Source organism: Lonchura striata, chromosome 11 (assembly GCF_050655825.1).
Source record: "Lonchura striata isolate lonStrDom1 chromosome 11, ASM5065582v1, whole genome shotgun sequence".
NCBI lineage: Eukaryota > Metazoa > Chordata > Aves > Passeriformes > Estrildidae > Lonchura > Lonchura striata.
The window spans coordinates 23,169,661-23,310,032 of NC_140713.1; the positions used below are offsets into that span (position 1 = coordinate 23,169,661).

At 60.0% G+C, this 140,372-nt stretch overlaps 1 protein-coding gene across 3 annotated transcripts; it reads right to left on the reverse strand.

Annotated features, from left to right (window-relative positions):
- Positions 1–2,053: 2,053 nt before the first annotated feature.
- GSE1 (Gse1 coiled-coil protein) lies at positions 2,054–105,591 on the reverse strand. 3 transcript variants are annotated; one of them, XM_085589933.1, is made up of 17 exons: positions 103,621–105,591; positions 69,031–69,193; positions 18,967–19,185; positions 14,012–14,211; positions 12,224–12,405; positions 11,892–12,089; positions 11,502–11,693; positions 10,921–11,231; positions 10,217–10,541; positions 8,041–8,621; positions 7,417–7,529; positions 6,678–6,948; positions 6,452–6,559; positions 5,976–6,344; positions 4,798–5,061; positions 4,336–4,439; positions 2,054–2,795 (listed from the first exon to the last, which is right to left on the reverse strand). In XM_085589933.1, exons 1-17 carry the CDS (start codon positions 105,574–105,576, stop codon positions 2,661–2,663), a joined length of 5,691 nt encoding a protein of 1,896 aa, XP_085446059.1. In that variant the 5' UTR covers positions 105,577–105,591; the 3' UTR covers positions 2,054–2,660. The 3 variants fall into 3 exon arrangements, with proteins under 3 accessions (XP_085446059.1, XP_077642512.2, XP_085446060.1); XM_077786386.2 differs by having other exon boundaries at positions 6,452–6,574; XM_085589934.1 differs by lacking the exons at positions 69,031–69,193; positions 103,621–105,591 and adding an exon at positions 66,149–66,302.
- Positions 105,592–140,372: the final 34,781 nt, after the last annotated feature.

Below are 140,372 nucleotides of genomic sequence, written 5' to 3' on the forward strand. Positions count from 1 at the left end.
GCCGGGAATGCTCGGAGCCTTCCCAAGGGAGAAAGGATTCCTTGCCGCCGTTGTGGAAGAGTTTATTTTGGGGGTTTTTTTATGGGGGGGATGTTTTCAGGAATTACAGCAATATATTCATAAATACCTAATTACTACATTTAACAAATAATATATTACATTACAATTAATTCCAACAAGGTACACTTTGAACATGTTTAGGGTTGGGTTTTTCTCCTTTTATCAGGGGGTTTGTTTTTTTTGGGGGGGGGGAGTTTGTTTGTTTGTGGTTTTTGTTTGTTTTCTTGGGGTTTTTGGTTTGTTTGTTTGTTTGTTTGTTGGATTTTTTGTTTGGTTGGTTTTTTTTTTTGTTTTTGTTTTTGTTTTTTGGGGTTTTTTGGGTTGTTTTTTGTTTTCTTTCACAGCATCCAACCTGCCCCCAGCAGGCTCTGCCTTCCTCTCCTTCCTCCCAGCCCTTCCAGGCTCTGGCACAGCTGCTCCAGCAATTCTGCACGGACACAAATGCTCACCAGAAACCTGAAGCATGCTCACCAGAAACCTGGAGCATGGGGAAAATCGGTCCAAAACCCCGAGGCATGGGGAAAATTGGTCCAAAACCCCCGAATCCAGGCTGGTGAGGAGGGAAAATCAGCACAGGAGCTGCTGCAAAGCGAGGCTGCATCCCAGCCAGGCTCCTCAGCAGGACGAGGGATAAATCTCCAATGATTTTCCATCCCTGGCTTCTTCCCCCTCCCTCTGCCACGGCACATGGGAAGGGAAAGGAGCGGAGCAAGGAGCGAATTTTGTGTTCAAATTCCCTTCCAAGCCCGCAGCTGGCAGCGGCGAGGCCAGGGGCTGGCGAGGCAATTGGGGATTTAAAAAAGATTAAACTAATTTCTGTCACAAGGGCATTTTGCTTTTTAATCTCGCCCAGCTTTTTCTTTTTTTTTTATTATTTGGTGAAGCCAATGAGAGAGAAGGGAGCAGGGGGGGTTGTTGGGGGGGTTAATGCTTTTCTTTGCCAGTGCAACGAGGGAATTTAAAGCAGGAAGCAGAGGTCACCTTTTCCCGGAGATGTGAGCTGGTCTCGTGGCGAATTAAAAAACAATTTCTGATAAATAATTTAAAAATAACAATCAAATAGAAAGGCTCCCCCGGGGGAGGGGAGGCAGGGCACGCTCTGGTTTTTAGCAAGTGGCTAAAAACGACACCAAGCCTGACCCTGGTGGCACCAGGACATCCCTGCCCGCCCGTGGGCACGGCTCCACATGGATTGTCCCCAAAGTGCCACCAGGACACCCCACAGGACCCACTCTCCCTGTGCCCAAACTGCCTTAGGGCTGCTCTGATTGTCTTGGTGGTTTTTAGGGGGGACAAGGACACCCCAGTGCCACCCACCCCTCAACCCTCCACCCTCTCCACGCAATCCCTTGGGATTTTTCCTTTGGCAGATGGAGCCTGGGCAAGGCTCAGCCACCACCCGTGACACCCACGATGACCCAGCTGGAGCAGAAAAAGCCCCAGAAAGCAAAGAAAAAGGGTAAAAATAATAAAAAAAACCCCAAACCCACAGGAGGGTGGAAGGGCTCAGCTTCCCGAGGGATTGGTGGTGGGACAGGGCCTGCCCCAATGGAAAAAGGGATTTGTTTTTTCCTGGGTTTCAATTCTTTTTAAAACATTTCAGTATCTTTTCTGGCCCGACCAGCAGCAGTACAAACACTAAAAGTGAGTTAATCTTTTTTGCCAAAAGGAATAAAAAACAAACAAACTAGAAAGAAAAAACAGGGAGGGAAAAGGAACAGGGCAGGGGGAAAAAAAGGGGAAAAAAAAAGCAGAAACATCTTAAAAAAAAAGGCAAGCTTTTTATAACAATAATTAAAGCAATAAAAACATACAAAACTTTGTTGTTTTTTAATATATATACACAGTACAAGGCTGAAGCACCTTTTTTTTTTTTCTTTTCTTTTCTTCTTTTTTTTTTTCCGCCTGTTCAATCCCAAAGCCGGGGTGACGAAGTGACCTCGCGCGTGTCCCTGCCCCTTCCCCGCCAACCAGGAACAAAAAGGGACCTTCAACCAGTTTATTGACTTTATTTTTTGATAGCGAAGTGCATTTCCAGGGGAAACCCCGGGCTGGGGGTGCCGTGCTGGGAGTGGCAGCACCCGGGGCCCCGCCGGGTTTAGTGTTGTCGGTGGAGTCTTTCATTGTCTTTTTTTCTTTTTTTTCCTTTTTTTTTTTTTTTAGAAAAAAACCCCAAAGAACCAACAAAAATGAGCGTTATAAAGTGTGGGTGGGTGGAGGGGGCCCTTCAGAGCCGTGGCCCCCCCAGAGGAGGAGGGGACAGGAGGGGACATGCTGGGGCTGCTGGCCGTGGGATGGGCTCCCAGCTCCTCCTGGCTCCCATTTGCTTCATGCATGGCACATTCTCCACTTATTTATTCCTCTTTTTTGTTTGTTTGTTTTCTTCCTTTTATTATTAATGATTTTGTCGTCGTGGTTTGTTGTCTTTTTTTTTTTTTTCTTTTCCCGTTCGGTGGTGGTTTTTTTTTTGTTTTTGGTTTTTTTTTTTTTGTAATTTTATTTTTGTAGCTTCAAACCTCCCAGTGAAAAATATTAAATATTCAAGGTAATAAAATAGATTATTATTTCTAGACTATATGTTCGGCCTGGCCCAAGGAGCGTCACCTGGGATACCCCTTGAAATAACCCCTAGACCACTGCATTGCAGGCAAGGCAAGGCACTTCCGCAGGTGATCCAGCTCGGCTTGCAGGCGCTCCCGCTCCGACACCATCTTCTGCTTCTGGCTCCTCAGCTCCTGCGGGCAGCCAGGGAATGGGAACGGTCAGAGGGAGCTCCAGGGCAGGGCAACAGCAGGGAATAGGGTGGGGTGCTGCAGGGAATGGGTGCTGCAGGGAATGGGTGCTGCAGGGAATGGGTGCTGCAGGGAATGGGCAGTGCTGGGAATGGGCAGTGCAGGGAATGGGTGCTGCAGGGAATGGGCACTGCAAGGTTTGGGATACAGCAGGGAATGGGCAGTGCAGGGAATGTGAAGTGCAGGGTTTGGGATACAGCAGGGAATGGGCAGTGCTGGGAATGGGAAGTGCTGGGTTTGGGATACAGCAGGGAATGGGCAGTGCTGGGAATGGGCAGTGCAGGGAACAGGAAATGCAGGGAATGGGAAGTGCTGGGTTTGGGATACAGCAGGGAATGGGCAGTGCTGGGAATGGGCAGTGCAGGGAATAGGAAATGCAGGGAATGGGAAGTGCTGGGTTTGGGATACAGCAGGGAATGGGCAGTGCTGGGAATGGGAAGTGCAGGGAATGGGTGCTGCAGGGAATGGGCAGTGCAGGGTTTGGGGCAGTGCAGGGCATGGGGCAGTGCAGGGAATGGGAAGTGCAGGGAATGGGAAGTGCAGGGAATGGAAGTTGCAGGGAATGGGTGCTGCAGGGTTTGGGATACAGCAGGGAATGGGCAGTGCTTGGTTTAAGATACAGGAGGGAATGAGCACTGCAGGGAATGGGGAACTATAGGGAATGGGCACTACAGGGAATGGGGCAGTGCAGGGAATGAGTGCAGGGAATGCAGGGAATGGGATACAGCAGGGAATGGGCACTGCCTGGTTTAGGATACAGCAGGGAATGGGCACTGCAGGGAATGGGCTCTGCAAGGTTTGGGATACAGTAGGGAATGGGCACTGCAGGGAATGGGGAACTCCAGGGAATTGGCACTGCAGGGAATGGGCACTGCAGGGAATGTGCTGTGGGAGGATTGGGTGCCCTGAGGTCAGGTCCCAAGAAGGTTGGGTGCCCAGGAGGGCTGGGTGCCCACAGAGCCTGCTGCCCACAGCAGGGTATGCCCAGGGCATGGGTGTCCAAGGGATGGGGTGCCTAGGGAATGGGGTGTCCAAGTGTGGTGTGCCCAGGGAATGGAGTGCCCAGGGGATGGGCATTCAGGGGATGAATGCTCAGGGGATGAACGCTCAGAGGATAGTGCCCAGGGCATGAGTGTTCAAGGGATGGGGAGCCTAGAGAATGGGGTGTCCAAGGGATGGAGTGCCCGGGCATGGTGTGCCCAGTGGGAAGGGGAGTCCAGGGGATGAGTGCCCAGGGGATGGCGGCATGGTGTGCCCAGGAGATGGGTGCCCAAGGCATGGTGTGCCCAGGGGCTGGGTGCCCAAGGCATGGTGTGCCCAGGGGCTGGGTGCCCAAGGCATGGTGTGCCCAGGAGATGGGTGCCCAAGGCATGGTGTGCCCAGGGGCTGGGTGCCCAAGGCATGGTGTGCCCAGGGGCTGGGTGCCCAAGGCATGGTGTGCCCAGGGGCTGGGCGCCCGGAGGATGGTGCTGTCCCCACTCACCGCCATGCTGTGTGACAGCTGCTCGGCTGTCAGGCTCAGGGTGTAGTGCTGGGCCTCCAGCCGCCGGCACTGCGTCTGCAGCACCTGGCGCTCCAGGTTTTGTTCTGCAACATCCGAAGGACAAGGGCTGAGCGCCGGCTCCTCGGGCTCTTTGCACCACCCATGGAGGGTGCCAGCCCTGCTCTAGGCTCTGCCCAGCCAGCAGGGATTGCCCCCAGCATCCCAGAGCATTCCCAACCCCGGCACCGCCTGTGGGGAACCTTTAGGGAGGACACTGGGCACTTTGAATACACTGATTTTCCATGCCAAAACAACAACAGTGCCTGTTGATTTCAAGCTGCTCCTGCACTGCTGGAGACCCCCCAGTGCTTCCCCAGCCCATCCCAGCAGGAACCACTGACACCCCCCACAGAATATTAACGCACAAATTGGCATTTTACCCTCCCTGCACCCCTTCCTTACCTTCTATATGTTCCTGGTAAGCTTCAAAAATTGCCTCGATCCCTTGCCACTTGGGCCTGGGGTAGTCTTCCTCCTCTTCCTCCTCTTCCTCCTCCTCGTCCTCGTCCTCGGAGGCGGAGTCCCGGGGCAGGGGGGGCAGTGGCCGGAGCGGCCCCTCGGCCGTGCCGTTGTGCGGGGGTGCGGGCGGGCGGGCGGACGCCTGCAGCTCGGGGATGTTGTAGTGGATGGACGTGTCCAGTTTGTGGTTCTGCTCCGCCGTCCCCCCTGTGGGGCAGCCACAGTCAGCCCCTGCCCGCTCCCCACGGCCCCTCAAGGCATTCATCCCACCCATCCCAGACCTTTCAGGGGATTACGGGTGGGGTTTTATCGTTCCCTGTGCGCTGGAGTGGTTTTATGTATTTCAATCGCTCAACTGAGTGAGTTTGGAGGCTTTGGAGCTGTATTATCCCTCATTTTTAGCTTCAGCAATGAGCTCACTGCATGTTCCAGCATTGAGGATGCCAGTGCCAAACCCTGGTGGGGGGGACATGGGAGTGATATCCCAGTACCCAAGCAGCTTCCTGCGTCCCTGCTTCTTTTTCTGAACATCAGGGAGAATTTTTTGATTGGCAGGGCTGTTGAACACTGGAAGGAGCTGCCCTGAGAGGTGGTGGAGTTCCCATCCCTGGAGGGGTTCAAGGAGGGCTTGGTGTGGCACTCAGTTCAGAATCTTACTCTCCTGGATTCTTAAGTACTTTAGATTTGTAAGTTAGGCCTGTACGGAAGTTATTGTTTTGTGGTATAGTATATTCTATATGATCCCTTGCTAAATTAAGTTGTCAATTAAGTTTAAATGCTGTTAAGTGCTGTTGGGCCTTTAAATATAACCTGTTGACCAAGTCCAGGCTCAGTTTAGCACAGAAATCTACTCTGAACTTGTGCCTCAACACGAGGGTCTTCCATATTCCTTTTTGTCCTTACCCTTTCCTATCCCTTTGTTTCCCCCTCCTCCAGCCTCCACAGAGATTATTTGGGGTTTATTTACTGACTTTGCATTTTTCTTTCCTTTCCCTCAGAGTGCTTTAACCACCTAATGAGCAGGAGAGAGCACCTTGCCAACCAACTTTGTTGTGATTTTTACACCAAACCCGCTTTTGCCGATACTTTTAAAACAGCAGTTCCCGACAACCTCCCCTCACCTTTGTGCTTCTGCAGCGCCTTCTGCGTGGACTGCAGCACCGACTCGTGGAACTGGTGGGCAAACTCCTCGGCAATGAAGGGCTCCCAGGGCTTGCTCTTGCCGTTCATGCTGTGGGACAGCGGCACCGGGATGTCCTTGGGGAGGGGACCCCTGACGTAGCTGAGGATGCTCAGAGCCTTCTTCCCGGGGTGCCCATCGCTCAGCCGGGGCTTCTCCGGCGCCGTGCCCGACTCCTTGGGCCTCGGTGGCTCCTGGGGCCTCAGCTGGTCCAACCTGGAGGCTTCGGCCACCTTCGGCACCTCCGGCACAGAGACGGCGATGCCCACGGGTTTATCCAGCTCCAGCAGGAGCGGTGGCACCGGAGGCTCTTTGGGAAGAGGAGGAGCAGTTGGCTGCAGCCAGGACTCCGTGCAGCCCTCCAGGCAAAGCTGTGCCCCTCAACCCAAGAGCCGGGGGAGGACTTGTGGCGCTTACCAGTGCTGGGGGCACCGGGGCTGTCCCGCGGGGAGCTCTTCACCACCACGGCGGCCGGCGTGGTCTTCTGCTTCATGGCCTGCAGCATCTCCACCAGCTTCTCCTTGTCTGCGGCATGGGAAGCTGAGGTTTAGTGTAGCCTCTGCTCAGCAGAGCAAGCTCAGGGCCCCAGGCAGACCCCCCGCGCCACCCCCGAGCCCCAGCGTGCGCGGGCCATGGCTGTTACCTTTCCTCTTCTCGGCGCTGATGTGCGTGAGGTTGAAGATGGTGAGGAAGCGCTTCTTCTCCTCGAAGTTGGGGCTGTTGTTCATCTCGTCGGGGCTGTAGCGGGTGGAGAGCGGCGGGCGCGGGGAGGGCGTGCGGCGCTTGTTCTGCACCGTGGGTGGAGAGGGGCTCCGCTCCCGCAGCATCCGCCGGCGCTTGCGCCGCTTCTGGCTCAGCAGTTCCTCCTTCTGCTGCTGCGTGGTGAGGCCGAAGAGCTGCAGGAACTCCAGCTTCTGGGGCGACCAGGGGGAGCAGAGCAGAGCAGGGTCATCCCTCATCCTCGCCTTCATCCCTATTCTCATCCTCATGGCCGCTGTCACCCTCATCCTCATTCCTATTCCCATCCTCATGCCCACCCTCATCCCTGTTAGAATCCTCATCTCCATTCCCATTCCCTTCCCCATTCTCATACCCATTCCCCTTCCCACCCCATTCTCCTCATCCTCATTTTCATTCCTGCTCCTATCCCCATCCTCATCTTCATCCCACCCCCATTCCCATTCCAATGCCCATCCTTACTGCCATCCCCATTTCCCCATCTCCATCCCCACCCTCATCATCCCCATCTCTAACCCCCTGGTGCCTCTGCACACATGTGGGGATGGTGGCTGCACTGGGCACTGGGAACTGGTGTAAAGGAGGGGCTGCTCCCCCAGGGGACAGGGAGGGGACAGGGAGGGGACAGGGGGTGCCACCAGTACCTCGGAGGACGTGTCCAGCTTCAGCGGGGGCTGCTCAGCCACGCAGCGGAGATGGGCCCGCACCTCCTCCTCGTCGCTGTCGTCACAGGAGTCATCCAGGTCGTAGTAGTACCCTGGGGATGGGGAGAGGCTGGTGAGAGGCTGGGAACACCTTGGGCACCTGCTGGGACCCCGGGGAATCTTCTGGGACACAGGGGAACCCCACTGGGGATGGGAGCCCAGCAGGAAGTATGTCAGAGGGGAGTGATGTGGGGAGTGTGACCCAAAGGAGCCCTGTCCCCTCTCCACCAGCTATGGGACCTCGGAGGGCATCACCCATCACTCTGGGATGAGTGGCAGGGGGCCAGTGTGGCACAGGCTGGGGACACCGTGGTGGAGCCCCCATCTCACTGGAGTGGGGACAGCAATTCCAGCCCCTCCCAGCTCTCCATCTCCTCCTCATTGCTACTCTCATCCCCTCTCCAGCAGCCCCATCAATATTTAAAACCCTCTTATTAGCTCCAGTTCATCATTTATTCATCGGGCACGTCTGGAGCGCAGGGTTTACCAAACCCGCTGGGACGCGGGAACGTCGGCATTCCCGGGAGACCCCCGGTGCCGGGGGGAGGAAGGAAATCCCCTCACCTTTCTCACGGGCCTCCCGCCGCCGCCGCTCCTCCAGGTCCAGTTTGCTGACCAGCCTGCGGTGCTGCTGCACGAACTCGTCGTAGATGTACATGGGGTCCTGGGCGCGGGGCTGGGGGGGCCGGTAGGGCGAGCTGGGCTTGGTGCTCTCGGGGAAGGCGGCGGCCGGGGCTCGCTGCTGGCTCAGGATGCTCTGAGTGGACTTTTCCAGCTCAGCTAGGAAGGGGGTGTGGGTGAAGGCCCCGTGCTCCGGGGCGCCGGGCTCCCGTCCCGGGGGGTATTTCTCCAGAGCATCCCTCTTCCTCGGGCCCTCCTCCAGCTTCTCCGGGCAGAAAACCCTCTCCACCTTCACCACAGGGAAGCTCTGGCGGCCGGGCTCGAAGGGCGCTGGGTGGCTGTGGAGGGCGTGGGGCTCGGGGAGGCGCCGGGGAGGGTCGGGGGGGCTCTCCATCAGCGAGACGGGGTTCCAGAGGGACGTGGTGACGGGGTGGTGCTGGGGTTTGGGGGAGATGAGGGGTGGGGGCCCGCCAAAGTGCTGCCCTGGCTCCCGGCTGCTGGGCTCGTGGCGGCTCGATCCCAACCTGCGGGGAGAGGAGAGCACCGCAGAGGTGAGGAGCTGGCGCTGCCACCGGGGAGCTGGCAGCGCTCCAGCCCCGGAGGATTTTGGGGAGAAACGCGCCTGTTAGGAACACCCAGAGGGGTTTGTGCACGTGGGGCTGCCACACTTGTCCCCTTCATGCCACAAACCTGAGGGATGGGGGCAGAGTTAAGGCTGTGCACGGGCAGGTTGAGCATGGATGTGGCTGATGGTGCACTGGGCTGGAGCCCCCAGCCTTGACCCCTGGGTGGGGACAAGCGAGCCACCAGTCCTGCCACAGCCCCGTGGCGAGGGCAGCACCCCGGCGCAGCCCTGCTCTGACAGCAGGAGCCGGAGCCAGCCTGTTTGCAGGATAAATATTTCATGTGCCCAAGCTGTGCATTTAACACTTTTCCGCTCCAGCGCCCCGGAGCTCCGCGCACGGAGCAGCGAGTTCAGCTCAGCGCCGCCACGGCGTCACCACCGGCGGGGAGCACCGCCTGCCCTCGGGATCCATCCCTCTCCCACCCCGCTGGATGCAGGAAAAGGACTGGGATGGAATATCCCCGGCTGCAGGTGTCTGGGGGTGACCTTGCTGTCTCCTCTCCGCTTTGGGGTGGGAGGAGCGGATGGGGAAGGGAGCCTGCGGCGGGCGCTCGCCTTTGTGCCGCCCCGTGATCCGCTCCTTATTATCCTCGATGAGCCGCGCTAATCCCCTGGATACCCAAAAATAACAAAGGGAGCAGGCGGCAGAGCTGGCTGGATGAGCCTGCACCGCTTAAGCGCTCAGCCACGGGGGGTGAGCAAGGCTTGTCAATCAATCCGGGGGTGTGGGCACGCTCCGCTGCCCCCCAAACTGCCCAGGCTCGGCGCAGGTGCCCCCCAAACGAGGCATCCACAGCCCAGCCCCGCTGCCCGGGAGGGGGGAGCTGCAATTAGCCGTGCTGGTGGCCGGGCAGCACCTGGCCACTCGCCGCTGGCCCCCGGCCACCTCCCGGGCTCGGCGCCTGCCGCCGCGCAGATGTCGGGCACCGGGAACGCCTGGCGCTGCCAGCACAGCCGGCCTGGCTGGCACCGTGTGGCAGGAACCCGCTGGCACCGTGGCTTCGGGATGTGTAAGGGGCACGGCCGAGGGGTGGTGGACGCGTGACGGGGGGCAGAGCTGGGTAATGGGATGGGCACGGCCACAGGTTGGGGAGGAAATCCTTTAAATCATCACCTCATGGCATCAGTAAAGATCATCCTATTCCACCCCCTGCCATGGACAGGGACACCTTCCACAAGACCAGATTGCTCCAAGCCCCGTCCAACCTGGCTTTGGGCACTTCCAGAGATCCAGGGGCAGCCACGGCTTCTCTGGACAACCTGTGCCAGGGCCTCCACACCATCACAGCGAAGAATGTCTTCCCAATATCCCATACAACCCTGCCCTCTTTGTATAGAGACATTCCCCCTGTCCTATCACTCCTTTCCTTTGTCCACAGACCTTCTCCAGCTGAAGATACGGATATTCCAGCAAGGACAGCAGTGACACGGGAAAACACAGCTCAGTTTTGGGGGAAAGCTCCATCCCTGGAGCGGCACTGGCAGCATCCCTACCTGGGGTGCTCGGGCCGGTGCTCGGGCTCAGCCTGGCTCGGGGCACGCCCTATGTCCAGGTGCTGCTCCAGCACTTGCTGCCGGAACTCCGAGACTTGGGATTGCCGATCCTCCTTCTCCTGGCGCAGCCGGCGCTGCCGGGCCAGCCACTTCTCCTCCTCGTTGGTGCGGTGGATCAGCAGCGCCGTGGCCGCGCTGCTCCCGGCCAGGGGGAACACGCTGTGGTTGGGGATGAGGCTGGGCACGGGGTGGTGGGAGCCAGGGGGCGGGTGCAGAGGGTGCTGGATGGGCTTCGGCGTGGGCAGCACCGAGTCCTTGAGTTTGTCTGCGGTGGAAGAGGGGTGATGGAGAGTCAGGGTGTGGAAGAGTGGGGGGTATTTTGGGGTGAGCATCCCTGTGGGTGGGAGGGGCCCGGAGCTGTGGGGCAGCCACCGTCAGAGCTCAGCTCAGGGGGCTGCCCGCTCGCTGCCAGCCCAGCTGCCCGGCGTGCACCGGGCACGGCGCCAGCCCGGCCCGAGTCAGATGGCACAGGCACCGCGCCGACGCTCTGAGATGCTGCAGCTGGGCTCCTGGCAAAGCAATCTGGCAGCCAGGACAGCCCATCCCCGTCCCCAGCCGCCTCCCGGGGCCACCGACCCCCTCGGCTCTGCCATCTGCACGGAGGGGAGAGGGGACCAAGGCAAGCTGAGGAAGGCGGGCGGTACCTGCTCTGCTGGGTGCCAGCGGCTCCACCGGCTTGCCCCGCTCCTCGGCCGGGTGCCCCCGCAGCCCGTGCAGCTCCGCCACGGGGAGGAAGGGCCCCTCCATGGCTTTCACCATGCTCAGCTCCTTCTCCCGGGCACGCTCCCGCTGCCTCTCCAGCTCCCGCTCCCGCTCCTTCTCCCGCTCGCGCTCCAGCTCCTTCTCGCGCTCCCGCTCCCGCTCGCGCTCCTTCTCCCGCTCCCGGTCGGCTTCTCGCTCCCGCTCCTTCTCCCGCTCCCGCTCCCTCTGCCGCAGCTCCTCGTCCATCTGCAGCCTGCAGAGAAAAACCAAAACCAAAAGCACCGACCCCAAACATCCCCCTTGGAGCACCCCTAAAATCAACCCTGGATGCCTGTCAGCATCCCCTGGAACACCCTTGAACCTCCAGAGAACCCCCAAACAGCTCCTGGGCACCTGCCAGCACCCTCCGTGCATTCCCAAATCCCCAGTCACCCGCCAGCATTCCTAGAGCATCCCAAAAGCACCCCTGGTGCTCTGCCAGCATCCTCTGGAGCGCCCCATCCATGCCCCCACCACCCCCTACCTCTCGGCGGCGAGGCTGGAGATGCGCTCGGACTGCAGGGCGGACAGGGAGGAGTGGGAGAGCTCGGGGGGGTACCGGACCCCCGAGAGGTGCAGGTGCATGGCCGAGGGGTGCAGGGGGGGCAGCGAGCCCGGCGCTGGCAGCGGGTAGAAGGGGGACCTCAGTGCCGACAGGCAGTATGACTCATCCATCCTGGGGAGACAGGGATGCTCAGACGGGCAAATAACTCCCAGTTCCCCTCCCAGGAGTCAGATGTGGGGGGTGCCTTCTACTGGGAGAAAGGGATGGAGAGCCCCAGAACGCCCTCAGTGGGTCATGCTCCCACCTCCCAGTGCCTCAAAGCTCATCCAGCGGTACCTCCCAGGGATCCCGAGGCTCGGAGGTGCCCACCTGAAGGCAGGATGAGGGAAGGGGTGATGTGTCAGGTAGCTGGGGTGGTAGTAGGCGGCGGCGGTGGCCGGGTCGAGGCCGAGGGGCGGCAGGGAGGACATGCGGAGATCCTCGGCCGTGTGGTAGGGACGGAAGCTCCGCAGGTAATCCTCGGTCACCGCGCTGGGAGGCACCACGTGGTGGACCGGCCGCTGCAGGCTGGGGGGCAAGGAGATGGTCACCATCCCTCCCTGTCCCCCTGGGGGGGGATGTCACCTCCCCCAGGTGGGACCAGAGCTGGCGGGGGACGCCCTCATCCTGCGACCGCTCCCGTCCGCTGCGGGCAGACTCACTTGAGAGGAGGGAAGCGGGAGTCCTGGACCACGGAGCTGGGGGGCAGCCCGAAGGAGTAGGGTGTCCCCAAGAGGTGGGAGGGCACAGTGGGACCCCCTGCCTTCTCCTGCGCCAGGGGGGGCTCCGAGATGAGGCGCTCGCGGCCGGCGCTGCTGCTGCTGCCTCGTGACCCTGCTTCCTGCTGCAAGGCAAAGGGGCAGGGAAGCCAGGATGAGCATCAGGACACATGGGCAAGCCCTGCTGTGGCACCAGCCCAAGACCCTCAGTAGGTCCCCAGAGTGCCCTGGCTGGCAGCAGTACCCAGGGAAGGATTCATCCAGCAGGGCATCTCCTGAATCCAGGGTTTGGGAAGGCAGTTGGAGGGGTGGGAGGGTCTGAGAGGCTGCAGCGGGGGGCCCCAGTGGGAATGGAGGTGCTGAAGGCAGGGCAGAGCTGAGGGCAAGACACCCATTACCTGCCTGGAGATTTATGGCTGTTTTGTTCCCCTGAGCTATAAATCATCTGGGGAGGAGTGACACGGCCAGGGGGAAATCCAGCCAGCCTTTGATAAGGGCCATAACCCAGGGGTCAGCCCACAATCCCCCTGGCACCCCCGGCATCAGCACCCTCCCACAGGGCCTCAGCCGCTTCCCATCAGCTCCCACCCCCGGTGTCAGCACCAAAGGTCACTCCCTCCAGCTGGGGAGGCACCTCTAGCAAGGGGGAACAACTTAGGGTGGACAAGACACCCCGCAGGATCTGACAAATAATAGGGCGACCCCCGCAACAAGGCAAGTTTTGGTTTAAAAATTGTTATTTCTCATCGCACCTTCTCCATTTAGCAGCTCAGGAGGAGGAGGATGGTAGCACCCACAGCATCCCCTACCCCAGCATCCCTCCCCACCCTATCCCATCCCATCCCTCCAGGGCAGGGCCAGCCCCAAGGTCACCACAAAGGGCCGGTGGCCTGCACAGAGCTCACTGTGTGTGCCAGGCTCTGCTCTAATTACAATTACCTCCTGGCTCTGCCAGACATCGCCACGCTCCGTTAACCCCCACACTGGCGGGGGGACATGGGGCTGGGGAGCATCCCAACACCCCAGGCACCCCTCCGAGCTCTCGGGGATCACGGTTCCATTTATTTTCCCCCCCTCTGGCCCCCGGCGTTTCTCATCCCCTAGCCTCGCCTCTCTTTGTGTTTAATTAGTCTTTCCAAGTGGCATAATCCCCCCGGGAATCTGCTTGTAGCATGCGGAGGAGAGGAGAACCACTAACGATGCTTCTTAATTAGCTGCTCTCCCCCCACCCCAACCCCTCCTCCTCCTTCCTTGCCCTCCCCTCCGGATGGGGATGATGATGGCAGCTCGGGGACACAGCAGGGAGAGGAAGGGACCAAACTGAGCAGCCCAGTGATCCCTTGGGAGCCACGCAGAGTATCCCACACTTTACAGTGAGCTCATGGGCACTCTGTGCCCCCTTCCCTGGGACCCTGTGACTCTGATCAGATAACCCTGGACCCTCCTTCCTGCCCCAACGGGGTTGGGGGAGAGCCAGGGAAGCCCACCCTGTCCAAAGTCTGTACAGACCCCTGACAATTCCTGTTCCTCCTCTTTTGCCCCACTCTCCACATGGACACCACAGAATAAAGAGCTGAACCAACATATATTGGGGTAAGAGCCTCTTTTGGGAATCTTTGCCATCTCCTGATATTCCTCCCCTCACAGCCTGATATTCAGGGGGCTGTGTGAGGGGGGGAACATCAGCACACCCTCTACCCTTCAGGGGGCAGCCCCCAAACGCAGCCCTACCTGTCTGCCCTCGCTCCTCCAGACCCCGTTGACCGTCTTGGTGGGGGCGATGGTGACGACGGGCGGCGTGCTGGGCACGCTGTGCCCCCCCGGGGGCACGAGGATGGGGCCCATGGGGCCACGCTTGGGCGTGCTGGCGGGGGAGCTGTGGTTGGTGGCCGGTGAGGACACCGGGGACGACTCGCTGCTCAGGGAGGAGCCTGGGATTCAATCAGAAATGGAAGGAGTTAGAAGAAGGGCAGTTAAGTGGATGGAAGCAGCCTCCCAAGGAGCTGGGGCCATTCCTGACAGGATGCCTCCCTGCAGGGAGCAGGGGTGGGGCACTGCCATGCAGCATCCTGCCAGACCCTCAGACTGGTGAGGTCCCCCATGTCCCATCCCAGAAGTTCCCAGTGGTGCTAAAGGCTCCACCTGGCACGGCGGGATGGGGCAGCCTCTTGCTCCCTCCTAACAGGGACTGGCAGACCCCCAGTGCCACAGAACCCCCTGGCACAAGTGACACCAATGTGATGCCAGCCCCCACAAAGCAAACCCAGAGACTCCTTAATCCAGCTGCAGGAGCTGTCAGGGACAGGCTAGGGCCTCTGGAGACACTGGGATGAAGGAGTGACTCCCTGAAACCCTTGGGCAAAGCTTTGGTTTCATTTGCATAATACATCTGTACTTTAACTTATCCCCACCCCAGGGATGCTGGCTGTATTTCCAAAGGGAAAATAAAAACGGAGTGAAAGTGGAGGAGAGGAAAAGCAGAGAAATACAAATTCCACACTAGCAGGGGCACAGGGAGCCTGCTGTCAGCTGCACGGAGCACTTCCCATTCCTCAAACCCACATGGGCAGCCTGGGGGGCTCTGAAACCCCAAACTCTGCTCCCTCCGTCCCACAGTGTGGGTCAGAGGGAGATTCCAGCAGGGAGCAGGAGTCCAAGAGTGAGGAGTGGGCTGTGGACGCAGGATGAGCAGTGAGCAGGGCACGGAGAGAGGCCTGAGTGTGCAGGGTGTCTCATCACCTTCCCAGTGTGCAAGGCCACTTCCCTGATCCCCTGAGCGTGTCCTGTGGGCATGGCAGCCACTCCCAGAGTGTGCCAGCAGCTCCTCACCTGCACCCTGCTTTCCCAGAATGTGCCAGCAGCTCCTCACCTGCATCCTGCCTCATCCCCTTGCCCACTGCCAGAGCATGCCAGCAGCTCCTCACCTGCATCCTGCACCATCCCCTTGCCCTCTCCGCAGGCCACACAACCCCAGGAGGGAGCTGGGAATGCCAGGGGAAGCAGGAGCATCCCTGGGCAGCGGGAGGGCTGCAGGGTGGGCAGGAAGCTGCAGAATGAGGCTCTGTGCCCCTGTGGCTCTGTGTCTGTGGCTCTGTGGCCCTTTGGCTCTGTGGCTCTGTGGCTCTGTGGCTCTGTGTCTCTGTGGCTCTGGCTCTGTGTCTCTGTGTCTGTGGCTCTGGCTCTGTGTCTCTGTGTCTCTGTGGCTCTGGCTCTGTGTCTCTGTGTCTGTGGCTCTGGCTCTGTGTCTCTGTAGCTCTGTGGCTCTGTGTTTCTGTGGCTCTGTGCTCTGTGTCTCTGTGGCTCTGTGGCTCTGTGCTCTGTGGCTCTCAGGCTCTGTGTCTCTGTGTCTGTGGCTCTGTGTTTCTGTGTCTCTGTGGCTCTGTGTCTCTGTGCTCTGTGTCTCTGTGGCTCTGTAGCTCTGTGTCTGTGGCTCTGTGTCTCTGTGTTTCTGTGTCTCTGTGTCTCTGTGGCTCTGTGCTCTGTGGCTCTCAGGCTCTGCGGCTCTGTGTCTGTGGCTCTGTGTTTCTGTGGCTCTGGGTCTCTGTGGCTCTGGGTCTCTGTGTTTCTGTAGCTCTGTGTTTCTGTGGCCCTGTGGCTCTGTGGCTCTGTGTTTCTGTGCTCTGTGTCTCTGTGGCTCTGTGTCTGTAGCTCTGTGTCTCTGTGTTTCTGTGGCTCTGTAGCTCTGTGACTCTGTGTTTCTGTGTTTCTGTGGCCCTGTGTCTCTGTAGCTCTGTGTTTCTGTGGCTCTGTGCTCTGTGTCTCTGTAGCTCTGTGTGTCTGTGGCTCTGTGTTTCTGTGGCCCTGTGGCTCTGTGCTCTGTGTTTCTGTGTTTCTGTGGCCCTGTGGCTCTGTGCTCTGTGTTTCTGTGTTTCTGCGGCCCTGTGGCTCTGTGCTCTGTGTTTCTGTGTTTCTGTGGCCCTGTGGCTCTGTGCTCTGTGTTTCTGTGTTTCTGTGGCCCTGTGGCTCTGTGCTCTGTGTTTCTGTGGCTCTATGTCTCTGTGGCTCTGTGCTCTGTGTCTCTGTAGCTCTGTGTTTCTGTGGCTCTGTGTCTCTGTGGCTCTGTGCTCTGTGTTTCTGTGGCTCTGTGTCTCTGTGGCTCTGTGCTCTGTGTTTCTGTGGCTCTGTGGCTCTGTGTCTCTGTGTTTCTGTGTCTCTGTGGCTCTGTGCTCTGTGGCTCTGTGTCCGTGATTCTGTGTCTGTAGCTCTGTGTGTCTGTGGCTCTGTGTTTCTGTGGATCTGTGGCTCTGTGCTCTGTGTTTCTGTGGCTTGGATGCTCAGCAGAGCAGAGGCCGAGCGGAGCATCCCGCTGCCGGCCGCCCTCCCTGATTAATTATTCCCGAGTCGCTCCGAATCGCTTTCATTTGAAGAGCAGCAAGGCTGGGGGAAGGAGAAAGGCTGTCCCCAACAAAGGAGGCCGATTTGACACCCACTGAAGTCTATCTTGTCAGCGCAAGGCCAACAACAATTAGCAGCCTAATCCCCTCTGAGCTGGGAAGCCATTACTCACCACGCGATAGCGTTAACAATCAATACCATCACAATGAGCCCGGCAATTAATGAAGCTAAAGTCTTACTTCAGAACCTTAATTCTCGCTGTGTGGCTTTAAACGGGAGGGTTTGTGATCGTTATAATTAACTGGTGGTATTCAGCCAGGAGTTAGTCAATGAAACTAATCTGGATTGGAGATGACAAGAGGCACAGTGTGATGGTGTCACCTTTGTTTTCTGACCTCCCGCTTCCCCGCTCGGCGATAGCAGATTAGCAGCCCGGGCTGACAGGCAAATGTAATTAACAGCTGAGACCCTGACGGAGAACTGGGAAAAAGAAGGGAAGGAGGGGTGGAATAAAACCCACCCTGCGGACAGCCCCGGGCAGGACAAGAGGCAGCAGCCCCCGGGCAGGCGGTGGCTTTGTGGGGTTTTGCTGGGAAGGGGTCAGGCAGGATGAGCCGTGGCAGTTTGGGATGCTGTGGAGCAGTAGGATATCCCTAGGGATGTGCCAGCACACCTGTGAGCCCATAAAGATGGAAAAAACCCAGTGATCCTGCATGAATCCGGCATCTGCCACAGCAGAGCATCTCCAGAGGTGGGAAGGGAAATGGAATGAGCATCTCTCGTTGTGGGAAGTGGGTGAGGGTTTCAGGGAAAAGCAATTTGTTTCCTGGTGCTAAAAACCACAGCAAGGAGAAAAACCGCTTTCCCAACAGACACCCAAACCCACACGGATCAAAAACCTCTGAGATAAGCCACTTGAGGCACCCAAATGGGCAAGGGAGGGGTTTTTGCAAACAAACTGTGCAGGTGTTAAGGGGAAATCCAAAGGGAATGTGGCTGCTTCTCTCCAGTGCCACAAAATCCATGCCCAGACCTGCTGATGTCCCTTGGGATGGGCTGAGCAGCACAGGGAGGGCACAAGCTGTGGGGTGCGATGGGGAAAAAAAACCAAAATAATTCCCCAAACTCAATCAATCGCTGTGAAGGAAGCAGATGGGTTCCAGAGGAAGCAGCTGGCAAAAACCAGGAGCTTCCAGTGAGGATGAAGCATCACCAAGACCTGGTTCCCTCAGGGTTACAGGGACCTGGTATCCCCACACGTTTCCTTAGGAGCAGCTGATGCTTCAGGTCATGGCTGTGCCAGAGATTTTTGGGCTGCAAGGAGGGTCTTGTAGGTGGTGCTTGCAAAAGGGATTTTCCAAAAGGGGGTAGGGGAAAAGGATTGTGCCAAAGAGGCCTTTTAAAAAACGTCTTCCAAAAAGACTTTGCAGAAAACATCTTGCAAAGGGGTTGGGTGTCTTTTGCAGGGATCTAAGTGCCCAGGCCACAGGCAATGATCCAAGGGGAGCACCCACTGATGCAAACAGCAGGGATATAAAGACTATTTCATCCCTAATTAAAGACACCAGAAGTCTCTTGAAACACATCCCAGCCTGGGGACTGGCTGCCTTCTCATTTGGGCGTGGAAGCCCTGGCAAATCCCTGTGGCAGGGGGGACCTCAGGGTGCTCTAGAAGCAGCTCACACCCCACATCCAAACAGACAGGAGGGATGTGGGCAACAAGGGCTGGGCACCCCTTGGGGCTGCTCAGTTGGGAAATTTGGCCTGGGAAGTAGAAAATTTGGGGAACCTCTGGAAAAAGCAGCGTGGTGGGAGGGAGCAGGGCTGGTCCCTGCCGTGCCGTGCTCTCCCAGGGTACAGTGAGCAATGCGGCACTCGGATTACTCCAGATGAACTGAATTCCCAAACTGAATTCCCAAACTGCCCCCTCGGGACACCAGCAGGTCGGTCTCTTCCACCAGGCAGCCACTGGCAGAACAAGAGGACACAGCCCCAGCTACGTCAGGGAAGGTTTAGGCTGGATATTAGGGAAAAAATTTTTCACTGAAAGAATAATAAAATACTGGAATTGTCGTCCTAGAGAGGTGGTGGAATCACCATCTCTGGATGTGTTTAAAAAAAGACTGGACTTGGCACTCGGTGCTATAGTCTGCTTGAGGTGTTAGGGTGTAGGTTGGACTTGATGGTCTTAGAGGTCTCCTCCAACCTCATTATTCTGTGATTCTGTGAAAATGCATTAGTTGGGGAAATGGCAGGAAAACACCGGCTGCAGCTCCTGGGAAAGGCACCAGGGTTTGTCACCGCCCCGTCCCCGTCCCCGTCCCCGTCCCCGTCCCCGTCCCCGTCCCCACCTCTGGGCTCCTCGGCTTGCTTGGCGAGCTTGCGGAGGGCGGCGGCGAAGCTGGAGGAAGGTGCTGCCTGGACGGACAAAGTGCTGCTGGCGGCGGGGCTGCCATTGGGGACGATGGAGCCGTTCAGGGGCGACGGGGTCAGGGGGCTGACGGTGGCGGTGGTGCGGGTGGCCGTGGAGAGCATTCCTAGGGACGGCGACTTCGGCTCATGGCTCATGCCTGCCGGCCAGAGAGAGCGGGTTAGACACGTGGAGACAGGATCCTCAGTCTCCCCCAGGAGTGGGACCGCCAGCTCCTTTCCTCTCGTTCACCACGCCACCCCAAAATGCACCTCGAGTTCAGGGAATGGGGGGGGAGTGCGTCCCAGCACTCCACAGTGCCACTGAAGCCCAGGAGGATGGAGCAGGAGGGCTCAGCAGAGCTCTGCAGGAATGCACAGGGAGTTTTGGGGGGCTTCAGCATCCTGATGGAGGTGGTGGGGAGAGGCGCAGTCCCCCAACTCACGTGGTGCTGCCAAAACCCAAAGCACCACTGCTGCACCCCTTATTGCCACTATTGCACCCCAAATCCAGCCACTGCACACTCAAATCCCCACTACTGTACCCCTAAATCTGCAATATTTTCCCGGCGCTGCCCCCCACTGCTGCATCCCTGGATAAACAATATTTCATCCCTGGATGTTCAGTACTGCACGCTCAAATCACCAATAACAGATCCTCAGAACTGCACCCTTAAATCCCCACCTCCGCACCCCCCAAATTCCCACTGCTGCATCCCTGGATTAACAATATTTCATCCCAGGATCTTCAGCAATGCACCCTCAAATCCCCAATAACACATCCCTGGATCCCCAGAACTGCACCCTTAAATCCCCACCATTGCACCCCCAAAACCCCAATACTGCATCCCTGGATCCCCAGCACCCACCCCCAGCTCCCCACACTGCCCCTTGAAACCCTCACGCCCCAAATCCCCACCACAGCACCCCGAAGTACCGAGGTCCTAAAGGGCACAGTGACCCCAAAATCGAGGCTCAGGTGCTGAGCAGGAGGGTGCAGCCCTCCCCGATCCCCCCCAGCTGTCACACCAATTGCTCCAGGGCTCTCCACCTCCCAAAAACAGCAACTGCTGATGTCAGGGCCCTTAAAATAGACTTCACCCAGCAGCTTCATTAACACCAGCCTAAAATTAGCCCGGCTCCCAGGTGGGCAGGAGGACTGGGGGGGGGATTTTGGGGCAGCCCCCAACTCCCAGCAGGCCTGGAGGCAGCTGGAGGCATTGAACACCTGGAGCATCCACTGCAGAGGGTGGATGGAGCATCCCCCGAGCATCCCCTGGCAGCGGCTGGCCAGGGAGGAGCCGGGGGGGCACGGGGGGCACTCGGCGTTGATTAATCTTTGCCCCCCGGCCCCAGGAGAGGCGGCGGCGCGCTCCCCTCTGCCCTCATTATACAAGCATTTATTAACTCCGGTGCTCTCAGCCATTGACTGCCGCCTTGTCGACACGCTCGGCTCATGTAAATTCATTACCAGAACAGCTGGGAAGCCAAGCCAGCCACGCCAGCCTGGCCCCGGCACCCCCGGGCTCTGCTGGCGCCCCCGGGCTCTGCTGGCACCCCCGGGCTCTGCTGGCACCCCCGGGCTTTGCTCCAGCCCCGGGTGAGGGCTCGGTGCACCGGGATGTGCCGGCAGCACCAGGCGCCCACGCACCATCCAAAGGGGACACGGCGCTCCAGGCACAGCCTGCAGCTCCTGAGCACTGCCCCACATCCCCCAGGCACTGCCCCACATTCCCTGGACACTGCCTGGCATCCCCTTGGCACAGCCCTGCATCCCCCAGGCGCTGCCCCACATCCACCACGCACAATCCTGCGTCCCCTTGGCGCATCCCTAGGTGCTGCCTGGCATCCCCTTGGCACAACCCTGCATCCTCCCAGCACTGCCCCACATCCACCAGGCACAATCCTGCATCCCCAGATGCTGCCTGGCATCCCCTTGGCACAGCCCCGCATCCCCCAGGCACTGCCCCACATCCACCAGGCACAACCCTGCATCCCCTTGGCACAATCCTGCAACCCCAGGTGCTGCCCCACATCCACCAGGCACAATCCTGCATCCCCAGGCACAACCCTGCACCCCCTTGGCACAATCCTGCATCCCCTTGGCACAATCCTGCATCCCCAGGCACTGCCCCACATCCCCAGGGCGCTGCCTGGCATCCCCTTGGCAAAGCCCAGCATCCTCCCAGCACTGCCCCACAGCCTCCAAGCACAGCCCCAAACACTTCCCAGTGCCCCCCAGTTCCTCCCCACCTATTAACCCCAACATAACCCCCACTGCCAGCCCCAACCAGGCCTTTCTCCAGACGTTTCTCCAACCATCAGCAGGGATCAGCAAGCTGGCACACACACACACGGGCAGGGCATCCCCCGTGTGATGTTCAGCTGATCCCCGCGGCCCCCAACGCCTCCCGGGCAGCTCCTGATGCCAGCGGGATTTGCCAGGCCAGCACCGGGCAGCCGGGAGCGGGTGAGTGGCCGGGGCAGCGTGCGGGGAGCTCGCCTGCCCCCGGGGCTGAGCTGTGCCGCTGCCCCAAACCAGTTCTGCCGCTCCCTCCCGGTGATAAAATCGGCGCCTCCGCTGCTCACCCGCCGTGCCCCGCCGGCGCCGGCGTCCGTCTGTCCGGGCGTCCCTGCGCTGCTCTGCGGGACAGCTGCCAGCTGGGGAAACTGAGGCACGGAGAGCTGGCTGGGCGGGAGCATCCGCACAGGGATGGGATGGGATGGGATGGGATGGGATGGGATGGGATGGGATGGGATGGGATGGGATGGGATGGGATGGGATGGGATGGGATGGGATGGGATGGGATGGGATGGGATGGGATGGGATGTGGAGCTGCCACGCCGTGTTCTCCCACCCCCCCATCCCTCCGGCATCCCCTCGCCGGCACGGCGTGGGTGCCACTCACCCCTGCGGGTGGCTGGGGACGCCGTGACGCCCCACGGTGAGGTGGGGCCCCCCCAGCTCTGCCCCTCCCAGCAGGCAGATCCGTGCGGAAAAACAGGTCAAGTTTGGTGCCTGGAGCAGCCCGGGGTCATGGCAGCGGTTGCCTCACCAGGGCGGGGAGATGAACCTCAAAAACGGGACATGCTGTCCCTCCAGCGTCCCCAGCCCTGTGTGGGTACAGGGCTGGCACTCCCATGTACCCCTCCCTGGGAAACTGAGGCCTGAAACACCCCCCACACCAAGGCAGGGGGGCTGTGGGGGGCCTCAGGACACCTGGGTCCCCCGTTGAGGCCACAATGGGGAGGTTGGGGAGCAGGGAGCAGGCGATGTGTCACCCTGTCCCCGTCCCTCCCACAGCATGTGCCCGGGCACAGCAGTACAGGGAGTGTCTGGCATTCCCGGTGCCCGCTGGCTGCCTGCCCGTGGGAGCAGCAGCAGCAGCAGGAGGAGGAGGAGGAGGAGGCGCAGGGATGATGGCGGGGTCACTGCCACGCTCCCCTCGCCCTTCCCGCAGTGCCACACGGGGCTGGTGGCATCTGCGGTGGCACAGGAGCCCGCAATCCCCGGCTCCTGGAGCCCTCCCCGAGCCCCCACATCCCCGGCTCAGGGCTGGGAGCCGGGAGCTGGGAGCGTGCCATGTTCTCTCCATCTGCTCCTGATGATGCTGGCGGGTTTTTTGGCAGCGGGAGCCTCCTCCGGCAGCGAGAGCAGAACCAGTCTGGCTGCCTGGTGGGGCTGGAGACAAATAAAACCCCTTGGCAGCCGCTGCGGGCAGGCAGGAGCGGGCAGCGAGGGGCAGGGACGGGCTCCCAGCACCCTGAAATCCCTGGGCACGGGGTACCGCTGTCGGGAAAGGGGAAGTGGGCAAGTTCAGCACCTTGGCTCCCGGTTGCCCCCTTCCCAGCACCTTGAAAGGCCTCTAATGAGCGCGGAGTGCCCTTGGGAGCAGATTGCCATTGAACTCGACCTGCACCAGCCGCCCGCTCTCACAGCAGCTATTTTGAGCTGCCGGGCTCCCAAGTGCTGGAACTAATAATTTATTACCAAATACGATCAGGCAGCAGCTCCAGCCCCTGGCAAATGGAGCGGAAAAAAACCCAGTGCGGCGGGAAGCCGAGGGAGCGGGGAGAGACGAGCATCCTTCATCCTCCTCCTCCTCCTCCCCCGGGATGGATCCGCACCCACCCCGCAGCACCGCAGCTGGGACGGAGCCCACTTGGCCGAGCCCTCTGGAAAGCTCCAGCACGCTCCCCGCTGATGGTCCCCCCCAAAGGGATTTGGGGTGATGAGGGTCCCCCTCAGCCTTTCCCCCCCTTCTCTCAGCGCCTCCCGCTCCGGAGCCGCATCCAGCTGCACGCTCCGAGCAGGAACAGCTGCTCCGCATGGATTTTCAATGCTAATGGCCTCGCATCGCCAGCCCCCCCTTCCCTCTGCCTGAACTGCAGCGGGCAGAGCCCCAGCACGGAGGGCAGGGGGCCAGGGCCAGCCGTGCCTGTCGTCACCCTGTCACACACCCTGCCACACACCCTGCCACACACCCTGCCACACACCCTGCCACCCCTGGGGCAGGGCACAGGCAGAGGTGACCAGCTCCTCTCCCGGCGATGCCCTGCGGAGCCGCCGCACGCTTTCCACCCCTCATTAGAGTGGCTCCACACCTCCAACACGCTCCATTAATTAATTAATTGATCGATCCCAGCCTGTGCTCCTGCCCCATCTCCCCACTTCCCAGCACACACAGCTGAAACCAGGGGAGGTGGCCGGGCTTGGTGTCCCCAAGAGATGCAGGCGCAGCCTCTGTCCAATTTTAGGGCGCTCATGGCAGAACCCAGGGCCCATCCTGGGAACACCCCCCATCCCCTCGGCGGGGCCTGGATGGGTTGCCCGTGGTGAGGAGCACCTTGGCTGGGATTTGGGGCTCCTGTGGAGCCTGGCACAGCACCGAGCACCCGGCACTATCATCCAGCTGGGCCTCCATCGATCACTCCTCCATGGACCATTGATCTGGCAAACGACAACAAGCAAAGTAATAAGAGCTCGTTTGGAGGGCGCGGCGCAGGGGATGCAGCGGTGCCGGGTGGCTTCTCTCCCTTCCCCACCTTCCTTCCCGTGCCCAGCCAAGCAGCCCTGGGAGCCTTTTCAGCCCTCAGGAAATCGAGCCAGGGAATTATTTACTTTAAAGCAACTTTCTCCCCTGTTTCTGCCCTGCTTTGGAGCTGGGAGCTTGGGAAATCAAGCCCCCGTGCCCCAAGGGTGCTGCTGGGCCCTGAACTCCCCTCTGCAGCTTCAGGGTTGGGTTGGCAGCTCCTCTTGGCTCCTGATGCCCAGATCCAAGTGCCAGCTGTGTGCTGAGGATCCCTCTGCTTTGGGGGAAGTGGGGTACAGCCCTCACCCCTCCACTCTGCTGTCTTCTGGGGCTCAGTGCCTTTGTGGGGCACTGGGCACTCCTTGGAGCTGCCAGGCATTGCCTGGGAGAGACTGGGCATTGCACTGGGATGCTGGGAATTGCCTGGAGGAGATTTGGGAATTGCTCTGGGATGCTGGGAATTGCCAGGGAGAGACTGGGCATTACACTGGGATGCTGGGAACTGCCTGGAGGAGATTTGGGAATTGCACTGGGATTCTGGGTATGGTCGGAGAGAGAGCTGGGCACTGCCCTGCTGGGCACCTAATGGCCCTGCCAGGAACCTCACAGTGGCATTAAATGGTGCCACCGGGCACTCCCCAGTGCCACTGAGCATCCCACCGTGCTGCTGGGCATTCCCAGATGCCACAGGGCACTGCACGGCGGCACCGGGCACTCCACGGAGCCGCCCCTGGGTCGGAGCCAGGCACCAGGAGGTGCTGCCAAAACTGAGCACGGTGCTCCCAGCCACGGCACAGCCCGAGAGAGGGCAATGCCTGGCACACCCAGGCTGCCCTCCCATGCCCACACGGCCGTGCCCCCACGTCCCCGGGCTGGCGCAGGCGTGCAGCAGCAGCAGCAGCGCATTGTTTTGGGCGCAGGATCCCTTGCCCAGCAGATGGCAGGTATAACAAAGCAGCTTGCTGCGGCCAAGCCAATTATTTATCTAATTATGATTTACCACTTAACCACATGATCTTTCTGCAGAGTTGTAGGCAATTAAAACCGGGGTGATTATGTGGATTATGCAAATCGGCTGGAGCCGAGCGAATAAAATTGGAGATTAGAGTTTCACGCAGGCTGGATCTTGCATGGGGCAGGTCCTGGAGGGGCAGGGGCAGGGCAGGGGGAGTGCAGAGAGGGGCAGGGGGCTGCAGGCAGGGGGGGAGTCCAGGACTCAGCCATGGGAAGGGGCTGCAGGACACAGCTGGGAAGTGCCAGGACAAGGTGAGCAGATGCCTCGTGCCACCCCCTCTGCAGCATCGAGGCCACAGCCAAAAACTGCCCCCAAAATGGGGTGGGTGCCCTCCTGTTGGTGGGTGACTCTGCTGGCACCAGGGACCCCCCAGCATCCACCCCTGCTGCACCCCAAAAACCTGAGAGGGGTTCCACAGCCCCCATCCCTTACCCCATCCACGGGGCAGCTTGTGCTGGGCAATTAATAACAGGTACTAATAACAGGTATTAATAACGAGTACTAATAACGGGCATTAATAACGAGTATTAATAAGGAGCATTAATAACGGCGCCTGGCAGATTACGCCGCCTGCCCGGCTTGATATGAGATTTATGGATGGCGCAAAGTCCGGAAATACAGGAGTATTAATGGTAATTCCTCGTGTCCTAGCAAAGGTCACAGGCAATCTCCATCCATCCCGCTGCAGAGCGGGGGCTCCGGGCAGGATGGAGGGGTCCGGGCAGGATGGGGGTCCCCTCTTCACCCCCGGGATCCCCCAGCAGTTTCTGGTGGTGCAGATGGCCCAGCACGGGCCAGAGCGAAGGTTTTACCTTGGGATAAGAAATTATCCCTGGCAAACAGAGAATTTGCTGTGTGGATTTTCATTTTCCCAACGCCAGCGCCACCTGCTCCCCGTCGGTGCCCCACGTTTTGGGCTATGAGGTGTTGCGGAGGTCTTGGATTCCTCCAAGGCTGGGAGCACCTCCAGTGTCACCAGGACCACCTTGATGGGTGTTTCCCTTTTCATGGAGCCTCACAAAAAAACTAAGAAGGTTTGAATGAGCAGAGATGTCCCCAGAGGCAGACTCTGCTGGGGATGGGGACACGCTGCCAGCACTGGTGGGACAGATCCAGCACGCTCCTCATGGCAAGGAAGATCAACCAAACCCCAGCAAGGGGAGCAGACCCCTCCTCTCTTCCCACGCTGGGATTTAGGGTGATTAATACCAGTGATCCCATGTGCCAGTGCTGGGAAGGCCAGCCCGTGCCCCCATGAGCAGCATCTTTCCTTTTCGCCTACAGTAATCCTCAGCCTTTCGAGCAAATTATTAAAATTCACTTATATTTAATCTGCCTGCTGGAATTAATTGAATTTTTACGCTTGGCAAATGTCAGTGGGTGCACGCTGCCTCCCAACGGGGACCCTGCTGCAGGTGCAGCGGGCAGAGCCCTCGGCTCTTATCCCTCCCCAGGGATAAATCCCACCCTGGAGCAGGGGACAGCGTGCCCACAGGCCCCACTGGCAAGGGCAGCAGGATGCCAGCACCTCCCAGCTCTGCAGGAATGCTCAGTGACACCAGGCATGCATCCCCCAAACCTCCCTGAGGAGGGAAGCTCCCCAGATCCCACGGGATTCCCACCGTGGTGGCTTCGGAGGTGACACCGAGAGCCCATCTCTCCCTTTCCCACACCAGTGCCGGAGATGCCAGCGCCCTGCCTGGCATTGTAGTGATGAGAGCCTTCCTCCCCTCCCCTCCCCATCCTCCTCCTCACAAATTGCCAAAGCATCTAATTTGCCCGCTGGGAAGGCCGAGGGAAAAGAGGCTCTATTTTGCTGGTAATAAGCCCTCCAGACAAAAGCGGGATGAGCCATTCAGCGCCGGGAAGGGGGAAGGGTCCGGAGCGGTGCCAGGGGCTTGGGGAAGCCAGAAATTGCCTCCCTGTTGGGGAACCCAGCTCTGGGACACACACACAGCACAGGACACTCACCCCAGCAGGACCCTGGGGTGATGCCGAGCTCCTGGATGGCCGCTGGGATGGGACACAGGGTGCTGGGGACACCCCAACCTTGAGAAATGACAGCAAATCCCAAAGCCAGGTGGGCTCAGTCGCTGTCACCCTTGGGAATAGCCCCGTTGCCTGCTCAGGGATGCTCTTCTCCCCACCCACCACGATGGATGCAGAAGTTCATGGGAAAACTCACCCCAGCAGGACCCTGGGGTGATCCCAAGCTCCTGGATGGCCACTGGGATGGGACACAGAGTGTTGGGGACACTCCAGCATTGAGAAATGACAGCAAATCCCAAAGCCAGGTGGGCTCAGTCGCTGTCACCCCCAGGAACAGCCCCGTTCCCTGCTCAGGGACGCTCCTCTCCCCGCCACGATGGATGCAGAAGTTCATGGGCAACCGTGGAGTTCACAGGCAGCAGGAGCCACGGGGGACCCGTGGGCAACTTCCAAACTTGACTGGCGCTTGCCCCCCTCCACCGCTCGCCCGGGATTATCATAAATTAAGACGTAATTACTCCATGGAAATTTACAGCACAAAGCTGCGGCGCTAACAAGTGTGTGTTTGGCGGCACCGGGGGGAGATACAAAGCGCTATTGTCTGGCGGGCGCCAAAAAAAAGCTGCTCTGCCCCCAAAACCCACACATCCCAGGGACAGGGATGAGGGTGGGGATGGCGATGGAGCCACACCACGGTGGCAGCACAGGGAACCAGGTTTGTTTGATACGGAGCTCCAAAAGGAGGATCCCAGCAGGGAGGGATGGGTGAACGCTGCCCAGGGTGATGATGGGTGCCCTCCAAGCAGGTGCCAGGGCTCTGCTCCCCGACAAAGACATCTCCTTTATTCCCTCAAATAACTCTCAGCTCCCAACCGTGGGTGCTGCACCCAGCAAAACGCCACCTCTCTAACCCCTTCTGCCCAACTTCAGCACACATGGGGTTAAAATGAAACCCCCTGGGGACCTGGAAGGAGGGGGGGGACACATGAGGAACAGTGCCAGCGCTGGCGTGTGTCCCCCCCCTCCCCAGCCCCGTGCTGCCACATTCCCCCAGCTGTCACACGCATTAAAAAATAATAATCATCAACGTGGCAAAAAACCCAAAAAAAAAACCAAAAAAAAAAAACAAACAAAAAAAAAATCCAACAAAACCAACCAACAACCGAACCCAACAAAACAGTGGGAAAATATTCAGGCGGCTAAAACAAATCCAGCAATAAAGGAGCTGGGATCCTCGGAAAGCTGGCTGTGCAATTAAGCAGTTTTCTGCTGTACGCCGATAATCACCTAATTATACTATTAATGACAGTTCAACCTGCTCTGAAATAAAAGGACATTCTTCCATAACAGGATGCCAGCTGTTTGTTACAGATGTCAAACATCTTTAGAGCATTATTATTAAAAGAAGGGGGGAAGGAGGAAGCTTGGGGATGCTGAAGCACAGCCGTCTTTCCCCCTCAGAGCATCTTGCAAGGGATGAGAGGAGGGGGTTTGGAGTGTCACCCCCACTTTGAATCCGGGAGAAGAATCTGTCAGAGGGGTTTTTTCAGCGGGGGTCGACGTTTGGAGTCATAAATCCCCCACGTCGGGCTGGCGGCAAGAAGCGCCTGGGTTTAATTAAGCGCAGCGTTTGGGAAATAAAAGTTAAAAATCGGTCATAAAATTAGAGGGAGGGGATGCTCCCGCTGCCAGGCTCGGGGCAGGGCTGGCCCCGCTCCCCCCACGGCTGCCGCCGGCGGTGCCCGCGCACGTGCCGCGCCGCCGTGCCAAGGAGCATCCCGGCAGGTGCCGGCAGCCGGTGCCAAGGCGAGGGAAAGGGGGGAACACGCCGGAGAGAAAGGCAGCACCTGCTCCCCCTCCAAACCCCGCGGCGCGGCGGCGAGGTTTGGAGGTGAGCGGTGCCCGCTGCTGCGCCCCCGGGGATTGGGGGGGCTGTGGTGGCAGGGGTGCCCCAAATCGCCAGAAAATTCGCCCTGGGGTGATTCCACCTCTCCCCCGGCAGCTCCGTGCTGGCACAGCCGTTCCTGGGGAGCAGCCGGGTGCCCACCCGCCGTGGGGTGATGCCAGCGCTGGCGTTACCCACCCACCCACCCAGACACTTGGCTTTGCAGCCTGTCCTATATAGCTCCCAGCAAATGTGCCTGTAAAACCATCAGGAACCGGGTTTAGCCTGGGAATAAAGAGATTACGGAGGGGAGGGGGGTGGGAAAGGAGGAAGGAAGGAAAAAGGGGGTGTCTGGGAATAATTCACCCCCCTCCCGGCTGTGTGGCTACTGATATCCCGTGCGCCTGCAGGGTCATGGCACGAGCAGGATGGCTGCAGAAAGGCACTGGATTTTTGGGGTGCCCACCCAGCCACTCAGAGCTGGGGGGTTGTGATGGAGCCCCCTCCCCAGGCCGGGACCCCCTGACCCCTTGGCACGCACTGGGCTGGCACTGGCCTCACTTGCCAGACAAGATCCAGCAGGAAAAAACCATCTGGGAAGCATCCCCCGCCCCGAGCTCCGAGCAATGCCCCCAGTCCCCCCCTTCCCCTGGCTTCCCTCTTCCCCCCTCCCCTCCTCAAACCATCACGGGGAAGCTGGAAAGTGGTTGACATGGTTGCCATGGCGACCGAATTTAGGACTGGCGAGAGGAGGAGGAGGAGGAGGAAGATGGTGGGGTGGGCTAAGGAGGAAGGCAGGAGGACTTCCCGGCACCCCAACACGGCTTGGAGCACCCCGGCATCACCCAGCCCCCCTCAGCACCCCACCAGCACCTCCTCGTGCACCCCTCGACCCCACACCCGGGGCGAAGATGAGGAAGGGTATCCCCAAACCCCAGATCCAGCTGGGGGGATGCCAGGAGCGGGGCTCAGCCCCGAGTACCCCCAAACCCAGCCCGGGGGCGGCTGTGCCCGCCCGGCGCTGCCGAGAGCCGCCGGTGACTCACAGCCCGCGCCAGCGGCACCCGCCGAGCGGGTGTTTACGCGGCATCACCCAGCTCCTTCCATCTGCTTTGATCCAGGGGCTAAATATTCCCGGCCCCGGCATAAAAATAGGAACCATTTGGGAAGGTCCTGAGTCAGCAGCATCCGCTGCCGGCACCCAGCGCCATCCTCCGCGGCACGCCAGGCACCCGCCGGGGAGCCCCAGGGCCCCGCCGGCACCTGGGGGATTTGCCACATTCGGGGACACTCACAGGGAGGGGGGAGCCCCCAAAAAGCTGTGTGTATCCAGGTGCCACCCTTGTGCCAGCCCCTCCGGGGATGCTCTGTGTCCCCGAGGAGTGCTGCTGTCCCCAAAGGAGGGTGGTGTCCCCGAGGGACACCGGCTGTAGGGGGACAACTGCACCCACGTTACCCCAGGGAAGAGGAGCCTGAGCGTGGCTCCCATGTGGACCAGCAGGGAACGGGGTCCCTTGCCGTGCCCTGGCTCTCAGCGATGCCTGGTGGCAGGTCCCCACAGCGCCCGGTGTCCCCTGGCAGCCGGCTGAGCCCCGTGGCACAAATCCAGCCTCAGGGCCAGAGGCATACAGGGACAGAACCTCGGTGGCCACAGGGACAAAAGGGCACAGAAGCCTCAGTGACCAGAGAGACAGAGGTGACAGGAGCATTGCTGAGGCGACCAGAGGGATAAAAGGGGACAGCAGCATTGGTGACAAGAGGGACAGAAGCATCAGTGACCAGAGGGATGCAGGAGACGGGAGGAACCAGAGTGACACAGGGAACAGGAGCATCAGCGACAAGAGGGGACAGCAGCACTGCTGACCAGAGGGGACACAGAGAAGCCGGCAGGATCCCGGGCCGGCCAAGCTCGGGGAACAAGGCACCGAGGAGCAGCGTGTGACACGGGCCACGGGCAGGCAGTCCCCGAGGCGGTGACAGTCCCCGGCAGGACTCGCGCCGCTGAGTCACCGCCACCAGCCCCGCGCTGCCGAAACCCCCGGCAGCCCGGGGCGGGGGAAGGTCCCCGTGTCTCCATCTGCTCCCACCCGACCTGGCCCACCGGCATCTCCCGACGCCCGGCAGCTGCCGCCAGCGATCCCGCTGCGTGCCAGCGCCTCCAGCACCGTTCCCACTAATTGCTTTAAACCCCGCAGCCTGACACTTCCATGTTCCTCTCCGTCTTGCTTTTCTCCGCCGATTTTATTATTCCCCCTCCTCCGAGGCGGCTGGGGAGCCGGCCGGAGCAGGGTTTTCCAGGGTGCAGGAATTAGTGCATCAGCCACAAGGGCAAAACCAGAAGTTTCAAGCAACAGGAGCTGCTGCCGGGAACCCCGGCTCGACCGGCGCGTGCTAAATATGGAATTTAAGGGGGGAAAAAAGCCAACCCCAAACCCGTCTCCCTGCACCTGCAGCCCTCAGAAGCTCCCCGCCGCAAGGGAGGGCTCCGAGGCCGGGCAGGAATCACCCAGGGCTGCTGCAGGCAGCGGAGGAGAGCGAGGAGCAAGCCAGGCGATGGTGTTTGGGGGGAGCACGGGGAGCGGGACCCCCACAGCCGGCACGGAGGAGGGCTCAGGGTCGGAGCAGGGTGGCACAGGAAAGCAGGTCACCCACGTCCCCACCGTGGCACAGCGCTGGCGGAGGATGTGACAGCACAACTCCTCGCTGAGCGGGGGGACCCCCAGTTCCACCCCGGTGCCCCTCGGCCGCCCTGCCCGGCTCGCCTTCGGGCGCAGGCGTGCGGGGAGAGCTCCGGTAAGAACGGCCACATGCCAAAGCCATTTCCTGAAACAAACAACCATCCGCGGGGGAACGGCCACGCGTGGGCACCGAGCCCCGCAGAGGGCCCTGCCACTGCCCCCCAGCTCCGGGAGAGCGCCCTGAGCGGGCACCCCGAGAGCGCCTCGAGTTCACAACCGGGGCTCCCAGCCCGAGGCTCCACCTGGAGCTGCACCCCCGGTGCCAACCCCCGGCGTGAACCCCGAGATCACAGCCTGGGCTCACAGCCCGAGTGTGCCACGCGTGAACCCCCGGTGCGCACCCCAAATACGCACCCAGAGCATCGCCAGCTCCCACCCTTAAGCACCCCAAAGCCCCCTCAAAACTCTCACCCTGAGCACACCCGAGCTCGCACCCCAACCCCACTGATGCTCCCCAAACCCTCCCGGGGGGATCCTCCTCCCTCGCCGGCAGCCGAAGGGGCCGGAGCTGCCGGCTGGGGTGGCACAGCAAACTTTGGTGCCCCAAATCCCTGTGCCCTCGCAGTGACGAGGCTGGCACCCCAAAACACAGCACATCCCGCATTTCTCCCCATCCCAGCTCAGCCAGAACGCCCCCAGGGGAGAGGGAGAAACCCCCAGGGCGAGGGAGTGGCAGCAGGAGAAGAGAGGGGGATCCAAGCACCCCAAAACACTGCAGTGCCGTGCCAGGGCTCTCTGCTCCCCCCTCTCCTCGCTTCCCCCGACCCCAAAACCTCTTAGAAGGTGCTGGAAGAAAGTAAGTTCACCCCCAAATCGCCCTTGGCTGCCTCAGGCTGGGGCGGACAAAGGGGAGTCCCCGGGTTGGGGGGACCCCGGGGGAGACCCCGGAGTGGGGGGACAGGGAGTGCAGAGGGCTGGCGGCAGCATCGCTCGGTGCCTTACCTGGTAAGTAATAGAGAGGTGGTTTCAACCCAAACATGATTTATGTTACAGTTCCATTGCAGCCAGGAAGGAAAAAAAAAATTAAAAATAAAAATGAAAGAGCCAACGTGAGGAGGATGTGTCAGGAAGCAAGCAAATAAAAAAAGGGAAAAAAAAAAAGAAAAAAAGAAAAAAACCCAAAAATTAGCACCAAGCCACACGGAGGGGGTTGGAAAAATAAACCAGAGGCGAAAAAATACGGTGGAGCGGGGAGGAGGAGAAGGAGGAGGAGGAGGAGGAGGAGGAGGAGCGGGGGGAATCAAGTGCGTGGGGGGAGGAGGAAAAATAAAAATTGAAATAGCAGCGAGCCCAGGGCGCCGGCGGAGGGTGGCGGTGGCGGCTGTCACCGGCGGGGCCAGGGCAGGAGCCTGGCTGCCACGCGTGACGCCTTCGCGGGGGTTTTCCTGCCGCTGAGCCCCCAGCTGCCAACCGCAGGCACACAAAAAGCCGGCGACGAGCGGGAGGAGGAGGAGGAGGAGGATGAAGAGGCGGTGGGACCCTCGGCGGGCGGCGGGGAACGCACCCCCTGAGCAGCGCAGTGCAGTGGGGAGGAGGGGGATGGAGGCGTGGGGTGGGTGACCCACGCGGGGGTGCGAGCCGGTGTCCGTCCGTCCGTCCGGAGAGCCCCGTCTCCGCGGGCTGCGCCACGGCGGGCGGGCGAGAGGCGGCAGACTTGCCCCCCTCGATCAATTTTCATGCAAGAATCATTATCGGTAAATTGGAAATCTGGCTCCTTGACAGCAGATTTGTCTCCCCTAATGACGGGGAGCGGGGCAGGAGGGCGGCCGGCAGCTGCTCGCCCCCCAGCACCCTCCGCCCGCGTCCCCCGGGCTCCAGCCTTTGGCCCCGGTGGTTTCGGGGGGTGGGTGAACCCCCGGGGCACCCCGGGGAGCAGCCTCCCTCGCCCCCACCCCGCTCCTCCTCCTCGCCTACAGACGGAATAATTTTAAATTTTTTCTTTCTTGCCTTTTTCTGTTTTCAAACAGCTGCCGGTGCGGCGGGCGGAGGGGGTGGGGTGTGGGGGGGGGAAGAGGAATATGTAAAATAAAAACAGGAACGCAGGTTCCCCCCCCCACACACGGTGGCTTCAGGAGGGAAAATTAGGATATAAAACAATAAATAACCCAACTTTCCTGCCCGCCGGGAGCTGCCTGCTGCTTCACAAAAGGCAGGCGAGCAAAGCCGCCTGCCCCAACCCCGGCGCGGGGGTCGAGCCCCTGCTGGCCCCCCCAAAATCCTCTCTTGAGCCCCTAAATCCCCCCTTGCCGGCCTCGCTGGGCGTCGGGGGCTGTAATGAGCCGCCCGATAGGATCTCCCCCATCCCCTCTCCGCTGCTGCATTAGCAGATCCGGGAAGACATGCTTGCAGGCAAATAGGGCTAATAAATGCTATTACGGGAGCGCGAGGGAGGCTGGAGATCCTGGCTGCACCATAGTAACGAGGGCCCGGCTTAATTTGCTTTAAGCAAACGATCAGCCGAGGCGGGGTGGAGGAAGGAGGGGAAGGGCTGGGGAGGGGTGGTGGGGGAGAGTCGCTGGCTCCAGGCACGCCCGGGCGCGCTTCCAGCGGGAGCGCGCTTCCAGCGGGAGCGCGCCCCGTGCGCTACATGCGCCTCTGACCCCCCCCCCCAAAAAAAATCAACCCCGCTCCCAGCGCGCCCCCGCCCAGCTCCGTCCTTCTCTTCCCAAACTGGTTTTAACACCAAAGTTCACGAGGGCGACGTGTGATATCTCGCCCCTGCAAGAGAAGCCACATCCTGTATGATAATGACCAGCCCTTCCAACAGCTTTAAAGATACAGGGGCCATTCCCAGGCGCCCGCTGCCTGCGGGGACAGGGGGCACGGAGGTCACAGTGTCACCCCGAAGCCATCCATCCATTCCCAGGTGGCCCACGCTCCAGAGCGTGGGGACAGAGGGGTTACGGGGGTCACGGTGTCACCCCAAATCCGCCCAGCCATTCCCAAGAGGCCGCTGCCGGCACTGGGTGTGGGGATGTGGGTGGCACAGGGGTCACAGGGCATCCCCAAATCCAGCCAGCCCTTCCCAGGTGCCCACTGCCTGCCCTAACTCCACCAGAGCGTGGGCACAACGGGGGTCGCAGGGTTACCCCAAACCTATCCAGCCCCGTGGCTGGGCATGGATGGTTGGAGGGGGTTTGTGAGAGGTCCTCTGGCTGCGTGTGTGCACACCTGTGCACACTTGCATGTGTGCACACACACAGGTATCCCTGCACTCCTACCCTGCCGGCCGCGCTCCCCAAAATCCCACTCGGCAGAGACGGAGCCTGTGCAAACCTGCACCCTCCTCCTCCTCCCCCTCCCCCGTTAAATATTTCCTTCCCGATTCCAGGTCGGGGGATTATTATTATGTCTTCTCTTCCTTCCTAACCTACATCTGTCAAGATCGGCGCTGGGAGTATTTCTGGCCCGTCCCCTGAGTCATCGTTGCTCACATATCCCTGTGTCCCCGCGCTCTGTGGGGCGCTGGGAGCTGCTGCTCCCACCCATGGGTGCTGCTCCACCCCGGCCAAACATCCCCCCAAACCCCACTGGTGCACTCTATAATGCCACTGATGGGGTCACACACCTGGGGGTTCCCCAATCCCATTTCCCCCCCTTGTGTGGGTGCAATGGGGACCCCCCCAGCCCAGGTTGGGAAAAAGCTTTGGAGTCACCGCGTCACCCAATTCCCACCCCGTTTGCAGAGGGGTTGGATCTGCTGGGTTCAGGCAAGCACCGGGGGACCCCTCCCCTGCTCCCCCCACCCCACGGCAGGAGCCGTAAAAATTAATTTGCAAACATGTCATTACACAATAGCTGTGCAGGCAATAAACCTGTAATTACAGGCGGCTGGGGGAGCGGGCAGGCAGGGAGGGGAGGGAGGGGAGGGAGGGCAGACCTGCCTGCCAGCTCCGGTTTTGGGGTTTCACCCCCCTCCCCTCCGCTGCTTTTATTCATTATGCAAACGAGAATTGCTTCACTCCTGGAAGTTGGGCTCCACTTCAAAGGGGCGCCCTGCCCGCCCTGCCTGCGCTCCCCGCCCTGCCTCCCAAAACCCCAACACCCCAAACCAGGAGCACCCGTTGCTTGGCCGGCGTGGGGAAACCGAGGCACAGCGGCCGGGACAGCCCCGTTGGGAAACCCCGACCCTTTGCGACATCGGCCCAACCGAATTATCCGCCACCCTCTTGGGCCGTCCCCGCTCTGCGGAGCGACCACCCTGCCTCAGTTTACCCACTTACCACCCCGCGGGACGCTGGGCAGCGGCCGAGACACCCGCCCGGCCACCCAGCAGCCGGCTGGGCCACGCCGTGCCTCGCCCCTCGTTAGCGGGAGAGCCTGACGAGCCTGACCCACTTCCCCGAGCGCCGGCAGGATTAATTGGTTCCTTTGCTCGCGCGGAGCCGCCGGGAGCTGGGGCAGGTGCCAGGCGGGATTAGCAAAGCATGAGAGCGCAGCTTGCGGGGCCAGCCCTGCCCACGCTGCCACCACGGCCCGGCCACGCCGCACGGGCATCCCGCACGGCCACCGGGACATCCCTCCTTGGGATCGGGCACCGGGACATCCCTCCCTGGGATCGGGCACCGGGACATCCCTCCCTGGGATCGGGCACTGGGACATCCCTTCCTGAACGGGCACCGGGACATCCCTCCCTGGGATCGGGCACTGGGACATCCCTCCTTGGGATCGGGCACCGGGACATCCCTCCCTGGGATCGGGCACCGGGACATCCCTCCTTGGGATCGGGCACCGGGACACCCCTCCCTGGGATCGGGCACTGGGACATCCCTCCTTGGGATCGGGCACCGGGACACCCCTCCTTGGGATCGGGCACCGGGACATCCCTCCTTGGGATCGGGCACCGGGACATCCCTTCCTGAACGGGCACCGGGACATCCCTCCTTGGGATCGGGCACCGGGACACCCCTCCTTGGGATCGGGCACCGGGACATCCCCTCCCTGGGAACAGGCATCCCTGGGGATGGGATGTCCCTCCCTGGGAACGGGCACCGGAATATCCCTCCCCGGGAACGGGTACCGGGACATCCCTCCCGGGAACGGGCATCCCCACACGGCCACTGGGACATCCCTCCCTGGGAAAGGGCACCAGGATATCCCTCCCCGGGAACGGGCATCCCCGGGGACGGGACACCTCCCTGGGGATGGCCACCGGGACATCCCTCCCTGGGAACAGGCACTGGGACATCCTTCCCTGGGAACAGGCATCTCTGGGGATGGGACACCTCCCTGGGGATGGCCACCTGGACACCGCTCCCTGGGCATGCTCGGCCTCCCCACAGGTCTCCCCATGGAATGGGACGTGGCCATGATGGGTATATCCAGCACGGGGATGCTCAAACCCGAGGGATGCCTGCTCTAGGGAAACTGAGGCACAGGCTCCACCACATTCCCTGCAGCCCGGCACCATCCAGCAGTGGGGGACACAGGATCAAGAGGAGCGAGCAGTCACCTCCCATCGTAAATAAGCAGCTCAGCGATGATTTCCTGCTCTTGTTGACCTTTGACTATGCAGAATAAAGACATAAATCCATATTTTAAACCCATCTGAGCGCCAGCCAGGCCCACAAAGCCATTTACAGCCTGCGATTTGGACGGGGCAGTGAGCAGGAAAGCGATGGTTTCTCGAGGTGACATTCCCCAGGAGGGAAATGAAGTGTTTTATTTGCAGATATATAGGGCACGGTCGTTCCTCCGCTGCTTCCCCTTCCCTCCGCCCTCGGCTCATAAATAAAACATACGGCCGTGTAACCGGCTAATTACGGGAGGATGGCAAAACCCCGCCGGTCGCTGGGAAAAGAAATCAGCTTTTTAATCAGCCCACTTTCCTCCCCATCTCACTAAAGGAGAAATGGGCATTTCGGGTGCCGGGATGGAGCCGAGACTCTCCGGCGGCTCGTAGGCTCCCTGTGGGGTTGTGCACCCCGATCCCTTGGGGCAGATTTGGGGTTGCTTTGGACTGGGGGGGTGCTTCAAGCTGCTTTCTGGCGTTCTGTTTTTTTTTCCCCTGGCTGGGAAAAGGATGTCTTTGAAAAGTCTAATTGTTCCTTACACATTAGATACATTAATGAGGTCTCTGATCAAGCGGCTGGCTCTCCGGCAAGGAGGCTTCAAGTAGCAATTTTCCATTTGTGTTTCAAATTTTAATGAATGTTCCTGTCTCCGGCTGCGATGCGCGGTGATAATCCGTACGGCTCGGGTCAGCGCCGGAGCAGGGGCTGCCGCACGGGAGGGCTTGTACAAGGGTTTGATTTCTTTGGGGAATAGTTCATACAAAAAATGGTAATGGCAGAAGACAGTCTTCCTTCCCCCTCGGTTGCCAGAGCCCAAGAGCTACAAATCAGAGGGTTATTATTTCTTTCCGATGTCCCTAAAGTATCCTATATCTTTAGCGGGAGAGTAAAGTTCAGCCCTGATAAGATTGCGGCGCTGGGTGAGACGCGCTTTGCCTTTCCTCCTGCCTTGTTTTTTCATCCCTCTACCTCCATCTCCCTCTCCCTGTATCCCTGAGGAGGCCAGCAGGGTGTCCCCAGGGCCACCAGCCCACCCCAAGCCCCACCCGCCCCCCACATCCAAGGGCCGGATCCGGAACCCACCCCGCCAGGACAAGATTTGTATAACCTTGTTTTGGCATGCCTGCCATTAACTTAATTTAACATCCATATTGCCGCTACTTAATTAAATAGATGAACTCATTTTACATTTGCAAGTCTTAATTCATCCTGAACAAAATTGGCCATGTTTCGTTCTTTCTACGCTACCAGCTCCCCGGAACAAATGACTGCCTTTTGTAGTTAACTGCTAGTACAGGTTAAACGCTAATTAGCAACCCGGGTTGGGTGTTAACTTCCTTATTTATCACCCCGGCGCCACTCGGTGAGCGAGGGGGCGCGGGCTGGCGCTTCCAGCTTCCTGCGTGGGCCTGGGTCCCGCAGGGCCGGGGCAGCGGCGCTGGATGTGCGCGGGATGCCGCGTGCGGGACGCGCCGTGCGTGGCACACGCGTGGGGCTCCTGGGGCTGGCCCGATGCACGGAGTGCTCGGTGCAGGGGGCCTGGCGCATCGTCCAGGTGTGCAGGATACCTGGGGGCTGGCGTGCGGTGCTCGGCACACGTTCCCTGCAGCATTTGCAGTGCGCGGTGCTCGGTGCACGGGACACGATGCACGACGCGTGGCTCGTGGTGGATGATGCACGGGGGGTCAGGGCATGGGTCTCGGCACGCGTGGTCCTTGTCACAGTGGTGCTCAGTGCATCACGCAGCACCCAAACATCTCCCCGGAGAGCACCCCTCCGCCTCACCACCCTGCCAACCCACCATAACTCTGCCATGGCCAGCGCAGCCTCCCCAGGGGTATCTGGGGAGAGGCCCTGGAGCAAGCAGCACCCTGCTTTTCCAAGCAAGCTCCCACGCAGGCTGCTCCGGGGGTGCCCGCACCAAGTGGCGATGCCTGGAGGCTGCCGAGCCTCAGCACATCCCACCCACGCGCCTCCCGTGGGGCGCTGGCTGCGGCGGGGGGCACGGCAGGGCGAGGGGACACGGGGACCACACCAGCAGGGCAGCTGGGCTGCGCTGAGCCTGGCAGGAAGCTGCTCCAGGAAGGCTCGTCTGGTTTGACTAACAAATCGCTAACTGCTTCCCCCGAGGCAGGTGGAAGGAAACAAGCTCCGTGGCTGTAAACAACCCCCCTGGCCCCCCGCTTCCCACCCACGGCCCCCCACAGCCCTCCCCAAGCACCGGCCAGGGGCAGGTTGAGACAGAATACACTTGTGCAACCCTCTGTTCGTGCTCTGATGCAAGCCCTGCCAGGGGGACAGGGCCCCCCCCAGGTCCTGCCCGGTGCCCAGGGACGCTGGCACCCCGGGCAGGGCGTGGGGTGACGCGGAGCTTGCGCCAGCCCAGGCTGGCCCTGCAGGACAATTCCTCACCGGCGCCTGCCATGACCTCCCAGCTGCCGGCGTGACTCAAGGGGACGAGCCGAGGCGGTGGCACGGGGCACCCAGGGGCAAAGCCCACCATGCTGGTGACACTGAGGTCCCCCTGCCAGCACCAGCCAGTGCAGCGTGCCCAGGAGAGGCGACCATTGGTGCTGGTGGCATCACCACTGATGTCCAGCCATCACCGGTGGCTAACAGGGATGCTAACAGGCGGAGGTGACGTGGGGACGAAGCGGCGGCAGGGCACTGATAGGCATCTCCCTGGCCTTGTAAACCGATCTGCCCCCACCTGCTGAAATAACAGCGAGGGGAGGCAGCTCCGGTTACCGGCAGTGCCGGGGGCCGGCTGGGTGCCAGCACCCTTGGCAGAGGGCCAGGCAGGCACAGGCAGCTCCGCGGGCACCGAGCGGGGACCCCGGTCCTGCCCCCTCGCCACAGGCGCCGCACGGAGCTGCTCGTCCCGCTCCCCGGCGTCACCACCCCGCCTGCTGCCTCCCCACCCGGTATTTCAGGTCTGGCACCCAAGCCGGCGCCTTCGGGAGCCAGCGGTCCCGCAGGGACATCACCCCCGCCCGGGGGTGGCACCGCTGCGGGGATGGCACCAGCCACGCCGCCCAGGAGCGGGAGCAATTCTCCAGGTTATCCCGAGAGGGTTTGGCCGCATCCTGCTTGGCGCACAGGGGGTCCGAGCTCGGCAGCACCAGGATGAGGAGTCACCGTGGCCAAAAAAAAGCCCGGTGGCTGCATCCAGCCGCTCTGGGAGGAGGGATGAGCGCTCCCAGGTCCCCTCGCTCCCCCCCAGGCCCCACCAGGACCCCATCCCAAATCCCTGCCATCAGCAGAAGTGAAGGAGCGGGGCCGTGAGGAGCGAGGGTGATAGATAACAGCCCTCTGTGCCGGCGAGATAAATAGCCCCAGCAGCGCCAAGCTGTACTCGGCCAGAAGCTAATAGGGGCTGTCAGGGCAGTTTAGAGGAGCAGAGCATCGTTTCGGGGCCCGGCTGGGAGGACGCCGAGGGGAAGTGACAAGGAAGCTGAGCAGAAAGCGACAGGCAGTACACAAAGAGCATGTCCTCTGTAAGTGGTGATAAACCTTGGAAAAAAAAGAGAAAAGCTAAATCAGTTGTTTAGCCGATGTACCACATGCTGACAGGGCAAATGTGAAGGCTTTTATGGCCACATGGGTTTTCATTTGCAGTTATTCATAGCGGAGCCGGGCGCTTTATCTCACTTTACATTATGTGCAACCACAATGCAGACACTTGCACCGCAACGCATTGCCTCCCTGGAAAATATTAATATGTAAATGTCAGGCTCAGAGGGCAGCGAGGGAACAGCAGGCAGGGAGCAGGCCGGGAGATAAAACCTGCCCTGGAAGGGAGGGGGGCGAGCAGGACCCCCAGCCCGCACCCTTGGGTGAGCAGGAAAGGGGAGGCACAGCTGGGATGGAGCGTGCGGAGGGGAGCTCGGCGTGCATTTGTGTGTGGGCACACGTGTGTGCAGCACGCACAGCCTCAGCTGGGAGGGGTGTGTGTGTGTGTGTGTGTGTGAGCACAAACACGTGTGCACGGCATCCCTCAGCAGAGAGGGATGGATTCCTGCGTGTGCACTCACACAGGCGTGCACGACGCCTCCCTTGCAGCACAGGATGTGCACGCGCGTCACCTCTGCGGGAAGACTGACGTCCTCGGTGCCCTGCCGTGTGTCACAATCCACGGGCACCCCCGTGCAACCGCGAGAGTCCCGGGGAGCCGTGCCCACCCCGAGGGATGCGTGGCGAGGCCATGGGAGGGCTGCCATGCCAGGCTGGGAGGCAGCCCTGGCCGGGCAGAGCGCGCCGGCGCGGCGTGCCAGCGCCTGCACAGCCCCGGCGGGCAGCGCTCCAGCCATGCCTGCTGTTCCCGGGCTCTGTTCCTCTCCAAGAGCCTCCAGCCCCGGGGTAGTGCCAGACTGACAGCCTGGAGGCTATTTATTCGCAGGCAGAGGCAGCGGGAGCTGCTGGCGGATGCGGCCGCCTTTGTCCTACAGGGAAGTTTGCTCCCCGCCTCCTGCCTGCCCCCCATCTCCCCTGGTTTTCCACCTCCACGCCCCGATGCACCATCCAAACGCAGGGGGGCATTTGGGGCAGTTCCCAGCCCCAGTGTCCACTGTGCCACAGCAGGACTCACACACAAGGCCCTGGCACACAGGGACACCGGGCAGCTGCCACGCTCCCCCTGCCCCGGCCGCCCTCAGCATCACCCCATCAAGCCAGGGCGCTGGAGGTGGCACCCCAAAGGCGGTGGGGGAAGGAGGAGGGTGGGCTGGGCACCCACCCCTGGGCTTTTCTCCTTGGCACGGTGCCTGCCAAGGTGGGGGGCACCCCCAAAACGCAGCCCCCTCGGCCGTTAGCAGGAGAATCGCTGGCAGCCGGCGCTGGCACGGGGACAAGCCTGGGAGAGAGGAGAGGTGGCCCCCCAGCACCTCGGGGAAGGCAACAATCCCTGGGCATTTCTTTTTTTGGCAGGCCCCGGGTGCCCCCTCCTCTGCACCCCCCCCGCCCTCCTCCCGCGCTCGGGCGCAGGGACACAATTAAATCAGTGTTCTGCTAACAATCTGCCGGCTAATAAGACATTTTCCTCCCTCTCCCTCCTCCCCCCCACTCCACCCCAATCCGTGTGTGATGGGAGCGCTTTGATATGAGAGTGGACTCTAATGGGTTCGGTGTAAGGGAGCCTTAATTTATTACGTGCCTGTAATTGATGTTTGTATAAAGTAGCTCTTACAGCTCCTCAGAGTGGGAGATGAAAAGCAATCAGTCAGCCATTTGCCTCCAAAGGAAGGAGAGAGAAGACAGACAGCGAGAAAGAACCAGACATACTCATCAAGCCTGGAGAAAAACCCAGAAAACGAGGGAACAAACAAAATCACCCCTGCGCAGCCTCACCAGCGGCTCTGGCATCCCTGGGTACCACCGCCAGCATCTCTGGATATCACTGCCAGCATCCCTGGGTATCAGCATCAACATCCTTGGGTAGTGCTGCCAGCATCCCTGGGTACCACTGCCAGCACCCTTGGGCATTACTGCCAGCATCTCTGGGTACCACTGCCAGCATCCCTGGGCAGCAACACCAGCATCCCTGGGTACTGCTGGCAGTCCCTGGGTACCACCAACAGCATCCCTGGGTACCAACACCAGCATCCCTGGGTACCAACATCAGCATCCCTGGGTACTGCTGGCAGTCCCTGGGTACCACCAACAGCATCCCTGGGTACCAACACAAACATCCCCGGGTGCCACCAACAGCATCCCTGGGTGCCACCAACAGCATCCCTGGGTACCACCAACACTAGCATCGCTGGGCATTGCTGGCAGTCCCTGACTGCCACCAACAGCATCCCTGGGTTCCAACACCAGCATCCCTGGGTTCCAACACCAGCATCCCTGGGTACCAACACCAGCATCCCTGGCTGCCACCCTGGCTACCAGCTGCCACAACCCTGGGTACCTCCCCACCCCAACATTGCCAGGGATGGATCCTGGTGGGAATGCCAGGGGCGGGTGCCCCGTGGAGCCGTGGCAGGGCAGGATGGGGCCGGGGCTGATCGGGCTGCAGCAGCCGGTGCTGAGCTGCTCTAATGACGGCGGGCGCTGGGGAGTCACGTGCCGCCCAGCGCCGGCTGGGGAGCCGTACGTCACCGGCCCCGGCAAAAAATCGGTGCTAAATTGAATCAATCCATCTTGGAAATGGCTCTTGTCAGCCAGTGTCAGGGAGAGCGTCTGCAGGAGAGGGATCAGGCGGGGGCAGGCCGGCGAGGGCCAGGCGGGCGGCACCGCTGCCGTGGCACTGCCGGGTGTCTCCTGACCCCCCCCGTATGTTGGATATGGGGGGGGTCCTCCTGCTGTCAGGAGGGCAGAGCAGGATGGGATCCTCATCATCCGTCCCGCATGGAAAGCAGAGTCCGGAGCAGACTGCATGCCTCAGTTTCCCCACACTCCGTGCCCCTTTATCTGGTGAAGGAGGGCAGCTCCACATTAGGTAAAACCCCAGGAGGGTTGGAGACCCCCTCAGTGCCCACGTGCACCACAACACCGTGCCCAGGGCAGAGTGTGCCAAGCTGGGAAGGACAATTCCACACCAGGGAGACAAAGACACCGGCACTTGACACAAATATAGATGGATCCTCGGAGTACGGACCCTGCAGCCTGGCAAATTAAAACGTAGCGCGAAAGGGGGGACGGAAACAGCCCCGGTGATTGATTTTCCATCCAGACATTCAAACCAACCAAATATGTCACCCAGACAAGCCCTCGGAAAGCGCAGCAAGCCCAGATTTATCCTCCGCTTGGACCGGAGACCATCAATCCCTACCCAACCCTGGGAAATGGCTTCACGCCCCTGCCTTCCCATCACGGTGCACATCCCATCGCCGGGCCAGCAGGTGGGATGGGCACCACCATGGGAAGATGGAGCACAGGAGCCGTCAGTGCTCCAGCAAAGAGGATCCAGGCACAGGGACACATACCCAGGCTGCTAACGAAGGCAATTAGAGGGGAAAGCATCCCTCGCACCGCTTCTCCTAATTAAGAACCATCCAATTCCCCAACCCGCCTGTTCCCCGGCTCCGGTACAGCCTGTTATTTACCTGCAGCTAATAGGTTGGGCGCAGCTAATGATAGTCTTGTATCAAATGGCTGGATCTTGGCTTCTGACAGCTTTAAAGACCCGTCTCGGGGACACGAGGGTTTCTAATTACGGGGTTCGTCACGGGAAGGCTGGGTTCAACGCCAGTCACTCTCCCCGGGTGACATTTCTGCCCGGATTGGAAATCTAAACACAGCCCAGCCAGTTAAGGTTAAAAATACGGCACTTGACAAGACAAGGGATCATAATTTGGGTCACCGCCGGGTTTAATTAATTGGAATGGAGCAATCAAAGCACAGCGTGCGGTAATTACAGCCCCGGTTGGGGCAGGGCCGGGGGAGGCGGGTGAAGGGATGGGGGGGATGCTCCCCACCGTGGGGACAGGCAGGGAGGCATCGCCCTCGCCCTGGGGTGCAGGCAGGCATCGCGTGCAAGCAAGGAGCAGGCAGGGCAGGCAGGGAGACGCGAAGGAAGCGAGCTGGGAGCTCCCCAGCACGCCATTCCCAGCGGATCACACGCCATTCCCACAGGAATCCTGGCCAGGCAAAGTGGGTTCCATCCCCGGCGTCCCCATCCCCGCAGTGCCACGCAGCCCAGGCTCCCAGGCAGCACCGCGGCTCTGCCGAGTGATTTATTTTCACCAATTACCGGGGCACTTTTCCCTTCGCCAGGACCACGCTTAATTGATTGGAACCTATTGAAAACAAATTAACCGGCACCGGGGCGCAGGGACCTGTTTATGGCTCCTCCGTGGGGGGAGGACACGTGAGTGGCTCTGACACGTGGGTGATGCACGGTGGGATCGGGGGAGGAAGGTGGGACAACCCAAATATCCCCCTAAATATCCTCAGCGCTGCTGGCTGTCTCCTCTGCAATGCTTAATGCTGATGTGCAAGGGGAAACTGAGGCACGGAGCAGCATGGAGCTCACATCCTGGCACTCTCTGGCTGGAAAAGCTCCCTGTGGCATGGACAGGACCAAAATGTTCCTCCTCACCGCAGTGCCCCAGAGGAGGGATGCTCACAACGGTGACCCCATTAAGCGAACCCAGCTAGCATTAATTTGACCCCATCCGCCGCGCGCTAATCAGCTGTAACCGTGGCACCCAGCTCAATCCAAATTGATTTACCGAGGCTGGAAATGGATACAAATGTGATTAAAGGCTTTTTATTTTCCATAGGTCCTCTCTAAAATGATTTAAATCAATTGCTACGTGCAGGGTCCTCTTCCTCCTCCCTGGCTGACCCCATGGCGCCGCGCTGTCGGCCGGGGCGGGTGGGGAATAACACCCCACTTTTTACACCCGCCCCATAAACCCACCCGGAGGGGAGCAGCACCCCAATTTCCCCCCCGTGACCCACTCACACCCCTCGCTGGACCCCTCACATCCTTCATGGGCGGGATGCCGGCACGCCGGGCGGCCCTGGCGAGCGATCAAAGCCCATTAGGCTGAGCGCCGATGCGCGCCCGTTGTTCGTCAATTATTCAAACAATAATTGCACCCTTATTTAAAGTCTAGTCTTGCGTGCGCAGCACTGCAGACTGCCAAGGCCCACGTTAGATTTACACCCCCGGCGCGCTCCCGCCGCCAATTAATTAAGCAAACACATTCCTCCGCACGCTCTCAGGTGTGCAACCTGCCCGGTTCAGGTTCAGCCCGGCAGCACTGACACATCCCCACCTGGGCGAGGGGTCACAGCCCCTGGGGGGCCCTATTAGGGCTCCCTGGTTTTAGGATTTCCCTAAGGTTGGCTGCTCTCACCCTGCTCCAAAGCTGATTAAAGATGAAGCGGTCCCCTCATCTGCTTTCCCGCAATTTTTCCCCAAATTTGGGGGGGGCAAAAAAAAAAAAAAAAAAGCAAGGAGGAGGGGGTTGACGCCAGCATCAATTGTTAGGGGGGCCCCCTTGTCCCCAGCGGTCCCTAACGAGGGGGGAGGCTGGGAGTGACAGTCACCAAGAGGTCAATTCATTCATCTGGCCATGTTATTACAAGTCCAAATTTATTGTCACCGGGCCACATTAGCGCTGGCACGGAGGACGCGAGGTTGCACCCCTACTGAATAAGCAGATAAATGAAAGACATCTGGAGAGCAGAATGAAGGGGCAGATTATTAATGCTGAAATTTAGAAGCCAAGGTCTAAGCCACGAATCCATCAGCGCAACCAGTTATGTCCAATAAATTAGGAGAGATAAGGATTGAAGGATGGTATATTAAAGGCAACATTCATTTCTGAACTGGCACGAGGGCTTGCAGGCATCCTGCCTCTGCAGGGTTAACCCTTGGTGGGCAGGGATGTGGAATGTGGGATGCACAGAGCTGGGGAGGCCAATGGTCCCTGCACAGAGCACGCCCTGCCACCAGCTGCCCGATTCGGGGCTGTCACCAGTGCCACCCCAGAGGGGGTGTGAAGGAGCGTGCACCCCAGTGGAATGGGCACTGTGATGGAGGTGCAAGGTGACAACGGAGAGGCTGGCAGGGGAGCACAGGGAATCCCATACCAAGGAGCAGAGGGCTCCCCAGCCCTTCCTGCAGCCCATCCATCCTCCCCGTTAAGGGAGGCCTGGGGGTCTGCGTGGCTCCTCACAGCATCTGTGACCTCCGTCCCTGGGCTGGGGTTCAGCTGGCCCTGACGGTTCTTTGGGGACCCATTGCCACGGGCAACAGGTCAGGACTGAGGGGACAGAGCCTGTCTGGCCACCCCAGCCCCAGCTGTCACCAGGAATTGTCCCCCTATTCCTCCTCCTTTGGGTGCCTCCCACCCACAGCCCTATCCCACCCCATAGGTCCCACCACACCAGCACCTCCGGGTTATGCCTGCCTCAGTTTCCCTAATGGCATCACAACAGGATGGCAGGATCTGGCTACCTCAGAACACTTCAGTTCCTATCCTATCCTTCAGTTCCATCCTATCCCAGCTGATGTGAGGCTGCAGCCTGGCACTTCCAGGACACGTTATCCCCAGGGAAAGCAAGGAACCCAGCAGGCCAGGGACCCGTGATCTCCTCAGTGGCACAGCGCCGGGGATGAGTGAGCACCTCCATGTCATGATGCCAGGAAGGGCAAAACTCAGGATTTTTTGCTCCCGTTTGGCTGGGTGACCGCTCAGCAGTGAGGCCACTCGCTTGAGTCTCCCCTTGGCACCCCACGAGTGGCATTTTGGAGGAGAGATGTGCAAAGATGGGGAGATGATGGCGAAACAGGGGGTCCCTGGTGCTGGTCCCTCATTGGCCCAGCAGCACAGGGATGTAGGGCAGGAAGGCACACAGGTCCCCCAACACCGACCTGGCCCCCACAACCCCAACTGAGCCCCCTGCCCAGCCCCAAGCCCTCCCAGCACCCACACAGCTCCAAGCCCCCCCAGTGCTCCCAGTTTCAGCCTTCCCAGCTCTCCCGCCAGTTCCAGCGTCTCTCCCCCTCCCCGCAGTGGCTCCCGAGCAAATTTCAACCAGCCTCATCTGGCATCTGAGGGATTTGGGATTTGTTTAAGCTCTTTTCACCCGCCGGACTTTAATCGGCGCGTTTGCCTGACCTCCAGCCCCGGTGCAACCCCGGCTGTGCCGGCGGTGCCGCCTGAGGGTCCCGGCTCGGGGCGATTCCCAGCGCCAAAGCCCGGGGCTGCCCCCAGGATAGCTGGGATTAGCTATCAAATAACTTTGCATTTAAACCCTTTTTAACAGGGCTGGAGGTCGGGAGGGTAAGGGCAGAGGTTAAGCCTGGCCACGGCCGGGCGCTGACCCCGCGGCCGGGGACGCCGGAGAGGGGACGGGGCGGCACGCGGGGTGTGGGACCCTCGGCCGGCCGTGCCACCCACCTCCCCTTGCACGGTGGGGCCAGGCAGGGGACAGCTCATGGGGACCTTGCTGGCGTCCCCACAAGAAGGGTGTCTCCAAAACAAGGGGTGTCCCCACAGGAGGGGTGTCCCACAGCCCCAGCCTCGCCACCCCCATCACTTACTGAGGCTCTGCAGCAAAGACGACCAGCTCTTCATCTCCAGCATGGCGAGGGTCCCGTGCCCCCCTCCCCAGGCCGGTGCTCAGGCTGCTGGGGGGGCCCGGCACCGGTCCCACACCCCGTCAGCGGGAGGCACAGCCCCGGTGCTGAGCCGCCGGCGGGTGACAGCGACCATTTTATTGCCTTTTAACTCTGCCTGCGCGGCTCCGGCGCGCTCATCCTCCCCCTCCCCGCCGCCCAGGCTGGTCCCGGGTTGGGGAGCTTTGCTTTTCCCTCCCTTCCCTCCTCCTCCCTCCTTGCACTTGATAGCAGCCTTGTCAAGCCCGCCGAGCTGTGCTGACCCCTGCCCTGGCGCTGCTAATTAAGGCGGCACAGTGACAGCCCCAGCGCCTCGCCAGAGCGCCGCGGCACCGCTGCTCCTAATTGGAGACGCTTTTGAGTTCTCCAAAACCACCCAGTTGGGGCCGGGGGTCCTGGGGGGGTCCTGCACCCATGCCAGGGGGTGGTGCTGCAGGGGGATGCATGGCCCAGCCTGCACCCGTCAGCATCCTGGATATTGAGATCTCAGGAATTACTGAGAAGCTGATGCAAAATTGGATAAAAAGACCCTGAAGTCAGGAGGAAAGAGGGATTGGGATGGATGAAGGTGAGCAATTCCCTCAGGAACGTCCCCCGCATGAGGGGCACCTCGTGCTGGGGCCTCCCGAGGTATTTTTGGATGGTGAGGAGTGAGGGCAGCGGGCATGGCAGGGAGCCAGGGCACGGGACTGTATCTCCCTGTGGCAGAGCAGGGGCTGGCAGGGGTATCAGCTGGGACACCCGGCTCCTGTCCCTACCCCTCTGCCAAGACCCTGAACACCCTGGGGAGCCCCACCACGGCTGGGGGAGCTCGAAGGGGCACGGCAGCACCCACCCAGCCCCGGGGCCGTGTCCCCGGGCCGTGCCAGCAGCCTGATGGATGCATTGTGTCGTGACAGACGAGCTGTTTTATCGCGGCCAGGGAGCCAGCGCCAGCCGTCAGGCTGACCCCGCCGGCGGACTGAGGAGAAACAGAAGAGGGCTTGTATCATCCGGGGGTCAGAGGGCACGGAGGTGGCCAGCCCCCCCTGCACTCCCAAATTCCTGGCATGCACGCCCGGGCAGGCAGCTGCGTGCGGCCCCTGAGCCGCAGGTGGGGGCTGGCAGGGTGTGGGGATGGACACCCCCCCTCCCCAGCACCCCCGGTCCCTGTGCTGGCAGCCCAGCTTCCCCTTGTCGTCCCTGTGACAGTGTCCCCAAGCTGTCCTGTAGCATCCCTGAACCGAGGTCTCCAGTGTGTGCTGTCCCATCCCCATCCCACTGCAGAAGCTGGGACACCGCAGGGGGACACAGATGGGCACTCACAGCCACCCCAGTGTCCCCCAGGACAAACCAGTCATCAGAGGTCACCGCTTTTCCCACGTGACCCCAAAATCCAGTGTCACCTCCATGTCAGGGCTCTAGTGGGATGGGCAGGGTGTGATGGTGACTGCAACCATGATTCACATGGAATTAATTGGAAATCTCATCCCCAAGGCTGGAGCAATGTCCCAGCACAGGGAGATGGGGATGTTTGGTAGGACCCCACTCACTTCTCTCAGCAGCAGGAATGTTAGGCAAGGACTGAGCAATGCTGGCCCCCCACAAAACTGTCCCCAAGACTCACATCCTTCTGGGATCAATCCCACTGGGCTGACATCCCTGGCATCAGGCACAGCCGAGCTGTGGGGGCATGATGGTGCCAACCACATGGGTCAGAGCCTGCCTTTGCCCGCTCACCCTGGTGCTGAGGGTCTGTGCGGGCCAGTGGGGAGTAAATCCCCCCTGGAACCTCTCTGAGCTCCCCATCCCTTCCTCCTCTCCCTTCCAGCAGCCTTTGTGCCGCCGCCGAGCCGGCACCTCCGGGGTGGATGCATTAAGGCAGCACAAAGCAGAGCCGAGAGGCATTTCGGGTGCAATTTTCCCTGCTCCATTATTGACAAACAAGCTGCTTTGTGCAGGTGATGCCGAGGCCAGCGCGGCAGCTGGGACGCTGTGCCACACTGTGCCACGCTGTGCCACGCTGTGCCAGCTGGACAGCCCCACTCCTGCCCCACAGCCAGCCACGCTGCATCCGCCACATCCCGGGTCAAGCAGATCCACGTCACTCCTGAAAACCACGGGGGATGAGGCAGGGGGATTGCTCTGGGATGAGCAGCGGTGCCCAGGCGGGCGCTGGCGTCGCTGCTGGGCAGCACCTTTCCCCCGGCCGGGGCGGCTGGGCACAGCGTGCGGCGAGTCTGTCGTTAGCGCCGTGCCAAACCCAAAGTGGCTGCTTCGGAACGGCAATCCAATAAAAGTGCTACTTGTCTATTTATCATCCTCAGGGCTTTTTATCACAGTGCAGATGGCTGCTACCTTCGCAAGGCACAGCAGTGTGCTGGCACGCGCCCGCCGCACAGAAGCTCGGGCGCCGCGGAGTCTGTGCGTACACCTGCGAGGAGCCGGCGGCCGCCTGCTCCAGAGAAGCCGGCCGGGAGCCGGGCAGTGCCGCCTGCCAGTGCCACAGCACCCCAGGACGTGCCAGGTCCTCGCCTGGGTGGAGTTTGCACCGGGCATTGGCACCAGGGATGGGCACAGGGCATTGGAATGGGGCACTCGCGCTGGGGATGTCCACCGGGCGTTCGCAATGATCAGTTGTACAAGGTGTTTGCATGGCAGCTTTGCATCAGGGTTGGGCACTGGGCGTTGGCACTGGGCATTCCTCATCCCTGGAAGTGCTCAAGACCAGGTTGAACAGGGCTTGGAGCAACATGGTCCGGTGTAAGGTGCCCCTGCCCACTGCAAGGGGGTCAAACAAAGAGATCTTTATGGTCTCTTCCAACTGAAACCATTCCAGCGTTCCATGATTTGCACTGGGGATGTCCATGAGGTGTTGGCACAGGGCTGTTGCAGTGGGTACACTCACTGGGCACTCGCAGGGGGTGTTTGTTTGCACTGGGCACCTGCAGCGGGCATTTGCACCGGGGGTTATTAGCAGGCGTTCCACTGGGCACCCACAGCCCGTCATTACCCGGCTGGGCGGGCTGTGGGCAGCGGCAGCAGCGGGCACAGGGCGGTGGGTGGGAGCTGCTGGAGCAGGTGATTAAAGCTGTATTAAGTGTCTGTCTGCACGCGGGAGAAAACACACCTAATTATCCGCTGGAGTCGGCCGGGAGGGAGGAGCGGCCCCGATCGCAATCACGTAATGAAGTGGAACGCAGGGCCAGGCCTGGCGCGGGCGGTAATTAAAAGGCAGCAAAGCCAGAATTGCAACGGTGGCAGGCAGCGGGCAGGGTCCCAAACCCGGCGCCTCTGACTTCCGTGGGAATCCCTCCTCAGGGAGCCCACTCGCATCCCCGCTCCAGCACATTGCCCCGTGCAGCGTGGCCTCAAGCCCCACCTGCCTGCGCCAAAACCCCCCTGCATGGCACAACACCGGCGCGCTCCAGCAAAGCCGGGCGGCTGCCAGGACGCGGTGCCAGCACCCCTGCCCTGCCCACGGGCGCCGGGCCGGCAGCGCCGTGGCACCGTTGCATGGGCGTCGAGCGCGGCCCGCTGCGCGGAGACGATGCCGGGACACGGAGGGCTGGCGCCGCGGTGGCAAGGGAGCCCAGCCCCACCTCTTGCACCGAAGCCAAAGCCGCCAACCCACGCCACCGCTCCCCGAGCGGGTCCGGCGGGTCAGGAGCGCCCCGGGGAGACGCCGTGTCGCCCTGCCCGTGCCCGGCGTCCGCAGCACCGCTGCAGGGACCCCACACCCATGCCTCCCCCCCTGGTCCGGCTGCCCCAGCCGGTTGGGAAGCGGCCGGGCTTGCCCGGGAATGCCGCTTGCATCAGCCCCGGCCTGGCTGGCACCGCTGGCAGGCGGGGACGTGCAGTGCCGGCGGGCGGCACGCTGGGGTCAGGCCCTGGAGTGGCACAGCGGGGTAAGGGCATTCCTGGCAACACCGCAGGGACCCCCACATCTCTTGGGGTGGTGGCACAGGGGACACTCAAGAGGGGCAGTGACCACCCATCCCACATCCCTGTCATTCCAACCGCATCACACCGTGGTGCAGGACTCACAGCCTCACCCATGGGACGGTGACAATCTCCAGCACGACGTGTGGGCACGGTGGCAGGCAGTGAGGGCACAGGGAGACATCCCCTCCTTCTCCTCGCCCTGTCTTTTTCTCCTTCTGATGTTTTTTTTTTTTCCTCCAAGCTCTCCAGAACAAAGTACACACTCTACCTCTTCAAACCCACCACCATCTGTCCGTCCGTCTGAGCGCCGCAGCCCCGCCGCTCCGAGCGGCCGCCTCCGAGCAGATGGTGACAGGGGAAGGACAAGCCGCTGCCACACAGGGCCGGGACGGCGGCGGGGCAGAGCGGCTCCATCGGCCCTGACCTCCTCATCCTCCCCGGCTCGGTAATTACCCAGCAAACAGCCCGCGCCGGGTCATTGTGCCGGACACCAACAAAGGGCGGCCGGCGGCGGGACCTCCCGACCCCTGCCAGCCCCCTGCCAGCCCCGCCACCCCTGCCCTCCGCCAAAAGAGCAATAAATCAAAGAGATGGGACAGGGACAGGCTGGCAGGCGGGGATGGGGATGGGCCTCCCTCCCCACCAGCACGTGGGTGCACCCCCAGCACCCGGGCCACGAGCCCTGGATGCTCCGCAGCCCCCCTGGATTAGTGAGGCCATGCACAGCATGGATGCAAAGCATCCCCCTCCCTGGCCGAGGGGACGAGTCCCTGCTGCCCTTGGGGACACACACACAGGCTGCGTGTGCTCCCAGGCTGAGCGCAGAGGAGTGAGGGCTGCTTCCTCCCCCTCCACCCTCCGGTCACAGCCAGTTAATGGGGAATTTCATGGGTGCGGCACAGCGGGAACATGCCGGAGCCATCTGCTCGCAGGACCTGGGGCTGTCGAGCCGCCCTGACCTCGGCAAGGCAAACAATTTGCAGGAGCAGATGTCGCACCCTCCCTTTCCCCCCGGGGATGGGGTGTGTCACCCCCCGGGCTCAGCACCCCCAAAACCCCCGGCACCTCGGGGTGGTCCCCTACACCGAGCTGGGGGCACAACCAGAGAGCCAAGGCACGTTGCAGAGACCTGGGAATCTCACTGCAGGAGTGACACCCCCACAAAATGTGTCGCCTTTGGGAATCTGGGCATGGCACAACAGCAGAGAGGATGATCCCTGCTCCCTCCTGGCACCCCCAGCATCACAGCCAGGTGCCACCTCACAGGCTGCCATCCCCCTGTGCCCGCTGGCAAGGATTTGGAGAGGCAGCTGTGCCCACAAGAGCTCATACCCTGCAATCTCCTGCCACGGCAGCGGCGTGCCAGGCACAAAGGTGCCTGGCTCTGTCACCACCCGCACGTAGCACAGCTTGGCACGGGGGTAAAGGTGCAGGCGCGGCTGCTCCGGCAGCAGATCCCAGCCGGATCCAGGCTGGTTTCCCGCAGGTCCCCGGGAGTGGCGAGCACCGGTGTCTTTTGGGCTGATTAAAATTCATTCTGCATGATTTAGGACCTAATCTCGGTGAAACTCCACAGCGCTTTATTAATAGCGCATTAGTGGATAATTCATGCGTTCGGATGAAAAATCAGCCCGTGTTATTCTCCGGGAGCAGGGGGGGGACACGCTGGGGGGGGACACGGGTGCGGGGAGGGGGGCACCCCACTCGCCCAGCCTCCCGCACCTCACCGCCGCCGCATCCCGGCGAGGCAGCAGCCCTTCTGACAACTGCCACCACTCATTAATCTTGACGAGTTTTCTGCTGAATATTCTTCCACAGGCTTTCAAACCGTTCACTAATTGCAATTAATCACTTACCGAAACAGATGTCAGGAACAATGGAATTGGGAAGTCTGGAGGCTTGATAAAGCTGTCAGAGGAGCGCGCTCGTGTGGCAGCGGGTGCCAAAAGGCGCTGGCAACACCTTCCCCATGCCATGTGCTGGGGGGACCCGGTGACCCCATCCTGCCCGCGCGGCATCTGTCCACCCCGGAGAGGGAAAACGCACGGAGAGGGGGCACAGGGGGGCTCCGTGTCCCCATCAGCCACCAGCGCACGGGATGGGGACGTGGGAACTGGTTTTTGGCGGTGAGAGCGGCACACCTGCGGGGAATACCACGGATCCCATCAGCACGGCTTCGCCCTGGCACCGGGGCGGCTCGGGCTCTGCTCTCCATCAGGAAAGCCACACGGAGCCCCAGCGGGGCGTCACGTCCGCCGTGCCTCGCACAGGCGACGGCACGTTCCCCGTCCCTGCCAGACGCCGCTTTAGCACCAGCAGGGATCCAACAGCCTTCCCCGGCAGGCGCGCCACGCTGTTTACCCATCACACATGAAAGGTGCCGAGCTGACAGCTCCAGAGATGGGAGAGAGCTCCCGGAGACACTGACAGGGGGACAAGGTGGCCGAGCGCCTTCACCTCCTGCCCTTGGAGACCCCAAGGGCCACCCCACAGGTGACCCACGCAAGGGGCTTCTGTTCCCCTGCAGCTTTACCAGCTGCAGCTCTGCACGCCCCCCACACCTCAGCTGCTCCCCCAGCATGAAGACATCCTTTGGGAACAAAGTGGGGACAAGCTGGGAGGGGGAGCACTTTCCCAGTCTCCCGCCAGGCAGAGGATGCTGCACAGCCTGAGGCCACCAAGCACAATTAGCCCCGAGTCCCCCAACCACAGTGGGGACACCGCTGTGGGGACACCCACACCTCCCCAGCAGGCAGAGCCCAGGGGACTGGAGCATCCTTCCAGGGCTGGCACAGCACGAGCCCAGCCCGGGGCTCGTGACCGGCGTGGCCTCGACACATGTTGCAATAAATATTCCGCACAGACACCGTTCCATATGTATGATCCGGTGGGGTGATGATTTTTCTACTGATCACTGGAAGTGACAGCTGTGCGGAGAGCAGGAGAAACAAAGGCACCGACTGCTCTCCCCGTTACACTCTGCTAGCGACATGATGGTGTGACACGGAGCGGCAGCATCTGGTGGCACGGGGACTGGCAAGCGGGACGGGACGCCTGTTAGCGCCCGCCACAAAGGGGTGGCCACGGGGTGGGCTGGAAATAAGGATGGGGTGGCCATGGGGACGGGGTGGTGAGGGAAATAGGGTGGAAATAAAGATAGAGTATCAATGGGGACAAGGTGACAATAAGATGGTAACAGGGATGACGTGGTCATGGGAATGAGGTGACCATAGGACAAGGGTGGAAATAAGGATGAAGTGGCAATGGGGAAGGGGTGGCCATGGAGATGGAGTGGGAATATGGGTGGGGTGGCAATGGGGACAGGAATGGACACGGGATAGCAGTGGGTGCTGCGTAGCAATGAAGATGCGGTGGGCATGGGATGGCAATAGTATGAGGTGAAAAGAAGATGGGGTGGCAACATGGTGACAACATGAACGGGGTAGCAGAGGGCGACAATGGGGATGGGGTGGCCATGGCAATAGGATGGAAATAAGGATGGAGTGGCAGTGGCAACAGGGTGGCAATGGGGACAGGATGGCGATGGGGATGGGGTGGAAATTCAGAAAGGCGTCAGTGTGGATGGGAGGACAATGAGAACGGGGCAGAAATAAGGATGGGGTGGCCATGGGGGTGGCTCCCATCAGCCCTCTCATGTCCCACACTAGCAGCCAGCCCCTCCATCCTGCCCTCCTGCCACCGCAGCAGCTGTGGGAGCACCCGGGCACGGCAGCGCAGCGCCCGGCCCAGGCAGGGTCAATATTTGCATTCGATTTGCAAGCGTTTCCTCCCCCCAGATAACGGCAGGGCTGCCACAGGTACGGGAGGGAGAACGCTGGGTTGGGTTAATTATTAGTGAACATGCAAATTCCCCCTCCACGAGATAACAATAAACACCGTGATTTCAGCGAGATAAACAGGGCTTTAAATTTCCAGCAGCCTTTACTGGTGTAAAAATAAGCGTCCCTTATTTATTTAGCTCCTTTGAGAAACCACATCAGTCCCCAAACACAGTCTTTTACTGTCAAGCTACAGTAGAAGCCTTTATAGGCAGCGAAGATCCTGACAGCTACCCCTAGCACAACCATCTTTTATTCATGCTCATAATATAAACTGTATTGCCTCAGAAACAAAAGGATTTAACTCGCTGCTGGCTGGGTGGCAGCGGCCGAGCCGAGGTCCCCGCTGGGGGCACGTGGTTGGGATGGCTTTGCTGTGACATCCCACATCTCTTCATCCATCAGGATGCCTCCTCCTAGGGACAGCGCTGAGACAGACCCCTGCTCTGATGCATCAGCGTATCCACGGATAAAATAAGCCAAAATAACAATCCCCCCCACCCTCCAACCTGGAGCCATTAGGCAAAGTCTCCGTGCTCTGCGGTTCCGAATCCCACCCTGCCTGCACAGACGCAGGAAGAGCAGCGGTTACAAGAGTGGTTCGTATTTAATAATGCAATTTATATTCCACTCTCAACATAAACTATTGTAAAGGCACACTAATGTAAAAATACATCTGGCTTGTCAATAGTTTATCTTCTGGATCTGCATCTAAATCCCTGGGCATTCTTGACTTATGGCTGCACCAGTGTCTAATGAATAAAAAGGTGCAAATTATAGGCCTTGCTTTAATGCTCATCATAAAATTAGATGATAGTTGCAAAAGCTGCATTCTCCTGCCCACAGTGCAGCAATGGTAAGCTATAAATAAAGTGTATTTAATGTATCCCAGCGCTGCGCAGAGCCAGGAAACAGTATGTTACTGCACAGCCTTCAATGGATCCGCCACCAGTTCAATGAAGTGATAACTGATCCATCATGTGAATTTATGTTAACTGTCTGCTCGCAAAGTCACGGCCCCAGCACTGTAAATAGCCCACAATCCTTCCAGCCCGGCCTGCCTGCCAATAAACCTGTCACGGCAGCCCGGGAGCAGCCACCTTAGGACACCGCAGACAAACCATTACAGCCTGGGTTTCCTCCTGGTTTTTCCATCGCCGCCGTGCCTCGGTTTACCCACAGCCCAGCACCCCCCTCCTCGGGGCTTCCCAACCCCGTGCAAGGCTTTTCCACCTCCCTGGAGCTGTCACATCAGGGATGTGGGAAGCCCAGATGGGATCTGGGGGGCTGGCGGGGGCCTGGGTGGGATGGGTCCTGTTCCAGTGACAGGAAAATGATGGGAAGGGGGGGACAGGCTGGAAGTGGAGCCCCTCCAGTTCCTGCAACAGGGTGGGATGCAGAGCCAGGGGGGATGGTGGGAACTATTCACTGGATGGGAACAGAAATGTAACTGCATCCTCCTCTGGCAGAGATGTGTGTCCCAGGGCTGGCACTTGGGAAGGAGACATCCCCAGGAAGAAGTTCCTGGAAAGATGTGGTCACCAGGAAGGAGATGTTCCTTAAATTGTGGTCCTGAGGGAGAAGACATTCTCAGGAAGATGTTCCCAAGAAGCAGATGTCTTTGGGAAGGAGGTGTCCTTGGGAAGTTGCCATCTCCTGGAATGAAACCTCCACAGCAAAGATGTCCCTGGTAAGGTGTCCCAGGGAAGATAATGTCCTAGGGAAGGACACATCCCCAAGCAGAGGATGACCCTGAGAAAATGAGGGAAGATGATGACCCCAGGAAACAGATGTCTTTGGGAAGGAGATATGCTCAGGAAGGAGATGTGCTCACGAAGAAGACATCCCTGGAAGGACCTGTCCCCAGAAGGGGGACATTGTGGGGAAGGTGTCTTCCACAGGGAGTTGTCCCTGGGAAGATGATGTCTCTGAGAAGATATCATCTCCTAGAAGGAGACATCCCCCGCAAGGATGTGCCTGGGAAGGTGTCATCCACAGGGAGGTGTCTCTGGAAAAGTGTCAGGAAGAGGATGTCCCTGGGAAAATGTGATACTCAGGAGGGAGAAGTGTCTGAGAACTCCAGGAAGACACAGTCCTGGGGAAGATCTTCCCAGAAGCAGACATATTTGGGAAGGAGATGTCCCCAGGAAGGAGACATCCCTGGGAAGATGTCATCCCCCTGGAAAGTGACCTCCCTGACATAGATGTCCCAGGGCAGGCATCACCTGTAGGGATGCGTCACAGGAAGAAGATGTCCCAGGGAAGATGACATCCCTTAGGAAGGAGATATCCCCCTTCAAAGAGCCCAAAGCCATGGAGCCCCAGCAGTGAGAGACACAGTGATCCTTGGGGAGCAAGGTGGCACCCGGAAGGACAGGGAGGACACTGCACCCACAGGAAGCAGCATTACCACCACCCAGCTCTCATTAACGCGGTGCTGAGCAGCCCCTAATAATAGCAACAGTAAATTCTCCTACCCAATTCGGGTCCATTTCTATAAATAATGTAGGATCTTTTTATTTACTGACAGGTTGTAAAAGTATCAGTGAGAATAATGTGAAATCAGGAGCTGCTGAATAATTCATGGCAGCGGCTTCGCTCTCCCCGTCCCTGCGCTCCCCTGGCCCCAGCGTTTACACGACAGCACCTTGCACTTGGGTTTATCTCATAAAAACCAGGACTAACGACCTGGCACTAATTCTTTATCAACAGGGACTTTTACAGCGAGGGGAGGAGGAAGGAAATAGAAAGAAATAAAAATAACCCCGGGTGCACTCTATAAAAAATGCATGGGCCCATGTCCTCGCCTCTGCACGGAGCTGGCCATCCCCGGCTCCTCCCATCTGCAATTCCCCACAGACCCCACAGCCTCTCCAAAAATTAGTATTAATTAGCAGCACCCACAGCCACACACTGGCATCGTCCTGGGGTGGATGGAAGAGTGGCACAACCCTGCTGGGCCATGGGGACATTGGCATGACCCATGGCACACCAGGAGGTCTGATGGAGAGACTGGCAGGATCCATGGGAATGATGGTAGGACCCTTGGTGGCACCAGTAAGATCCATGGGGATGGTGGCAGGAGCCATGGGAACACCAGCAAAGCCCACAGGGATGATGGCAGGACTCGGGGGGATGGTGACAGGACCCCTGGGAACACTGCCAGGGCCCACAGGGATAATGGCAGAACCCATGGGGACACTGGCAGGATGCTCCCTGTCCCCATGCCACCCTCAAAGCTGCCAGCCTGAGGCAGCAAACCCCTGCTGGGGGCAGATGGGTTAAATCTGGGCAGAAAGAGCTGATCACTGGGGCAACTAATCCCTGGAACAACCTGATCCGGTGTCCCTCATCCCTCCTGCCACCGCTGAGGGCGATGGGGACAGTGGGGACGCCCCTGCAGCTGCCCCCATCCCCTCCCCAGAACAATACCTACCCGCCGCTGTTTTGATGTGCGGCACAAAGCCGGGAGAGCTTTCCGTGTAACATGATAAAAGCAAGTCCCCAGCCAGCACAATTATTTGATAATTCTCCCTTAACACCCATCAAATTAAAGCAATGTCCAAGGGCTGCCTGAAGTGGCACTGATAGGTATTAAACTTTAATGAGATTTAATGGCACTGCCCTACTTTTTAAGCGCTCGGGCCTACATTTATGAACATTTAATTTCCCGGGCCCTGACCTCTTTTTTTTTTTTCCCCCTTTTCCCCATGGCCCCCCCTGCCCACCAGCACAGCTGGATTCTGTTAGCTCTGGCAGCAGCCCCGACCTGGGATGCTCGGGATGCTGGGCCAGCCCTGAGCCCTTGGAAATCTCCAGGAGCTGCAGGGTGAGATCTCGACTCCTGCAGGGAGCTGAGCAGGGAGGGGGAGCCCAGGGAAAAGCCAGTGGGGAAGGGGGGTGCAGATGTGATTCACCAGCAGCAAACACAGCCAAATGTATGGAATGATTTAATTAATTTGCTCTTGGGATGAAATGACACTGCGGATCCGAGGGGTTGGAGGTCCCTCATGCTTGCTTGCAATGGTTTTGTTTAGGCACCCCTGGAAAGTAAGTGTGCCCCCACTGCAAACCCACTGTGCCAGGGCAAATTTGGGGGCTCAGACCCCTCAACGCCCCCAGGGACAGAGCACAGCCCACTGATCCAGTTTATTGCTGCCCTCTAGTGTGTACGGGACAGCCCAGGCCTGCTGTCACTTGTCCCCCTGGCCACTTGGCCACCTAGCATGCTGCATCTCAAGTGAGGACAGCTGATGAGATGCTCAGAGCCCTGACAGAAAGGAGCTGTCTGCCTCAGCACCCCAAAATCCCACTAATGCAGCTGCAAGGTGGGCACCATGGCACAGACTGGCACCAGTGACACAGGGCATCACCTCCTGCCCCACGGCGTGGCAAGGCCAGGTTTGATGGGGCTTGGAGCAGCCTGGACTAGTGGAAGGTGTCCCTGCCCATGGCCGGGGGTTGGAATGAGAGGAGCTTTGAGGTCACTTCCAACCCAAACTGCCCTGTGATTCTATGGTCCTTGGTGGGAAACAGCATGCAGCATTCCCCTACACTGGGAATACCAGCCATGAAGAGGGGCTGCTGGCATGGGTGACCACTCATGGCATAAAGGTTAGAGAAACTGAGGCGCACACCGAGGCAGCCAGGCTTCTGAGCTGGAAACGTCCCACTCCCGCCTTCCCAGCACCCACCTCAACTGCAGGGAGCCCAGCAGCAGGAATGCAAAGGCAGGGCAATAAAAGGGAGCGTTATCAAGCGCCAGCAGAGCTGACAGCTCAGGGAGGAGAGCAGGGAGGGAGGGAAAGGAACAGAAAGGAAAAAAAAAAAAAAACCCCACCCTTAACCCCGAGATCACTTATCATTCAGGCTGCATCACGCATCTAGAAAGTGCAGACACAAAAATGTAATGTCATAACATTCGCAGTTCAATAACCTTTGCTTCACGAGACGGCTTGAACTGTCAGAGGAGCTGGAAGGTAAATATTTCAGCGCCCAGGCACTGAATGCAAAGGCGTGGGGAGGGGGTCGGCCTCGGCTTCCCCAGCTCGCCTCGACACGTTCAAATATCCCCCGCCATAAATCCCGGCCGGCGCTGGGGAAAGGCCGTGGCGCGGATAAAATACGAGCAGATATAAAGGCAGACACCTTTATTGTTCGGCAAAGTCTTCCAACAAGTTATGAACCCGCAGCTTGACCCTAACCCATCATCTTGTTATACAGCGGAAACAAAGGCAGCGCCGGGAGCCGGGGCTGGAGCGGGGCAGGACGCGGGTGGGAAGGAGGAAAACGCGGCCTGCCTCCTCCACGGGGGATATTTGGGTGTAATTCATCCCTAAACCCCACATCTACCACGCTCCAGGCTGCCTGTGGGGAGCAGACCCCGGGTTAGCCCCTTGCGAGGAGACTCCCTGCCAGGTTCAAGGGCAGAGAATTCCCTTGGCCGGGGTTAACAGGAGCAGCACGCAGCAAACCCTGGTTAACCAGGATGGGCCATGCGGGCAGGAGGAAGGAGATTGCACAGCCAAAAACCAACGGCTGTGAGGGTTGGCAAACCAGTGAGGGATCCAAAGTGGAACAGAAGGATTTCCCAATGGGGAAAAACCCCCTAACAGCACTGGGAAGGTGCTGGCCCCAGGGCTGAGCAAAGGGACAGCATGGCACAGTGAGCAGTCCAAGGTGACTGCAGAGCACAGTGAGCAGCAGCCTGGTGTCCAAGCCAGCTGCATGGCATGGAATGGCACAGCACGGTGGGCAACAGCAGTGCCAAGCAGCTTGCACAGCCCTTGCATGGCATGGAATGGCACAGCACGGTGGGCAACGGCCGTGCCAAGCAGCTTGCACAGCCCTTGCATGGCACGGTACAGCACAGCACGGTGGGCAACGGCCGTGCCAAGCAGCTTGCACAGCCCTTGCATGGCATGGAATGGCACAGCACGGTGGGCAACAGCAGTGCCAAGCAGCTTGCACATCCCCTGCGTGGCACACGCCGCGCGGACCTCCCCGCTCCAACTGCGCGGCACAGCTGGCGACCACCAGAGCCACCTGCCTGCAGCTGGGCTGGCTCTGCCACGGCACAGCCCCGGGAAACAGCAGTGCCAAGGCTCGCAGGGGAGCGGGACACCCCAGTGCCAAGCAGGGAGGGCGTCGAAGCGGGCACGGCCGCGGCGAGGAACAGTTAAACGGCCCCCGCCCGCGCGGGGCGTGCGGCAACAGGCACCATCACACCCTGCCCAAACACCTGCTACCGCCGCGCTGGCACGGGGCGAGCGCCCGCGGCGGGCACGGCAGCGGGGAGCGCGCCAGGGCCCGCAGCGAGAAGCGGCATGTCTGCGCTTGGCAGCACAACAGAGAGCAGGTGACAAGCGCGCCGGCGGTCGCTTTATTACAGGAAGCGAGCACGCAAGCATCTGACGCCGTGCTGCCCGGAGAGAAAATAAAACACCCCCCCCTCCCCTGCTATTAACAATCCCTCTGCGGGCGCGGGAGAAGGGCCCCCGGATGCGGGGGGTGGGTGCCCTGCTGCAAAATGATGGCCCGGTGGCATCACAGCTCAGCCTTCCCCCCTGCATCACTCCCAAGGCCAAGTAAATCCCAAGGGAGTAAAATTATGTGTGTGTGTGTGCACAAACATTTTTCCTCGGCAAACACTCCCCGAGACAACAAAATCAGCCGCCCCTGCACCCGCTCCCGCGCCGCCCCGCTCCTCTGACCCAGCAATTAGAGGCAGGCATTAATATTTAAATATTGCCAGCTCGGGAGAAAGGAAATCAAATAAAACACGCCAGCGTGCCGGCAGCACATCCCACTCCTGCTCCGCCGGCCTCAGAGAGGGTGCACGGCAGCAGGGGGGTGCTGTGCCACTCTGCTGGGGACACCAGGGTACTGATGGCACAGGGGGAACCCCCCCTTTTCTGGGCAAAATCGGGGTGAGCAAGGAGGCAGCGAGCAAATGGTGGGCAAGCAGCAGTGACGCTGTTGCCTGCACAGCCAGGGGGTTTCAAAGGAACCCCAACCCCACACTGACCATGTTTTGGGGTTCCCACTCCCTCCCAGCCACAAAGCACCCGCCTGCGGGGTGCTGGGGACACACACACATTCAGGCTGTGTCACCCCCCCTGATCCCACGGGTGCTCAGAGGCGGCGCTGGCCCAGCAAAGAGGATTTACTGCTCAACGCAAGGGGCTTTAGAGGCAATAACTTTCCCTCCTCTTGACTTAAATGGATTTGAAACTTCAAAAAGGATCGAGGGGGCAGGCTGCCAAGCGGCCGCCCCCAAGGGCTGACCGGGCAGGGGCTGGGGGGGCCAAGGGGGGCTGCGAGCCCAGCCAGGGCCAACGGCCGTGGCAGATAAGGGCTGGGGGGCCCAGAAGGCCCCGAGATAAGGCGGCCGCCGTTGTGGGTTGTGGGTGCGGGAGCTCCGGGGCGCTTCCTCCCGCCCCGCGGTGCAACCGCCCGCGGGCAGTGGGGTGCCGGCATGGGGGGATGTGGGGCGGCCGGGGCACGGAGCACGAGGCATGGCAAGGGCCACTTCAAGGGCAATCCCCCTGGCAGCCTGCCCGGGCAGCCGCCGCAGGCCAAGCTCCGTCCTGGCTGCTCTTTCTCGGGGCTCGGCAGGGCTGCCCCACAGATGCAGCACCCCACAGGTGGGTGATGCACGCCGGCATCACCCACACACGGCGGTGTGGGCTGGGCGTCTCCACGGGGCCGTGATGGCAGAGGCCATCTGCTGCTGCTCACAGTAAGGCCAGGCCTTACACACGGAGCTGGCAGCGGTGCCAGGGCTCCGCGACAGAGGTGTGACCCATGGCAGCGTGCCCTGATGTTGGGGAGAGCACCACCACCTCCATGCCTGGCGCAGGCACAACCCCCCCAGAACATCCCCTCCGGGCCTCAGCCTCCCACGGGCCAGACAGCAGGGTGAGGGAGAGGGCTGGGAACAAACAGAGGAGCAGCGATTAAAGCTAACACCCCTTCCTCAAGCTGCCCCCCAAGCTGCACCCCTGTCCCAGGCACCGGCGTGCCGGGAAGGAATAAACTGTCCTGCGTCCTTCGGCACCCCCCCTGCGCTCCCCGGCAGGCTGGCCCCCCGCCAAAGCCACCATCTCCTCCTGCAGCTCCCTGCCCTGCAGCCAGCACGCTCTCCCCGTCCGCCGGCCAGGACAGGCCCCGTGTGCACGCAGGAGACGTGCAGGCACACGCAGCCCGCGTGCCCCCGGCGAGGGGTCACCGCGCTTCACACCCCGGGCTTGTGCAACGCGCACGGAGACACGCGGGTGTGCTCACAGCCAGCCCCCCCTGCTCACCGACCCCCGTGCCACCCCCCGGCCTTGGCCAGCCCTGGCGGTGCCCTCGCCGGCGGGTTACACAAACAGGCAGCCGGGCGCACGCTCGCCCGGCTCGCTCGCACCCACAAACCACACGGGCTCACCCCGGTGCTCGCCGGCGCACGCGCGCCCGTGCAGGAAGAGGCGCTGGCTTCCCGCTGCCTTCTCCCTCCATTACCTCCCTCCCTGGATCTGGAGCCTGCTCGTGGGCCAGCGGGCACCCACGCGGCACCCGTGGCTCTGTGGGAGGAGGAGGATGGGGATGAGGAGGAAGAGAGCGGGGCGCTCGCCCCTGCCGCTCCATCCGCTTGCTCAGGGCTTGGGGAGGGATGCTACCAATGGGGCAGTCGGTTGACAGATGCCACCCATTGGGGACTGGCACCCGTGTCACCATGCAAAACAGACACGGTGAGCCAGCGGCCCCAGGGCGAAGGGCACAGCAGGCAGCACAGGCAGGGCTGGAAGAGCCAGCACGGAGCAGGGCATTAAAGGCGAGGCAGGCGAGACGCCGGGGCCGCGGCATCACCCCGGCACAGGGTGCGGTGCCCGGGCTCCTCGCGTCTGGCTCAGCCAGCAACACGGTCCCTCTCCAGCTCTGGCAGTCCTGGGTGTCCAGAAATATTGGTGGGTAAACTGAGGCACGGCCTCACGCTGCACCCTGTGTGCCTGAATCGTGAGAGGGACAGACACCAAGGCAAGCAGAGAAGGGTCAAGGTCAGGGACACCCGGTGGCCTGCCAGCCATGGGAAATGACCCCAAGGGTCTCTCTGGAATGCGGGTCATGGGGATTGAGCACCTCAGTTGGCCCCAGACCTGAGGTCACAGAACCCAGAGGTTCTCATCTCCCTACAGCACTCCCCAGCTAGATCCCCAACTCCAAAGCAACCTCCATTTTCCACACCATGGAGCGCCCCCAAGGCCAGGGTGACTTCTGTCCACAACATCACAGGGCACCTGAAGCTCAGGGAGACCTCTGTCCCCCCCATGATGGAGTACCTCTCCACCAGGGCGACCTCCACTTCTCCCACACTAAGAACCTCCGAGCCAAAGGCAATTCCCATCCTCCAGGCCACAGGGTCCCCCTGCCTCAGGGTGACCTCCATCCCCCAAACAACAGTGACCCCCGAAGCTCAGGCTGACCACCACCCTTTGTGTCATAGGATCCCCCAACTCTGGGGTGACACCAGTCCACACACAATGGGGTCCCCAAACTCCAAGGTGACCTCCATCCCCCACATCACAGGGAACCCCAACCCCAGGGCAACCATGGGGTCTCTCAACCCCAGGGTGACCTTGGTCTCCCAAACCACGGGTTCCTCCAGACCCAGGGTGACCTCCGTTCCCCTTACAACGGGGTTCCCCAAACCAAGGTGATCTCCATCCTCCATACCGTGGGTTCCTCTAAACACAAGGTGACCTCTGCCCCTTAGACCGTGAGGTCCCCCAACTCCAGGGTGCCCTCCACTCACCAAACAACCGCACCCCCAAACCCCAGGGTGGCCTCCACCCCCTATCCCATGGTGTCCCCCAAGCCCGGGGTGACCTCCATCCCGCACAGCAGTCTCTCTCAGCCCCATGGTGACCTCTGTCCCCCACACCACAGAGCCCCCCAACCCCCGGGTGACCTGCAGAGGGGTTGGGGGGGCACTGCGAGCAGCGGGGTCACACCAACCCCATCCCACCCCACCAGCACGACCCCCACCCGGGGGAGGGGACGGACCCGCTGCCCCCTCCCCACGGCGCTGCCGGGGGTCCCCGTGGGGAGGGAACGGGGGGTCACTCACCCGCGGGCCGCGCTGTCCAACGGGGGCTGCGCTCCTCCATGGGCAGCGCCGGAGGGAGCGGGGAGCGGAGCCGTGCCGAGCCGAGCCGTGCCGAGCCTTCCCCCGCCGCTTCCTGCTTCGCTCGGCGCCCGCCCGCCGCCCCGAGAGCCGCACGGCTGGAGCGTGACTCACCGGGGGCCGGGCCGGGCCGGGCAGGGCAGGGCGGCGGGGCGGGGGCGGCCCGCACCGGCGGCGAGGCGCGGGGCGCTCCCAAAACAGGGATGCTGCTTTTCGGAACCACCCCCCGCCTCCCAGCCGGCACCACCGGGAATGGGGGTTCCCCCCCGTGCGGGGTGTCGGTCCCTCCGCAGCATGGCAAGAGTTGGGGTGATGGGGGTGTCGCTCCTGGTGACCCCTCCCCAGATGTAGAGATGGGGGGATGCCTGAGCCAGGCAATGATGGGGGCAAGGGGTTGGGGTGGGATCCAGGCCTTTGGCCCCCGCCCCAAAACTGCTCCAGGATACTCTGGGGTTCAAGGGTGCCGGCGTGGCCCAGCACGGTGAGCAGCCAGGGTGGTCCTGAGCCCAGACCCTGTGGAAATAAGGGGTGTCCCCATGGCAGCCCCCTCGGGACACCCCAATGCCTCAGGCACCCCCTGCACCAGGCGTGGGAGAGGGAACAGCGCTGTCCCTCCCAGCTGGGGATGGTGGTTGTTTGGTCACCCCTGTGCCATCCCACCATCACCTGGGCTTGGGGACACCAGTGACACGAGTGGGGTGGGGCTCAGCCCACTGGCACAGGAGGAAGTTGCCCATCATTCAGCGGCCACACCAGTCGGCTCCACGGCTCCACGTGCCAGACAGGCTCGGCTGGCTGGGACAGGCAGGACCCCCACCTCCCTCCCCACCTCCCTCGGGCAGGAAGGAGGCTTTGGTGAGGAATCTCATCCTGGCACTGCCAGCCATGAACTGGCACCTCCGCAGGAGGACACACAGGCCATGACAGGGACACCCAGCCGTCCCCAAACAAACTGCCACACCACCGCACACACATCCCCCAAAATCCCTTCCTAGCTCACCCTTGCCTCTGCATCCCCTCCGTCCTCCTCCTCTTCCTCCAACAGGCCCCAGTGCTCGCCACGCCGGTGCTGCCGCGGTGCCGCTGCTGCCCTCCACCCCCCCAGTCCTCCTCGTGCTTCCCCCCCACCCTCCTCGTGCTTCTCCCCCCCCAATTCCCTTTTCCCGTTCTATTTTAAATTTTTATTGCATTCTTTTTAAAGAATACAGAGGAACAAATGCCCTTATCAGCAATTCTCACAAGGTATAAAGAGCCGCTTTTATCTCCTGCCTTTACTAATCTAGAGTGAGCCAATGCCTGTTAATTTTTTAATTTTCCTGGTGAATGCATTTGTGGTTCCGTCAGCATCCATCCGGACACGCACGCAGGATCCCCTCAGCACCCCAAACCAGCCACCCTGGCACGGGATTGACACCGTACTGGCAGAGCAGTGGCTCATGGTTTGGCAACCACAAAGGGGTTTTGAGCGCTGGGAAGTCCCGTGTGTCACACGGAGCTCAGCAGGACACCCCGGGATGTGTCACCACCCCCAAGATACTGAGGTGCTCCCACAGATGCCAGCCTGGCTCTGCCCGGCCACAAGGAACGCTGACAGCGTGGGTCTCCATGCTCAGCACGGGGATAGATCCCATACCAAGCTGTCCAGATGTCATTGTCACCTCTCTGGCCGAGGTCCCCGCAGGGGCAAAGGGGGGGTCACCCCTGTGTGCCCCCCAGGAAGGGACGCAGCTCAGGCTGCACGCACAGCAGGGCTGGGAGCGCAGCAGCCGGACGCGGCGCAGATGAGATGTGGCAGGCGTGTAACAAGCCATTAGTCACTGTCACCTTTGCCCGGCAGCCACTGGCAGGGTAATAAATCCCGGGCTGACTCCAGCAGGCCCGTTCCAGGCCACAGCTCCCAGCTTGCCTCCACACCACTGCTGGCTGGGCTGTGAGCAGCTTGTAAATGCATCCCGTCCCCCCCGGGGGACGCAGCGCCTTGCGGGGTCCCCAAACCACAGCCAAATCCCTGTGGGGCTGATCGATGGGTGACACGGGCCACTGCATTCCTGAGAAGGATCCTTCTTAGGGGATGTCAGGGGTCACAAATCCTCACCACCAAGCAGCCCCCTGGGCCTGCAGGCTGCCCCTTGGCTCTCCCTGCCTGCCCCAGCTTCCTGCCCGCTGCACCTTGCGGTTCCTGACTCTCGCCAGCCCAGCGCCAGGAACCGGCATCGGCGGTTGTTACCGGATCAAAGGAGCCTGGCATGGCCCAGCACGACACGGCCCGGCGCGCCCGCCGGGAAGGGCTGGCAAACAAGCCGGTCCAGGGAGGCGGCAGGCGGGAAGCACGCGTGATACCTCTCCTAAAAATGCTGCTGCTCCTGACGGACAGGGCGGCCGAGTCCCTGGAGCCGCGGTCCATCCCAGCCCCGGGGGCCCCCCGGCTCCCCAGCACAGCCGGCCCAGCACCGCGGCTGGCCCCGGCACCCACGGCCTGACTCACGGCCCCGGGGATGGTGGGCAGGGACCGCGGTGCTGTCGGGGCTTCCCAGCGGGGCTGCGGGTGTTGGATCCCAACCCCGAGCCGCCGGGCATGAGCCTTCACCAGGAGTCCCAAGCGGCACATTGGGCTGATGGTCACCCCACGGCGGGACAGGGGACATCCCTTGGCAATGGACGGTCACCCCACAGCGGGACAGGGGACATCCCTTGGCAATGGACGGTCACCCCACGGCAGGACAGGGGACATCCCTTGGCAATGGACGGTCACCCCACAGTGGGACAGGGGACATCCCTTGGCAACGGCAGCCTTGTACCCTCCAGTATCCCCCCGCATCACCTACTTGTGGCTCCAGCGTCCGCACCCTCCGCATCCAAAGGCGTCCGCTGGCCGATGTCCGGGACAGCGCTGCCCGTTCCCGGGCTCTCCCCAGCGCTGGCCACCCGGTGCCGGGACTCACCGGCCGCAGGCTTGGTGGCGGCTGTGTCCAGGGATGAAGAGGACGCCTGGAAGAGAAGCAGGACAGAGACTCAGCGCCGTTGCCTCTCCCGGTCGGAGCAGCGCTGGCACGGCTGGGGGGCACGGGGGGGTTCGGGGCACACGGACACAAGATGCTTTTGTTTTCCTGCCGGCCGGTGCACGTGGCCAGCACGGGAGCCGCATGCCAGCCCGCGCCGTGGGGCTACAGCTGGATCCGGCCGATGGATCCCAGCACAGCCAGACAAGAAAGGCTGCAGGGGGGGCGAGGACATGAATCAAAGCGGCGTCCCCTCGCCCGCCGGCGGCAGCTGGCCGGTTAGGCAGCTCCCGATTACTCAACCGGGCAGTGTTTACTCGAGATCAACAACCCCCCCATCGCCTTCCCTGCCAGGCGGGCGAGGGAAACGTGCTGCTGGGATGGGGATGGCATTCCCGCTGTGCCTTGTTTGGGGACAGTTCCCCCTCGTCGAGCCCCGGGCGTTGCTGTGGCCCGGGGTTTGTTGTAGCTGTCACCCTCCTGCCCGGGCACACAGCTTGGGCTGTCACCGCTCCTGTTTAGCTTTAATAAAGCAACAGCCAGTGACGCCACACTCATCCCAGTGCTGTTGTGCCACCCTGGGAAAGGCACACGGACAGCCCGGGTTCACAGGACGCTGTGCCCACCCTGGGTACGGTGGGACGCAGGTGACCTCCCCCTGCCACAGGTGACATCCACAGGGGACACCCTGCACCTGATCTGGGGACATCAGGACCATGGTGAGGATTTTATGTTGATCCTGTTTTTCTCAGGATTACTCCTATAAACATGGAGATGGATGGCCGGTGCTTTGCTGGGAAGCCCTTAGACTCAATGAGCCACACGAGCGGACGTATAAATTCACCGTTTGCTTCCTGGAAAGGTTTAATTTATGGAATCCATATGGCAGAGCCGCACAACCGCGAGCGCTTGGCACATCCCGTGAGTCCTCGAGTGCCACCACGTCCCAGCCCCAACTGGCGGGGTGCCACCGGCTGCCCGGGTGATGGCAGGATGCTCTTGTTTTTCCCAGTGATTAACAGAAGGTGACTTTCACAGCGGGCAGGGGACAAGCCCAGGGATCAGTCCCCATCCCCGGCAGCTTGGTTTGGGATCCCTGGAGGTGGCAGGGATGTCTCAGGGGACAGGCTGTGCCACTGGACAATGCCACCAGCAGCAGCAGGCAGCAATCCCCTACCTGTGGGCATGGGAAAAGGCTGGGGTGCACTTTGATACCTGGAGCAACTAATTATTAATTAGCATTAATCACTCCCCATCATGTGTCACAGCAACATTGGGCAAGACGCAGCTAGGAAGTCACAGACCAGGGTCTTGGTGGGGGAAGTGGATCTTGACAGCTGGGCCAAGGCTGGCACCCTCCTGCTCCCCAGGCAGCCCCCCAGACCCCAAACCAACCATCCGCCCCACACACCAGCAGCCCTCACCCCCTCTCTTTTCCTGCCAAGGGATGCTGAGATGCAGAGGCACCAGAGATGGGTCCCACCTGCCCAAGGGCAGCCAGGATCCCACCCCCCCTCACCACCCCTGTCCCCTGGGACCCCCCGGCTCCGCACCGAGCACCGGCCGCCTCCTTGCTTCAACTTCACCCAGCACTATCTGTCAGCAAATCATCCCCGGTTACACAGATAAGGAATAATTGATGCAAAGGAGCCATCTGTTTGCGAACACGGAATATCTGCTCAATTAGGAGGGATCTGTCCACCCAGATAAAGCATGGCAGCAGCCCCTCGGAGCGGGGGCCTTCCTCCCCAGCCACGTCCTCAAAGACTCAACCCCAATTAGAGGTGAGCAGGTTGATTTGGGTGCTAATTTGCCAAGCAGCACCCTGAGGTGCTTGAGAAGAGGCTGGGAGGGAAGGGTGCTCTGCCACCAAGCGCTGAATTTTGAGGGGACAGCTGGCAGATCCCCCATGTCCCACTGTGACAAAGCTCAGCTCCTCCTGGCTCTGGGAGATGCTTATCCCACTTTTCCAGGGATGGAGAGAGGGGAGCAGGAGCTGTGCTTGCCGAACGGCGCTGAGCTGAGGCCGGTCCACTCATGACACGCCGATGGACGAGCCTGAAACAGCTCCCAGGACATCCACAACAGGGATCAGGGACACAGGGCACAGCCTCAGGCACATCCAGGTCAGGGGTAGGTGAGCAGCGAGGTGACAGCAATGTGACATTGTTATGTGATGTTATTAACACGGGAAGAATGGAGCTGGCACGCAGGCTAGCGGGGAAAAGGCTCCAAGCAGAGCTGGCAGGGATGGCCCCATGACATGACACTACTCAAACCCCTCCTGGGTGGCATCTGTCCCCATCTACCCCAGCAGCTTCTTGGTACCAAAAGCTCGAGGGAGGACAAAACAGAGCTGGTGGCCTCCAGGGACAGGCACAGAGAGGCACTGCCAGATGCCACATCAGCCGTGTCACCTGTGCCCCACACCACCAGCACGGTGCCCCCCCTGCCCTTGGCGTGGTGCCCAGGGCAGGCAGCGTGGCAATCTGCATAAAGAACGGCACCAAGGGCAGGGGGTAGTGTCCCCAGTGTTCCCACTGTCCCCAGAGTGTCCCTCCCCACCAAGGACACATTCCTTCTGCTGCCATCCCCGGGCTAAACAGCTGCCGCAGCTCCCAGCTTTGGAATGGCAGTGCTGGAGTGGGAAAGCAGAGGGCAGGAGGCCACGCCAGCGCGCTTCCTGTGCCTTCGGGACACCCAAAATCGCGGCTTCCCCATTCCGCCTCACCCTCTGCTGGGACACGCAGCGCCGGTGCCACCCGCCCACGGGAATGCGCCCACGGGAATGCGCCCAGGGAATGCCGCCCACGGGAATGCCGTGGGCACGGCAGAGCCCCCACCACATCACCCCGGCCTCCACCCTCCCGGCTGGCAGCACCCCGGAAAACCCCTGCGCTGCCAGCAGCCAGGGCACCGGGGGTGGCTGCAATCTTTGGCTCTTGGCTGGCATCACCCCGGCACACGCAGCCTGCCAAGCCCCGGCGCGGCTGCGCGGTTTGGCACAGCGTCGATGCCAGCTCCGGTGAGTGGGCAAGGGGTGAGGTGAGGAGGATGCCCGGCACAGAGGGGCACTTCCCAGGGGATGCTGAAGGCCTGGGGGACACAAACCCTTGCTGTGCCCGGCTCCCCGCAGGCCAGGGAGGCGGCGCTCGGGGTAAAAGGGGGTTTTGGAGTGCTGAGGGCTGCAGGAGCAGGCTCCCCCCAGTTCCCTTTGTGGCTGAGGCCCTCCAGCCCCCTGGCTCCTGCTGGGGCTTTATCACAGCACAGCCCCTGCCCTGTGTTCCCCCAGACCGTTCCAGCTGCTCTTCCCTCCAGGGAGCCTCTGCCCTTCTCCTCCTTGTCCCAGCAGCCTGAGAACACAGGGTTTTCCCGCAGAGTAGGCTGGGGTGCCCCTGGGGGCTGGGGAGCCTGCTGGTGGCATGGCTTGGCCCTGATGGGTGCCCACAGGAGGGGGTGGTGGCTGGCTCCATGCATCTCCACCGTATTTAAAGTTTCTCAGGCGTGTTTGCTGGCGGGAAGTTGGAACCTACAATTACAGCTGTGCTAACTCCTCATTAAAGAGGGGAAGGGAAAAAAAAAAAAAGGGGAAAGAAACAAAAGGCTCCAGACAGAGACACAGTGCCGTTAACCCTTCCCAAGATGGGGATGTGGCCCCCCAGGAAATTCACACAGCTGGAGGGATGTGTCAGGGTGGTGGCAGGTGACACCACGCACCGAGGGTCTGCCCATGAGCATCACTGCCCATCCAGGTGCCCGCTCCGTGTCCTGGCGGTGCCGGCGGTGCCGCGGCGCCCGCGTGGGCACGGCCGCGGCTGTGCCGGAGCCGTTTGTCACAGCAGGGCTGCGGTTCCCGCTCGCTCTCCAGCAGCGCCACCGTGACGCCTGCTCCAGGAGCCCACACAATATGTTCGCACTCATCTCGCAGCTGCCCCCAGACAGCCCGAGGTGCCGCGCTGCTCGCCGGCGCGGGGGCCGGTGTGTGCCAGCAGAGCCGCGGCGCGCCCGCAAGCCCAGCCGGGAACTGGCACGGAGGGAAGGGGCTGGAGACTGTGGGCAGGCTGGATGCCACAAGGGCGGGCGAGGCTGGAAACACTACTGGCATGGGCAAGGGATGCACCAGTGGCCCACCCTGTGCCACAGCACACTCAGCCAGGCTGTGCCACGAGCCCTGGGAATGGCAGACCTGGGGCGGACAGGCCTGGCTGTGACCCGTGTGTCACTGCAGCCACCCTGCACCACACGGAGCAGAAGCTGGTGCGACACGTGGGGTGAAGCACATCCCCCCTAAGACCCCATCCCAAGGAGGGTTTGACCCTGTGGCCACCCCAGCGTGACCACGGTCCCCCTCCTGCCCCATCCCCGGGGAGCAGCAGGTCCCTGCGTCACTCTCCAGCCCCCTCCCCACGGCGACACCACCTCAGCGCCGCGGCCGCAGCGGCCCTGACAGCAGCTAACGAGCTGCAGGCAGCAATTTGGGTTATATATAGCCCCAAAGTGACTGCATCTAATTGCTCCAGCGCACACCGGCCCCGCCGCGGGGTCCGGGTGCTGGGCCCAAGGGGACAGGGCGAGCGGCACGTGCTCAGCCCCCTCCCCCGGCTGTCACCCCGTGTGACCCCCCGGGCACCCTGAGGCTGGCATGGCACGAGCATCACCCCATCCACGCCAGCCCCAAGGAGCTGGGCCGCTCCCGGCGGCTTTGTGCCCGGCCATAAGCGGCTTTGGCTAAAGCCGCCGTCCCGGCCCGTCCCAGCCAGGGACCCTAAGGAGCTTTTGTCCCCTCTCATTAAAGGGTTTTGGCCAGGAGGCCCACGGGGCGCAGCACCCAGCACCCCCTCTCCACGGCCTGTGGGCTCCAGCCAGCTGCTCTGGCAGCCCCGGGAGGCAGCAGGGCTGGAGGGAGGGAGCTGCTGCCTTTGTGGCAGCCCCCATCCCCTCGCAGCAGCTGCCAGGCGAGGCGGCGGGCGCGCAGATGCGGCCGGGGGAGGTGCTGGGTGTGTGTGTCTGTGTTTTTAGGGGGGTCCCCCGCAGCGGCTCCCCACGCCGGCGGGGCAAGCGGCGGCCCCCGCGCGCAGCCGCCGGCGGGGAGGGGGAGATGGAGCCGAAATTGTTTGCCAGCTTCCTCGAGACGGCACAATGGAGGGCGCGCAGGCGGATCCGGGGTCAGGGGTGAGAGCAGCAATAAGTGGTTTATGCCTTTTGTGAAGAGGCTGAACTGACAGCTCGCTGGATTAACAAAGACGTCCTCTGTTCCCGGGCAGGTCATGTGGAAAGCGCTGCGCCGACCCCTGTCACTTCTTTTTTTTGCAAGAACAGACATTTGTTCGCCAGCGAACAGGGAGGTGATGGAGGGGGAGGCGGGGGGCACGCAGCCGCCCGCTCCCGGCTTTTCCTCGGGCTCCTCTGGGGCTCTGGCCGTGGGGATCAGCGGCACCTCCCGTGCCTCAGTTTCTCCAGGTTATGGGAAGAGCCGTGGCTGGTGGGGATGTCAGCTCCTCCACCCCACGCCCGGGCAGTGCTCTGTTCCACAATGCTCCACATCCACACCAAATTCCCCCCATGCTCATCCTTCTAGCACCAGGCTGGCTGGGCAGGATGGGACCTGCTCGGGCCCTGTCCCACCGTGGGGACATTTGTAACTCGTGTTTGCCAGTCGCCGCCAGGCTGGGGAATGTTCCCTTCAGCCTCCTTTCAAAGCAGGGAAACTGAGGCAGAGGAGGATGTGAGCATCCCACCCACGCATGGACAGCAGGGCTGGCAGCAGCACTGCCACTCCTGGTCCTGGCCCTGCGGGGAACAATCAGCTTTTTCAAATCCACAAGGATTTCCTCAAGGTTGTGCAGCACAGAGCCTTTGCTCCAGAGTTAACAGCTGCAATGCTGCCACTCCACACTGAGACCAACTGCCCTGGCTGGGGCGGGCACTGCCCGGCCTCAGGTGTCCCTGCAGCTCCCACCTCCCTCTGCCACCACAGCCCAGCCCTGCTGTAGGTCCTACAGAGACCAAAACTGGGATGGGAGAGATGCAGCTTGGAGTCTGCCACCCAAACCCTTCTGACATCCCACAGGACACGCAGCTGCTTGGCCCCAACCCCAGCTCCCAATGCCCATCTCAGGGACACCACAACCCAGCACAGCTCACCCACCTTCAGCTCCAGAGCTGCCAGCCAGTCTGTGACCAGTGTCCCCTCCCCGCCACCCTAAATACCTGCCATGGGAACCAGAGGCTGCCACAAGGGGCTTTTCACTCTGGAAAACCCCACCCACCCCACAGCAGCTCAAGTTTTCGGGACATTCCCACACGTGCTTAGGGGTAAACTGAGGCAGGGAGGAGCAGCCAGGTCGGCGCAAAGCTCTGCCGGGTGAGGGGACACATCTGGGGGTCCCCATCCCTCTTGGATTGGAGGGTGGCACGTCACGGCAATCCCAGCCAGGGCCATGCTCCGGCTGGGTGATCAGCCTGTGGCACGGTGGCATTAAAGCCCCAATCCGTGTCCCTAAATCCTCCGTGTCCCCCTTCTCCATCCCACAGGCAGCTCAGCGCCCGTTCCCGGCTCCCTCCTGCCATCTAAAGACGGACTTACCGCCAGGTCCGGCGCTGCCTTAAGCCGCAGATTAAACGGGAACCATCTGCAAGGGGAAACTTTAATGCAGGATAATACCTGCCACACACACCCCGCCGTGTCACAGCGCCGGCTGGGCGCCGAGCATCGAGTCCCTGAGCGGCCACGGGCATCCTGAGGCTCTGCACATGATGTTCCCATCCTCCTGGATGTCCCCATCCTCCTGGATGTCCCCATCGTCCTTGCTGTCCCCTCCTGGCACAGCCCTGTGAGGATCCACGGCTGGGAGCTGCACGCCCAGCCAGCCCCCCACCCCGTCACCAGCCCATGTCCCCCCACAAAGGAGCCACCCCAGGCAGGGGACACCCAGGCATGAGGAGGGGGTGGGGGTCCAGCCAATGTCCCACCTGGTTAATTACTTTAAGTGATTAAAGTCTCTTCATCAGAGCAGCAGATTAGGCCCTGCAGCTGGGAGCTGTTTTCCCTCACAATCTCCTCCCCCAGGGGACAACAAAGCAGGGGTTCTGCACTGTCCCCATTTTTAGAAGCAAATCCCACCTCCTCAGCCCCAAAAAGGTGTCCCAAATTGAATGTCCTCTGTCCCCTCCTCCAAGGCTGGCAAAGCCCCCAGGAATGCCCAGACCAGCAGCATCGCCTGGGCTGCAGCGGGGATGTGGGGTCACAGGAGGGATTCCTGGGGGGCAGTGAACCCCAAAACTGGGTGGGGAGGGATGACATGCCTCCAGCCAACTCAGCACCCCAATGAATTACACGGGAGCACAAGTCTCTGCTCAGGTCAGCAGGGAAAGGAGCCAGGGAGGTTTTCCACCACTCCTGATGGAGAATTTACAGCCAGGATCCACCGTGGGCTCAGTAATTAGTGTTGGGATGCTGAATCAGCACCTGGCCATCAGTGCTGAAGGGATGGAGCTGGGGGGGCTCTGGGACCGATGGTGGCCCCCCAGGAGGGACACAGGGGGCACTGGGGTGACCCAGCAGTGCATGACAGTGGAGGGGGACATCCCTATGGCTGGGAACATGGGAGGAAAGCTGGTAGCCTAGCTATCCCATCCCAATCTGGCTATCCCATCCCAATGTGACCATCCCATCCCAATCTGGCTATCTCATCCCAGTCTGGCTATCCCATCCCAGCCTGGCTATCTCATCCCAATGTGGCTATCCCATCCCAATCTGGCTATCCCATCCCAGTCTGGCTATCTCATGCCAGTCTGGCTATCCCATCCCAATCCAGCTATCTCATCCCAATCTGGCTATCCCATCCCAATCTGGCTATCCCATCCCAATCTGACTATCCCATCCGAATCTGCTGCTCCAGGACCAACTCCAGCCCAGGATCCCTCAGGTGTCACTTTGGGAACGCCCCAGGATGGACAGAATCCCCCGTCCTGTTCACCTAAAGACAAAAATCCCTCTGGCCCTCCCTTTACAGCCTGGATACTGCATCCCAAGATGCTCCAGCCCTGGGATGCCCCAGCATCCCAACAGCTGTGCCCGGGCAGCCCTCTGGCCTTGACGGCTGCCATCAATTTCCCAGGGTCGGGAATGGCAGGGCCGGCTCCCCAGCAGATCTAGGCTCTGCTCCGTGGCTGATTACAGCCATTTCCCTGCCAGTGCCCCCTCCCCGCTGTCTGCCTCCTGCCTCCGTCTGCTGCCTGGTTTTATGAGGGCCATTTCCAAGAGGTCGCTGGAAATAGATTTTTATCACCTCGTGATAAATATCGTTTATGGTGACATTACTGCTCCGTGCAGCCGTGCAGGGGAGGAGGGAGGAGAGGCAGGAGGACGCCCGCTCCCAGCCCCAGCTCCACGGGGCACAGGCTGGGCCCCTCCTCGTGTCCCTGTCCCCATTGCCGGAGGTTGGGCAGCGCCATCCGACACCATGCATCCCTGCATCCCTCCATCCAGGCGGCAGGAACAGAGGGAGCTGCATCATTAGCCCCGCGCGCCATTAAGCACTTAAAAAGCCATAGGAATAAGCCGCGCCATTAGCTGGCAAGCGAGCTGGGAGGGGAGGGATGCCCGGAACCCAGCACGGACCAGGCAATGTCACCACCCCGAGTGCCCTGGAAGCGGGGGCAGCTCCAAGGTGTGGAAAACCAGGGGCTTTCAGAGCTGACACATCGCTTCTACAAGGGGTGACGCCACCGGGCGCCTCTCCAGAGGGACTTTTCGGCACGCTGGGGAGAACCGGCTCCTTGTTCATCCCCTCCTCTGCTCTAGGGTTGGAGCTGGCACAGAAACCCGGGTGAAAACGCCACGGCCGAGCTGACAACTGCAAACCCACGGCAGCGGTGTTGCAAGCCTGCACGGAGCTGAGCCGGCAGCCCGGGGGAGCGGGGTCCTGCCCGGCCCAGCCCGCGGCAGGGCCAGCTGCCAAGCCGTGCCCACAGGCAGCTGCCTCTGGAAAAGGGCACGGCAGCGGGCAGGGGGCCAAGGCCAAGCTGCTCGCCGTGCCAGCCCCGCCACACACAGCGCCGGGCACCGGGGGGAACAACTGCCCCGTTCACCAGCGCCAGGGCGAGGGGGTGTCACCTGAGGGGACAGGGGTGCAGTCCCCAGGGGTGTGAACCAGCAGCAAAACTGCACACCCAGCAAAGAGCAGCTCTTGCGTGCAGGCAGAACGTGGCACTGCCAGCCCGTGCCAGGAATCCTGTTTGTTCTCCCCAGCCCTGGCACTGGGCGCCTTGGGCAAGCCGCCTCCTGCCCCGCTGCCTCAGTTTCCCCAGCTGGCAGGGATGGTGGGGCACAGGCAGGGGGTGGGCTGCTATGGGGGGACGCCAGCCTCGTGTTGTGGCTCCTTGTGACACGCAGCGTGACCTGGCCGTGACACAGAGCTGTGGTGACTTCTGTGGGAAGGGACCCCAGTGTGGGGCCAGGACTTTGCGTGGGGACAAGCGTGGCCAGAAGGCAGCACGGACCACCTGGCATGGTGGCATGAGCTCTGCTCAGCTCCTCACACCTGGTGGGCAGGAAACAACACCAAAAAGGGCCAGTCCAGTCACCCAGATGGCACATGGGGCTGTGTGGGGACAGCCAGCACGGACGAGGAGTGCTGGTGCTGTCCACTCTGTTTCCCTTTCTGCTGCCAGGACAGGTACCTTGGTCATGCAGTGCCACCCCCATGTCATTACCCACACCAGCAGCTGCCACTGTCCCCTGTTGCCACATCCCACTTTAGGACATGGGTTCCCCAAGCCACCCCACCCCCTTGGGGACAAGGAGACAACGTCCAACAGAGACCCCGGGATGCCCCGCAGCAGCAGGATGCCAGCAGCGGCAGGATGCCAGCAGCGCCAGCCGCCTCCTGTGCCCATGAAAGGAGATTCGTTCACCTGGCCAGTGGCCGGGTGACCCCAGGTCCAGCTCGTGCCACCAGCTCGTGGCTCCTGGCACGCAGGAGGCAGCACGGCCTGGCATTGCCGCCTCACTGGCGGTCGCGGTGACCTGCCAGCGCTGCCGGGGCGGTCCGAGCCCAGCTCTTGGCCTGGCACACAGCTCCTCCAGCCAAGGCAGGCTTGGCACCACGCCCCCAGGGCATGGGCAGCACCCTCCGCACCCCGGGCTGGCAGGGAGCGGGCAGCAGCAGCTGCAGGTGGTGCAGACAGACGGACAGACAGCGTGAGCACAGCCCCCCGTGCACCACCCCGAGCTCTGGGGTGGGGGTTTGGCCATCCCCTGCCCACAAAGCCTCTGGGGGGGCACCCCACGGGCCAGCAGCATCTCTTATTGGGGGACAAATCCCACCAGGGGTGTCCCCCATCACCCACAGACAGAGCCTGGTGCCCCCAAACCTTTGCCTACTGCCCCCCCAGGAGCCAGACCTGACCCCCCCAAGGGTGGGTGCGTGTGCTGCAGCCCCCGGGTTGGGGTGCCCCCCCATGCACCCCATTAGAGCTGTGTATGGGCCTGCAGGGGTGCAGGAAAACCATTTTACAAGTTGTTTTTTTTTAATAAAAACACAGAAAAAACCGGGAAGTGCAGAAGGCACCTGGCAGCACCACAGAAAGTTTGCAGCAAGTTCCACAAAGCCCCCCCACCACAACAAGCACCCGCCACGGGTCAGGGGGGTCACAGGGGTCCCCCCGCTGTGCCCCCACGCCCACAAACACACCCAGCAAAGTTGGGGGGGACACACAACAAGTCCGGGGGGGTACAGGGTAATTTATCCCCCCCAGCAATCCTGGTGGGGTGCCCGCCTCAAGGCTGGACAGGGGTGGGAGAGGGGCTGCAGCAAGGGGGGTTCAGGGTGGGCACAGGCAGGTGAGGGGGGCACGGGGGGGTGGGAGGATACAGGAGGGGGTGGGGGCATTTCGGATGGGGATGGAGGGGTACAGGAGTGACGGGGGTACAGGCAGAGAGGAGGGAGGTGCAGACCGGGGGTCGGGGCGGGGATGGGATGGGATGGGATGGGATGGGATGGGATGGGATGGGATGGGATGGGATGGGATCGGGATGGAGGGTAGAACCAGGGTGTGTGTTGGGGGGCACAGGTAAGGCAGGGTGGGGGGCACAGTCCGAGGGGAGGGCACGGGCAGCTGCCTGCCCTGCACGTACCTGCGGGGCGCGGTGCGGGGCGCGGTGCGGGCAGCGCGGTGACCCCGGCGGCGGCGGCGGCAGCGGGAGGAGGCAGCGCCGCGCACACGCACACGCGAGATCACATCCCCATCACATCCCCATCACATCCCCATCACATCCCGAGCCGCGGCGAGAGGCGGGGGACACACACACGCACACACACACAACACACGCACACACTGCTGGGGGGGTGGGGGCTGCGCTGAGCTGGGGAGGGGGGGGTCAGGGAAATTAATAACCGAGAAAAAGGCACTTACCCCCTCCGCGGGGCTCGCCACCGTGCCGCGGGGGTGGCTGGAGGGTGGCGCTGGGAGGGGAGGGGGGGATCAAAGGCTGGGGTTGGGGTGGGGGGGGGTCTCGCCAGCCCCCGCTGCCTGCCACAACAAAGAGCCAGACACAACAAAAGCAGCATATGGCCAGAGCCGCGCGGGGCTGTAAATTAAACATAAAGGGAAGATTAGATAATTAATGAGCGCTCCCGGGCCGGCCCCGGGGGAAGGGGAAGGGGGGGCTGCCTGCTGCGGGGAGCCCCGAGCCCCCCGCCCAGCCCGGGAGGGGAGGGGGCCGGGGGGCACCTGTTGGGAGGGAGGATGGGCAGCGGCCTCGCCAGCTGCTCGGGGCGCAGCCTAAGAGGATTAGCGGGGGCATCCCGCCCCCGGCAAAAGGGCTTGAAGCTGCAGGGCTGGGGGTGGGGGTCCCCTGAACCCCCCCACGTGCGGTGTCGCCTCTGCCCCAGCCTTGCGCAGCATCCCCGGGGCGGTGGGGAGGGGTTGGGCTCCAATCCCGCATCCCTGCATCCCTCCCCGGGGGGGAGGGGGGTGGGCTCGCATCCTGCATTCCTCTGCCTCAAAAACCGAGAAGGATTCACGCACAGCTCAGCGGGCTCCCACTGCCACGCGGGGAAGCCCTTTGGAATGCCCCAAATCCAGCCTGCTAGGCAGGAGGGGAAACTGAGGCAGAATGGCGTACTACTGAGGCAGAAGAGGGGAAAACAGGCAGGAGGGGGGAAACTGAGGCAGAGGGACGCAAAGAGAGAGGAAACTGAGGCAGGAGAGGGTGAGTCCACGCTGGTGGAAGGCAAACTGGGGCTGTCCCCAGGCAGCCCCGGGCCATCAGCAGCGGCTGTCCCGGCGGGCAGGCGGGAGGAGGGGGTACCCCGGGAAGGGGGTGCCAGAACGAGCGTCAGGCTCGGCCCGGCCAGGGGAAGGAGTTAATCCCATTATTGGCAGGCTCACAGATGGCGGCTGCACTATTCCCCTGCTTAGCAGATTGAACAGATCAGGCAGGAGGGAGGGAAGGAGGTGGGGGGGGATCTCCCCCTCTGCCCAAACACCCACAGAACAGGAGTGCGAGGGGCTGTGAGCACCCCCCTCCACCCCATGAGAGCCTGCGAGCACCCAGGGGTGCTGGCCCGCTCCCCCCTGCAGCCCTCACCAGCACAAATCCATCTGCTCTGCCCTGGACAAGGGGTGGCTGACACAGCAGGGGATTTGGGGACACCCCTGCTGTCCCCAGGCCAAACCTGCCACCCCCCAGATTCTCCGGGGGGTCAAGGGCCAGGTCTTGTTTCGCTGGCTCGGGGAGGATGAAGCAGCTGCTCCCAGGGCTCAGCAGGCAGGGCTGGAGCCGGGATCGGGGAGGGTGGGAAAGGGCTGGCAGGAAGCCAGGGACAGGGAGCTGGAACGTCCCGAGCGGGGAGAACAACCGAAAAGGGATGGAGGGAGGGAGGGACGGACAGAGGGAAGGATGGAGGGACGAGGGAAGGAGGCAGAACAGGAGCCAGCAGCTCCTCAGCCCCGCCACACCAGCGTGGAACCACAGGACTGCGGCCAAGCACCGCGGGATGTGACGGCCCTGCCAGGGCTCAGCCACCTCCACCCCACAGCCATTCCCCACCGCAGCCCCCCTGGAGACCCCACGGAACCCCCACACACACCCCACAGATGCCAGGTCCTGGTGGCTGCCAGCCCAGCCCCAGCAGGCAGGATGAGGCCACCTCCAAAGCAAAGCTGCCCGCTTGCCTTTTGGAAAAGAGTTGGGAAACACTGAGCCTTTCATTCTGCGGGGTGAGCAGCTGTGCCCAGCCTGGCACCCCACAAAACAACCCCCCTGGCCACCCGCACCAGCCCCCCACATCCCTCTCACCCTCTCTGGGGGGCACCCCCAGCGTGGATGTGACATCCCCTTGCACTGAGCCACCATTCCAGGCCTTGCCAAGGCAATGGAGAGTGGGAATTTGGGTGGGAAAGGCTGGGGATACAATCCCACAGGGCTGGGGTCCCCTCCAGCACGCAATGGGACCCCCAGGGAACTGGGAGGTACCCACAGCCTGGCCCCACGCTCAGCATTGGTACCCCCATGCCAGTCCCTACCCTCTCCTTTGGGGGGGTCTCTGCAGGTTTGGGGGTGCAGGAACGTGAGCACGGCCCCAGCATCCCAAAACAGCTCAGCTCAGCTGAGGGAATCCTGGCCAGAGCCTGACCCCCAGCAGGAGGGGACAGCCCCAGAGCCCTGGGGACACCACGGGGTATGGAGGGAAGTGGGACAGTCCTGTCCACACAGGATGGAGCCCAGGGCAAGCCCCCCATAGGGTGAGAGCTGGCAGGAGGGCGGGCAGGCTTCTCCTCAGCCCTTTGTGCCTCAGTTTCCCCCGGCGTGCCTCAGTTTCCCCCGCACGGCGAGCACCCCTCTCTGCCACTCCTCGCTGCAGGCACCAGCCAGCTCAGGAACACGTCTGTGCCTCAAGAGCCAGCTCAAAGCCCTGGTGAACTCACTCTGGGACACCCCCAGCTCCTGCCTCCACCCCGCCCCAGCGCAGGGCTCCCCAAAATCCCCTCTGGAAGCTCAGCCCAACCCCGCTGCCAGCACGGGGGATGTGGCACAGGGGTGCTCCCAGCTCGGCTCTGATGGCACCCGGGGAGAGGAGATGGGCAGCTCTGGGTGAGGGGGGACACTGGCACAGGGCTGGATGATGGCTGGTTGTGATGGGATGTGCACCCACAGGGTGCCCTGGGGTGATTCCACACCTGCAAAAAGCCCCCAGATTTTGCTGGGCATGCTCAGCCATCCCCAGCTTTTTTTGTTTTGGGGGGAGAGGATCCCCCCAATTCCCAGCTGGCAGTTCCCATCCTCTGGAGATCTGAGGAGCCATCAGCTGGGAGCAGACAGGTTGGGGCTGGGAGCTGCCTCCCGTGCCAGCCCAGGCAGGCTCCCAGGGGACTAATACCGGCATGTAAATATTAGATACTTCTGTCTCCTCTGAGGCCAATTACACAAATCGTGGCAGCTCCCGCAGGACTCTCTGCTCCTACTTACTGTATCATCATTAACAGCTTATTAGAGAACAGCTGCTCCAAGAGGGGGAAACAAAAAAGGAGAAGCCGGCAGGAGAGGAGGGAAGGAGACAGGCACGGAGGAGGAGGAGGAAGCGTGACTTCCACCCTGTCCCAGCACTCAGGGACACCGGGAACATCATCCCCATGGTGGCACCGATGCGCTCAGCCCTCCCAGCAAACCCAGCAGCAAACCAGTCCAAAAATCCTGGTGGGATCAGCTGTGGGATTGCCAGAAGGTGCTGGGAAGGGGACAGAGGGATGGGCCCTGCTGGTGTTGGGTGGGGGACAGGAGTGAGGCGGCTCCAGGGAAGCAGGAGTTGGAGTGAAATCACCCAAGCAGCCTGGCACCCCTCAGCCAGGGGCATTTTGGGGCTGGGAAGTCCCTTCATGCCCAGAGGGAGGATATTCCTCAGCCTTTGGATGCTGGGATGGGAGGACAGGAGGTTTAGGATCCGCTCCCCAGCACAACCCAGCCTCCCTGAGCGGGGACACACATTCCCTAAACCAACAGCAGCGTCATTAAAAGGTGCAGCTAATTGGGAGCAGACACTCCTCGCCCTCCTCCCGGTCCCCCAGGGGTGACAGCAGCCAGGCTGGGATGGCAGGGGGGATTTTTAGGGTGCCACAAGTCCCCACCCTTCCCGTTCCCTCCGAGTGCAATTAGGCACCATCAGTCCCAGCCCTGTCACCCACCCACGTCCCCTGCGGCCACCAGGGCCGGCCGGGGTCCCCGGCAGGGTGGCCCTGGTGGCTCCGGGGTCACGGCAGGGTGGGTGGGGCAGGTGGCCGGGGCAGGTGGCCCTGCCGGGAGCCGTGTCCCCGGGAGGATGTCACGACATGCTTCTGGTGCGCTCTAGCGTCAGGCAGCATTAATGCACTGCTGGCAGCAGGCACGGGCTGCACAGCTGGACACGGGGTGGGGACGGACAGCTGGACACGGATCCGCGTGGGGACAGACACCTGGACACACACACACATACATGGGGATGGACACCTGGACAAGGATCCGCGTGGGGACGGACACCTGGACACACACACACACATATGGGGAGAGACACCTGGACACGGGGTGGGGACGGACACCTGGACACGGATCTGCGTGGGGATGGACACCTGGACACAGATCCATGTGGGGACAGACACCTGGATACAGATCCACGTGGGGACGGACAGCTGGACACACACACATATGGGGAGGGACACCTGGACATGGATCCATGTGGGGACGGACACCTGGACACACACACACACGTGGGGATGGACACCTGCACATGGATCTGCGTGTGGACAGACACCTGGACACACACACACATGGGGACAGACACCAGGACACACACATGCACACACACACACACACGTGGGGACAGACACCTGGACACACACACACAGACGGGGATGCACACCTGGACACACACACACGTGGGAAGGGACACCAGCACAGCCACCAGACCCCCTTGGGAAGGGGACACGGCCACCAGCTGTGCCTCATCCCAGCTCAGGGGGCTCTGCTGGGCCAATGTCCCATTTTGGGGGGCTGGGGGGCACACGTCCCATGGGGGGGGACAAACCACCCCAGGCAGGGGCAGATGCTGTCGGAGGGGAGGGGGAGCAGGGCTCCCCAGGGCTTTCAGGGGCCAGGGAGGCAGCAGCTTCCCGTCTGATTGCTAATTATCCTCGTTATTCCGTGTCAGACACTTTATGAAGCACCGGAGTGATTTGCTCTTTCCCTGTAATTAGGCACGTCGCAATTACCATCTAATTCAAGTTCAAGCTCTGCGTCCTCGCGACCTTCCCGGCCTCAACACCGTGTCCCTGCTTGTCTCTCCAGGGTCCCCCTGATGTCACCTCTGCCCTGTGTCTGCTTCTCCACAGAGGAGGGGGCACCGAGGGGCGGGTGGAGGACAAGGCATACAGCCACCCCCACTAAAATCCACCCAGCTAAATGTGACACCAAAAGCCCCAAGCCAGCTCAGGGACACCCCTCCAGGAGGGTGACAGTCCCCAGCACAACGCTCCTGAGCATCCCTGAGCTCTTGGGATTTGGGGGTGAGGACTGACCCCCCAGCCATATACAGCTCCCAGCCAGCTGCCACTTTGTCCCCTGTAATGTCATTTTAGATTCCACAGGACATATTTAACACATCCATGTCACACCCTCGGTTCCCATTCCCACAGGGACAGCAGCACAGAAGCAGCAATAAAAAAAATAACCTACAAGGCTTTTTTTGGGGGGGAAGAATTGAATACAGAGAGCAGGACCCTGCGTGATTATCAGCAGCTCTTTTATGTGGCACTGGGATTCCCTCTGCCCTCCTGGCTCATGGCATTTGGTCCAGGAAGAGCCACATCTCCTCCTGGAGCATCCCAAAAACGCCGCCGGTGCCGCAGCCCTGGGCGCCGTGCCGTGCCAGGCTCTGGTGGTGGCACCGGAGTCCCCCCTCCCATCCTCTCCTCCCAGCAGCTAATTAATCCTTCTGCTCAGGCAGAGCTCATTAGTGCTGCTGCAGCGCGGGGCCGCTCCGGCCACCCGGCACAGCAGACAGCAAGGTCAGTGCCAGGGCCCGGCGGGCACCACGCTTGCCCTGGCCTCTGCTTCCTGGCCCCCTCGCTGGCCCTTCCTGCAGGCTGGGGGTGTTTCTCCAAGCTTACAGCATAGGGAAGTGAAAAAAAAATTTAAAAAATCTTTAAAAAAGGGGGAAAAAGAAAAAAAGAGGGGTGAGGAGGTGGATGGAGAAAAGCCCCCCCTGAGCGTGAGCGGGAGGGAGCAGCGGCCAAGGAAAGCAGAGGAGTCAGCCAAGAGCCTCCCTCCGTGGCGGCAGGGCGCGAGTGGGCCGCCCTGCAAATGTTTTGAGTTTCCAAAACAGAAGGGAGAAGCCAAGAGCTGCTGAGTTCCCCCCCTCGCCAAGAAGGACAAAGGGCATCCCTGTGCCGTGGAGGGGAGGGCGGGCGCCCAGCACACCCGGGATGGGCCAGGTCGGGGGAGGTGGCACAGCTTGGCTCTGATGGTACCCAGGGAGAGGAAACGGGCAGCTCCGGGTGAGGGGGGACACTGGCACAGGGCTGGATGATGGCTGGTTGTGATGGGATGTGCACCCACAGGGTGCCCTGAGCACAGCCTGGGGTGATTCAACACCTGCAAAAAGCCCCCAGCTCCCTATCCTGGCCCAGCAGGAGCCTCCCAGCTCCCATCCTCCTGGGAACCCACCCGCTTCGAAAGCCAAGTGTGCTGGAACAGCCCCGAAGCCGGCGTGCTAGAGGCTCTCCTTGCTGCAGGAGACACTGACACCAATCCAGAAGGAAATCCCAGTGCCCACCCCGGCTGCTGGCAGGGATGTGAGGATGCTGCATGGGTGGTCCAGCCCCTCTGAGCGATCCCATCCCGCCGGGCGATGCTGTGCCCCAAAAAGCAGAGCCCGCCCCACAAGGAAGATGGGGCAGCATCCATGGGAATGCCAGCAGCACGGGCCCCACGCTGCTGGGGGACCCCACACCCTCCTCCTTCCCCTGCAGATTATAACCTCACACAGATTATAATCTTAAATTATTAATCCCCAACAAATCCAAACCCCATCTGCCTAATCCTGCCCCCTCCCCAGCACAAATCCCCTCCTGGGGGGATGGGGGGAGCAGGGCTGCCTGGATGCCAGCCCTGCTAGCGGGAGGGGTGGCAGAATCCACGGGGGAGCCCCCCCAGCCATGCTGGGAGCAGGCAGGGAGACAATATCGAGCCTATGCGGCCCCCTCGCCGCCAGATGTGTGTTAATAAGGCAGCTGCCCCCTAAGCTAATAAGGTCACTTACTGGCTCCAGCAAGACGAGAAAACAAGCAGGGGCTTGGCTGCGGTACAGCCTGACTTGGCACTCGCCGCACGCCGGCTTCCTGAATTCTTGCCGCTTCCAGAACAGCGCAACGGGGTGGAAAAAGCAGAGAGAAACCTCTCCCTCCCCACCCCAAATAAAAAAGCACCCCTGCAGCCTGCCCGCCCCCAGCATCCTGCATCCCCCCGCTGCCCGGGTGCTGCCGCCTGTGCCCGGCTGTCCTCGCCCCACCGCGGGGTTTATTCCTTAGGGAAAACCCGCTGGAAAGGCTGGGAGAGGAGGGGGGGGATTCCTGCAGACTTTCCCAGCTCCCCCCCCCAGCCCTGGCCCCGCTCCCTCCCTCGCCTGCCCCCGATCATGGCGCCTACAACTGCCTTTGTTTTAATATTCTAAAGCGAGCCAGATGCCGGCTTTAATCCCCTCAGCTGGGGAGGATTTGCAAACACATTCGGAGGCAGAGCCGGCCCCGGCCCCAGCCCCAGCCCCACGGCGGCACCGCGCCCCATCTGCCGCCTGGGCAAGGGGATCCCGGCCCCTAATTGCCTTCTCATGTCAGGATTAGGAGCTGACAAGGTGTCCGACATGGGGACACGACATCGGGGACACGAGCATCCCCTGCCACTCGTGCCCGGGGCGCACGGGGAGAGCCCTTCGGTTTGCTCCGCAGAGTTTGGGGGTGCCCAGCTCGCAGCCACGCTGCCCAGCCACCCCCCAGGCAGCCTCAGTGCCACCCAAAATCATCTCACCCTCAGGGTTTCCCCCTCCTCTGGGAGCCCAAAGGGGAGCAGCACCACTTGCATTTTGTCCCAAGGTCCCCAAAGTGCGAAAACAGAGGTGGCATCTCCCTCCTCCGCTGTCTCTTTGTGTCCTGCAAGACCCCTGCTCGCCTGGGGGAGCAGCTCCCATGATGTTCCCCTGTGAGGGGTCAGTCCCTTGTCCAAGCCAAGGACAAACCCTTTTTGCATTTTGTCCCAAGAGCCCCTAATTGCCTTCCCATGTTGGGATTAGGAGCTGACAAAGTGTCTGACATGGGGACACGACTTTGGGGACACGAGCATCCCCTGCCACTTGTGGCTGGGGGGCACACAGGGAGGGCTCTTTGGTTTGTTCCGCAGAGTTTGGGGGGTCTGCCCTGGTGACACGGTGCCAGCGGGGTGCCAGTGGCGTGGATGGGTGCTGCAGGGTGGTGGGTGCTCAGGAGAGGGGCAGAGGTTGGACTGAAGCTCTCCTGAAGTTGGGATGAGGGATGGTGTGACCAGAGCCATCTCTCCCACATCCCTGGTGGATATTGGGATGTTCTGGGCAAAGCTCTGGGGGTCCAGAGCCATCTCTCCCAAATCCCTGGTGGATATTGGGATGTTCTGGGCAAAGCTCTGGGGGTCCAGAGCCATCTCTCCCACATCCCTGGTGGATATTGGGATGTTCTGGGCAAAGCTCTGGGGGTCCAGAGCCATCTCTCCCACATCCCTGGTGGATATTGGGATGTTCTGGGCAAAGCTCTGGGGTTCCAGAGCCATCACTCCCGTATCCCTCGTGGATATTGGGATGTTTTGGGCAAAGCTCTGGGGGTCCTTCCTTCATCAGGAACAGGGGAAGGGGTTTCCATCCTGACCTCCAGCAGCACCAGCTGCTGCTCTGCTGCTGCCTCACTCCCCTGGGGAGGCTGAGATGAAGCAGGGCCAGCAGCAGGAGCGAGAGGAGCCAGATCCCGCAGGAGCAGCTCCAGGTGAGCGTCCCGTTTGTCCAACAGCATCCAGGCCATCGTCTGCATCCCCTGCACCACAGTCCCGGCTGTCCCAGCACACCCAGACCCTCTCCACAGCCAGGAGGGGCAAGTGGCCTCTCCAAAGTGGGGGGAGGCAGCAGCAGAGCCCCAGGAGCCACAGGGTGATGGGAACGTGATGCTGGAGCAATGTCCCAACCCCACAACATCCCGAATGGGGAAACAACTGCCACACCAGATGCCCCATAAACCCCCTCCTCACCCAAGGGACAGCTCACAGGGCACCCTCACAAATGCTGGGGGTTCCTTCCAGACCCCCAATCCAGGCTGGACTTTGTGGGGGACCCCAAAAAGCTCGCAGCCCTGCAGGGACCACGTACCCCTCCAAGGATCTCCACATCCTCCCACAACACCCATCCCACAGGAGGTTCCTGCTCCAGCTTCCCCAGAGAAACACCTCCAGGAACACAGAATCTTCCTGAGCTATCCCGGACCCCATATTCACACTGCAAAAGCAGCAGGGCTTTTTTTGAGGGTGGTTTTTTTGGGTTTTTTTTTTTTTTGGTGTGTTATTTTTTTTAAGACCAGGATCTCCTCCACAGCACTTAGCAGCCAGGAGTTCCGAGGGAGCAGAGCTCAGTGCTTTAGAACAACGCCTCATTTGCCAAGAAATAATCCCAAGGAGAAAAAAAAAAAAAAAGACCCAAAAACCACCAACTCCAAAAACACCCAAAAACCCCAGACTCAGAAGATAATTAACTCCACAAAGCAGCGGCCCCGAGTAGCTCAAATCTTCACTCTAACTCCCCAGCCTCTCCAAGGAATTATTTCTTCCTGTCTCCAGCACAACGGCACCAGCACCCGGAGGCCTGGGGATTTTATTGGGGTTGTGTGTGTCCCCCAAAGCCCGCAGGCAGATTTCCCCCACCCAGGCAAGGTGGGGGGCCCAGCCTCACATGAGAACTCACATCTCTGAGCAAGGGGATCACTCCCCATCCCTGTGGAGGGTCGGAGTAGGGACACTGAGGGTGTGGGGCTCCACTCTTGAGGGGATCAGGAGGGGGGGAAATGGGTGCTGCTGGCCCCCAACCCCCACCAGCACCCCCTGAGAGAGCAGGAGCCACTTTTCAGGTTCTTCCCTGCAGACAAACAGCAGGAAAAGGCAGGACAGCCACCCTGGGGGTGCATTTTACCCCCCCCATTCCCTCTCCCACCTTTAGGTCTGGCAGAAGGGGTGCTCCACCAGAAGCTGGCCCGAGTAACCCCGGCACCATCAGCCCTGTGGCACCAGCAGCATCACCCCCTGCCCCTGGCCAGGGAGGGGAACTGAAGAGAGAAGAGCTGAGAAAAAGCAGTGCAGAGCCAGCCCTTCCCCCGGCATCCCCCTTCCCCTCCTGACCGCAAAAAGCCAACATCTCCCCGCGCCCCTGCAGCCAGGGGATGGGAATGTGGAAGCAATTGCACTTGGCAAGGCAGCAACAGTGAGTCAAAAACAGTTGTTTGGCTTGTCAGCCACCCAGGCCCTGCAGCACTCTTGTTTTCCTTTGCCTGCCTTAACCCCTTCCAGCCCCACGCACTGCTCCCAGCAGGAGCCACAGCCCCCAGCCCGCCCTGGAGAGCAGGGGGGAGCTGGGCAGGGGTCTCATCGCACAGTTCTGCTCCCAAAAAATGGGAGAATGGGCGATTCTCTGGCAGGAAAGCCTGCAGGGAGAGGCTGCACTGAACCTGCTGCTGTGCACGGGGATGTCCCGAGGTCACCAAGGCTGCCCGGTGGTCCTGGAGCATCCCACCCGCTGGCCCCAGGAGGTGCAGAGAGCTCCTTGTCCCTGCCACAGAGCACCCCAGATGGCCCTTGGCAGGCTGAGGGGACATGGCCAGGCGTGCTGGGGACACTGTGCCACCCCGGGGTGGTCAGACCCCCCCTGGGCAGTGGCAGCCTGGTGGCACTGGGTGATTTAAAGCCCTGAGCACAGCAGGCCTCATCCCATTTACAGCAGTTTAGCACATCCCAGGCTGTTCCCACTGGCTCCTCCAGCCCCTTCCCTGCTGGCAGCGAGGCCAGGAACACACAGAGCCACCACGGGCTGCAGCAGGGGCTCTGCTCCATGCCCAGCTCACCCCTCACACCCCACCACGGGGGTCCCTCACTGCTGGGACCCCAACTCAGCCAGGCTGCCACCAATTCGGGACAGGGTAGGGGGACACCAGGATGCATCCAAAGCCCTCCCCACCACAGAGGGACAGCCGTGGGGGTCAGGGCATGGGTCAGGGCATCCCTCTGGGCATCCAGCCAGCTCCACCCAGCTTGGTCCCCGAGAAGGTAGACACGAGGGGAGAGGCCGGGGATGGGGGTTCTCCCTCTCTCCCACGGGGACAAGCCCCACTGCACCCCTCCAGCACAAGGGAATTAGGGCGAGGGGATGGCTGGGGAAGAGTTAAACCCTCTGGAGCTCGTGGAAGGAGAGGAAAAGCGGAGGGCAAGGCTGCGCCCGCCGGGAGAGACAAAGCGAGACGCGGGAGCCAAGAGATGAAGGCGAGGATGCGATAAGAGGGGGAGCGGGGTGTGTGCGCTGGAGCGAGGGAAGGGAGGAGGAGGAGGAGAGGTGGGTGATGACCAAAGTCATTGAACATTTTTTGGCACGCCTACCCCCGAGTATCCTGGCCGTTGGCCCAGCTCGGAGCTGAACTTAAACAAACTCCTGTTGCAGCCATCTGCTTGATTTTAAAATAAATCAAACAATCTGTTGAGCCGTGGGTGATCAAATTTCCATCTGTGCGGACGCCTGCTCGCCTCCTCGGAGCCTCCGCTTGCCTCTACCAGCCAAACACTCCTGGCAGCATGTGGCCTCCCTAATTCCTCCAGGAAAGGGAGAAACCGGACCTCCCCCTGCACCCCGGCCCCCTCCCGGCCCTTCCCCGCCACCCTCCTAACTCAAACCAAGTGCTATTTTTACAGCCGCCCACCAAACAGAGCCGCAGAGACACGGCTTGAAAGAGGAGGAAAACGGGGCTGGAGGGAAGATCCCCAGAGGGATTGAGCTGCTGCCTCGCTGCCCACGCTGGGGGGAATCCTCATCCTGTCTCCATCCATCCATCCCTCCATCCATCCATCCATCCCACGGCTCGGAGGGGATGGGAGGGGAAAGGGCAGCAGCTGCTGGCCCCGGCGGTGGCTGCAGTGCAGAGGCCACGGGCTGGTCAGAAATAGCAGCTGTGAGGCCAGCTCTGTGTGGCTGTCCCCTGGACAGGGACACTGGGCACACGTCACCCCCCAGCTTGGCCTGGGGGTGCCCAGCTCGCAGCCACCCTGCCCAGCCACCCCCCCAGGCAGCCTCAATGCCACCCAAAATCATCTCACCCTGAGGGTTTCCCCCTTCCTCTGGGAGCCCAAAGGGGAGCAGCACCACTTGCATTTTGTCCCAAGGTCTCCAAAGTGCAAAAAGAGAGGTGGCATCTCCCTCCTCCGCTGTCTCTTTGTGTCCTGCAAGACCCCTGCTCGCCTGGGGGAGCAGCTCCCATGATGTCCATGGGCCCAAAGCCCCTGTGAGGGGTCAGTCCCTTTGTCCAAGCCAAGGACAAAGCCCTGCTGGCATCACCATCCCTCCCTGGAGCCCTTCCTTCCGCTCCGAGCAGAGGGCACCGGGCACAGCGCCAGCACAGCCAGAACTAGGGCACCAAGGGGTGGGGCAAAAGATGAGCAAAGAGGTAGGAAATCGTCGTGAGTGAAGGAGAAGGAGCAGGGGTGGGTAAAGGATGGAGCCCGATTTGGGCTCACTGGACCCCAGCAGCTCCGGTGGGGAAGGTCAGGGTGAGAGCACACACTGCATGGGAAAGCAGGGAAGGACAGGACAGCAGGATTTATCCCTCCTCCAGGGCTTCAGGTATTGGGGTGACACTTCCTGAGGGTCCCCACGGCATGGTGGGAGCAGCAGCAAGGAAAAGGAGGTGCCCAGCACCCACCAGAGCCGTGCCAGGAGCCCGAGCCAGCGGCTGCGGAGCAAACCTCACCCGTGTGGGACATTGCCAAGCCAAGAGCTGTCCTGGCCAGCCCAGGGCCAGCCTGGCCAAGCCACTCACTGCTGGAAAGAACAGGGAGCAGGGTGGGGGCCACCCTGCAGCCTGAAATGCTTCCCCAGTGCCAGCTTTTGGGAGGGGTTGTCCAGCCCCGAGCACACAGCATGAGGCACCCAGGCTCCAGGATGCAGGATCAGCAAGGGAAAAAAAAAACTGGAATGAGTGATAGAGCAGCTTGGGTGATCCCAGTGCCACAAGGGAACAGCCCCGCAGGAAAATCTGCTCCTGGGCATCCACAGCCCTGAGCTCAGGAGGTGGCTGAGGTGGGGAGGTCCCTCCAAATGCTCCTTCTGGAGTCAAATCCAAGCAGAGTCCTGACAGGATGCACAGCAGGGAGCAGGTTACACAGCACAAGCAATAGCGGGAAGGGGAGGGGGGAAAAAAAAAAAAAACAACCACCAAAACCCTTTTTGGAAGAGGAAAAGGCTGACAGGACCTGGCTGAGAAGCAGGAGAAAGCCCAGATTTCCCAGTTACTGTGCAGATGTTTTGGACTGAAAACAGAAGACGGCAGGAGCGAATTCATCTCCCCTCCAGAGACGCCGCAGCCGGAGCAGCTGGACTGTGTCTGCAGGCAGCAGAGCCGGCCTGGGAGCCCCAGACTGGGGACCCCTGGGAGCCCCAAACTGGGAACAACTCCAAACTGGGAACCCCTGGGAGCCCCAAACTGGGAACCCCTGGGAGCCCCAAACTGGGAACAACTGGGACATCCTGGGAACCCCAAACTGGGAACAGCCAGAACCCCTGGGAGCCCCAAACTGGGAACAACCAGGACATCATGGGAGCCCCAAACTGGGAACAACCGAGACCCCTGGGAGCCCCAAACTGGGAACAGCCAGGACCCCTGGGAGCCCCAAACTAGGAACAACCAGGACATCATGGGAGCCCCAAACTGGGAACAACTGGGACCCCTGGGAGCCCCAAACTGGGAACAGCCAGGACCCCTGGGAGCCCCAAACTGGGAACAACCAGGACATCCTGGGAGCCCCAAATTGGGAACAACCAGGAACCCCCGGGAGCCCCACGTTGGGACCAGCTGGGTCACCCTGGGAGCTGCACACCAGGAACTGCCAGGACACCCCTGGGTGCCTCCTGCACCAAGAGCAGGGCCAGCAGGGACAACCCAGCCCTGTCCCCACACCCGGTTGACCTTGGCACCGTTGCCTCCAGGGAGAACTGAAAGGCCTTGTCTTTGCAGTGTTTTCACTCCGGGATAACTCCTGCTGCCTGCTCCCAGAGCAGGGGGGAGAGATGGGGAGAAGAAAATGCAGCTGGGTTGGCAGTGAGGACAAGGAGAGGGGCAGGAGAGAGGCATCCATCCATAAATATAAATAAATATAAATATAAATATAAATATAAATATAAATATAAATATAAATATAAATATAAATATAAATATAAATATAAATATAAATATAAATAAATATAGTTATTCCTGGCCAGGATAATAACTGGAATCATCAGCACTCGATGTAAAGTCAGCCCCTTTGCAGAAACATGCTGGAAAGGGATGGTGGCAATTTGCTGTGTCCCTCCCTCCCAGCTCTGTCTGTCCCACCTGAGCGAGAGCCCAAGGTCCTGGCTGTCACCAAAATGTTCCCAGCTCCAAGGTCCCTCCCTGGTGTCCCAGGGACAGAGGTGGCTGCTGGTGGCCCCTCAGCCCCATCGGATGATGCACTCCCCGTTTCCAAGGAGGAGCAAAGCTGGGGAGGACAATTAAAGCCATTTTGGAGGCTCAGCTGGCAAAACTCCACCTGCAGGGGGTTGTGCCCGTGGGATGCACATCCTGCAGGGATGGGCACCCACAGTAGGAACCCCCAGCCCCAAAACAGCAGGGGCTGGGGACACACTGGGTGACAGCATGCAGGACACAGCCTCAGGGGGGGTCACAGAGGGCTGGAAGCCTGGGAGCAGTCCAGGCTGCTGCCCTTTGGCCAGGGAAGGCAGCTGCCCATCCCAAACCAAGGGGGGAACAGCCCTGGCTGCGGGGTGGCCACCACCCCTCTCCCATCAGGACCTTCCCTCCCGTCCCAGCTGGGTCCCAGCCTTGCTTCAGCTCTAAAGTGGAAAACAAAACTTCACCAAAGCAGTCCCTGCAAGACCTACTGCCCTTTCCCCATCCCTCGTGGGGGTGCCCGAACTCTCCCCACGCATTCCTGGGGTGGGGATGGGAATGGGGTGGGAATGGGGGTGGGAATGGGGGTGGGAATGGGGTGGGAATGGGAAGGGGATGGGATGGGATGGGATGGGATGGGATGGGATGGGATGGGATGGGATGGGATGGGATGGGATGGGATGGGATGGGATGGGATGGGATGGAACAGGATGGGATGGGATGGAACAGGATGGGATGGGATGGGGTGTGAGGCAGCCCAGAGCAGCCCCAGGCTCGCTCAGCCCCAGTGCAGGTCACGGCAGGCTCGGCACAGGCACCTCTCCGGCAGGTTGGAGAGGGAAAGCCGGGGCAGCTGCTGCTCCAAGCCCGCCAGCTCCGTGGGTAAACAGATGACTCCAGCCTCCCCAGAGCTACTAAAGCCCGGCAGCACCTGTGCCAGCGTGGAAGGGGGGAGGAAAAGAAGGAAACCAAAGAGGGAGAAGCAGCGTCATACCCACGCCAGGCTGTAAGCGCACCCAGGTAACGTCACCCTTCTCCCAGCCCGGCCAAAAATCCACCCTGCATCCATCCCCTTCAATCCCTGCCCTGCTCCCGAGGATCCAGCGGGGAAAAGGAGTCACACAGCAGCCAGAGCAGCTGCACCAGGCTGTTCATGCAGCCAGGGCACGGCTCAGCTCGCGTGTGCCGGGGAGAGGCCGCAGCAGCCGCTCACCCGGCACCAGCAGCAAACCACGACCTGCCCGCAGCAGCCTGGGCTGGCACCGGGGCTCTGGCACCCTCCACAAGGCCCAGGGAGGGCAACCAGGCTGGGATGGCCGGGAGCACAGCCCCTGGCACGGAGCAGCCCCGCGCGGGCCGGCACGTGGCACCGGCACTGCGAGGAGCCAAGGCACGCCCGAGGCACCGCTGCCACCCGCCTTGGCCGTGGGGACCCAGGGCTGTCACAGCCCTGGGATGGGGCCCGGGGGAATTGTGCTGCTGGAAAGGCTCCCACCGCCAGCTGCTCCCAGCGAGAGAGAGCCCGGTGTGGCTGGGAGGCTGTCACCGCCAGCAGGGCTCCTGCCCCAGCCTCACCATCTCCCTGGATTTGCACCCAAGTCCCCACCCTGGCAGTCCCCAAGGAGGGCAGCGTGCCCTCGACACACCAGAGGGACATTTCCTTGCTGCAGGGAGGAACATGTGGCCAGATGCTGCCCAGCAGCACAGGACCGTCTCCAAAAAAGGAGCCAAAGTGCCATCAAGGAGCAAACAGAGCCCTCCCCACCCCAAAAAATGACATGGGAATGGATCCAGGGCACCTCCTGCAGCCAGAAAGGTGTCAACAGACCCCTGGTAATCCAGCTAGCCCGGTGCCCCAAAACATGGGTCCCCAAAACCTGCTTGGGAGATGGAGACAGCTCCTTGCCACGCAAGGACAGTGACAGAGGTGTCAGGACAGGACCCAGCTGGTATCTGGAGGGGTGAAAAGCCAGCTCCTGCCATTCCTGATGCACTTGGCAAACCAGGCACCCGTGCTGCTGTGCAGGGAAGTCCTTCCTCCTCGCTGGGAAGCAGCCAAAGAGCATCCCAGGCTGCCCCCTGCGACCGAGCTTCCCGGACGGCTGAGAAAGGCCAAGTGTCTGGACAGAACATCTGCGTGGCTGCAGCAGCCAGAGCCGCCCAGCCGGCCCTTCACCCCCTCTCCCGACTTGGCTGCGGCTCCAGAGGATGCTCCAGAGCTTGCAAAAGCATTTTCACCACACGGGGTGAGAGTGAAGCTGGTCCCTCTCCCCAGGGTGCCCACAGAGGGTGTTTCGGGGGGTGCAGCACGCTGTCAGAGCAGCACTTCTGGCAGGTGCCTGCTCGAGCTGCCAGCCCTGCGGTGCTGCTGCTTTTGGGAAAGGCAGGCAGAGAAAGCAAAGAGCAGGGAGGGCAGGGTGAAAAATAAATATATAGCAGCCAGCTGGTGAGCTGTGGAGTCAGCACAAGGTCTGCAGGACACGGCGCTGGCAGCAGCACAGGAGCCCTGGAATTTCGGACAGCTGGTCCAGCAAGGTCAGCCCGGCCAAAGCAAAGACCCCCCTGTGCTGCTCCCCACAGCGTGGCTGAAGGACAAACAGCCCCAGCTGGAAACCCCATGGGGACAAGCCACCACCCCAGGGGTGGCTCTGGCACAGGCTAAGTGGTGAGGATGAGGAGGGACAGCCAGGGGCAAGCTCCCACATAGCAAAGCAGCCCTGACCTCGGTGGCAGGAGGAAGCCCGGGGCGCATTTTCCCCGTGGTGTTTCTTTGTTTTGCCATCTGGGAACACGATCCCGAGGGAGGCCGTGCCCCGAGACATGAAGTCATATCATGATTATATTACCACCTCCATGCTGGCGTTGAGATCTCATCTGAAAATGCCAGCCCGGGTCGGTGCTGGATGCAGCAGCTGCTCTGCTGAAAGGCAACAGAGGCCCCGCTAAAAAACAACTTCACATGCTGCAAAGTGAACAGCTTTATCCCCATGAAGCTGGCTAAAATTCTGCTCTGAATCTGCTGGAATTTGTGAGGCAAAAATCGCCACAAGCACAGGTAAAACCACCAAAACCAACCCAAGCTGGAAGCCAAAAGATTGAGATGAGTAAGACCAGCTCTGCTCCTTATTTAAGGGATGAGGAGAAGCCAAGTGCAGCCTGTGCCACCCCCCTGGAGCCCACACATGATGCCTGGGGCAGGGACACAGAGGTGGCACCAGCTTGGCCAAAAAAGCACCACCAGCCAAAGCACTGCCAGTGGCCAGGAGGTTTTTTGATTTCCTTCAAAATCCGTAAAAGATGCAAAGAAGGCAGAGGTGCCTGGGGCTCTTCCTACACAGGTCTCTTAATTCTCATGCTGCAGTGCACCCAAACATCCCATAATGTGGCCTGGTGCAGTGCAGGAGGAGGGCTCAGGCGTCACTCCCCGCCTTCTGGGTTTGTTTTTCTGGCATCCAGGAGCTTTGGCTGCTGCTCAGCATCAGCGGGACAAGGTTTAGTGGAGAACACAGAAACTCTTTGATTTTTGCCCAAAACCTTTTTGGAAAGCCAAAAGGAAAGTGCCCACCAACAGCTGTCAGCTCGACGCGGTGATTTGGAAATGCAGCCGTGACCTTTGGAGCTGGGAACCTGCAGAAGGGGCCAAAGCCCCAGCTGAGCCAACAGCACTGCTGGCAATTAGCAAACCCAGTGAACTCAGCCCCTGGGGCCTGACCGTGCCCTGTCAGGCACAGCCCCACACCAGCAGCCCCAGGTGTGCTCTGAGAAGTGGGAATGGGGCATGGAAAACACCACGGGGTTCCCAGGAGCCGGCCCAAGGACAAGGCTGGGAGATCCAGCTGCTCCCGAGGAGCTCCGCGCCAACACCTCCATGGCAGCACCAAAAACTGAGCACAGAACCAAGATTTGTTTGGGCTGGAAAAGCCCTCCGAGATCATCGAGTCCAACTGCTCCTCCAGCACTGCCAAGGCCACCAGTGACCATGTCCCCAAGGGCCACATTTTTTAAATCCCTCAAGGAATGGCAGCTCCACGCTGTGCCAGAGCTTGATGACCCTTTCAGTGGAGAAATTTTCCTTAATATCCACCCTGAGCCTGCCCTGAGGCCGTTCCCTCTGCTCCTGTCCCTGTTCCTGGAGCACAGCCCGACCCCCCGGCTGTCCCCTCCTGGCAGGAGCTGAGCAGGGCCAGGAGGGTCCCTGAGCCTCCTTTGCTCCGGGCTGAGCCCCCCCAGCTCCCTCAGGATCCTCCAGCCCCTTCCCAAATCCCTCAGGAATTCTCCAGCCCCTTCCCAGCTCCCTCAGGATCCTCCAAATCCCTCAGGAATTCTCTATCCCCTTCCCATCTCCCTCAGGAATTTTCCAGCCTCTTTCCCCACTCCCTCAGGAATTTTCCAGCTCCTTCCCAACTCCCTCGGAATTCTCCAATCCCTCTCCATCTCCCTCAGGATCCTCCAGCCCCTTCCCAGCTCCCTCAGGATTCTCCACATCCCTCAGGAATTCTCCATCCCCTTTCCATCTCCCTCAGGAATTTTCCAGCCTCTTTCCCCACTCCCTCAGGAATTCTCCAGCCCCTTCCCAGCTCCCTCAGGATCCTCCAGCCCTTCCCAGCTCTGCTGCCCCAGCGCTGAGCCCTGAGGACACTGCTGGTGACCGGCCACCATCGGGCCCCATCCCCATTCCCTGCCACACTCCAGGCCCAGCATCCAGACAGCTTTTTACCCATGGAACAGTGACCTATGCAAGCCACGAGCAGCCGGGTTCTCCAGGGAAATGCTGTGGGAAATGCTGCCAAAGCCTTTACTGAAATCCACCCCGAGAAGATCCCTCAGCCACCGCGTGGGTCACCTTGTCACAGGGCGCAGGTGACAAGGACCCGGCGGTCAGGAACTCGTGAGGGCTGGGCCTGATCACTCGGCTGTCCTGAACAGCTCTGCTAGAGTTATGGCAGGATTTCACAGCTTTCCAGGCACCTGGAAGTTTTGCCAAAAAGTTGCATTTAAGGGAAAAAAAACCCAGAAAACCTCAAGAGGGATGACTTTTACAGGTATACGGCAGGAATCCAGGGCTTCCCTCTGGCTGCCCTGGGACCCTGGCAGGGGTCAGGAACCCCCTGGACAGAGCCCCAGAGACACTGGCTGTGATCTCTGGCCATGGAAAAGAGTTTTCAATCTTACAGGATGAATTACCAGCTCTGAGGGTTTGATATAAGGAATAATTAAGTGTGGCACGGATGCAAAAGTAAAATTCTAGGATTCTAGATGAGGGGTCCAAAGGGGACAAGATGGAGGAAATTGGGTGTGCCTTGTCCTTTTTCTCCTTCTTCATGCCCTCCATGTCTCACTGTGGTGTTGGCATTTTTCTGTTGGTTCAGGCTGGGGACACACTGTCCAACGTAGGTGACAGATCTTGGCACGTTATTGTAAATGCAGCCCAGGGAGTTTCTGGTATTTAATGTTTGTCACATCCCACTGAGGGCAGAGCCCCACACGCTGCCCTGCAGGACAGAGCTGGGCAGGGCAGCAGAACATGTGAGAGATCAACAGAATAAACAACCTGGAAACCAGCACAGATCAATTATGGCTTCTGCTTTGGCAGCGGGGCTGAAAGACAGAGACTTTCTACAATCTGAGAATCATCAGTACCACAGATTCCAACAGTATACAAGTGCTGAGAGAGCAGTGGAAGGTGAAGATGGGAAGAGTGGGAAGACAGGGGAAGCTCTTCTGGTGAGCACAAGACACTGAGAACAGCAGAGAGGCTGAGGACAAGCAGCCCTTGAGCTGGGAATGCATCACTCACTCCTGTGGAGCGGGCTGGAGAGCCCAGGAGTGTCTTGAGAAGGCACAGCCAGCCAGGAACAGGTCACTGTCACCTCTGGGAAGCAACCAAGTCTCCAAATCTGGGCATTTTTGTGGTTTATTCAAAGCCATGGCTCCCAGCAGTGGCTGCTCCAGGAACCGGCTCCTCCTGGGATGGATGCACATCCCAATGGGATGCACAGGTCATTTATCCAGATCAGCAGGAGATTTCCCACCTGGATACCCCAAAATCAGAGCTCTACACCAGCAAGTGCATTCATCTACACAGCTTCCCCTTGTAAGGGGCACAGCTGGAAAGAAAATCCATTTTTGCCGTGCACATCTGGGCACCAAGGGCGACAGGCCAAAGGATGCCCAAGCCAGGTGCCCTTTCTACACCCAGCACTGCCTTTTTTCCTTGGAAGGGACAACCCAAACCCGGCCCACATGTGCCAAGAACAGCAGGGTTCTGCAGAGCTCACCTCCAGGAGATCCTCCTGCAGCAGGGAGAACCTCAGGCACCACCAGAGCTCCACAGAGCATCGCTTGTTCCACTTCTCCCCACCACCAAACCAGCAGCAGAGGCACCACCCATCCAAAATATCGGTGGCTCCTCCCCCCTGACCAGCCTCAGATGTGGGGGTCCCTCATCAGCACCTCCACACTGTCACAGAGAGGACCTCTGCCCCACCCTGCTTTTGCTGCCCTGCTAAAAGAGGGACACGTGGGGGTGTCTGGTGGCTTTTGGGGTATCTGACCTCAAGCTTTGAGCCATTTGTGTCAGGCACACACAGGCGAGAGAGCAGCAAACCACAGCTGTGTGCAGGGGATGGGAAAAATCAAGTGGAGTCCAAGAATGAAGTTGCAGAGCTGAAAGGAGAACTGGGGAGATGGTTTTAGTTGCTCAGGCTCGTTCCCTCCAGCTTGGTCCCACTGGAATGGGGGCCTGGGTGTCACACAAGAGTGAAAGGCTCATCTGGGGTGACTTTCAGCAGCAAGCACGGCTGAACAAGGGTACAGCTAAATTAACCAAGTGCCCTACCCAAGCATTAAGCCATGTTTTAAATAACCTTGACATCTGTGAGGTCTCAGCCTGCTGGAAAGCATGTGGAGACAGGGAGGGAAAATGTGCCAGGACCTTCTGGGCAGCCAGAGTCCCAGCAGGGCAGGGCAGAGCCTGGCCACGATGTCCCCAGGCAGCTCTGCTGTCCCTCCTGCCATCAGCCCCTTGCAGCAGCCCCTTAATTTGCTCATTAGCAAACCTGGGAACAAGAGGAGGAACTCAACAGCGTCCCTTCCTCGTGACACACTGCGTGTCCTCCTGGGAGCTGGGGACTGGGGACAGTGGGGACGAGGACAGGCGTGCCCGAAAAACGCTGGGACCTGGGGGGATCACTGCAGAACCCCACAGGAAGCACCCAGAGCGCCCACCCATGCTGGGGCAGAATTGCTGTTCAGAATGTCCCCATGAGGTGGCCTGGGGACACCAGGAGGGCAGAGGACTGAAAAACCAGCTGGGGACATGCAGATGATGCCCTTCTCATCAGCTGCACCTAGCTGGGGCACATCAGCACCACGGGTTGTTCACCTGACCCCCGACGCCTCCATGGCCACCAGCACCTTGAAAGTGCCACCAGACCCATGACCACCACACCCAGCAACCATGAAAATAAACCACCTGCATCCACAAATGACCCAAAATTATGTCAGGACCATCCAGCCCAGGCGGACAGACCCGGGGGGGAACCCCCCAAAAGCAACAGCTTCCAGAGGATTCCCAGCACCGGTGCCAACCCAACCTCCCGTGCCATCCTGGCACCCTCCAGGTGAATGCAGCTCCTGCCTGGTGGCTTTCCAAGCAGTGTCCCCCCTAGTTCAGGAGCCAGCACAGCTGAATGAGAAATTATATTTGTAAGCAGCCAAGGGAGAGCAGTGGGAGAGAAAAGGAGCGCTGTCTTGGAAGGACTGGTTTACATTTCTAAAGAAAATGCCAGTGCCTCAGAGAGCTGCAGGGTTCTGGCTATGGATGGAGCTGAAAGGCTTTGAAAATGACCTCGGGGATTTGGGATGTTGGCATTTGACAGAGCCCAGCCTGGGGCCTGGTTCGGTGATGCAGAGCAGCAGCTCTGGAGAGCTCCCACAAGCTGGAAATCTGGGAGTAAAAGCTGTTCTTTTCCTATCCCACGAGAAAGACAAGCCTGGGAGGGATAAACTTCTGCTCTGCCATGTGCTTTTGAGGTGGTGCCCTCCAAGCAACCTGTGTAACCCCAGGGGGAGCCACAGAAAGGAGCAGCTGGGGAATCTGGCAGCACCTGGGCCAACCCTTCAGGCTTGCAGGGCTTTTGGGGAGCCCTCAGTGCAGGACAACCAGAGCAGCACGGGTGGGGGGAGCCCAACCATCAGCTGTGGGGAGAGCCAGGGCTTTTCCAAGGGAAATCCTTTCATTAAGGCACCTTGTAAAACTGGGGATAAGTTGGGAAGTTTCCTACAGAGCCCATGAGCTCCTTCCCAAGGATGCTCCCGTGGAGGGCAGGCCAGGCAGTCATCCTAACCCCCTGGCACCTCTGAGCACCCTCGATGGCAAGAGGGACAGGGTCGGGATTTCCTCTGTCCTGGCTCCCACCTCCCTCATGCGAAGCTGCCAACAGCACAGACAATTCTGGAACAGGAGACGTTTTGGCTCTTCCCACCTCTTGGAAGGATTTTTATCTCTCCCTTCGCAGCTTGACAGCTCCAAAAGTTCACTGCTAAAGGCACCCCATCCATTAGCATTCACCCCCAGGACCCAGACCCAAAAGAAGAGCATCCATCTATGTCACTGCTCCAACTCCTCCTGGATTCCAGAGGTGGGAAGTGCTGGGAAAGGAGGGATGGGGTCTGGACCAGCTGCCTTACCTTGGGGAGGAGAGTCGGGGGTGCCACTGCCAGCAGCTCTGGCGGGGTCATGCTCTTGCCAGCCAGGACCACGGCCCCGCACTCGGCACAGGCGCCGATGGTCAGCTGCTTGCCATCGTCCACCAGCAGGCTGTTGGCCACGCGCAGGGTGTAGAGGAAGACGGGGAGCCTGGCCACTTGAACCGCTTTTAATCCAAGGCATCGCTTCTTCTCCTGCCGGCAGAAGAAGCAGACGAAGGTCTCCACCTTGTACTGCCGGGACCAGGCGCTGCTGGGGTGGTGGGAGTTCCTGCCCTCGTGCTGCAGCCACTGTCCCAGCAGGTCGTGGTAGCACAGGATGCAGGTGGCCACCAGCCCGGTGGAGTCGGCCGGTCTGGCCCGCGGGGCGGGCGGGTAGACCGTCAAGAAGGGGAAAAAGGGCTCCTTCTCCCCAAATCGCCCTGGAGGGTTGACGTTGAGCTGGAATTCTTTGCCAGCTCCCAACTCGGCCCCGCAGATGTAGCAGACAGAGGTGGGGCCGGACTTGATGACAGCGGGGTGGCCGGAGAGGTCACCAGCGGAGAAGACCTGGTGGTACCTCCCCAGGAAACTCTGCACGGAGGAGATGAGCTCCTCGTTGTGACAGGCCCTGTACATGGCCCACAGGTCCTGCAGCACCCCGAAGCACTTGCGGCAGCTGCTGACCTCCCAGTGCTTGTTCAACCCCTTGGCGCCGGGCGGGCAGGGCAGCAGGCTGAGGAAGGGGAAATGCATGGTGCTCTTCGCGTTGCCGTTGGTGATTTTGGCCGCCACCGGCCTCGCCTCCTTGCCGCACTCCTCCCCGCACAGGTAGCAAGCCTCGGGCACCGGCGGGATGCCCGTGCCGTCCTCCTTCATCCCTCGGCGGCCCTTGGGGGGCATGGCCCCGGCGCTGAGGGGCACCACGTAGAGCCGCTGCAGCACGGGCACGTTGGCCAGCTCGAAGCTTTGCCACTGCTGCATGAGGGAGGCGAAGCAGCAGGGGCACACCAGGGTGCTGCCGGTGGGGGACAGCGGCTGGGCGCCCGGCGGGGGGCTGTGCAGCCACAGGAACGGGAAGAAAGGTCCCGGCGAGCTCTTCTCCTGCTTCTGCACGTGGACGCGGTGCTGGGCGCCGGGCGCCAAGGGGCTGCCGCAGATGTAGCAGGCGGTGCCCGCTGCCCAAGCGGGCCGCTCGCTGCCTTCCTCCTCCTCCTCCTCCTCCTCCTCCTCGCTGGTGATGTTGATCTCGCTGTCCGACGAGCAGCAGGGGGGTCCCCGCTCGCTCCCCGCCGCCGGGGGGGCCCGCGCCGCGCCGCCCGCCCCCTCGGGCTCCGAGAGGGGCTCGGCGTCGGAGAGCTCGGAGAGCTCGGAGCCGGCTGCCGGCCCTTCCTCCTCCTCCTCTTCCTCCTCCTCCTCCTCCTCCTCCTCCGGGTGGCCGGTGGCGCGGCGCGGCGGCGCGGCGGGGTCCCAGCCCGTGGCCCCCCGCCGCAGCCCGGCTCCCCCCGCCGCCGCCGCCGCCGCCGCCGCCGCCGCCTCGCACTGATGGGGCCGCTTGAGCCAGTACATGCGCTTCTCCACCGGCGTGCGGCTGCGCTCGAAGGAGTCCCACTGCTCGCCCAGGAAGCAGCGGCAGACAGCGCAGACCAGGGCGCAGCCCTCCGCCGAGACGGCGCGGGCTCCGGGCGCCGGCTCCTGGTGCTGCAGGAAGGGGAAGAAGGGCCGGTGGTCGCGGGGGGGTCGCACTTGAAGCTTCAGCTCTTTGCCGCGGCTGATGCCGCCGCCGCAGATGAAGCAGCAGAGCGGGGGCGCCGGGGGTTGCGCGGCCCCGGGGCCGCCCCCACCCGCCGCCGCCGCCGCCTCGCCGGCCGCCAGCGCGGCCATCAGCCGCTGCTTGCGGGAGAGCGGCGCCGCCGCTGCCCCCGGCCCCGCCGCCGCCCCCGGCCCCGCCGCGCTCATCGCCGCCCCCGGCTCATCCCGCGGCTCCGCCGGACACGCAGGCTCGGGGGGCGGGTTTGCGGAGCGCTCCCCCCCACCCCTCCGCCCGCCTCCTCCCGCCGGGGGAAGGCAGCGAGAAAGGAAAGAGGAAAAAAAAAAAAATTATGATAAAACAACGGCAACAACAACAACAACAAAAAAAAATTAAAACAGCTCCCCACGGCAACAAAATATCCACGAACGGCAACAAAAATAAACCCGGGATAAAAGTTCGGTGCGAAAGTTTGGGTCCCGCCGGCGGCGCGGAGGAAGGGCGGCTGCCGGCCGCCTCCCGGCCCCGGCGCCCCCGGCCCGGCTCCTCCCCGGCCCCCCCTCCGCGACCGGCCCGCCCGGGGGGGCCCGGAGGGAGGAACGAGCCGCTGCCACCCGCCCGCCCGCCGCCAGCCCGGCGCGGAGCGACCCCACGGGGGAGGGCCGTGGGGACTCACAAAGCCACCCCCGAGGGGGTTTATGGCCGGCCCCACGCGGGGATCCCCGCACCGGCCCGCCCGCGCCGTGCCCAGTGTCCCACCCGCCACCCCCTAACCACAGCACGGCGCTTTGTGCGGCTCCCACTCCCCACAGGCACCGTGTCCTGCTTCACGCCGCCGGGACTTATCCCACCCAAGCACCGAGCCTTTCCTGCCCTTTCCAGCCATTAACTCGGTGTCCCGAGCACCCCCGGTAATTTATTTTCCACTTTCAAACTACTGCCGCTGTTCCAGTTCGATACCAGATTCTATTTCCCGCTCGATCCTAAAATGCTGCGTCGCTTTGCCACTCGCTGGTAAATAGCTGATGCGTTCCCAGCCGGAGCTGGCGGCGTTTCAGCGGCGCATGCAATAATCCCGGTATATCCTTACCTGCCTCGCAGCCCGCGATAAGATTTAATGCTTGGAAAGCACTTTGCTGTCCTTGGACAATAGGCACCGCGGAAGCGCAAACTGTGCCCAGGGCCAGCCTCAATTAAACCTGACTGATTAACCACCCCAGCGGCTCGTCAGCGTGCCCACCGGCTCGGCACGGCTCTCCCCATTAAATAAATATATTAGGAACTGGAAGGGGGATTTTTTTCAAGCAGTCTGTTTAGGAGGAAGCCTGCTGCCGGCAGTGCTGTGGAGTTTGAGTTCATGGCAAGTCACTGCAATAACCCAGGTGCTGTCCTTGCAAGTCTCCCTGAGCTTGGAGGGTGCAGAGTGAAACCCAAAGAGGCAAGGTCAGTGGTTGGATAGGACACAGGGACAGAGGGACAGCAGGATGAATGCCTGAGCCACGTGCCAGCACACCCCGATGATGCACAGAAGCCACAGTGTCCCTTGCTCCTCATCACTCCTCGGGGCACCCCGTCTGGGTCCCCCTTGGGCTGACCAACCCTTCGTGTCACCTCCCACCCGGATTGCTGGTGACAGCGTCCAGTGCTCCCCAGCAACTGGCCCCGAGATCAAACAGATTGTGTGACATCAGCTGGAGCGCGGGCAGGGGCAGGAGGGCTCTTCAGGGACCCGGATCCAGTTTCCACGCAGATGGCTCCGGTAGTAAAGAAACAGGGGGTGGGAGGCAACACACAAAGCGGGAATACGATACCTTGGGAGAACTGGCTCCACGGGGCTTTTTCAGGGGTTTCCAGAAGACAGCAGGGCCTCGTTATATTTTATTTATTTATAGGGCTGATGTGGTGGCTGCTCTATGCACCGAGGGCAGCGGGAACGCCGCGTGTCGGGGTGGACATGACTCAGACGCTCTTTAAAGATGCACTCGGTCTCTCGGTGTCGCCCCTCTTCCCGGATGGAAAGGGGCCACTGGGCCGGATGGGATCCCTGACCCCAGGCAGCAGCACCGGATCTGGGAATGCCTCACCCCGGTTGCCCAGCTGGAGCTCCGCCGGGCGCTGCGGCCACCAGCTCAGCCCACCCTTCGAGCGCAGCCGACAGATGCTCTCCCGCCTGCTCCGCAGATGGGCGAGAAAACAACACGCCACATCCAAAGTCCAGAGCTCGGCAGGGCCAAACCTCCCCTCCCCACCCTGCCCTGAAACACCGACCCTCTGTGCCCCTCTCCGCGAGCCCCCGGCTCCCCCGTTCTCCCCGCGCCCCACGGGGACACGGCCTCGGAGCAGCTTCCCGGGCCTTGGCTGCGCCCGGACAGAGCAGCTCATTTATCATCCTGTGCCGCCCTGGCCCTGCGGTTGCTGTTTGCAACAGAGAAGCTGGGAGGGAGAGAAAATTTCTCAAGTCGGCCTCGGCAAGAACTGAAAACATATGCCCTGGCGGCAAACGCGTCCCCCGGGGCGCGCGGGGATCAAGGCGAGCCTAGCGCAGGATTTTCCACCGCGGCTCCCGCCGGCGCGCTGCCCTCCTGCCAGAGCTGGCGTCCCACAGCCACCCCTGGGCCCGGGGTGGTGACAGCCAGGTCTGCTCCTCCAGCCCAGCGCTGGGAGCACACTGGGAGGCAGGGCAGGGTGGCCAATATCCCGCTGGACCTTGCTGGCTGCGCTGCAGAGCTGGCCCCGTGCTCAGAGAGGAGCCCCGGGGACAGATGTCCCTTGCGAGGTAGGGGACAGGCTCTGTCTTGGGTCAGGACTCAGCACCAGTCGTGCCAGGTGCTGGGCAAACAGCTGTGGTCGTGGGGCAGGGGGCTTCCCTGGCTTGGATGGGGCAGGGATTCAGGATGGATGCATGAGCAGCCCACAGGGTGCTGGGTCCATCCCTATCCCCATCCTTGTCCCCATTCCCGTTCCCGTCCCCATCCTCATTTCCATCCCCATTCCTGCCTCAATTCCTCCATCCATCCCCACGGCCAGCCCTAAACTTACCTTTATTCTCATCGCCATCCCCAATTCCTCTTTCCATTCCTCTGCCTGTCCCTATTGCCATCCTTATCCTCATACCCCTTTCTTTTTCCACTTCTGTCCCATCTCATCCTCACCCTCGTTCCCATCCTCATCTGCATCCTCATCCCCATTTCTATCCCTATCTCCCTCCCCATCCCCATTCCCATCCCAACCCCCCTCTCTGTCCCTATTCCTACCCCAGTTCCTATCCCAGTCCCTTTTGCCCTTGGGGCCCTGCAGGGCAGCACCCATTCCCTGGCACCCCGAGGAGCAGGCACGTGCTGCAGATCCCACATCCCAGGGACCGGGAGGTTAATATGGAAATTACCAACTGCTTATTCCTTCCAGCTGTTGCTGTGAGTCATCAAGTGCCTTAAAGAGCATTTCAAACAACACAGTGCCTTTGAGACAGCGTGACTGCTGCCCCAGCCACCCCCTCTGGATAATCCTCGGCAGGGTCTGGTGTTTGAAAAGGGAATATTTCTCCAAGGAGGCAATTCCCAGCCCTGCGTGGCCGGGGAGGAAGAACAGCCGCTGCCTCCACGGCGCCTGTCCAGGCTCCCACCTCCACCCGTGGGCTCCTGGCGTCCTGCCCGAGAGCAAAGCCAGGCAGGGAAGGGCACTGGGAAGGGCAGCCCAGCCCTGGCATCATCTCTGCTCAAAATCCAGCAGGGACATCTCAATCCCACCACGCACCCGCATGGGTGACGATCCCTGCTGTGCCACCTGGGGAAACTGAGTCAGGGGGCGGCCAGTCTGAGCTCCACAGTGTCACCTGCCCGGGGTGAAGGTGGCAGAGTGGCTGCCACGGGACACTGGGACACTGGTCTGGAGTTCAGTGACCTTGAACTCTGCACTCAACAGCTGTATTTTCCTCGGCAAGCTTTTATTTCCTTTTTTTTTTTTTTTTTTTTAAAAGGCTGATCTCTGCACTCAGTTGGTGCTGATTTTTCAGATGGGAGAGATAGGGCTGGTTCATGGAAATAGTGGGGATATATCCCTTATCTGCTGCTTCAACCTTTCTTTGAACTTCTGGACTGACTTCATTGATTTTTCCGCTGTTCCTTTCGCTGGAAAAGCCCAGGCAGGTTTTCTCCTGCTTGCAAACTGTTTTCCCCCAGTCCTTTGCAAGGCTGTGCAGGTGAGTCAAGGATGCTCCTGGCCAAGATCCCAGCTGGTGAGAGCAGGAACATCTGCCTCTGCACAGCAGAGAGCCTGGAATCAAAAAATAATGACCCAAGGAAAGCTGTGCACAGGTGACAGGGAGCTGTGACAGGGTGCAGGGGAAGGGGACAGGGCCATCCCACGCTGAGAGAGGAGGCAGGCAAGGAGGGAAGGATGCTGCTGGCATGGTCCCCAGCAGGCAGGAAGGAGAAAGGTGACTCTGAGGAGAGGAGGGGACTACCGACTGCCACCACAGCCCTGTGGGGACACTCTGAGCCTCTCTGCTCTCCCGGACAGGCTGTGGCAAACACACTGCTGCTCCCTGACAGCTGAAGGACAAAGCCATGCGGGGACACACTCGGTGCTGGCAGGGTGGTCACAGGGGCTGAGTCCAACCGGGATCCCCAGGAGCACCCTGAGAGCCCATGAATTTAAGAGGACGATCCAGCACCCTCAGTCCATGCCCCAAACCCCTCCATGGGCACTCGCAGCGTTGATCTCGTGCCGCTCCTCCTGCTCACCCCCTCTGGGACCAGCCCTGGTTCCCCCCATCTCCCCATGGGCAGGAGGGAGGGAGCCACGTCCCCTGCGAGGCACAAGGGCCCAGTTGCTGGCTGTGGGGTTTCTTCATAAGGGCTTTTTTATTTTTTTTAAGAGATTTTTTTTTTTTCTTTTCCTTTCCAGGGCGAGCAGCTCTGCAAATGCCAAGTGCTGATGCCAAAGGGCCGTGTCAACAAAGAAGAATGAGTGTGGCTGTTAGAGGCTGCTATTAAAAAAGGGTGGAGAGGAGAAGGGAGAGGGGGGGTGAAAAAGAGAAGAAAAGGTTTGTCACTGCAAATAATAACAGTTTGCAGAGCAGTAAAAATCCGGGAGCAGTAAAAATCCGGGAGCAGCAGCCGGACCCCTGCAGTGCCCTTGGGCGCTAGCATCAAGCAGAGACTCTGCACCCTGCGTCCTTCCAGAGAACAAACCCATCCCAGCTACTTGGCATCCCCTGTGGGCAGCACAAAGTGTTTTTCAAGCTCCGAGGGTTTTCCAAGCCTGCCGTGCCCCTGCTCGGCCCCGCGGCGGGGCCGGGCACGGCAGCGGCTCCCGGGGCCGGGCGGGGTCGTGGTCCTGCTCCGGCAGTGCCAGGAGCTATTTCTGGGCAAGCCTCGGCTGCTGCCGAGTGGGATGGGAGGGAAGGAACCTCTCACATGACTCCGAAGACGCGAGGGGAAGAAGATGCGGTCTCTGGTTTCAGCTTTCTATTCCCAGCCCGCTATTCCGCGGTGGGAGCTGGGGCTGGATCCGGGGCTGCAGGCGAGCACCCTCATCCCCCTGGCAGGCAGGTGGAGCTCACGGCTCCTGCCCACCTGAAATTCCCCCTTGGCATCGCCTCTCCCTCCTGCCCGCAGGTCAAACCCGAGCGGGTGTAGGGGATGCTTAAGTATCATCACAAAGCAAGCAGAGGAAGAGATAGGCAAAGCCCAAATCTTATTCCAAAACCCCGAATGGAAGTATTTTTGAGGATAATCCACCAGCTCACCTCATCTGGATTTTTTCAAAAATATTCTTGCTTACTATGTTGCACAGTGGTCTGTCCTTAGCCTCAGTGGTTTTATTCCCACATCACCTTTCATTCCCACCTTTCCATGCCACAGCCACCCTCTGTGCTCATTCTGTGCTCATCTCCAAAGCAATGGCAGAAGGTTAACCTCTGGAAAAGCCTGGTTTTCAAATATTCTCCCACCCCCACCCCACCACCCCCCCCCAAAAAAAAAAAAAAAAAGACAAAACTTTGGTCAAAATTGAGATGTTCCCACAGAAATTGGTATTTCCCGATGGAAAAACATTCCTTCAGCAAAACGCTGACCTGCTCCGGTTACAGCCTGGTCATGGCCATGAGGCAAAGCAGCTGGGAAAGGAATTAGAGCTGGGAGCTGCACGGCTTCACCTCAGCCTCGATCCCCCTCCTGCCCCGTGCTCCCCGTGCTGGGATGGGGATGGGCCAGGAGGAGCCAAGCACAGCAGCATCCCTGAGAGCCCACGGGTGCTTGTCACCAGCCCTGTGGCACCCCGGGGTGGCTCAGCAGGGTGTGACCACCCAGGCTGCTCCCCCAAAGCCAGCTGGAGGTGGGATGAGCCAATGGTACCAGATGTTCCCAAGGATGGAGCTCTGCAAACAACCCCAGCCCGCTCTGGGCTCCTGGTTGGGAATGTTTTGCTGGGTTTAGAGAGCTGGGGGATGAGATCAGAGGAACAAGGGCTGGGAGCTCAGCAGGTTCACCCCCAGAGCTGGGGATCAAGGGCTGCCTCCGGTGTCTTCCCTTTAAGAATTGGTGGAAGAGCTTTTTTGGGAGGTTCTCCTGTGCCTCGGGGTGCCAAGCAATGGATGGGGTTTGGTTTGATTCTTATCCAAAGGCAGGTTAGTACAGGCAGATTGGAATGGATCAGGAATCAATGGAACAGATCAGGAATCAATGGAACAGATCGGGAATTAATGGAACAGGTCAGGAATCAATAGAACAGGTCAGGAATCAATGGAACAGATCAGGAATCAGTGGAACAGATCAGGAATCAATGGACCAGATCAGGAATCACTGTCCCCTTGTGTAGCCAGAGGGTGACAAGAGAAACTCCTGTGTTGGAAAAAATTTTGTTGGCAATAATGGGACAGAAATCAGTGGCCATGCAGCAGCCAGAGCAGCCCATGGAGGGTCCAGCGCCCTCATGGCAAGCATGGATGCCCAGGAAAGGTGCCACCATCCAGGTGAAACAGGCACTCACCTCTGTCACTGCGGGCTCACCCTCCCCTCGTGGAGCTGGAACCCATCAGCCGTGATGGACACATCCCTTTGGACACAGACTGCAGCTGTCATTGGGGAAACTGAGGCAAGGAATCGGCAGGAAGGTGAGCCCAGACCTTCCAAATTCCCATAATCACCAGCTCATGGCTTCCCTGCTCCAAGCCCTGCTCCCCATGCACCACCAGCCCCAGAGCCCTCCCTCATCCCAGAGATCCCGTGTGCTCCAAGCTCCTTTGGCAGCTCCTGTCCGCTCTGTCCAGCTGAGGTGCAGCCCTCTGTCCTGCTAACCACTTCCCTGGCCAAACCTGGGTTCCCAGCAGGGATTTTCCCATTCCAGACTCTCTCAGTGCCCAGCAGTCCCCCCCACACCTCCCACACTGCGGGACACAGGAGCACTGCTCATGGTGGGGACACTGGACCTCTTGACCTGTGCCCAGGTTGTCACCCGGGCAAGCGACATCCCCTTCCTGGGAGGAATTGTGCCTGTCCCTCTCTCTGACCTCTGCTGAACACATCCATCCCTAGGGATGTGCTGGCCCTGCTGGAGGCAGCAGAGGAGAAGCCTGATCCCACCAGGAAAATAAATGTGCCTTCATCCAAGGGATTCCATTCAACCCCAACCTCCCATCAGGGTGCACCCCGTTCCTCCCCATTCCTGCTCCTGCCCTAAATCAACACCAGCAGCATGACCCAAAAGCAAATTTATCTTAAAGACCTTTTTAAAACGCATATAAAAAAATACAGCTTCATCGGAAAGGCTTTTTTTTTTCTTCTTCTTTTCTTTTCCTTTTTTTTTTTTTTTCTGGGGGGGGGGAAAGGTTTATGCCTCCTTGGAGACCTCTTCAATAAAACGCATTCTGGCTCTCCGAGCGTCTGACTGCAAATCAGGTTCCAGCCGTTCCCTTCCTGTGCCGACCTGCTGGAGTCGGCTGTTATTCTTGGCAGGGTGCCCCGAAGGAAGAAAAAAATCCCCCCCCAGGCTCCCAGCGGCTGGGAAATGCTGATGACATGACACCTTCCAGCATTCTTCAAGGTCAAGAGGGGAGGGAGGGAAATGAAAGGGGAGAGGGTTTTTTTTTTCTGTTGTTAGCGTGGGTTATTGCTTCGCTCAGGCATTTCCCTTTGATGCTCGCTCCTTGTTACACAAGATGTTGCAGGCTCCCCGTGCCCCGGGTACGAGCTCACCACCTTCCCTGCTTCCCAACAGCAGGGATCTGCATCCCGAGGGCATTTTGGGACCAGCACTGCATGGGCTCAGCTTAAACCCAAGCTGGTTTTAAGCTGCACATCTCAAGGAGCATCACATCTGCTCCACCTCACGCTGCCCCACAGAGCTCTGTCCTCTGGGACACCCCCGTGCCATCCAGGAGCGTGTGGTTATTCCAAACCAAAATCTCCCCCCAGCACTGGCCCATGGGGCTCCCCCACACAGAAAGCCCTGAGCCCCCTCAGCCAGCCCTGGGTGCTGCATCCAGCTGATAGGGACAGGCAGCACCCTCGGGGACCTGCCCACAGGACTCCTGCTCTGACAAATAAAACTTGGCACCTCTCTCCTTGAGATCCAACAAATCTCTGCTAATCCCCCTGCTCCCGGCTGCCAAATCCTCCTCCTCCTCCCCCAAGGTGCAGAGCTCTTCGAGGCGAGCTGCATGCAGCCATTAGCCCTTGCAACAAGGAATTGCCATCATCAGGGCACGGAGGAGCAGTGGCAGCGCTGATGTCCCCCGTGGCGGTGACAGGGAAGCTGCTGCACTCCTTGGAGAGGTTTTGGTTGGTGCCTCAAGCCGGGGTTGATGTGCTGCTGGAGCACACAGCAGCTGCTCTGTCCCTCTGGATGGATTCTTTGCTCTCCCGCTTCCTCTGACCGCATTGGAAGGAAGATCCAAAATGATCCGAGCACTGTGACAAAGGGAAGCAAAGCAGATGCCAGCAGGGGTGTTCAGGGACAAGAGAACAAGCAGGGACAGTCTCCCTGTGTGTGCAGGCAGGTTTGGGATGGGGTGACATCCCTGGACCCCCAGGAACCCAGGGACATTGCTCACATCCTCCATCCACAAGCTGCATCACCACACCTGCGGTTCAGGATCTCCCTCGGGGGACTGTGCTCCTCCTGCTCTGTGTTCCACAGAAATCTTCACTGCCACATCATCCCATGAGGCTGCCAAGGATCATCTTTGTGCTAACCCACCTGCACTGGGATCCCATTCCTTTCTTCATTTTTGGGGCCAGGGTGGTGAGTGGGCCTGTTGGGTGAGCTGGATCAATTCAGGGCTAATGAGGGTCTCGTGTCTTTGTTGGGCTGTCAGCCCTCCCCCCGAGGAATTACCCAATCTGGGATTACCATGACCACAACACCTGGGTTTGGAAAGGAGCTGTGGAGAGTGTCCAGGACACCCCAGCATCCCTGCAGGATCCCCTGGAAGCTGGTGCACGGCCACATCCTGCCCCAAGGGCTCCTGAGGAAATCCTGGAAGGCCATCTTACAATGCAGCCCTTCCTGTCCCCGAAGGACCGCCGAGCACGGAAAAGGCGCCGCGGGCTCAGGCACCGGCCGGCCCCGGGGGGGACGTGGGCCTGACCCGGCACCTTGTCCAGCCCACCTGGGGCCACTTCCCGCCGGGCTCCGGGCCAGCACTGCTGCTTTGTCCTCAAAATGCAGAAAAACAATGGGAGCAGCAGGGGGATTGCCCAGGACCCCGCTGGGGCGGCCACACGGGCACGGAGATGGCACTGGAGATGGATGCTGGACACGGGCACGGAGATGCCACTGGAGATGGATGCTGGACACAGGCACGGGGATGTCACTGGAGATGGATGCTGGACACGGGCACGGAGATGCCACTGCAGATGGATGCTCCTTTCCATGCTCCGCTCCCCGCCCTGGCATCCCACCTGCACGGCAAAGGGAAATGCTCCCTGAGCTGCCCTCCTGCTCCTGCCAGCCCCGTGGTGCCTGCAGGCTCCCTGAGCCCCGTGGCAGGGCTGGCAGGCCGCCTGGCAGCAGGGCACATCACCGGCCCGGCGCGGGGCTCCCGTGTTCTTGTTCCCGGTTTTTTCCAGCGGGGAGGCCGCGGGGCCAGCTGGCTGCCGCCAGCCTGGAACAGCGTGGCCTATTTTAAACCGCTTGCACAAGGAGTCAGCAGCTCCAGCTCGGATTTTTTCCGAACTTTATTTGTCCAAACGCTCCGCAGGGAGGGAGGGAGGGAGGCTGAGCAGGAGGAGGTGGGGCAGCGGCTCCCGGCTTGTTCGGCTGCCAGCAGCTCACCTGCACCGCGGTGCTCCGGGCTGGGATGGCACAGCCGGGACGCTGCGTGTGACACCCCGGCGTGGAGCGCTCCCCAAATCCCCCAGGATCAGCAGAAAAGCTGGAGGTGGCAGAGGCAGAGCATCAAAGCCTGGAAAGGCAGCGGATACCTGTCCACAGGCAGAGCTGTGGCTCTCAGGAGTGTGCCCAGGGCAGGCAGCTCTGCTGTGCCAGAGGCTCGTGCCAAGCGGGCGCCCACGTGGAAATACCCACTGGGAGGGAGGATAAAACCCCGGCCAGACCCTGCTGAGAGCAGCAGGAGAAGGGGCTGGAGAACTCTCCCACTCCCATGATGGTCCCACAGCCCCACCATGTCCCTTATGACCCAGCCGTGCCGAGGATGCTGCGAGCCGGGGATGAAACACTGGCAGTGCAGTGATTAAATATGGACAACTTGAAATTAAAATCCCTTGTTTGTACTTTTCCACATTAGACCACATCCACTATAAACTTTTTGGGAGGCCAAGCCTTCTATGAAGGCCCCAAAAGACCCAAAAACACAGAGCAGCAGTGCTGACAGAGAATCTTTTCCCTCACAGAAGACTTGATATTCCACAATGCAACCAGAGTATCCATCACTCAGGGATTTTTTTTTCCCATTATATTTTCTTTAGATCAAACTGCTAATTATACCTCTTTATGAAACAACTCCTTCTGCCTGGGCTGAGGTGAGCTCAGAAGATCCCTTGCAGCTCCTCTCAGAAATCCAGCAGCTCTCACAAGGGTCAGCAGCCAAAATGATGTAAAACATGATTTCCTAACCCTGCCGGTGGGAAATCACTGGAGAGCAGAGGGGATGACTACGGTTTAAAAAATTTAATTGTGCTCAAAGGTTTCTTGGTTTTTTTTAAGCTGCTTCCCCAAAGAAGTGGGAGTTGCTGTGGCCAGTAGAAATAAATTTCCTTTTCCAGTCACCAGAGCCTTTGCACACTGGGGAGGGACCGAGCTTCTGCTTGGGGGGACCTGGGGGTCCCACAGCATGTGTTCAGGAACTGCTAAACCACCCGGCTCACAAAACCTTCTTCTTGGGCTTTAAACTCTTGGCTGGAGGCCCTTCGGAGCTTTGGAGTTCGAAGAACAGCCCAACTCTTGGAAGAAAAGGCAGGGGGGAAAAGTTATCAGCTGTTGAGTGCTAGCTGGATGGGAGAGAGCCGCCGAGCCGGGGGCACGGCCGGGGAGCTCCACGGATGTCACGTTGGCCCGAGGCAAGATGTTTATGGCCCTGGCTGGAAGCCCTTCAGAGGAACCCATGGCAGTGATTTACGGCGCTTCCGATGGACGCGGAGCCGCTCCTCTGCTCCGACCGGGCTGCAAAGAAAACATCTGCAACCCCTCAAAGGCAGGAGGGGCTGAGGGAGCAAAGCAGCGAGAGTGTGCTCCAGGGCAGGGTGACACCAGGGCCAGCACGGCCCGGGGCACAAGGGCAGCTGGTCCTGCCTGAGGACACCCACCCAGATCCTGCCCAGGACACCCAGATCCTGCCCAGGACACCCAGATCCTGCCCAGGACAACCAGATCCTGCCCAGGACACCCAGATCCTGCCCAGGACACCCAGATCCTGCCCAGAACACCCGGATCCTGCCCAGAACACCCAGATCCTGCCCAGGACACCCAGATCCTGCCCAGGACACCCAGATCCTGGCCAGGGACACCCAGATCCTGCCCGAGGACACCCAGATCCTGCCCAGGACACCCAGATCCTGCCCAGAACACTCGGATCCTGCCCAAGGACACCCAGATCCTGCCCACTGCCCTTCCCATATTTCTCCCTTCAGCACTGGAGGCCAGAGGTGCTAAAACATGGATTAATCAGCAGGCTTGCCTCTCAGAGCAGAGCTGCTCGGGGAGGATGGAGCCCAGCTCTGTGCCATTCTGGATTCACCCCGACAAGCCCAGAGTGCTGTGGGAGCCTGAGCAGCAGCTCCCACCTCCACCAAGGCCCATCCAACACCCACAGCTGCCTCCCAGGCTCTGGAAGCTGCACCCACGCCCTCCTGGCACTGTGGCCAGGCAGGTGCTGCCAGCAGAGGGGTCTGACCCATGGGGAGCACCCCAGGGACCCTCCGGGCTCCCCCACCTTGGTGACGTGGCTCTGCCATCCCCCACGGTCCCCACAGGCTGAGATGTGGGAAGCCAACGTAGCCACAGTGGCGGATTTCCCCTGGATTTGAGGAAGAGTGGGTGGGAAGGATTGAAGTCAGGAGACCAGAAGTAGCTTCTCGTTTTTTCCCAGCCTAGAAAAGGGACCACAATCCTCCCACACAGCGTGCTGCACCCACTGAGTCACCGAAAGGAGAAGAAGGGGTGATGCTGCCCTTCCTGGGACCCCAAATCCACACTCACGCCCATCCCTGCTGAGCGGGGCAGGCAGAAGAGCCACATCCCATAGCTGCCAACCCTTGCTGCAGGTCAGGGATGATTGCAGCAGAGCACGACACTGCCCCAGGGGCTGCAAAGTTTATTTGTCTTCCTTTAGAAGCCCAATTTTACAGCAAGAGAGGAACAGCAATGCAAAGGAGGGATTGGCAGCTGCCTCCTGGGGTTGTTGCAGGGCTCTGTGCCTCCCTGCTAGACACCCTCACCCACCTCCCTCCCTTCCCAGCTGCTGCCCAGCACAGGATGGATTTTTAAACACCAACAGCCCCCGGGTGATGCAGGCCAGCAAGAAAACAGGGACCCCTGCCCGCTCCAAGGAACCCCCACCCCGCAGCCCCCAAGGGGGTGTCCCTGCCCTGACACCCCCAGGGGTGGTGCAGGCAGGTGGGTTTGCCCCCCCCAGCAAAGCTCACATGCTTCCAGGCACACAGAGGCCATGGAGTGAGTGAATGTGAGAGGGATGAAGGCTCCCAGGGGCCCTCAGCAGCCTCCAGCACAGCATTTGAGCAGTAAATGGCTTTATTCTCTTCCCAGCACTCGCCCATTAAACACGCCGCGGTTCTGCCACTGCTTTAAGCCGGTGATAAGTCAGGCTGAGGAGGGTGAAGAGGGGGATGTAAAAAAAGCACCCCCAGGCATGAAAGGCCAGCGAGGCCCTGCTCCCCCCTCCCAGGATTTATGAATGAAAACACGTTTCGCCTTGGCAGCGCCACTTTCCTCGATGCACGCGGGCGAGGAGGGGGGAGAATCCTGGAATTATGAGGCTCCAGCACCAATTAGGGCTGTTTACATTGACGTAAAGTCTGGGTGAAGTCCCCACCCCTGCTCCCAGCATATTTATGAAATTACTCCTGCTGACACTGACAAATGCGGGAGGGAAAGTCCCTGAGAACACGGATGCAGCCCGGCACTCCGTGGGGTTTCTTCAACCAGCTCTGAGATATAAATATCTCAGATATTATATAGATATTATAATATCCTATAAATATCAGCCCACTCACCCCCAGCCAGGACAAAGGGGTTCAGCTTGAGGAACCCCCAGCATTGTCCCAGGACCAGGATTCCCAGAGAGGGAAGGGAAGGCAGCAACACAACGGGGAGAGGCTGGGATGCATAGGAAAACTCTTCACATTTCAGAATTTCCTGGATAAATGTGATCCAGGCTAAATGTCAGAATTTCCTGGATAAATGTGATCTCCCAGTCCAGGGACCTCAGGCTGCTGTCACCAGCTGGGATCTGGAAAAAGGGAATTCTCCGCCCTAATCTCCCTGATCACTCCCTGCTTCTGCACCCGAGCAGGACGTCCCAGGCTCCATCCATGGAAAAGAAATAGCAGCTTTATGGCTGAGAAATCCCCAGGAAAACCTTTTTCCCCTCAGCTCCATGAAGGGAAACCATCTGAACCTGCTCCCCACCACCCACGCGGCAGCGCAGACGCGGCGCTGGGCGCCAGCACGGGCGTGTTGGAGGCAAACCTTCAAATTAGGGAGCTTGGCCAAGCCAAGCCATTCCCACTAACGGCTCCTGGCGCAGGAATTTGCCAGGGGCTGAGCAGGATTCGTGCTCAGAGGAAGATGCCACGGCTGGAGCGTGGCAGGGCACACGGGCTGGGAGGTGGAGGGTGCAGAGTGCTGCCAGCGCCTGCCGCAGCCTCTGCAGGGCTCAGCGAGGTTGGGAGGGCTGGAAACAGCTCCAGAGGGAGGGAATAAAGGCTCCATCCAGCTGGAGAATACCACAGGGGGTTGTGGGGCCGGTGCTGAACATGTTCAGGGGTTTTGGGGAAGGGTCTGGGGCGAGCCAGCAGGAGCTGAGCTTCAGCAGCATGAAAGATGGAGAGAGGGACTCCTGAACGCTGCCAGGCTCCAAGCAAGCCCAAATCCCTCAGGAAGGAGATCCAAGCGTGGCAGCAGACGGATCAAACCACTCTTCTTGCTGCATCCCAGCCTGGGGAGCAGAGAGGAAGAGAAGGCGGTGGAGGAGGAAGAGGAGGAGGAGGAGGAGGAGGAGGGGCTGGAGCTGCCCAGTGCTGCCTCCCTGCAGAGAAGCCAAGTGCAGAAATGCAGGAGCAGAAGGATTGCCTTGGGCAGTGGGATGCAGAGGTTCTGGGGCAGCTGCAGAGGAAGCATTAAGCAGGGAGAACCAGCCCATGGAAAGAAAATCACTTCCCTTTTTTCCCCCAGAGCAGAGCTCGGTGCTAACCTGAGGAATCCCTCGCAGCAGCAAAGCTGGGAGCCCAGCAGGACTAAAGCCATGGCTTAATTCCTTTCCCAACAAATAAATATCTCCCAGGCCGTCATATGGACAGCGAGACCATCTGTGGGGACAGTGATGGTGATAAAAACCACGGGCACAAGAGGAAATCTCAGCCTGTAGAGTCCTAATCCAGCTGGATCTGAAGGCAGATTTTCCCTGCTGCCATCCTGACACGCAGCCGCTGGAAAACCAGAGGTTTGGCTCAATTTGATAAGGAGAGAGGAGCCTCTGAGCTGGTTTTTGCAGCCCTTGAGCACAATGGGATTGAAAACAGCACAAGGAGCATCGCCTCACTCTATACCACAGAGTTTTTATTTGTTAGTGGCTTCTAGGTTAAAAATGATTTAACATGGGCTGCAAAACAACACATTTCCCATCTGGCAGCTCCACACTCATGAGGTCTCCATCACACTGAAGCCAAGAGCCCACACGGGGTGGGAACCACGGCAGCAGCCCCCCTTGCAGTGCCCTGATGACTTGCCAAAAAAGCAGAACTTCCAGCAGTTCAACTAAAAATGGCAAATCCTCTTTTCATCCCCCCGGCGTTATTTTTACCCGGTGTCCCAGCGCAGGGACAGCGCTGCCATTTCAAAGCTCCGGTTTGAGCTTAACAAGCTGGGAAAAGCTCAGCGGTGTCTGCTGAGTCTCGGGGTGAAAGCAGAGCAGAGAGAGGAGCTGCTTTCATTTCATGATGAAATAAGTCCCCGTGCTGGGCCACGGGCACCCTCCTGGGTGGACCTGCTGCGTTTGGAGCAGCTGGAGCTGTTGCTGCAGGGGAGCTCTCGGCTGGGACTTACCTTGGGTAAAATAAAGCAGCTTTTTCAGCAGCAAAGCAGCTTCTAGCAGGGAAAACAACCCTCCCCATCACCACTTCCCTGCCTTATCCACGGAGATTCCCTCTGGTGTCTGCTCCAATTCAGGACGGTGATGCAGGAGGAAGGAGCTCCATCCTCATCCCACTCACCAGGGCTCACCCTCCGAGGGGTGAGAGGAAGGAGCACAAGGGAAGAGTGAGATTTCAGGAGGTGGGATTTTTCAGGCTGCCTGAGATGGCTTTGAGCCGGGGCACTGGGTATTCCCATAACAATAAAGCCATGGGGGGGAAAAAAATCCCTTTTTTTTCCCAGGCCAGCAGCTAAAGCAGTTCCTGTTCCAGGGATGGCATTAACGGGTTTGCTGTAGCACTAATTATGCAGCAGTGGGGATGGGGGAGGGCTCAGCCCTGGTTTTAGTCTTTTTCCCTCTAAATAACTCGAAGTGAATAAGGAAGGTGCAGCAAGGAGCAGGGAAGTTGAGGCACTCTTGCTCCATTAGCTCCTGGTAATGATATTATCTGTATTAAAGCCTGGGATAAAAGCAGCCAGGCAAACCTCAGCTGGGATCTGGATGGAAAATAGGATGATGGGGCTCCTCTCTGGCCATAGGGATGCTGGAAGCTGTGTCTGTGCAAGTGTGGAAGAGAAGGGAGGGGAAATACACACCTGTCTCCTCAGATTTCCCTGTAGACACTGGAAAATGGGATTCTGTTATCCTAGAGGTGAAGCACCACAGGCTTATCCATCCCAACAGCAGGGTTGTGCCGTCCCAAGAGCTGCTGTCCCTTGCCACACAAACAAAACATGGATAATTTGGCTGCCTATCCCAGATTTTGCTTCCAACCCCATTGGGAAGGGGTAATCAGCAGCCTGGGGGTGCAGCAACAAATAAACTCCATTGCTTTAACACTGCTCCCATTAAACAACCACGGGGACAAGATTTCCTGTTAAAAACACCATGGGAAAAAATCAAGGAAATCTTTTGTCCCATCTCCCAGATGAAGGGAAGGAAAATGAACCATGGAAAGGAGAAAAGAGGGAGTTGGAATGAGTGTCAGCAACTCAGCCTGGCTCTGTTGACACCACCTGGGAGCCCTGGGTGGTTTTGGGGAAAGGCTGATGTTGGAATCTGAGGTATTGATGATTCCCAAATTGCAAAAAGTCTCTGTCTTTCAGCCCCGCTGCCAAAGCAGAAGCCATAATTGGTCTGTGCTGGTTTCCAGGTTGTTTATTCTGTTTATCTCTCACATGTTCTGCTGCTCTGCCCAGCTCTGTCCTGCAGGGCAGCGTGTGGGGCTCTGCCCTCAGTGGGATGTGACAAACATTAAATACCAGAAACTCCCTGGGCTGGATTGACAAGAACGTGCCAATATCTGTCACCTACGTTGGACAGTGTGTCCCCAGCCTGAACCAACAGAAAAATGCCAACACCACAGTGAGACATGGAGGGCATGAAGAAGGAGAAAAAGGACAAGGCACACCCAATTTCCTCCATCATGTCCCCTTTGGATCCCTAATCTAGAATCCTAAAATTTTACTTTTGCACCCATGCCACACTGAATTATTACTTTTATCAGACAGAGCTGGTAATTCATCCTGTAAGATTGAAAACTCTTTTCCAAGGACAGAGATCACAGCCAGTGTCTCTGGGGGCTCTGTCCAGGGAGGTTCCTGACCCCTGCCAGGGTCCCAGCCCTGCCAGGGCAGCCAGAGGGAAGCCCTGGATTCCCACAGGGTGGGAAGGCTCTGCCTCCAGCCCTGTGCAGCAAACAAATCCCAAAAGCTCCCCCATCTCCATCCAGGCAGCCCCAGCCCTGTTTTTCACGCCTGGCTGGAGTTTGCAATAGCAAAGAGCCAACAACTGGGTCAGAGCATCCATCCGTGCAGGCAGAGCTGCTGAGGCTGGGGCAGGAGGCTCGGAGCCGGGCGTGGACCCGCAGCCCAGCTCGCAGCCACACGAGCGAGCGGCGTCTGCGGCCGCGCCCGGCGCGCTGCCAGAGCCACACAGGGACACCTTGTTCTGCCAGGGGCTGCGAGGCCAGCCCCAGCCAGGCCCTGCACCTCGCAGAGCTCCAGCAGCCCCTTCTCTCCCTGAGGCACGGCTGGAGGTGCTGCCAGCTCCGGGGAGAGTGGTGGATTCCCCAGCACGGCGCCCACCGAGCATCCTCCGGGCAGCGCTGCTCTCACACCCGGTGTTCTGGGGGGTTCTGTCCCCTCCTGGTCCCCAAAGCAGAAGCTCCAGCCGGCTTTTCCAGCATGGAGCAGATGGCACAGCACGGGAAGGTGGCACAGGCACCACCAGCTCCATCTCAAGCCTCCTCGACAGAAGCGTTTCACCCCTGGAGCTGGGATGAGTTTTGCCCCGTCCCTGCAAGTGTGGCAGTGAGGGGAAGGAGCTCTCCCACTCATTTCTGGGGGTGTTTCTGCATCCAGACAGGATTTGATGGCTCTTTCCCTCCTCCTCCTCTCTTCCAAGAGCAGGGATGGATTTGTGAATGGGCCATTGTGAGTGGATGGAGGAGAGGGAAGGGAGCAGATGGGGAGCGGGCTGGTCCCCGTCACGGGCCGGTGGCCCGAGCCCTGAGCGATGCAGCCAGGTGCTAAAGGCCAGCCTTGCTTGAAGGTTACCGAGATCTGAGAAACCCGAGCTGCAAAAGACCTTGCAAAAGGGCAGACCCAGCCTTATGGCCCGTCTGGAAGAGCAGACCTCCCCTCTGGCTTGCACCCCTTCTGTGCCACCCACCGTGCCAGGGGGGGTGCACCCAGCTGGGGGGGCAGCCCCTGCTCACTCTGCTCTCCAGGGCAGGAGCAGCCTGCTCCTCGGGCAGCCGTTCCATTTTAGCTGTGCTCCTCAGCAAGCCCGAGCCAAGCCCTGAGCCCAAACACGGAGGCGCTCTGGCCCCCAGCCCTGCCCTGGGAGTGCCTCCGAGCCTGCCCTCACCCAGGCAGGGTGGCAGCAGGTCCAGCTCGGCTCCAAAAGCAGCCGTGGGGGGGTTGGGAGCAGGGGCAGACTTGCACCCACAGTCCCAATCCTGACGGAGCTGTCGGGGTGCTGGGGCACCCCCGGGCATCACCAGCTTCACCCCCCTGCCTCTGCTGCTCCCCTCTCACAGCGGGGATGTGGGGGCACCCCGAGGGGGACAGAGCAGAACCCCCACCCGCCACACACACACATTCCAGTGGCTTTACCCTTCGGAGTCGCGGCGGCTGGAGAATTCCAGCTATTTCAGCATCTTTATCTTTTTTGGCTACCATTTCTCTTTCGGCCACGTTATAAATTAAAAGCTGCTTTGCTTTTAACCTCCTCCAAGCTGCACCTTTTAACCTCCCTCCCTCGGCTGCTGGCAGGGAGGGGGCTGCTCCTTGCTCTCGCCTTGGAGGTCTGCCGCAAGCCAGCGAGCCCGATTCTCCCCCCTTGCTTGGCTCGGCACCGGGTGCCAACAAAGGCTCCTTGCAAAAGGAGCTTGTCATCGCTGATGGATGACGTGGTTGTGCGGCGGCTGGAGCCAGGGAGCCGGGCTGTGTCTGCACGGGGGCTCAGCCAGCCACCTGGATGGCACTGACAGGCTGCCCGCCAGCGGCGCGGCTGCGCAGGGCTGCCCGGGCAAGGGGACAACCCGGGGGGGTGGCGCTGGGACAAGCAAGGCCACCCTCGCTGGGAGCACAGAGCGTGGCTGCCATCCCACAGGCAGCAGCCGGGACTCGGAGCCATCCCAAAGCCATCCCAGAGCCATCCAAAAATCATCCCAGAGCCATCCCAGAGCCATCCCAGAGATATTCCAAAGCCATCCCAAAGCCATCCAAAAATCATCCCAAAGCCATCATGGAGACATGCCAGAGCCATCCCAAAGATATCCCAAATCCATCCCAAACCCATCTCTGAGCCATCCCAAATCCATCCCAACCCATCCAAACCCATCTCAAATCCATCCCAAACCCATCCAAACCCATCCCAAATCCATCCCAAACCCATCCCAAACCCATCCCAAACCCATCCCAAATCCATCCCAAACCCATCCCAAACCCATCCCAAATCCATCCCAAACCCATCCCAAACCCATCCCAAACCCATCCCAAATCCATCCCAACCCATCCCAAACCCATCCCAAACCCATCCCAAAGCCATCCCGGCTGTGCCGTGCCCCCGGGAGCCAGGCAATGCTGAGCAATAATTCCCTCCATCCTATGTGGCTTCCTACACAAGGTATCAGTGCTGCTCTTGATTAGGGAAAAGCTTCCCATATTACAGGCTTTTGGCTCCGGGGAGGAACGAGTTGGCCAATTGCAATTATTAAGACATTTAAAGTGCATTTAACCCAGGAGCCCTTATTTTCCCCTTTCAATGTAACCACTAATTCCTCCTAAATGCTCTGCTCCGCACTCCCAACCAGACAAAGGCTTTAATGTTCGCCTGGAAAGGCTCATGGCACAGGCACCGGGCACGGCGGAGCAGAGGGGAAGGAAAGGCTGGTGCAGCCTCCAAGGAGGAATCCAAGCTGGAGGCTGGAGCTGAGCACAGCTTGAAGCCCTTGGAAGGTGCAGGGTCCAAGCAGGGGCTGACAGGGCTGGAGGCACGGGGTAAAAATCTCAGCAGGGCAAGGAGAGGCACAGGGAAAGGTTGGGATTGTGTGAAACCTGGCCGAAGTTAGCCCAGGGTCACCTCAGGGAAACAAAGCAGCCCAAGGAGACATAACTCACTGTCCCCAGCAGCTGGTGACCCCAGGCACCGTGAGGACACTCACCCTCCCACCTTGGCCACGTCTTGTTTGGGTGAACAACTGACTGCTGGAGCCGAGGGAGCTCATCCTGCTGCCCCGGTGGTCCAGCAATCCCCTGGGACACCAAGCCCTGCCACTGCAGCCCGGGGACAGCCCCCGGCCACCCCTCAGCGGAGCAAACCAGGGCTTGCCTGGAGCTCAGTGCTTTAATCCAGGGCCAGGGGTTATTTGCCGTGTTGCTCGCTGTTGTCAGATCCCCCTCAGGCAGAGCCTGGAAGCGCTGGATTTGTACCAGGATGAACCCGGGGCTGCAGTCTGCAGCAACATCTGTGTGTCCTCACCAGCCAAGCAGCCTGCTACCCTCACCATCCCAAAAATACGATGTGGAAGGAGGCTGTGCAACTGGAATCCCCATCTTCTTCCCACTGCCTAAAATTCAAGGTTGGGTTGACCACCTCTGCAGGACTCCAAGCCCCAGTGGAGCACCCAGCCATTCACATCCCCCCGTTTTTCACACTCAGTTCCTCCCGGACTCTCAGGAAGGTTTTCCCCCGGCCCCGGCTCAGCAGCGGGTTCCCATTCCCAGCTGAAGTTATCGGCGCGCTCGGACCCGATGGGGAAAACAGATGCAGCAGCAGCAGATGCAAAAGTCATCGGCTCCTTCGGGGCGGGAGAGAGACGGGCCAAAAAAAGCTGAGCAGGATGGGCAAAGGGAAAACAGATTTTTTTCTTGGCGCTGGGGTAACCAGGAGGCGGCACGGCGAGAGCCGGTGCGAGCCCGGCTGTGCCGGATCCAGACCTTTTCCCTGGGGTTTATTTCCCAAACAACAACAACAAATTGGTTGCAGATTCCAAGGCGGGTGGGGAAATAAAAGGAAATCAAACCAAAATCCTTTGACTGCAGAGATTAAAGGGGATCAGAGGCCAAACACACAGTCAGCACCCAGCTCCTCCACTCAGATGATGGAGGCTGCTTTGCATGCAGGCTGTAATTAAACAGCTGTGTTTTCTTTAAAGTATGATTTCGAGTTTGTTCAAACACCATTTTTTGCAGAGTACCACGGGATTTCGAATGAATAGACTTTTCAAAACATATTTGGTGGGGTGGCCTTGGATTTGGGACTGGAGAAGGAGGCAGGAGAATATCTGGAGGTGGGGGGGGGGGGGGATGAAAATGAAATTAAATGAAATTAAATAAAATAGAATAAAATAGCCTGCAGAGCAAACACCTCGGCAAGGAGAACGTGCAAAGCAGGGCCAGGACTGCCATCCCTGGCAGGGGAGAGGCAGGCACTCGGCAGCCGCCAGCAAACACAGGGTTAAGACTCCAACCAGCCCCTCTATTAAGAGCTGAGCACATTTAATGGTTTAATATTAACCCAAGCGTGACGGCAGCAGGATTTCAGCCCTACTGTCTCGCCTTGGAGCTCAGCCCCACGGAAGGCTCCGGCTCCCTGGCGAGTGAGCCCTGATGATGCCCGGGTGATGCCTGCTGCAGCATCCCTGAGCTGGGATGCCAGCAGCCCTTCGGCACAGCCGGGGCGGGGGGCTCCAGCGGCTCCGGGCACCCCCAGAGCGATGGGAGCAGCGCTCAGCTTGCGGCAGGTAGCGCTGCCCGGCTCGGCAGATAGTCAATACTTCATTTGAGGTTTAGCCTTTCGAGCGTTTCCCATTCATTTCAGCAAATGGATCGGCTCCCACGGCTGCGGGAAGATCGAAGGGTCCCCTCCCACCGCTCGGGCTGGCCGGGCTGGCGGGGCTGAGGCTGCCCGGCCGCCCCCCCGGCAGCTCGGGGCGTTAATGGGAGGTCGATGCGGCGCTAACGACCGCTCCGGGGGTGACCTTGGCGCAGGTCGAGGGAAGAGAGCTGTTCCAGGAAGAAAATTGCGGCTTCAGCCCGCTGGCTGGTTCAGGAGGATAATTGCAGAGGGGCTGGCCGCTGAGGGCTGGGGGTGATGGGTCACATCTCGTCTGGCTTTCAGCTCCCTCTGCGCTCACCCTGCTGCAGCTGAGGCGGCTCTGGCTGTGCCCATTCCCACCTCGCAGCCCTTCTCCAGCATCCCTGCCAGGGCTGTTGCTCCAGATGCGCATCCCACAGCCCATCCCAGCACACTTCCCACGAGTCATTTTCCCTCCCAAAGCAGCGGGGTTGTTACCCGGGCTTCGAGGTAGCAGCATCCAACCAACATTTAATCGAGTGGTTGTTACCTGGAATTGTGTCCACGGGGAGGATTCACAGGCTGGGAAGCACAGCAGCTGTGCTGCTGGTAACCCCATCACCCTCGGGGGCAGCTCCAGGTCCTGCTCAGGCCCAAAATCTGAGCTCAGAGCAGCTCTCCCTGGGTTATAGCTCATTAGTGGGATAACGATTCCTACCTTGAAGCTGGGGTGATGAGTCCCACCTCGGAGCCATCACTGAGATGATCATTCCCACTTCGGAGTGACTATTCCATCCCCCGGATGGGCTCCAAGGTGGGAACTGTCACTCCGCCGCTGGGGTCACCGCTCCAGGTGCCACCACTTGGCGCAGCAGATGCTGAGCGTTCCCAGGAAAGGACCATGGGGACCACCCGGGCCCCCCGTGTCCCCCGCAGCCGGGATGCACCAGCCGAGCCTCCCAGGTGCAGGGAGGGTGATTTTTTGGGGACAAGGCGGTTGCAAAGGTCACTGTTGCCCTCTGCTGGTCCAGGGACAGGGAGAGCGGGGACAGCCCGGCTGGGTGGGACACCGCTGTCCCTGCTGCCACCTGTGTGCTGAGTGTGTCCGTGCTCAGCCCGGCTTTCGCCGCCTCGGCAAACCCCTGTGTGCCTGTTCCACCCCCCTGGCTGGCAAAGAGCCTCTCTGGTCCCTTGTCCCTGTTATCTCTCACTTAAGGCTTTTCCTTGCCAGGCACTGCTGCTAGCTGAGCCTGCAGAGATGCTCAGCTGAGCTGGGCAATGCTTTCCGAGCAAGAAATAAATCAAATCTGCAGGAAATAAATCAAATCTCCTGGATAATGAGCCAATCTCCATCCCCAGGGGATTGCAACCTACCCTGGAGTCGTGCTTCCTCCCACCCCCCATCTCCATCCCCAGGCAGAAAGTGCCCATCCCAACAGGTAACTCCCTCCCTCCCTGCCAAGCTCCATAATTTTCCCTCTCATAAGCAGATCCATAGGAGGCACAGGGAGGCTGGCATCCGGAAGGCAAAGTCTGCAGATTGCTGAATCCAAAGCTGTCGTTGCAGTCCCAGCACTGGCACAGGGCCCGGCCAAAGCTGCCCTGCCTGCGGGTCCCCAGGCTTGGCACCAGAGCTGCTGAGCCAGAGCCTGCCTGGCAATTCGTGCCCACGCCACAGCCTTGAAAGCTCCAAGGCACACGGGGAGGAGGGAGGATGCTCTGTGAGCCGTGGGGAGATGCCTCAAGAGCCCCAGGAGAAGGGAAGCTCATGGGAGCCTGGATATGCAGCAGCAGTACTAGCAGAAATTGGGGATGGGAGATATCTCAGGACTCTGGGGAAGGAGAAGCCCGTGGGATCCTGGTTATGCAGCAGCATCAGCTGCAGGTGCTGGGTGTGGGCACAGCCGTGGGTCTGTCAGGCGAACCGAAGGTGTTGTCTGTCTGTTTGTGCCCCCTCCTGCCACCAGGAGCACAGACCTCCCCCAGGTTCCTCAGTGTCCTGCTCCCGGTCCTATATCGTGCTCACAAACCCCTGTCAATAAGCATTAAGAAATCATCCAGCTCGCTGGGGAAGGGAAAAATCTGTAGGGTTAAGATAAAGACATGATGACAGAGCAAGACAGGGAGTTATCTCGGGCATGGGGGAAGGAAACAAGAGCAGGGAGGGAGGGAGGGAGGGAGGGAGGTGGGGAGCGGGGATGATTTCTCCTGCAGAGCAGCAGCCTGCCAGGCTGAAGGTCAGCAAAGGGCTGTAGCAAATCAGTTTTTAATTGAAAACGAGCCCAGCAATGACGCCTGGCCACTGTTACCTGCGTGGGGATGCTGGAGTTGGCTGCCACCAACAGATTTGCTCTCCAAATACACAAGGGTTTATTCTTCCACCAGCACAGCTCCCCAGGGAAAGTCATGTGCAGGGAAATCACAGCCCCTCCTGTATCCTTTCCAAGGGAGGAAAGCAGGGAAAGCTGCTGTCCTGCACCTCCCAGCGAGAGCAGGAGGTGGAGGAGAAGGATCCTGTTTGGATCTGGCTTTAGAGACACATGGAGAAACCACAATTTCCTCGAAACTTTGCATCTGCTGGAGCTCGGCGTCTGCTCTGACAAGCAGGGGTTGTGCTCTATTGGATCCATACGTTATTCTGTGCAATCAGAGCCAAGATCCCACCGTGGGATTTGTGGGGCCTCGTCTGGAAAATGCTCCAGAGCCCAAGAGGTTCCTGGGCAGCTACAACCAGGCTGCGTCCTTCTTCCTGCCCCAGGTGTTCCTCACAGCAGAGACATCCCTTTCATCCCCACCACTCTCCCACCTCCCAGGTAGCTCTGGTGGTGTTCCCTACAGTCCATGGACTCAAGCCACGCATCCCAATTCATCCAGCAGCCTCCTTGTCTCTGGAGAAAAGCATCCCCAGATGTGCCCTCAGCCCCCACAGCTTTCCCTCACTCTTCACTTTCCTGTCAGCTCTTCCCACCTTTTCCTTACTGGTCCCAGTTCCCTTTTCTCACTGGTCCCCAGCTCATCTGGGTGAATGGATGTGACCCCACATGGCTTTAGGAGCAGTAGAGCGGTTTGGAAACGCTTTGGTGTTGGCAGAGGAGTGGGAAGCAGAAGTTCCCGGGAGTAGAGAAACTCAAGGTCCTGCCAGTCATCAACCCAGAGCCCACCAGCACTGGGAAGGGCAGGAAGCACAGAGGAGCTGGAGGAGTGAGCACGGCTCCTGCCAGCCTTGTCCAGGGATGTTCTGCTGGATTCTTGGCCTCAGAATCCATCTGACAGGCGGACACTTTTGTGAATAATAGTGGAGCATGAGACTCTTAATCTCAGGGTCGTGGGTTCGAGCCCCACATTGGGCGCCAGTCTGTGGGGAACACTGGGCTCCAGGATGGTTTGGATGAATGGAGACCAGAGATCTCTGGAGGCAGATCTTGGGATATCAGGTTTATTAGGGATGGAGAAAGGTCCTGCTTGGAGCTGCCAGACCCAGCACGGGGCGAGGCCTGAGGGGATGGGGAGGGGAGAGACAAGAGGATGCTCCAGGAAAGGGTGGAAGTTCTAAGAGGAGGGAAGTTCCAAGAGAGGGGAAGATCCAAGAGGGTGTCTGGCTCCTCAGAGACCCCTTATCAGGGGGCTTCAAGGTGGGCTGGAACAAGACTTGGGCCAATGGGGTCACAGACACCTGATGTTTCAGGGGAGGGTCACAGGTGTGGGATGACCCATACATTTTGGGGATGAGATCGAACAGTCCATTTGACCCTTGGGCCTACCTGTAGGTAAGGGCATTGTTCAACCAGAATGGGGGATTGCTTTCAATCTGGCTGTACTATTGTTTTCTACTTGTGCAGTAACTAAGGTTTGGTACCTCAAAACTTGTTACCATCTCAATCTCTGTATTTTCTAAACCTTTTGCCAGGCAATCATATTTATAAGTCTTTTCTATTTCATCTTCCCCAGCAAGCAGCAGAGGAACAGTGAGGCTGGGCAGCAGCAGCCACGCTCCTCAACATGGCTGGGAGAGGCTCCTCTGGAGGGGAAAAGGGCCCAGGGTGTTGGGTTCTCCCCTGAGGCACCCAAGGAGATGGTGAGGGTCCCTTCCAGTGAGGTTGGGTGTTAAGAAGGTCCCAGAGCAATGGCTGCTCCCACAAGCAGAGCTTTATTCACGACAGGAGAAGGCAGCAGGAGACAGAGCCCTGCAGTGGTGGTGAATTCTCCCCGCAGCAACCCCAGCCTGTCTTCCCTCACACACCAAGAGCAAGTGGGGGAGAGCAGCCAAGCCCAGCCCCTCAGCGCCCACCGGAATCTCAAGGTATCTTTGCCCTTTCAAACAGAAAACCCCCAGGTAAGAGAGTAGCCAACCTTTGCTCACCTTGGCCATTTTCTTTGTCTCTTAAATACCAGTTGTTATTTTCTCTAACCAACAGATGGGACAAAACTCCCTGAGAGAAGGAAAATCCTGACCCCCAGCAGAAAGCAAGTGCTCATGGAGAAGGACAGTCCAGCCATTGAGGAGGTGGGGAAGAGGGTTCCTTATGCTGAGGAACGTCGTGGCTCAATTTTTCAGACCATTGTTGGCAATTCCAGCCACTCCCAGGCACAGCTGGATGAAATTCACGGGGAGTTTGGCCCATGCAGACAGATCCTTGATGGCTTCCTGACATCAGAAGGTGGCCAGCCCCCAAAACAAGGTGGATCTCCTGCTGAAGCAGGTCCCGGGCTGTGCCAGGCCAGGTTTGCCGGGATTTATCCCCCCTGCTGCAGGGTTCCAGGCAGGCTGAGCCCCCAGCAAGGTCCTGAGCAAACAGATCCCAGCTGTCGCCCTTCCCGGCGGGAAGCAATAAACACACACCTGCTCCAAAGGGCTCCCTTCGCCAGGAGGGATCTGCTCCCTCCTCCCCTCACCATCCCTGGGCAGAAATTCCCGTTCCTGGCATGCCTGGCTGAGGGGAATGGAGCCAAGGGCTGGACCGGGCCTGAGATGACACATCTCTGCTTCTCAGAGGGTTTTTGGGGTGGAAAGAAGGGAAGTCACCCCCTCTCCGCTGTAGTGCCACATGGCACATGGAAACTGGAGACAGGGTGGATTTTTGGATGCTGTGCCACCACCAGGTCCATATCTGGTCCAAATGGGCCCAAAATGAGCTTTGTCCCTTGGCATCCTTGTGGGATGCAGCTGGAAAAAGTCATTGCTCCCACTTTGAGCAGAGCAGCTCATGTACTTCAGTGATGCTTACAGAGATGAATCCCTGTCTGGAAACACTTCCCCTGAATTAATATCCATTTCTTTTCTCCATTAGCACTTCTGTCAAGACAGATTTGCTGCCCTCAGGCACTCAAGAAACCAAAGTAAAGACCAAAAGCTGGGAACGGGGGAGTTGCCCCTCACCCTAGAGTTCAATGTGGTTAAACAAAACCTGATTATTCCGATCAATCCTGCTTTCCTCCACGGAGCATTCCCGTGTCACAGCGTCGGGAGATGCTACCTCACTGCTGCTGCTGCCTTTAAGGGAGTTATTCCTGATTCAGATGGGGCCAAGGATCAGCTCTGAGTGTCCCCAGCAAGCAGCAGGATGCTCAGGGATTAAGCCTGACATGCATCACCCCTGAGGGACAGGGAGAAGAGCTGTCCCTGCAGTTTCCCATGGGAAGGGGAGGGGGTGGAGGGGGAGAGCCATTAAGCAGCTCCTTACCCTGGGGATAATTAATCTGCAGAACCCACGAGGAGGGAATGGCTGCGTTGCCCTCTCCGTGCTCCCATTTGGAAGGGGGAGTCTGGAAAGGTTCCAGTCAGATCCCATCTCGTGTTAGGGTGTCAGAATCTGTGGTATTGATGATTCTGAGATTATAAAAGTCTCTGTCTGTCAGCCCCTCTGCCAAAGCAGAAGCCAGAATTGGTCTGTGCTGTTTCCAGGTTGTTTATTCTGTTTATCTCTCACATGTTCTGCTGCCCTGCCCAGCTCTGTCCTGCAGGGCAGCGTGTGGGGCTCTGCCCTCAGTGGGATGTGACAAACATTAAATACCAGAAACTCCCTGGGCTGGATTGACAAGAACGTGCCAAGATCTGTCACCTACGTTGGACAGTGTGTCCCCAGCCCGAACCAACAGAAAAATGCCAACACCACAGTGAGACATGGAGGGCAGGAAGAAGGAGAAAAAGGACAAGGCACACCCAATTTCCTCCATCTTGTCCCCTTTGGACCCCTCATCTAGAATCCTAAAATTTTACTTTTGCACCTGTGCCACACTTAATTATTCCTTATATCAAACCCTCAGAGCTTGTAATTCATCCTGTAAGACTGAAAACTCTTTTCCATGGCCAGAGATCACAGCCAGTGTCTCTGGGGGCTCTGTCCAGGGGGGTTCTGACCCCTGCCAGGGTCCCAGACCAGAGGGAAGCCCTGGATTCCCACACTAAGGGATCCCTGCTCACCATCTATGGGGGTCTTCAAGGGCATGGGAGTCCCTGTGAGCCTGGAACGGGGCATCCACAGGGCTGGGCAGGGCCACCTTGGCCCCCCAAAGCAGCACCCGGAGCATCCGGAGCGTGCCCAGCCTCGGGAAGGCTGAGCCTTTCCCCAGCCTCCGGGCAGCCTTCCCCAGCTGGTGCTTTTTTAACCTGGAGCTGTGGAAATTCGGGCAGCTCCCCAGCCCTCGGAGCTGCTCTGCATTTTGGCTTTTAGCTCCTGCAGCCGGGGCAGAGGCAGGAGCAGGGCTGGGCCCCCCAGCTCTGCCCCAAACACGGGGATTTGTGCCAGCACATCTCATCTTCTGCTTTCCTCAGGCCTTTGGGGCTGGGGTCAGCGCCGCAGGAGCCTGCAACCACGGCTCAGGGGCAGCACAGCACCCCCGGGGTGACATTTTGGTCCTGGGAACAACTTCAGTGCTCAGGCAGAGCCCAGCAGGCAGCTCCAGGGCAGGGGAGGAGGGTGATGGATGCAGGAGGGGGAATCAGCATCCTCTGAGATCCTTCCTGGGGACAAAGCACCAGGAGGCTGCTGGAGCTCTGAAAAAGCAGGAGGGCTCAGCACAGCGGGGCTTTTGGGATGTGCTCTCCCTGCCAGCACCTGTGGCAGCCCCTTCCCAGCCCTTTGATCCTCCTCCAGCTCCTCGGCATCCTCCCTCGCTGTCTCTGGGGGTTTTCCAGACCACCTGGGTAGAAGCATTCCTGCATTCCCCCGTGTGTTTCAGCTCCTGGAGTCAGCCTTGGCTCTGCCTCCATCGCTGCTTTGCTCTGCCGTGCCAAAATACTCCCAATTTACAGAGCAATCCCTTTTCCCCAGCTCCCCTGCGCCGCCGGGCCCGTGGTGAGGGTTAGAAAAGCTTTTTATTCGGATGTGCAAACACCAGCGGGTCTAAGGCCACTCTTTAAGCTGGGACTGGGAGGGTTTGATCAACCAGGGCCTCGGGAAGGTTCACCAGCCCATCCTGCCTCGTTTCCTGGGAATTTCATTGCTCTCCTGTGCTGTTCCACAGCATCACTGCTGGGCTTCAGTGGAGAGCATTGTGGAGGATTGCAGGATGGGCTGTGTGCTCTGCGCTGGCATTGGGGTCCCCATCACCCCTCTCCAGCATCCCCTGTACTGTGAAACACCAACTTCATCATCAAAGCCAAGCCCAGGGGTGTCCCCAGGCCCCTCATCTCTGTCACCCCCATTGCCTCCCGTGGACCCAGCCCCCAGGACACAGCCCCCACTCCCCCCTCTGTGTCCAAGGAGAAGCAGCCCCCGGTGCTCTCACCCCCCCCTTCCCTTGCAGGCTGTTTTTCTCCTCCTCTCCTCCTTCCATCAAGCAGCAAATATGCTTTCAGAGCAATAAGACGGCTGTTCAGCCTTTGGAACAAATGTTCTCTGCCAGGCTTCGAGCACAGGGGCGGAGGGGGGACTCACACTGATTTAATGACAGTGATTTAAGCAATTTGATCCATTTTTATGGCGCATTTACAGTTAGGGGAAAGGGAAGGGAAAAAAAAAAAAAAAGAGGAGAGAGAGAGAAACGCAGGAGTGGAATGGAGGCAGGAAAGGTTAGGGAATGCACCCCAGCAGGCGCTCGGAGAGGGAGAGAGGCTGTCACAAGCTGTTCCTGGCTGCTCTGCCAAGGAGAGGCCTCCGAAATCTGGCTGGTGTCAGCGTCGGCTCCCCGGGGCTGCAGCTCACCCAGGAGGTGCTGCAAAGCCTCCCCAGGTCTCATGGATGCAGGGATGTGGGTTCAGGATAGGGCAGAGCCTCATTTTCCTCGGGAAATTCAGCAAGGGCACAGCCAAACTCCAGCTCTCATCCTGCTTCCACGAGGGGAGCCCCCCAGTCACCCCTAATGGAAATCCCTCCAAGACTCCCATCCATTCCCCAATTCCAGCTGTAGGGATAGAAGATACACTTCTGGGGTGCTGAGGGATAGCTGCCTGTATAAACACAGCAAATCCACTTGGAATGGAGGTGAAAACAGAGCTCTGAGCTCCCCCAGCTCCGAAAACTTCAGCCCCAGGGAGCCTTTCCCATGGTTCTGCTGACACCTGGCCCCTCTTTCCACGTGCTCTGCACAGCTTCATCCTGGCCCCACTCTGTATCTCCCAGCTGGCTCCCAGCATCCCAGAAATTCCAGCCAGATGTGGCTCGTGACCCCGCTGTGGATAGCACCTCGTACTGTCCTGGGATCTCCAGGAAATCCAGGATGCGCCAGCCCAGACATCACAAAGTAACGGAATTGGTGGCCAAACACTGCTCCTCCCTCGGGAAGGGACCTTGGAAATGTCCACACTCAGCTTGAGAGCAACCAGCCAGCTTGGCTCTGTGGGAAAAGGAAGAAATTCCATGAAAAATCCTAAAGGATCCCTCCTGGGGGATCCCCTCTGCCACAGCTGGTGGGTTTGTGGGACCAGAGCTGGCTGAAGCATCGCACTCTGCCCAAATCCTCACGTCCTTGGCAGCACCCTGAGGATTCAGCACCAGGGAAAACACACCTGGACTTACCCTGCTCCTGGCTGGAGAGCAAAGTGAGTCCTGCCTCAGGAAAACAGAGGGAAAAATGTCATTCCAAGAGAGTTTGCATCAATAAACAGAGGGGAGCAGCCTCTACCAAACCCACTCCACAACAAACTTCCAATTGCATCCTCCCACTCCACCTGCAAGGAAAGCTCTGCACCAAGAGCTTCCCCTGTTCCCAGAGGGGTTGGGTGCTGGTGGTCCCTCACTTTGCTGCTCCATCCCTTGTGCAAAGCCAAGGCTGTCCCAAAAGATGGATCTCAGCTCCTAATATCCCACCTGCTGCAGGCACAGGGATTGGGAAGCTGCAGCACTGCTGAAGCTGTCACCCTGCAGAGATGCTGCATATGCAGGATTTATCCAGCTTGATGCCCTTTGAATCCCACAGGAATGAGTTGTGGCACCTGGGAGTGTTGGGAAGGATGGATAAATAGAATTGCCTGGCAGAAGATTCACAATAGTACAGGCAGGATGAAAACAATCCCCCCTGCTGGCTGGACAATGCCCTTACCTACAGAGAGGTCCAAAATTCAAGTGGACTGTTCTATCTCATCCCCAAAATGTACGGTTCACCCCACACCTGTAACCCTCCCCTGAAACATCAGGTGTCTGTGACCCCATTGGCCCAAAGTCTTGTTCCAGCCCACCTTGAGGCCCCCTGATAAGGGGTCTCTGAGGGGCCGGATGCCCTCTTGGATCTTCCCCTCTCTTGGATCTTCCCCCCTCTTAGGACCTCCACCCTCTCCTGGAGCATCCTCTTGTCTCTCCCCTCCCCATCCCCTCAGGCCTTGCCCTTCCAAGCAGGACCTTTCTCCATCCCTAATAAACCTGATATTCCAAGAGCAGCCTCCAGAGATCTCTGTCTCCATTCACCCAAACCATCCTGGAGCCCAGCGTTCCCCCCAGACTGGTGATCCCCACCTGGGAGCTCTCTGCAGGATGGGGAAAGGGGCACCCAGGGACAGCACAGCAATGTGGGAGCTCCCAAAGCAGCTTTGGCAGCCCACACCTCCCCAAGAGAATGGGGATGGAAAAGGTTGCACAGAGAATCCACCTTCCTGCTTGACTGGTCAGTCCCGCAGCCAGGAAAACCCTTCCTGGAAGCCAGGGGAATTTTTTTCCTGCTTATTTCTTTGATTTTTATTATTTCATTTTTAAAAAATTATTATTATCAAGGCCCATCTGGAGGCTACAAATACCCTGCAGGTCTGAAAGGGATGGGCTTTGAACACATCCCAAAAGGTTCTGTTTGGGTTCTGCCACATCCCCGGTGGCACTGACACCTCCAGGGACCCAGAGACATCCAGGAGAGCAGAGCAGCCCCAGCCTGGCCTCGGGGGGGTTGTTGGCTTAAAATACCTCCGAAGGAAGAGGGAAAAAAAGACAAGGGAAAAAATTCCAAGCAGCAAACAAAATAAATCTTCCTCTCCAAGCTAAAGCAGAGAGAAAATAGCCAGGGACCTTGGCCGGGAAGTTGTTTTTTATAGTGCTGGGGTTCACTGCCAATTTCAGCAGTTGGACAATTTTCCTTTTGCAGCCCAGAAATAGCCACTCCTTTTGGGGCAGCCCCGGGCGCTGCAAGGTGGGCTGCTCTCCTGGACTCCCAAAACTCCTGCCAACACCCGGAGCTGCCCGGAACCCCCCTTTGGCAAAGGGGAATTTTCGGGAATCACCTGCAAAGCCGAGATCCCGCAGGTGAGCGGAGCCCCGGCGGGCGGGATGCGCTGCCCGGCGCAGCTGCCCTCGGCCTTTGTTTGCAGGGATTAAAAGGGAAAAGAAAAAAAAAAGAAGAAGAAGAAAGGACTAAAGCCCAGGAGAGCAGGAGCGATGCGCACACCTGCCTGTGGCATCACCCCGCAGCTGCTCCCCCTTCACCCCAGGAATGAGGCAGCTGCTGCTCGGCGGGGTCCGGGGGTCTCAGGGGAACTGGGGATGCTGCCCCAGGGATGGTTAAAATCGGGATTGCCGTGTTCCCTTCCATCCCTCTCCCCACAGGACAAAGGGAAAGGCAGGCTGCCTCTAGCACGCGGCCTTTTGTCTTTCAATTAAAAACAAACACAAAATAAAAGAGCCGGGAGGGACCCGCACAGGCGGCTTTGCTCAGCCCGGAGGAATCCGTGGGCTGGGAAATCAAATCCACGTGGGATTCAGAAAACCTCAAGGGGCCACACGCCCCCTCTGTGGGAATCCAGGGCTTCCCTCTGGCTGCCCTGGGACCCTGGCAGGGGTCAGGAACCCCCCTGGACAGAGCCCCCAGAGACACTGGCTGTGATCTCTGGCCATGGAAAAGAGTTTTCAATCTTACAGCATGAATTACCAGCTCTGAGGGTTTGATATCAGTAATAATTAAGTGTGGCACAAGTGCAAAAGTAAAATTTTAGGATTCTAGATGAGGGGTCCAAAGGGGACAAATGGAGGAAATTGGGTGTGTCTTGTCCTTTTTCTCCTTCTTCATGCCCTCCATGTCTCACTGTGGTGTTGGCATTTTTCTGTTGGTTCAGGCTGGGGACACACTGTCCAACGTAGGTGACAGATATTGGCACGTTCTTGTAAATCCAGCCCAGGGAGTTTCTGGTATTTAATGTTTGTCACATCCCACTGAGGGCAGAGCCCCACACGCTGCCCTGCAGGACAGAGCTGGGCAGGGCAGCAGAACATGTGAGAGATAAACAGAATAAACAACCTGGAAACCAGCACAGACCAATTCTGGCTTCTGCTTTGGCAGCGGGGCTGAAAGACAGAGACTTTTATAATCTCAGAATCATCAATACTTCAGATTCTGACACCCCTCAAACCCCCCAGCCCCTCGGGGGACACTCTTCCCTCTCTGACAGCTCAGCTCAGGCAGTGACTCCACAGCCACATCCCCTCTCCTCTCTTCCCTCCCTCCCTGCTCCCCAAATGTGGGCACGGGGATGGGGAGCTCCTGCCCTGCACCCCTGGCAGTGGATCCACCCCCTGGCATCCCCCGGGAGGTTTTGGGTGCCCCCAGCCCAGGAGGGGATGCTCATGGGGGTGTTTTACCTCCGGCACGGTGCCAGCGTCATCGCTGCCTTCTGCAGGTGACAACGGCAGAACGCGCAGGGTCCTGGGCTGCCAGGTGGGTGGGGATGAAAAGCAGAGTGCCAAAAAGCATCGAGGACACCTTGATGTTGCAGAAAAGCACCTGGAGGAGGCACACCTGGAGGAGGCACACGTGGAGTGTGGAGCGCCACTCAAAGCCATCAACAGGCTCTGAGGCTGCCGAGTGTCCTTGACTGAGCCCCACAGGTGATGTTCAAAACCCAGGAGATGCTCAGTCCCCTCTCCTCAACCCATTAAACCCATCAAACCCATCAGGAAATCACATTTTTGTTACACAGAAGCCGAAACTCCATCTGGCCAAGAGAATTTCCAGAAAGAAATCTCCTTCACTGCATCTCCTGTATCCCTGGGACAGAGCTGGGGTTTGCTCCCCTCACTGCCCCTGCAAGTCAGGGTCACATCAGGCTTTTGGCCAGGGCCCCAGGAACCCAATTCCCTGCTTTGCAAAGGAAAAATTAAATTTTCATTCAAATTTTCACTTTGGCAGCCAAGATATCGGCTCAATTTCCACCTGCTGCTTTGAAGCCTTCGCTTTGCATGGGAGAAGCGCACAGCTGAGAGTTTTCAATTATAGAGCACTTGCATATGAGGGCAGGAACAGCCAGGAGTATGGATTTTAATCCTAAAAAAACATCAAAATAAAAACAAAATGAGAGGCACTTGGAAGGACACGCCACCCCAGGAGGGACCAGTCGCTGCTTGGCTGGGTGGAGCAGGGCCACCACTGTCAGCCCATGGATGTGCTCGTTCCAAATTCAGTGCCAACAGCTTGTGACACGGAGTTGGGCCCTTCTCTCCCCAAAATCAGCCCTGCAGG

Bases quoted from the DNA above. Each gene is read 5' to 3' on its own strand.
- GSE1 (XM_077786386.2), bottom strand. From the start codon at position 105,576: ATGAGCGCGGCGGGGCCGGGGGCGGCGGCGGGGCCGGGGGCAGCGGCG. The intron at 19,186-69,030 runs GTAGGTGATGCG...TCTGGCCGGCAG, and splicing joins TGCGGACGCTGGAGCCACAA to GCATGAGCCATGAGCCGAAG. The intron at 10,542-10,920 runs GTACCGCCCGCC...CTTCCACCGCAG, and splicing joins GCTGGCACCCAGCAGAGCAG to ACAAACTCAAGGACTCGGTG.